Source organism: Cyprinodon tularosa, unplaced genomic scaffold, assembly GCF_016077235.1.
Source record: "Cyprinodon tularosa strain WSP-4 unplaced genomic scaffold, ASM1607723v1 ctg52, whole genome shotgun sequence".
Lineage (NCBI taxonomy): Eukaryota > Metazoa > Chordata > Actinopteri > Cyprinodontiformes > Cyprinodontidae > Cyprinodon > Cyprinodon tularosa.
Genome location: NW_024039252.1, coordinates 1,103,412 through 1,247,590, shown reverse-complemented (window position 1 = coordinate 1,247,590; position 144,179 = coordinate 1,103,412). Strand labels below are relative to the sequence as shown.

The 144,179-nt window shown below is 37.5% G+C and overlaps 1 protein-coding gene across 2 annotated transcripts; it reads left to right on the top strand.

Moving 5' to 3' along the window:
* The first annotated feature begins 31,336 nt into the window (after window positions 1–31,336).
* cdh2 (cadherin 2, type 1, N-cadherin (neuronal)) lies at window positions 31,337–122,079 on the top strand. 2 transcript variants are annotated; one of them, XM_038303730.1, is made up of 21 exons: window positions 31,338–31,679; window positions 33,743–33,851; window positions 83,626–83,834; window positions 90,052–90,219; window positions 90,918–91,073; window positions 92,024–92,168; window positions 92,349–92,521; window positions 93,551–93,688; window positions 94,762–94,929; window positions 99,260–99,415; window positions 99,977–100,121; window positions 100,302–100,474; window positions 101,459–101,596; window positions 102,031–102,216; window positions 103,856–104,109; window positions 105,615–105,757; window positions 106,869–107,105; window positions 108,006–108,239; window positions 108,462–108,601; window positions 116,783–116,947; window positions 120,513–122,079. In XM_038303730.1, exons 1-21 carry the CDS (start codon window positions 31,620–31,622, stop codon window positions 120,717–120,719), a joined length of 3,504 nt encoding a protein of 1,167 aa, XP_038159658.1. In that variant the 5' UTR covers window positions 31,338–31,619; the 3' UTR covers window positions 120,720–122,079. The 2 variants fall into 2 exon arrangements, with proteins under 2 accessions (XP_038159659.1, XP_038159658.1); XM_038303731.1 differs by lacking the exons at window positions 90,052–90,219; window positions 90,918–91,073; window positions 92,024–92,168; window positions 92,349–92,521; window positions 93,551–93,688 and having other exon boundaries at window positions 31,337–31,679; window positions 120,513–120,719.
* Window positions 122,080–144,179: the final 22,100 nt, after the last annotated feature.

Here is a 144,179-nt window from a genome sequence, read left to right as displayed (position 1 = left end):
GCTATCCGCACACCAGACTGGAGTTGTGACAGGCAGCCCGGGCCACAGGCGACTACGTTCTACCCCTTTTATTCATTCGGCGAGCTAATCTGAATCGTTCAATTCCATTTCGAGAGCGAGATCATCTGTGGTAGTAGCACTAGACATCTTCCAGGCATGTGGGTTAAACTAGCAGCAGTTCAGCAGACAGGATGAATGAATGGTAGCCGGTGGGCGTGGATGACGTCATACACACTGCTTTGTTTTTAAAAAAATATAAAAAATATAACCTTCTGTCGCCAAATGCTCATGCAGTATAACTTGATCCAATCAGCTGGTTTTCCTTAAATAGAAAATTTCTTTAACATCCAGACTGTATGATCTGATTTAATTGTCTCTGTGAAGTTCCTTGAGATAACACATGTTGTGAATGTGGAGCTAATTAAATAAACTGAATTTAAACTGACTTAAATTGAAACCCTTTAGCTCCTACTGGCTGCTAGGGATGTCGGGAGGTCGGGCGAAATGACTGGCTCCTTTTTTTACTTCGAACATGAATAAAATATCTCATATTTCTGACCACAGACACACTTTCACCTTGGCTTAATTGTCCTTTCTGGTTTGAGATATTCCTATTATTATTAAGCCTAAGTTGAACTGAGAAACTGATAAAAATGGTAGTTAAGCAGGGAGGGAACCAGATCACAATCTTTGATACATATTCAATTCTAAAATGCAGAACAAAAGGAAAAGGAATCTTAAACTAAGGGATGAGCTAAAAATAAAACAAAAAGAGACATATCAGAGCAAAACAGGATAGCTGTCCTGAAAACAGTGTTGCTTATTGAGATCTTATATATTGATATGGATAAGTATATGCTATTACTATACTTTAATAACAGGAATGCTTTTTTTGTTTATAAACGTTATATTCATACAGCACTGAAATTTGGTTGATCGTCAAAAATGTAAGTATAAAAAACTAAAATTGATTAAATTTACACACCACTGTACAATCACAGTGTACCTTATAATCACACTTTGATGATTGGATGATGTTGGATGTACAATAGTATGGCTGACCTCATGAGAAGATATATCAGAAACTAGGAATGATTACTCTGTATTATTTAATATTCAGAAAAGTACTACGATTTAAGGTCCAACAAGGATAAAACAAGAAGGATACAAACGTATGTATAATCAAATAAATCAAAATCCTTCAAATGGATTGAGTCATCAATAAGGGCCAATATGACATCCCAGCTACATTTCTGCTAACAAGGACACATTGATTTGTTTATAAGAATGTGGGAGCCCAGATATTCTAGCTGCAACTTGCTTCAGAACATTCCAGTTGTAAATTAAGAGGAAATGTTCAGAGAGTTGGGCATGGGTCGATGACTTCAAAGTTGTTGACAAATCGATACCGCTGACAGCTAATTTTTCAACTCCTCATCAAGCATTTCCTATCATCCTGTGGCCAATATGCCATTGCAGAAGTTGTGGGTTTATTGTTTTTAGTGACACCCTTGTTATTATGCAGCCACTCACTATTTTTGTGGCCTGAGTTTATACAATAAAGAGCATTGAGTAAAATTAGAATACCTAATTAATTTTTTAATCCTTGAAAAACAAATGTACAAATAATCATTTCTATATTTGTTTTAGTCTTTATTTAAAATCATTGCTAAATTGCAAATAAAGGACAAACAATATTTGATGTGTTATGCAAAATTGTATGCCTTAACTGTGAATGGCGGAAATAATTTTGATTCATGCATTTCCTTCCCAGCATTTCAACAACCAGATCTGGGCTCTGACTCATTTTTAAGGCCATTGCCATATTGCAGGTTCCAGTCTTGCTTTGGCTTTAATGCTTGGGCTTTAATCTTTTTAGCTCGTCTTAAAATGTATTCCAACACTTTTTGATACATCCGCATTTGATCATAGTATCATACACTGGTTTGGTTATGGTATCCCTAAACCCTGACATGAGAACCTTCATGCTTTACAGTTGTTATGAGTACTCTACGTGTCCTGTTAAATCTAAATAATCCGTATAGAAAAATAAAAAACAGCTGAATATCACTTCTGAACAGGTCGTACTCTGTTGAAACGTTTTGTCTTTTCTCCAACAGATGTCTTTTGTCTGAGAAGTTACAGGTAAACCCAGTCTTATAAGCAGCTCTTTTGCAATAGGGGATCAACAAGTTAAAAGTGACAAACACTGGCTATTAATTGACTGTCACTGTGTTTTAAAGGTATAGCGGAGGATTTTCTTTTTCTAGGTGGAACATCAAAATAAGTGGTCCTCCTAATTGTCAATTATTCTGGTGATATGTTTACGTAAGGTGTTCTTACGTGCTTGTTCCTATTTTCACTGATGGTGAGTATGACATAGCGGAAAAATTGCAAATCTTTTGCAAAGTAAGCATGTGTCATGGTTTTTGGTTCTGTTCAAGTTTTTATTGGTCTTATTTCCATTCTTGTGTTCTAGGTATTTTTGATTGTATTTGAGTTCTTAGATATATTTTGTTTGCCCTCTTGTGTCAGTCTTCTTTTCCCTAGCTCCCTTGCTGCCTCTGTTCACACCTGCTCCCAATCTGCTAATTAGCCTTGTCTTGTTTCTCCTTGCCAAATATTCTCCTGCTTTTCAGTCACTCTTTGCTGGTTTGCTGTCATTACTTTGTCCCCTTCTTGTTGTGAGCAGGGGTGTAAATAATAATCATTTTGTATCTTCATTTTTGTATCGTCATCTTTAAGTAACCTCCTTCAGTTTTAGTCTGCATTTGGGTCCTGTCAAACTCCCACCCGTCACTGTGACAGCATGTATGAGCGATGCAAATAGCAACTTTTAAACAGAACATGCACAAGGAGAAATGGGCTCCTCTCGCACATGTTTAATTGGTGTTCCCTCTCGGGGGTACGGGTTGTGCATGTGCATTTTTTTTTTTTTAAGTGGAGAGGGCGGGTCTTTTCAAAAATTCATGAAAATACTCAATTATACCTTTAATGATCCGATATGCAAAGGTACAGCTTTGTACAGAGGACTTGTTCAACCTTTTTAAATATGTAAAGGAGTAAATAATTTAATCCAAACATGTCTTTTATTATTTTACTCCAATAATTGAACCTTGAACTCATTTGTCCATACCACATTATTGCAGAAATGAATGGGTTGTTTGTTTTGTTTTGTTTTTTCAATTCTACTATGTTATATTTATGGGGTTATTTGTGGGGTTGTCTTAAACTACTCTATTTTAGTTTCATAATCACATTTTACAAAAGGTGATTTAGCATTACTTTTTGATTCTACCTTTTAAGGATTTAGATACATTTCATGTAGAAATATGAGGAATATCTAAAAATGGAGTGCCAGATAAACACAATCAAGACCAGTAAAATACCAGGAATGATGCATTTGTTTTATACTTGGTGATTTTATGAATTCTGGCTTTGAAACAAATACACTATATATCTCAAGTACTTTAAGATGTAAAGTACCCCATTTAAAAAAGTGACCTTTCATCTTAGTATCAATTAAGAATAAAAATGTTATGGCTGTAGAGATTGTATTCATCCATTTTGTGATATTTTTCCACCAGGTTCATGGAGGTCATGCTGGTGCCTAACCACATCCCAACAGTCAATGTGCCAAAGCCAGGGTACACCTGGAACAGGTAGCCATAAATTAGACTTTTCATCAAACAGAAACTAATTTCAATTATCATTTGAAGAGTTTAAATTATTAAATGGTTTTACTTCGTCAAAAATCAATCCATCATCTATACATCATCTATCTATATATATATAAATATATATTTTACCCCTAAAATTCACAGACAGCAAGTTATTTCCACTCTGCTGGCCCGATTACTAGTAATCATAAACATCAGTTTGTCCCATGAAGGACACTGGTATGGAAAGCCTGTTTAAGATGTCAGTGTTTGCATAAGAAATCTAATTAACTCTTATAAGATAACATTTTTTTCCTACTTGGCATTCAGGGAGATGCCTCATTTCCTTTCAAACTGTAAATTGTGAATACAAATTAAATTATCATCATAATATTGCAAGGGCAATTTTCAGCATGCCATTCACAGCCTTTGTTACCACAAGCGGCAGCATGAATAAGCACATCTCGGTCGTGTCTTGTGTTCAATATACAGGAAATAGGTGGTTTTTCACAAAGTATGTTGCACGTTTTTGGCCACCAATTTTGGTTTTCCTTTCCAGCAAAAGCCGAAAGAGAACAACAAAGATATCTGGGTTTTTAACTTAAAGTATTTATGAGTCCAATAAAATAGGGTGACCATATTTTCATTTTGAAAAACCAGGACCAGGGGGGGGGGGGGGGTGATCTCTGTTCCCATGCATACAGTAGGCCTAGGTAATCCTACAATAACATGATATTAACAGTTGATTTATTAAAAATGCTTTTCAGTAAAAGTCAACAGCAATAACTCCAATAACAAATGATAATTTTATTCAAAATGTATTTATTAAAAATGCTTAACAATTCCTGTAATGAATGAATAGCACAATGAAAGAAATAATGTCTCATCTAAACATCCCTCACTTAACAATAAAAGTTAACAATAACTCTCAATCCCAATATGATGATACTCAGCCTCAGCAATGAACGAAATAATGTCTGTTCTGTAGGCTATTGGAAAAAATAAACAAATGCGCTAATTGACAAAAAATACCTCTTTTGTAGCAAAAATAACTCAAAATGTACCAAAAACGAACAAACATATCAATAGACTATCTTTACTTTCGGTGTCCAGGTGGCTTTTCAGATCCCTTGCAACTCCATTGGACACCGAGACATATGTGCCTGCTTTGCACACTGTGCGCAAGGCCTCCCATTTGTCTCGATCCGGTCTGAAAGCGGGGAAACTCTTTTATAAATCGTCGGTAAACATACATTTGTGCCTTTGCTTGTTGTTGGCGTACTGACAGCCACGCTATCTATATTCTGATTAAGAACAGGGCTGCCCGCACTGGCGCGGCTCAGGGGTGATGTCACACGCAGTGTCGTGCACAGTGCCCTAGCGTCTGTAAATTTAATGGTCCAATGAAGGTAATTTAAAAAAACAGGACATTTCCTCACTTTCTAAAAAAAACCCGGGACGCCCAGGACAGGACGTGAAATACGAACATGTCCTGGGAAATACGGACGTTTGGTCACCCTAAATAAAAACATAATGAGAGGCAGTGTGGTTTTTCTGCTGGCCTGACAAATTACCATCATTATCAGCACAGTAACAGGAAAAACAAACAAACAAAATAATAGTTCACAAAATTTGTGAACTGCAAGTGAACTGCAGGAATAATAAGCACTCAAAATCAATAATCTTATCAGTAATTGTACAGAAAACAGCAAAGTGATTTACTGATTATAATAACAATTAATAATAAGATCTAATTAATTGTTGTGAATTCATTTCTGAATAGGAATTGAATGTCATCAAGATCTTTTCAAAGCATCTCTAAAGAGAAATATTTTAAGACTTTTTATACTTAAATATAGCTTATCTTATTACCAACTTTTTTATATTTTACGAATACCATTCTAGGGCAACTTTATGCCTCTAGTAATCACCTAAAGTATTTATCCTAATTACTAAATAATACAAAAAGGAACAAATATTTATATTCTGTGAAGGCCAAGAGGACATGAGTGAAAAAAGCAGTTATAACATTTTAGACACATTTAAAACTGAGTTAGTTTATAAAATGATATTTTAAGACTAAAGTTTAAGACAGAGCAGTTTTTAATCCATCAACCAAAAACAGAAAAGAAATAAATCCACAGCAAACCTGCCAAGAGTGTGCTATCTACTGAACTCTGCAAAGGGAGCAATTAATCGGAGAAGTCAGGATGGACATCATAACTCTAGATGAGATACAGCTAAAATGCCAATGTTAGTCCAGAAATAGCTTTAGAGAGCCACAGCTGAGGTGAGAGAAGTTAACTGGACAACTCTTACTTCATAAATATGGCTTTTATGGAAGATTATTGGATGATTGAATTGTTGAAAGAAAATAATTTGACACAGTTGATCATAATATTATTTAAGAAAGACTTGAATATTTTCTAGGTATTAAAGGAACAGCACTAGACTAGTTTAAATCATATCTATCCGACCGATTTCAGTTTGTTCATGTTAAAGACAAATCTTCCTCACGCTCTAGGGTTACCTGTGGAGTACCACAGGGATCAGTGCCAGGGTCAATTCTTTTTACTATATATATGCTCCCGATTGGTAGAATTGTAATAGAAACTGAAACAGCATGTGATTAATTTCCACTGTTGATGATACTCAGCTGTATCTGTCTTTAATTTGATATGAAGCTAACCCATTACATAGATTACAGGCACGTCTTAAAAACATAAAAACCTGGATGACTCTTAACTTTCTGCTCCTGAATGCAGGCAAAAGAGAAGTTATAGTCTTTGGACCCGAGTCTTGGAAAAAGAACCTGATTAGTCAGTCACTTCATTTGGATGGGATTATATTGATCTCAGATAATAAAGTAAAACATATTTGTATTATTTTTGACCAGGAACTGTCATTTAAATCCCATATCAAAGAGGTTTCTAGAATTTCCTTATTTCATCTCTGGAATATTGCAAAAATTAGAAATCTCCTGTCCAGGGGTAATGCTGAGAAACTAGTCTATGCATTTGTTACTTAAAGGCTGGGCTATTGTAATTGTTTACAATCAGGAAGTCCAAAAACTGTAGTTAAAAGCCTTCAGCTGATCCAAAATTCTGCAGCCAAAGTTCTGATTAAAATAAAAAAGATAGATCATATCTCTCCTATCCTGGCTTTTCTTCATGGGCTTCCTCTTAAATCCAGAATAGAATTTAAAATCCTCCTTCTCACATATAAAGCCTTAAATGGTCACGTTCCAACCTATATCAGATCTGATTGTTCCTTATGTTCCTAACAGAGCACTTCGCTCTCAATCAGCGGGTTTACTAGTGGTTCCTAGAATTTCTAAAAGTAGAATGGGAGGCAGACCTTTTAGTTATCAGGCTCCTCTCCTGTGGAACCAACTAGCAGTCTGTGAGGCACACACCCTGTCTACTTTTAAGACTAGGCTTAAAACTTTCCTTTTTGATAAAGCTTATAGTTAGACAGGCTCAGGTAATCCTGAGATAGCTCTATAATGTAGTTATGCTACTAAAAGGTTATACTGCTGGAGGACATAGGGACCCCTTTTTCATAATTCTACTTGATTCTATCTCTATTCTCCCACTCAGCAGAATTTGTTAGTTCAATCTCTAATGTTGTGCTTTACAGTATCTGCTTTTTCTCATAGTAGCTTCATGTGGTCTGTTCAGAGATGGGAAGTAACGAAGTACAAATACTTCGTTACTGTACTCAAGTAGATTTTTCTGATATTTTTACTTTACTTTACTATTTATTTTTATGGCGACTTTTTACTTCTACTCCTTACATTTTTACACAAATATCTGTACTTTCTACTCCTTACATTTTAAAAAATTGGCTCGTTACTTTAGTTTTGAATCATATTAATGGAGTTACCGTTATTATTTTTCACGTCATCAATACCAAATTCAATCTAATTGGATGGGAATCTACGTTGCATTTGACGCACCACTACAAGATGAATCGACAGATTCGGCGGTATTCATTGGCGGCAAATCATTGCAGCTTGGTGGCGGTGGCGTTAGCATAGTAGCATGGACGACGAGATGATTGAAAATGAACACAACGGAGATCTAGTCCTATTGGCAGACATCCATTTAAAATGTAGGCAACGGCATGAAAAAAGTGGTTTCTACTTTTACTTTTATACTTTAAGTAAATTTACAAGCCTGTACTTTGTTACTTTTACTTGAGTAAAGAAGTTTAATCAGTACTTCCACTTTTACCAGAGTATTTTTTAACACAAGTATCTGTACTTTTACCCAAGTACGGAAAATGAGTACTTTTGCCATCTCTGGGTCTGTTCATGTTTGGCTGTGACACCATCCTGGAGAGAAATATACGCTGTGCTGCTGCCATCAACATCTTTGTTTATGGATGTTCAAGATTGGCCTGTTTTTCAGAGTAGTCCTGTTTCTCTGACTGTGATTGGCTGGATGTGCTCTCTTTCATCCTCTGACGTGGGAGCTGGCTCGGAGCTCGTATGCCTGGCTGTGGTTTTCCTGGATGGGGCTGCCTGTGGAACTGGTTTAAAGTTGCCTTTTGTATCTCTGCTTCTCTTTCTATCTCTGCTTCGGTCTCCTTGAACCCCAGTTGGCCTTGCTGCCGCTTGCCGTTCACACTGAGTCTGGTTCTGCTGGAGGTTTATTCCTGTTAAAAGGGAGTTTTTCCTCTCCACTGCCGCTACAAGCATGCTTAGTATGAGGGATTGCATTCGAGTCAATGGGTTGATGCAATCAACTGGTTTTCCTTAGATAGAAAACTTTGAATCAATTTGACTGTATGATCTGGTTGAACTGTAAAGTGCCTTGAGATGACGTGTTGTGAATTGGTGCTATAGAAATAAACTGAATTGAATTGAATATCAATTCATGTTTGCATGTTACATGCACATTGGTAGTGAAGACTTGAAGTATAAAAAACAAGGGCCTCTGTGAGGAGGATGTGTCTGGAGGCAAACTAACAACTGGGTTAAACATGGTGATGGCAGCATTATGCTGCTTTTTTTTTTTTCGATCAAAAGATGGCAACACAAAGATACATCAAAATAATTGAGATTGGTGTATAGTTTCATATTTCACCACCAACATGGCCCTCACCCTTGCAAAAAGGTCATGGTTTTAATTACAGCATATCCATGTTTTTAAATGACTAAGGCCTACATTTAATTGTGTTAGGAACTAAAGAGCAAATATTTACAGATTCTCTCCATCCAACCCAACTGAGCTAAGAGGAGTGGACAAATATTGTAGTCCCTAAATGTGCCAAGCTAGTGGAGACATGCCTCTTAAGGCTTACAACTGTACTTACTGAAAATAAGGGATGATTTAATCCAAGGGACTTAAAACAAATACACACTAACCTTTTCTTGTTCTTCGTTAGAAGAACAAAAGCAAAAAACAGTTTGAAAATAATCTTTCCCAATAAATATTATGAAAAGCTTTTACAAAAGGCGAAAAACTTTAATAGTGCATGAAATTTCATATAGGTTAAATGATAAAGCTGCAATGTGGTTGTCAACATGCCATTCAAAATTTCCCCACTTTCCTGGATGGGTCCTTGGCTGATCTTTTCTGTCATGATTTGTGGACATTCAGATCTAAAGATAAGCATTATCTCTGTGTCAGACCCTGTAATTCAGTGAAAGGGTGGAGTCAGAGCCAGACAAGGCAAGTGTTTGGAAGTTGGAGGGGATTTTGCTGCCATTCGGCTGGCTTTTCAGTGGGAAGGGGCATTTTGAATTGTTGCTACTGTAAAAGCCAAAGCTAGAACTTCCAACAATTTAGCATATGTTACAAAAGCCTCTGTTGGAAAATATATTTACTCTTGCACTGTAGTTTAATATTCAAACTTGTTACCATGTGCTGATAAAATGTTATACTGGCTCTCATTTTGACTTCAAACAGGAGGTTTGATTGTAAACAAGCGCTTATAACAATCATCCAACTGTCATTTTGTGACATATTTCCTATTTCACTCTTTACTTTACTACATAAACATATGCTTTCCTTTATGTTTTCTTCTCCAAAAATAAAAGCGAACAAGTAGCTAAAAACATTGCTGTTGATTCTTGGAGTTCAAAATGAGAAGTAGAACAGCCAAAAACTTAAGAAGGAAAAGAATATATCCGATCCACAGGCTCTTCCAGTGCGTGAGCAGCGTAAGCTTGTCAGGAGCAGAGCGACTCATCTGCTGACTGCTTTTCTCCACCTCACTGCCACCTTGTTTAGTCTGATCCGCCAATCTTCAGCAAACTAATGCAAGATGACATTTTGTCACCACAATCCTAAACTCTACCCACAATACAATTTGTCACCACATTCAGGGGCCAGTGACATTCATGAGAACATCTCTGTCAGTATCAATTTCAGTCTTACTTTAAGGGGTCTGAGCCCTGGCATTACCACTAACAGATGCTTAAGTGGTATCCCCGAGGTTCATTGCCAATGTAAGATAAAAAACAGTATGTTGCTTTTCTTTTATTCCAAGTTTTATGTTCCCATCACTGCAATTTTGTGTAATCATAAGAAAAAGAAAGTCCTTTTACTGAAAAATCTATAGATTGCAGGTGCGCAATTAATATTAAACTTTGAAACACCAACCCAATACCTAATTGGATCCCTGTCCCTTTAGGCCCAGAAGGCAGAAGTGAAAACGGGCATAATGATGCGTATCTAGAGTAATTTTGACCCCTAGGAAGATGAGGTAAATCGAGTACAATGACATAACCATTTTAGCTTTTGACCTTGCAGTCATTGTGCAAGCATTAACACAACTTTTCACTTTATAATTAGAAAATAGAAACTCAAAATGGTTTCAACTAAAGGTTGATGTAACCTTTTCATGCGCAAGACTGGGCAATCAGTCTTAATGTAGAGGGGCTCAATGCTGAGTTAACCTACTCAGATTGCATCACATTAAATACTGTTATATCTACTGTTTGCAATATGGCGGCAATTGTAGGGAAAGTAATGAAACGTACATGAACCTTAATTTAAAGTTGACTAGAACTCTGCATGTTCAAAGGCCAGCACTCCGTGTGAGTGTACTTTGGGCCTTGCTAAATTAACCTTGTCAACTTGGATCAGGGTAATTATATTTGGAACACCAGCTCAGTGAAATCAATATGAGTTTAAACATTGAACCCCCAAAACTCCCCTGTGTCAGTCCTCACAGTAGGGTAAGCTACAATTCTTGTATTTTAGCAAGATTTATTTTCTGTTTTCTTTATCTAAAAGTCAAAAAGCAGCTCTGCCAAAAGAAACCCTTTGTCAGAAATGTGATTGCAGTTACATGCTAGACTGAGACCAAAGCTGGAGCAAATTAGCGAGCTCAGCCATGAGCTCTGCTGAAATAATAAGCCTTTTTGAAAAAAATAAAAAAAAACATGTTGAAAATCATCGCTTCAGGAATGCCTCTTTCCTCTATACATTAGATGAAATGCTCTGCTTGTTTATTTTACTGTGTGTTTCCGGCAGCTCTACCCCTTTGATTTCTATTTTATTGGTCACACCACTGTCATTATAATAACAGATAGTTTGTCATATACCACCTACTGTACTTACACAAACATATATATATATATATATATATATATATATATATATATATATATATATATATATATATATATATATATATATATATATATATATATATATATATATATATATATATATATATATATATATATATATATATATATATATAAAATCTTTACTAAGCAGAGAGTTTGTTAGTTTTAAATGACCAGCCATCCAACAATAGATTGGTCATCAAAGCAGTTTAGGCATTAAAAGAGCATGTCCTTGCTTTAGATTTAAAAGTGTTCAGAACAAAATGCTAGGGCTATGATGTTTTCAGTGAAAGGCTGCTTCAGCTGTAGATTTCCACCACCGGCAGCTCTAGAAAAAAACTTCAAGGTGACTTCACATAGTTGATAGCATGGTCATTTTGTAACAATAATACATCACCAGGCAACAGACCCAGAAAAAACATTGTACTGTACCTACCAGTCTGAAGCTAGGGATGAGTGACTGAGTAAAAAAACACGTATATATTATTTGATTGGAAATAAGCAATACGCTGGAAATCATGAAAAAAAAGAAAAAATGTCTCTTTTCTAATCCGTTCTGAGGTCAAATATGGTCCAGGAATTTGTTAGAGTTATTTTATGGGTTTGAGTCACCCTAACTGAAAAAAGTGTTTTTCTACTGTTTTCTACAGTCACTAACAGAACAAAATGGCATCAGCAGTATTATATAAGAATCGTTTTATACCAACAGACAGCTTTTGGTGTAAGAAAGAGAAACAGTCAATGTGTTTAAAACCTTTAAAGTGCAGCTACATTCACATCTTTTTTGCCACGTATGGTGGCTGTGAAAAAAAAACAACAATTTTTTTGTGGAAGCCCTGAGATGTTTTTAATGCAGAGTATGCAAGCTTTTGATGTGCTTCCACTGTGTAATATGTATATACACTAAAGATCAATGAGGTAGAATACGCAGTGTTGTGAACGGGTATCCCACCTTTGCTTGAACTCCCTTTTTTTCTGGGATAAGATTTTAAGGCCCCATCTGTGCCCTCAAGACAAGCCATATACAGTACTTATGCACCAAATAATCAGTTTTACTTTAACAACCATTGCAGGTCTAATGGATGTGAACCATCTGCAGGGTGTAGTCTGAGATTGAGTTATGTTATGATTGGATCATTGCTGAAACATTTGAGTTGTAGTGGTTTTGATTATATAGCAGTTGCATATATTTGGGATTTACATGGCATATCACAACTTTGTGACATGTCCAGAGCAATCTGCTTTATATGGCAACCAAATTGTATTTGTAATAAGGTTAAAATGTATAGGAAGGGAATGTAGGATTCTCATTTTTCCTGTATAATTATATTATTACATGCAATATTGGGATGAAGTAATAAAATGTAAATTTGAAAATTTGAAGCAGTAGAATATCATTTATCTGCATTGTGTCCTCATGTGATCAGTTGCATCTACAATGAAATGAATGAGGAGCTATAATATAAAAAATTACATCTGCAAGCGGGCTAACTTTAGCCTGAAAGGAAAGCAATTGATAACACTTGGAAACAGCAGTAGAGAGAAATTGGTTAGTTCTAATTTCTGAGAAGTAAATGATAGAGCTATCTTTACCTTAGGCCACTCATTGACTGTTTCTTTCTCTCAACCTTAAAACTGGACCATCTGTTTGAGGGTCCATGAGAGTTTGCCCAACTAGTCCAAATGCACTCCCTTGGAGATAGAGGAGCTGGATCATACAAGAGAGGCTTGAATTAGAGCCGCTTCTTCTCCACATTGAGGGGAGTCAGCTGAGGGGGCTTGGATATATGTCGCGCATGCTCCCTGGAAACCTACCTCTAAGGTGTTCGAGACACGCCTCACCGAGAGGAGGCACAGGAGTCGGCGTAGGATACGCTAGAAGTACTATGTCTCCCGGCTGGCCCTGGAGCACATCAGGCTTTCTCCAGAGGAACTGGAGGAGGTCTCTGGGGAGAGGGAAGTCTGGGAATCTCTGCTGAAACACCTGCCCTCACAACCCAATCCCAGATAAGTGGAAGATGATGATCACTTTTCCCAACCCGTGTTTTATTCAGCATTACTGCAAGTCCAGGTAAAATCTTAGCTATTTCTAGATGGGTCTTGATCTATTTCTTGATTGTTATCAATAAGTGAATCATAATATTGCTGAAATGGTAATGATTTCTTTTGCAGTACATCAGTAACTATCGAATAACTTGATAATAACAAAGCAAGTTACACTATGTTATTAGGTAACAATAGAAACTATATGGAGAATTTTGATAAGTGCTGTGCTTCTAATTTTAGGCAGACAAGGTATAGGCAATTTTCTTAGTTTTCATACAGTTATTACCAGGTAACTCATTAATTTCACTGACAGCAATAAATTAATGTGTTATTATTGAGTAAAACGCAGTTTATTACTTGGCATATAACAGAAAACCAAACCTAGAAGACAGCAATCTTCTTAACTCTCAACTCCCAACACTTATTTATATATAACTTGAGTCCAGTTTTATAAACCTTTAGTTACTTGATCATAAGTTACAATTTACTTCGTAAGCCATTGGTACTGTAGGTGGTGGCCAATAATAGAAACTGTTATGTGGTAACCTAATGGTAATTATCCACCAAAAGTCTTCATTGTTACATAACATTCAATTGTAATAATTACATGCAGGTAATTACTTTGAAATTATAGACCTTTATTTTGGGGTAATTACCAAATAAAGTTTTTCTAGTCACCAAGTAATGTAGTGTGACTTGCTTTATTATGACCAAGTTATTATATGATTATTGATGTACTGTAAAAGAAAGCATAACCAATTAAATGTCGTACTTTTTTAAAGGTTTGTAAAGTTAGGAAATTTGCAGGCCAATATAGGGACAGAGAGAAAAAAAAAACTTATTGGTATATCCCTTCCCCAACCTCTTGATTTTCCATTAAGTTTGGGCGGAGTCATATAAGAAGCTTGATATTTATTAGGTTATTAATTCCCAAATCCCTCTGGTTTAAGGATAATTTCCTGTTGAAGCACCTCACTATGCTCAAGTTTATCCACTTGACCCAAACTCTTCACCACTACTAGACTGCTCTAGTCTCTTTGCCAGTACAACAAACTGATTCTCAGTATTTCATCTAGCTTTTGTCCCAGCAGTATATACCCTATCTACACCAGCAGTCTCTTGGAACTAGAAGGAAATATTTCATTTTTTCTTAGTTTGTTTCTGTACTCCCAGTGTTTACCCAAACCTATCTGGCCTGCATTCAGAGCAGTTGAATGTGGGGATGCAAGTGCTGATATCACTTACAAACAATATTGTGAGGTTTTTACTATCCAGTTCCCAGTGTTATGTCTGTGTAGTGTGAGAATTAATCCCATATAGAAAAATAGCAGGCAAAAGTCCACTCAATATATTGTGCAGTAGGCAATATCCAATAACACATCCACAAGGAAACAAGCCCAAGCTCAAACCAAGGATGTGAGATTGTTTTGCAGAAAAGTGAACAATACAAGCTCAATTCAAATTGTGAGTTTGGATCATAGCATTGTGGACAAAATGTGTGCGACAGATTCTTGTAATATCCCCCATCTCTGGTTCCAGAATCCCGCTGACACAGCAGCTGTGAGCAATACGTTATCCTTGGGTGTTTGTGTGCCTGTGCAGGTGGTAAGAGAGAGGGGGACAGGGATGCCTGTAAGCTGAATAACAAATCTAGCATGCTGCTCACCTGAGAAACTGTCATGGTCATAATCAAGCGTTTATAATGCATGGCACAAGGAGGACAGAACTTCAAGGGAGAAAATAAGGACATAGTTGGTTTCAGAGCTCTGCCAGTATTATATCCTTTTCTCTCTTCAACTGCTGCATGCAGAATAGTGAATGCCAGTACTTTTTATTTGTTGTTTCTTTTCTGTTCCTATCCTCTTTAATTTTGCCTTCTTTTTTTCAGTCTCAAATGTTGCGTACAGAAATCTGGATGACTAGCGACTTCCTCTCAACCTTCCCCCTGCCATCTTTTTCACATCCCATCTGGCCCAGCAGGTTTGTGTCCGGACACCTCCTCCAGAGTGCCCAAGGTGACACATGGCTGCTCAGGCACAGAGGATCTGCTGCATCCCTGGACCTCTTACGACTAGAACAGGATACCGTATTCTTTTATTCATCATTACAATTACACTAGATTCCCAGAGCAGTGGGTGCAAACACTCCTCTATACCCCCTTCACAGCTTTATGTTGTTTCAGTGTGGCGTTAATCTACGGTTCTGCTGTGAGGGTCCCAGAAGTAGCAGATTGACTGACTCCCAGCTCACTGACATAATCATTCATTGCTTGTATTGGGAGTTCTAGTTTGTATGTGTGTGTGTGTGGGGGGGGGGGGTCTATACGTTGTGTTGTATGTGGGTGTGTGCAGAGCAGAGCCTGTTAGACAGCCTGGCTGATATTTTTCTGCAGGATCAGCAGAGACATGGCCAAGCCAGCATCTCTGGGAAGTAAATCAATGAAACCCAATTAGGCAGCATGGAATGAGGGAGGAGAACTGGGAAGCTCAAAACATACAAGTATAACAAAAGAGCATTATTAAAACATTTTGACAAAAATTCTTAAAGGCCTACATGATCATGTTCACAGCTCTTCATTTTCAGTTGTCTGTCCATTTTTCATTTATGATAGTTTTGATTTATTCCATGCCAAAATAAAAGAGTATGAAGAAAAAGTGGAGGCAGCCAACAACCACTAAGCTGAAAGTATTATAATGTTGTTTTGGAATCCCACGCTATTACTATACAACACAATCTGCACTGCAAATAGAACCATAAGCAACAAAGCCTCCTATTTAAATATGTGATAAAAAAATACACTCAATAATATAATATAGGTTCTGCTCTGGTTCTGACTGCATTTTTGCTCCTAAGTGGACAAACTTTTATAAGCAATTCCCCCCATCACATGCATGAACGGAATTGTCCATGCAATAGCTATAGTAGTAAATCCTCACGTTCCCCCATAAAATCAGTGTGTGTTTTACTTGTCATGGATTAAGTATACCATGATAAGGCAGTTCTTTAGACTGTTATTTTGAGGACACCATCTTTCATGCAACTCAGATTATACAGACTGTCTGTCTGCAGTTGTTTTACCCAAACGAACAAAGTATTTAGTGCCTAAAAATCCACTTCAAGCAAAAGCTTCACATCTGGTGGATGAAAAATGGAGTTAAGATACTTAAGTACCACAAGATTGCAACTTAGCAAAGTGAGACGTTATTCATTCACAACAATCTTCAAAAGACGAAAAATGCTTTAAAATGTATAGCGAATAAAGTAATTTAGGCTGTGTCCAAACGTCTACCTTAATCATATAGGGTACTATATATTTATAAATACACTCAGTGCTTATGTCATTTCTACGGAGCCCCTCTGATGACATGGTCAAAAAAAAATTTTTATTTTGGCCACGAAGTAGTATTTCATGCGCACGAAATACTACTTCGTGGCCACGCAATAAGTATAACGTGCGCACGAAATACTACTTCGTGGCTACGCAATAAGTATAACGTGCGCACGAAATACTACTTCGTGGCCACGCAAGAAGGTTAACGTGCACACGAAATACTACTTCGTGGCCACGCAACACGTTTAACGTGCGCACGAAATACTTATTAATAATATTAATATCATTCCTGGACAACTGGGTAAGCAAATCGAGCGCGCCTTCTCTAAGGTCTAAGTCGTGCTCGATTTGCGCGCCTTAGACCTTGAAAAAATTGTTTAAAAAAAACATACTAACTTATTTTTGCTAGATAATTTCTCTATGTATTTATGGTATTGCTCAGTAAGATAAATTTTTGCTTTAAGATTTCCTTCCTTTAAGATCTTTGCCTCTTAGAGATACAGTCTTATTTCATAAATTGGAAAGTATTGATAAATGCTTTTATTTCAGTAACTCAATTTACAAGCTGAAACCTTTTATAGGCTTTTTTAAGCCTTTATATGATGCATTTTAACTAACAGCTAATGAAAACGTGACATTAAAGAATTAGAATATGATATTCGACCAATGAAAAATGTATTAAAATGAATACAGAAACATGTGCTCAATGGAAACTTTGTTTAACACCTGTTCAAAGTCTTATTTTTCAAAGTGTACTTTAAATCTGACAAACAAACTTTATAGTTCCATATGCTAACGTGTTAATTATGACCGTCTAAAAGGATGTTCTACGTTTTAATGATCCCACATTTAGAAAAAAAAAAAATCATTTTTACGTGTGGGATTTTGTTTCAAAAGTGTTGACAGCATGAGTCACACTAATGAATCATTTCTCTTCTCTGTCTAAGAAAACCGTTTCAGTGGTACTTTTTTCACAAAGGAGCACTGGGAATGCAACAGCACTAAACTCACTACCGTTCAACTTACTATTTTCCATTTCCCATGAGGGAAAGGAGAGCAGTCACGTGTGTGTGTTGAGGGCAGGGATAAAAGCAGTATGTCTCATGATCACCTCCTGAGTGAGCCAAATTAGGCACTGTTCACTCTGAGCAACCTGCCTCTAACATCTGCTGCTTTGGCCACAAATGCCACTTTTTGCATCTCTCATTTTTCTCATTGTTTTGAACCATCGTCCTTATTATACATAAAAACAAAAAAATTGTAATTGATGTTTTTTTTCAAGCTATTATTTTTGTTGAGGCAATTTATTTTTCAAAATGTATGTTCAAAGTTTATAGAGCATAAAAGCAGAAGTTAAAAGGCTGGTGCTGTACAGACAGGAGCCATAATGCACTTTACTGTCTCTGTGTAGTCAGTATTTAGATTTTTCAACTTTTCAACTTTTGTCAGATAAAAGGAAAATAACCTATTTTGAAAACCTCCAAACTGCTTAGAGCTGTGAAGGTAACATAACACACCATATTTATCTCTTTATTCACTTACATGCATTTTCGATTCACTGGCAAGAATGTGGAAAAAGTACTACAGATTACCTTAAATCACAATTTTGTCTTTTTACGTCTCATGCAAAAACAGAATTGCATGTCTAACTTATAAAACTATCAAGTGTGAAATTCATACTGATCATAGATAAGCTTATGTTAGGACTAAAATCTACATTTTCAGCATATAAGAGGAAAGAGTTAAATTAGAAAAGCATCCTAATATTCCATGTTTAATTTGTTTCAAGATCAGTAGTTGTTTTCTTTTAATCATGCTTGTCATCTAAATCTTAATCACTTTTATAAGCACACTCTACCTCTTTAAAGAGCCTGGCATACTTGGAGACCAGACAAGCCTTTAGCCACCCTCTTAAGCCCACAGCAATTACTGACACATTTTTTATCAGGCCTCCTCACCACTGGCATGAAAACAATGTGGCAAATGTGAAATCCAGATTCCCCCATCTAGAAACAATAAGATAATAAGAAAAGGAAAAAAAATGAATATGTTAAGATGACCTCTAATATCTTCAGTCTTGTGATTAAAAACTGCCTGGCCGCCTTCAAGAATAAACCTTTGATAGGAATGCCTGATGTGATTTAGAAGAAATGACCTTAAATTGGACTGGCAGGAAAAAAATCAGCCCACATAAAGACGCATCCAAGCTGTTGTCTACAAGAGGCTGTTGGTCCTTTGGCGCTGATATGTTACAAGCTGTCCTATTTAAAATGATACAAGCCTCTCCTTCTTGTATTTTGCAAATTGCCAAATAAAAAGTAAAAAAATACTGATGACTTCAAATTTGATTCTCAGATTTCAAAGACAGTTGTATTAGCTTAGCTGTAGGGATTCTTAACATTGAAATCTTTGACGTTTGCTGTGATCTTTGCAGTAGAATATCCTCACAGCTGCCAAAACAGTGAGAAAAAAGAACCAAAGAAAAACAGTGTGATGTATCACTTTGAAAATAATGATACCCCAACATGAGGTTGTCACTAAGTTGATGTTTTGTTGTGCACACTTATGATTCTGTGCTTGAATATTGTTATGTTGAATATAGTGCACTCTGAATCACAAAATGTTACTAATGACAATAAGCCACATGGAATATCAAAGGAATGCATTTTCACCCTAATGCTGTCGCTGTCTTTGTGGGGGGTGTTTGTAAGCAGTTAAAAAAATGATGTATAGACTATAACACTATTTGAAAACTAATACTCTGGTTTAACTACACAGTTTATGTTTTTATTTTGTTATAAAAAGTTTAAAGAAAGCAAAGATTCTCCTGTTTAAAAAGCATTACAATCTGATTTTTTTTGTTGCATTACTCAAAAAGGTAAAACTATTCAAAAGCTTGAATTTTAATAAAACATCTGTGCTATTTTTCATCATCAGGAAATTTACACTGACATTGAAGTCACATGCATTTATCACTACTGAACCCCAAATTTTACAATTATTTTCTGTTTTTAGAAAACATCATAAAAGTTTTGCCAAAAAAGACTGAATGCAGCATTTCTTCTATAGGATGGAAGAGTATATATATATACATATATATATATGTGTATATATATATATATATATATATATACATATATATATATATATATATATATATATATATATATATATATATATATATATATATATATATATATATATATATATATATATATATATATATATATATATATATATATATATATATATATATGAAACAAAACACTGTGGCTGCACAAAACCCAGCCCTCAGCAATCCCAGAAAGTACTGGGTCTGTAGTTGGACCAAATACCTGTGAAAATAAAGCCACAGGAAAGTGGATTTACCAGTATGAATTTGTATGGAAATACTACCCTGGCTTTCAAAAGCCCCAGCCTTTTGAGTGACTATGGTAAAGGTACTAGAGTTTCCATTCTAATTTAAGAAAATTCTATGAAATGCTGCGGGTATATCTAGAGTAACTTTAGTGAGAAAATTCAATGACTTTTCTCATGAAAAAATACCAAAACTTCTAAAACCTGCATTAGCCATTATATCTACATTAAAAAACATTATTTATTTATTCATAAATTCTAGCCACAATTTTTGATAGCAGTTGCAGGATGTCCATAGGTCCTGTGGTTGCTCCTCAGTCACAAGTTGCCGACCACTGGGAGAGGCTGTACTGCAGCCTATATTAGGCAATGAAGTGGACACACAACCTAGTGATTTGTACCATGCCAAACACCCAAGTTTGGTCAAGAGTATTTATTGAAAATACACCATGACTTTTAGTAAAAAATAAATAAATAAATAAAACATACTGTATGTCTAAATTTTTAAGTCCCCCTTTTTTTCCCCGATTTGTTTCGTAATAGTGTTCAAGTAGTTTCCGCTAGGTGCGTCCCCATCTCTGCACCTGGCTCACTGGATTTATGAGTTAGTAGATGTAATTGAATTACCATAGAATCTCAAATGCTAAACTATTCTCTGAAAATCATTTGGAGCTAAAATTTACAAAAGCAAGAGCACAAGAGTTTGGGGAACACCCAGCAATGAATGATTTAAAAAGCCTTATAATTAAAATCTATACATGTTAATATTTAATTTAGTCGAGGCGCATGCATCAAAACACAATTTAATCCTAGATTTAAAGATAGATCACTATATTATGTTCAAATGAATTGTAAATACTTCATATAGTTTTCTTAATGATCCTGCTGCCAATGTTGATTTTATTCAGTTTAGATGTTAGAATCTAGCAAGAAAGTGAACTTTTATTTCCTGTAATTGTAAAATATATATATATATATATTAATCTTTGTAAGACTGCAGAGTTTGTTCTGAATGGGGCAACCTAAAATCCAAAATATGGAGTTGAGGATGGAGAAGGCGTAAGGGAGATAATGGAAGGCAAAATAAGGAGAAAGAAATTAAGATGTTTTTCACTTTTTTTTAATAATGTTGTCTTTAGTCTAATTTTAAACATACTATCTGGTAGAATTATCAATTAAAGACAATCAACATATTTAAAAGATTCATTTAGTTAGAAAACCATAGGACTTGTTCAGAAAAACACTAATATTTGTTTTGTGCCTTGTGTGATGTCACCAGAGGCATATTGGAAACTGCTTTTTTGATTTTTTTTTTTTGCAAATCTATCATATATACCTAAAGCTGTAATCTGTTGTATTTCTCACTTCAGCATCTTAGCATGAGCAGTTAGTTTGAGGTTCTTGTCCGCTGACCTGTGAACTCCCCTGGGAGAGAGTTAACCAGACGCTGAAGCTGGACTTTAGCAGCTTTCTGGCAAAGTTAAGACACAGCTGAGTGCGTCTCTCTGCTAGAGTGCACAATCCAAGAGTGCAGAGAGCCTCTGGGCACTCTGAGCATCTCTGGCCAAATATGATTTTATAAGCCTCTATCTGTGGCGCTTTCCAACCTTTTAGCCTAGTCTGCTAATGAAGAACTTGTGCCAGATTGAGAAAGCATTCTCCAGTCATGGGGAGCATGTGGACTGTGAGGATAGAGACCATTTTTGGATATTGGAAGCAGATTTTCTTTTTTTTTTTTTCTTCAAAAAGCTGCATCCAAACTGATCAATGTGTGGTCTAATTTTAATTGAGAGATCAGATTTTATGCTTTTTTTTATGGTATTTACCCACAAAAAGATCCATCCTATTAGGTTTAGTTTTTTCCTTTTTTTTTGGTAATATGAAAATCTTAAGACCTTATTTGGACTGGTGGAGAATGCATGATAGAGGAAACATTTATGTTTGAGCCAGAATTGCAACATCTGGAATAACTTATGTAGGATTTTCCATATATGAGTCACTATCAATCATTGCAAGGAGGATCATGGGACAGAGTACATTTCACTGTGCAAATTCATATGCAACATATTTCCAGTAAGAGAAACATTCTTGGAAGGACACTAAATTTGAAAAACATCCAAAAATATAAAAAGTATTGACTCCTTGCACAATGCTATTACTGTGTTGATTGTTTGGACATGGCCCAAATTCAAAGGCCAGTTTTTACAGGATTGAAGACATTTAAATCAACTTGATTTTTTGCAATTATTTCTTTTCTAACTTTCTGACAACTTATTTCAGGAAGAAACATCTGTCTTTGTAGTTAAATAAAAAGTTCCAAAATAATCTTCCTTGCAAAATGCAAAAATAATGTGAGGAAACCCTTTGAGGTCATTTTCTTTTTCCTTTGACTTGGGCCAAACCTTGTGGTGTATCCTTATACAAGCTTCCGTTTCTCGTGACTCAACTTACGGCTACATAACTCTTTTCATGAGATTGACATGAGGGCTTCCTGATCTGAACCCAACCAAAATATGTACTTGGTTGTCTTTAAGTCACTATATATAACTAATGTGCCCGTATGGTAAGGTAATCTCCATTTTCATTTTGGGGAGCCATTTGAGCCTCATCTTTTATTTTCTGACTAAGGCTGCAACATTTCCACATAATGATTTTTTCCTTATGATAATATTCATTCATTTAGGTTAATCAGCCCTCCTGCAGCACAATTTTACCGACCCCACACTGTTGGGATCCTGTTTTCAAACATCAAGGTTTCCCCCTTTTTCCTACAAATTCAACTCTGATCATTATGGCCAAACACTTTGATTTTACTTTCATCATACCATCGAACCTGCCATTATACAGAGAAAAGGTCTATGTTTTTGCATAATGTTTTCTTCCTCTCTGGGTGGGCTTTTAGTCCATAATAGTACAGGTCTACTTTCACTGTAGATAATAACACTTTTTTACCAGTTTTCATCCATCTAAACAAGGTCTTTCCTTTTATTCTAAGGTGGATTTGTAGGTTGTTCATCTAAACATGTTATCTGGAAAGCAGAGGCTGTCTCCAAACTATATAATATTTGAACATCCCCATGATTTGTGTACTTGTACATAAGTGTGGGAATAGATGAAAATGGCACCTTTAGGCATATGCAATTTTTACTCAAGAATGAACCAGACTTTAAGAGATCAACAATTCTCTTCCTGAAATCTTGGGTGGTCTCTTGATTCTACTGTAACACAAGAAGGCAGCGTGGGTTGTTGTCTTAAAATACATCTACAGGTGTGCACAGAAACAGCTTATTAAAGGAGCCAAGCTCAAATCCTCGAGGGCTGGTGTCCTAAAACACTTAGATGTGTCTCTGCTTCAATACACCAGGATAAAATGGCTGAATGACCTCCTCAGTATGCAGCTACAGGCTGATAAGGAATTGAGCAAATTTTATTCACTGGCTCTTATTCTTTCACATTTTCTGTGGTCGATGGGAAGAATACTACTGTGGGTAAAAAAAAAAAAAAGTAACTCTAGACTGCTATGCTGAATCCAGACAGACCTAGTCCTCATTGCAGCACAGAAACACACATGGATGCATGGACGAAATTTTGATTTCAGAAGTTTGGGGGACACAAGTATTTTTTAATATTACTCTTATATATGAGCTCAGGGTGTTTTCATGTAGATCTTCTGTTTTTGTTTCCTCAACTTTCTCAACGCTGTGACCATTCAATCACAGACCTGATTAAGTGGCGCATCAAATGTTTTTAAAGTGAGCTTCTCATCGGTGACAGCAATGACCGCCAATCACATAAGAAAAGACAGAGGGCCAATCAGGAGCTTATGGGCGGTCTAAACTATATATATGTATATATATATATATATAGAACAAATACAGCATATATTTGTTTAGTATTTTCAGTTTGACTTCCTTCCAATTTTAAAGAAATTAAAACTGAAGAAGGAATATCACATTGTAGAAATAACTTGTACTGAAAACTGCCTCTGTGTGAGTACAAATAATGGAGACAACTGTCGTTTTGCACAAGAGCATCACTACAAATCAATATCCACACTTTTATTGAGGCAATAATTAAATATATTTTCTTCTCTTCTTGAGTTGCTTGGGAGTTCAACACAATTTCCTTTAATCAGGCAATCAATCACTATTAGATCTGTGAGCCACACCAGTGCACAGCAGGCAGATGTGGCCCCCAGCGAAAGCTACAATCCACAAATTGGGGCAGACACACACATGTTAAAGCCCCGTGACTCAGTCGACGTTGCCAGAGCTGCTTGCGAGGCAGCATTTTGCCTTCATTTGTCGACAAAGAGGCGGCACCAAGCTGTTTTACTGACATGTCTTTTCACAAGAAATTACAGAGAAAACACTCAGCAGAAATGTTTTTGCTTTTCCATTTTGTGTCATATGTCTGACGCTGACACATTCAGTGGAATACAATGAGAACTTCCAAGAAATTTCCCGATTTTTTCACCACATTGGACACACAGCATTTTGTAATAACAGGACGGTAAGTAGTAACCTTCTCAAATTCTGAAGAGAAGCACAAAGGCATATACCGTGTACATACCTGCTCACTGGTACACATCACAAATCTGTTTGGCCTCATTGTTTGGTTGGCATAGAAGGCTGAATGAGTCGATTTGGCTTGAGAAGAGAATAATCTGTGCAACACAGTGGTCCTCAGAGATCTTTATTGAATGCATAACAATGAAGCTTGATTGAAATTGATAATGGCTTTGAAGACTGGGTTGCTCCTTTCCACTCACTAATTTGTTCTAAAGCAACCTTTGACTTGCAAGGGATTGCTTGTGACAAGGTAATTAGCCAGCTTTCAAAGAGGGTCAAAATCTGTGTAGTTATATGAAAAAAAGGAATGTATTCTTCCTTTTTTGAGTGACATTTTAAAATGCTGCATCTAGGCCTTAATAGAGTCAAACGATAGAAGGTGCATGCAGCAATGTCAATGCACATTGTCTGGCTTTGAAAAGAAATGACTGAGCACTACATTGGAGATGTGTGTAGGAGCCGAGGGTGTACTGTGTCATATTCCTGTATCAACACGAAGTCAGCAGATGTGAAAGTGCTGCTGACCTCGCCCATTTTTCTTCCAGTGCCATCAAGGCCACCGTGCTGCAGCGCTTCACACCACATCCAATTGTGCAGACTAAAAGGTTTGCAATCGAGGGCTCCCATGCAAGTCACAAGCTTTTGGACACCGGCGCTTATGAGAGTCAAGTGCAGTGTCAGCACACTGACCAGCATGCATCACGCTGCAGCCTCCCAAACGCCTCCAGAACAACATTATCTGTCTGTGCACAGACAGCCCATATATATTATCCTCAGACTCTATAGTGACCTTGATGTTAAATTTCACCCCCCTGATTACACAACTGCAAATTAAGGTACATGCAGTACACAAGGTTGTCCGGGGGTGTTTGATTGGTATTATGAATCATGCAACATGATATTGTTTGATTGAATGCTCCCGGTCCAAATTGGATTCCAACAAACGCCTCCACCCCTCCCTGCCTAGACAAGTACTGATGAAAGATAACCGCCTCTGCATTAATCAAAGAGATAGAGCATTTTGATCCCACTCTCAATTAGATTAGATAACATGATTTTAACAATTTGTAGAAAATGCTATATCAATTATCAACAGGTCAGTCAGTTTGATCTCTTGCCCAAATCTGCTTGAGCAAACAAAAGAGGTACACACTAAATGTGACTGCCTGGGAAAACATAACAGGGCTTTGTCATATATTTTTATGATGCGGTGGAATCAATATAAGCCTGTGAACTGGGAGTTTTGTTTTAAGTTTAATGCAATTCCTTTTTTTTCACAATTGCCCTCCTTTCAAAATCTAATAACCCTTAAATTTTAAAAGAGGAGAAATTCCAACTTAAACAATAAATGATTCACATGGGACATCCCTTATGTGTGAGGTGCTAGTCTGGGCTATAAGCAAACTTTGCAAGTATTGCAGTTTAATCCTAATGTATATAAATATATGTATAATAAAAGCAATTAACACTACATAAAGAACATTAAAGGAGCTGTACCTGATTCTGCACAGTTTTGAACCGCGAGTAAGCCTCCCCCCTAACTTTCTCCCATTGAGAAACGTTCCTCCCACTCATGTGAAGGTAATAATGGCCACATCTTGTAATAAAAGTAATGAAAAAAAGATACCTGCCAAGGAGTGCTACAGCCAATTTCCAGTCCAAATTCAGGGAAACGCTCTCAGTGGTTGATTGGGAACTGGAGGCTCTACAGAAAGAAGCCTGAACTCCTGCATATGTGTAATTTATTTCAATAAAATGACCTCCTCTGTTGCACAATATATAATGTAAAAAGCATTTTTCTTAGAGAGAATAAAATAAAATCACATACTGGGCCTTTAAAAATCTATATACCATGCAAATATGTAAGAATGTCCAAAATGGAAAGTTAATGACAGTGTCATCCTCACCTTGTTTTTATTTTAGTGTGAGGTAGAGCTAAAATGTGTAAGAACATTGGTAAGTAAGAATAGCAGATGACCAATTGTCATCTAAAGGCTATCTCTTCAAAATAAAAATAAATGATTAAAGTACCAGTATGAATTTGGGTTTAATTTATAATTGTAAAATGAGATTAAGTCATTAAAACTGTAAAACATAATTGACTCATTAAAACAATTAAACCTTGGAAAAAACACACACATTGCTCTGCACTTCTACATCATTTACATCATTTACAAAACCTATTATGATAAAAACATGTTCTGGTTGAGCTCTGCCATAGACTCCCGACCTATCCTAATGGATGGATGGATGGATGGATGGATGGATGGATGGATGGATGGATGGATGGATGGATGGATGGATGGATGGATGGATGGATGGATGGATGGATGGATGGATGGATGGATGGATGGATGGATGGAAAATATGTATCTGGTAGCTAAGATGATCTGGATTTTTGGCTTATTTTCCCAGATATCAAAATCTGCACTTTAAATAAACTTGACTGCTATGGACAACTTCTACATTATTCAGAAATATAATAGAAAATTATTTCAGCTGCAGTCATAGTGAAAAAAAATTGCTCTCAGCCTGCAAGTTATCTTAACAGAGTAACAGTCTAAAACGCATTTAAACATAAGCAGCATTTATATAAGTAGTATCCTTTTTTTCCATAGCTGCGGATTTATTAAAGGTTCCACAACTATAACTAGGCTATTAAATCCACAATGCAAAACACAAGGATGCCTAAAGAAAAAAAATATCAGAGCATGTGTAATATAAAAGGGGTCAGTGGCTCTATAGCAGCAGGGAGGATTAACAGGAAGTGGACCCCAAATTAATATCAGCATAGGGGCCACTGTGTATGCATGTTTTTGGTAATTGTAAAATTTACTAGGGAGGCATTTGTTGTATGTTTAGTGCTAAATGAGGCTTCCAGAGGCAGAAAGTGGGATTTGTTGCATGAGGAGTGCAGCATGGTTCTCATCACTCACACATGATTGTATCTCAATATGCCTACATCTGACAACAATAGACTTACCTAGGGGGTGAGGCACAAGTGAGCTTTTTGTTTTACTGTTTGGTTATTTTGTAGAATTTGTCTCATTTGCTGAACAGAACTATTTTCCTGTCACAAACGTGATCTATTCCATAGAGCCATCTGATGAGGGGTAATTAAGTGTCGGAACAAGATGGCAATTTAACCTTCATTGAGCTGCATCACATGAAAAGGAATCATTCATTGACTCTTTTAGGTAAACATGAAAAAAAAAAACAGGTTTACTTATAAATTCCAAGGCTAGGTGAACTGGAATTAATGCAATGCAAATTTAGAAACTCCAAAGTGATTGATTTGTCACTGAAACAGACAGCCTGTCTGGCAGAACACTGTGCCTGTACTTGGAAACAGAGGGGAGGGGGGGAAGAAGGAGTAGCACAAAGAAAGAATTTAGCTCCAAATCATCGATAATTAATAATCCTTGAGATCAAACATGTGGTAAACAGCAATTCCCTAGGGGAGGTTGTGATCAGAATCTCATGCTTAATGATCAATAAAGCCTCAGCTCTTTTCTATGCAGGCTGGCAGACAACTGACTGAATCCCGAATTACTGATGCCTGTGACATTCAAAACACATTTTTTCCTCAGAGGAGCCCAGAGCTGATGGATGGAATTTTAATGAAAAACAATATAGAGTAAAATGCTGCACAATTGTATGCTATGATTTTCAAATGTTTTCAGAAAGGTAAATAAATCACATGTGAGATGTGTTAAGACATTTGCTTTTTTTTTTTCTTCTTGTTTTGATTTTTGTTTTCTCTTTGTATCTTCACATGAGTCTGGCACGTTCATTAAAAAGTAATGCTGTTAGGGAAACTAAATAAAATATGCAAAAAGAAGCGTGCATGGAGCCTCAGAATAGCATTAAAACACAGACAGGGCCGTTCATTCTGTGATGTTGCGTGTACTAGTCAGCCACAGCAGGGGCGGAGCTAGATGGGGACCAGGGGTGGCCATGGCCATCCTTAGTCATTGGCAAACCCCTACCATTTTTTCCCTCTAATATAGACTGTGGCAGCATAATACTCTGAAGGGGAATGTTCAAACTTAATAAACATTTAAATTTTTCATATATTAACAACTACTTGACAACAGAAACACTGTGGGTAATTATGCACATCAATATACCAACATTAAAGATGATAGATACAGAATTCATGCTCTTTTCAGAACTAAATTTTGAATTATTTGGGGTAAAGATAAAATGATGTACCTCTGCAAGTAATCTAGGACATAAAAATCCATTGAATGTGGATATTAATAGATTTAAATATAATTTTTTTTGCAGAATGATTATTGATAAAAGTAGGTAATGACAACTGAAATGTGTTAGCCCCAGAACTCAAACCTGAAATAATTTTCTCCACTATACCTTTTATTTACACAGCATCAGTGGTGTCAAAAGTAAACACATTTGTTACTTAAATAGAAGTAGTTTAAAAACACTCTGGTAAAAGTTAAAGTATCAACTTAAGTAAAAGTGAAAAAGTATGTGCTCCAAAAACTACTTAAATTATAAAAGTATACAGTAACCTTTAAAAAAAACAGCCAGAGGCCACTATATGAATTGAAAGCTCAATTTTTCGACTATTTCGAAAAATTCTTTGAGATAGGGCCAAGGATGAGGGAGTTCTTGTTGGTCTCCGTCTCCATCTCCCGATACGCTCTCGCCTGTGTCCGACCTTTCAGACATTTCAACATCTTTTTTTTATCTGACACTGTAGCATGGCATAGACAATTCATATTTGCAGTTTAAAGAACTCCTGCTTGCTTCTGCTACTTAAGTACAGTAACAAAATATTTGTACTTTGTTACTTGACATTTCTGCACAGCATAGATGTTTAAATATATGCATCTATTTGTTAGCAAAGGCTGCAGGAAAGTATAGTTTATCTTTATTTAGAAAAAATGGATGTTGTGCTCGTTAGGGTTGTCAAAAGTATCGAAACTCAAAAAAGTATCGATACTGAAATGTTGTATCCGGATACAATACTCGTTTTTAAAAGTATCGATACAGTGCCGTCACCAGTGGCACCTAAGCAGTCATTCATCTAAAGTGCAGAATAGAGGACAATGCACTTTCAGAACACTGTGTGATTGAATAATTCTGTGCTCTTTTCAGTTTCAGACTTTTTTTTTGTAACAGGTGCAGCTGCTGAGAATTATTTTTATTTCTTAACTGGTTTGGCTAGTGTCATTGTTATGTGTGCAAAGCATAGCCAAGGAAGGAACACTTAATTTGAATTTTATAAGTTTTTTATCAAGCTTGCATAATATTATGCACAGCATACAACCTTTATTGTATTTATTTATTGTATTTTATTTATTAATGAAAATATTTCTGTTGAATTTTGGATTCTTTGTTTTTATCCTTGTGGTATCGAAAATGGTATTGAGTATCGAATATTTTCCTTAGTATCGGTATCGAGTTGAAAAGTTTAGTATCGTGACAACCCTAGTGCTCGTTCCTGTTGGAACAGTAGATTGACCCTGAGGTTCTGGTGCCTTTCGGCCACCTCTCAATGGTCATTGGTTATTGACTGGCCACCTCTATTAGAATTTTCTGGCTACGCCATGAGCGGTTCTAAACACGGGCCAACGGGGGCCAGTGCCCCTGTAAATCATGTCCTGGCCCCTGTTGTGGCCCCTGTACTGAAGAAATAATACTTAAAAGAAATTCTAATGATGATATGTGCTAGAACAGACATGGTTACTGATAGGTCCTTTTTATCTATTTCATTTTCTTTTCTTTACAAATTATGTTTTACTAATTAATTAAAAACAATAAGGTGTTATCTTCAGTGGTATTGAGATGGGATTGCAATTTTCATCTGCTAAATGTTTTTTTTTTCAAAACAAATTAAAAAAATAATGAAAAATATAATTTTTCACAGCTGGATTTATGAGGGGGAGTTCAGTTGCGCAGTGGCTAGCACTGCTGCCTTGCAGCAAGAAGGTTGTGGGTTTGATTTCCGGCCTGGGATCCTCTGCATTGAGTTTGCATGTTCTCCCTGAGCATGTGTGGGTTCTCTCCAGCTTCCTCTCACAGTCCAAAAACATGACTGTTAGGTTGACTGGCTTCTCTAAATTCTCCTTAGGTTTGAATGTGTGTATGAATGGTTGTTTGTCTCTGTGTTGCCCTGCGATGGGCTGGTGACCTATCCAGGGTGGCCCCTGCATGTAAGAAAATGAATGGATTTATCAGTTTTTCTTGAGTTCTATCTAATTCAGATTTGATAGAAAATGGTTAATGGTTAGCATTTTAACTTAAATTAAGAGAAAAACATGTAAAATTCCTAAATTATGAATGTTCATAAGAAATAGAATTTTTATTTAACCCAATTGAATAGAAAGTTCACTTCTTGCAGCTCTCTTAATATATTTGAATCCCTTGCCCTTTCCCCCCATGAAAACACACTGGCCCCCTCCTGGCCCCCTGGTACATTCAGGTCTAGAACCGCCACTGGACATTTCATTTCTGCTAAGATAGCATCATAATTGGTCTCAATTGATATAATCAGGGTGCTAAATCCTTATCAGCAGTTTTTTTCTCTCTCTTGTGTTTCAAGCTGACTTTACATTTGGTATGTATCAAAAAATGTCCACAAGGCAAAAACAAGCGCAAAACATGAATAAAATAAAAATATATAGTTGAGAAGACCTCCTGGCCTCTCAATCCAACCCAAAAAAAAAGAAAAGAAATTGGCTGTGCCACCAGCAGGGAGAGACAGTGAGATGGAGGATTTAAAGCCTAGTGGCCGCAGCTCGGTTTGTTTTTGTGTCGGTGGGGCTGGATGGGAGGGAGGGAGCAGCTTCAGTACCAGGCACAGCTCTCCCTCAGCACGGACACACAGAGGAGGAGGCTCCTACAAGCTTCCGACACCGTTTCTCCTGCTGCTGCTCCTCTCATTCTCTCACGGAAAGCGTTTTCGAGGCCATTGTTAATCCAGCGGGATATTCTTATTTTTTTTTATTTATTTACCAACATCTATATTTTTTCCTGTATTTCTTTTTTTTAACGGATTCCGAAGCCGAGGGGAATAAAAAAAAGGAGTGTCGGGTGCACAAATGTTCTCGTTACACGAGGGTAGCGGGCTGCTTCTTCTCCTGCTCGCAGCAGGACTGCAGGTAATGTCATTTTCTAGCGGAGTTATAAACCGGACACTTTTAGTCGCTTTTGTTCCCCTCCTCCCTTCCCTTCCCTCTGCCTCCATCATGCTGCTTTTGGGACGGATTTGTAGCCAGTTTCAATGTGGAAAAAAACCTAACATTTCCAATAAATTCGCCATTATCTGGCTTTTAGCGGCAGTTACTCCGGCTTTATTGATTGTTAGCTAGACGCCGAAAGGAGGAGAGCGTTTGAATTAATTATTTCAGCTAACCGACTCCTAATTTACAGCCTCGTTTAGGAGTTTTTCTGCGGTTGGATCCGGTTGCCTTGGAAGTTGATGCCATAGGCCCGGAGTAAAGCCACAGAATATCCGCCGGTTAGCTTTCATCTTTGGATACGTTGGAAAAGCGCCTCGGTGCTGCTGCTGAATGTAAACGACACAGAATCGGATTTATGAGTTCAAAACCGGCCTTAATGTGATGCTTTGTGAAAAGGACAGATTTTTTTCTTTACCTAACGGATGAAGCATCTAGAATGCGTCTTATATAAAAGGAGAATACAAAGATGGTGGTTTAATTTCTGCCTTTATTGCTTCTAAAATCCGCTTCTCTCTAAGGTCCGACGTGTATTAACATTTAAATCCTGAAAAAAATGCAACCTGCTGCCATGACTGATTGGCTGGGAGCCCAGATCTGCTCCCCCCACCCCCACCCTTTTCTTAAAGCCCGTTTTAAACTCCTTAAAAAGAGTGAAAAAAGGGGCAAGATTTGTATATCAGAGCTAAAAAGAATGTTGGCTACAGATGCACTGATCACTGTAGGCAAAAATAATAATAATAAAAAAAAAAGATAATTATTGGAATTTGCTAACACTCCCCTTAATGGCTCCCTCAAATAATGTTTTTTTCCCCTTATCATTATATAATTTTTTATTTTTAAATCATCATTTAAGTGAATTCTGCTCGTTGTCTCTGGATTATTTATTTTGTGAACAAATGTGTGTGCTTGTGTCTGTATTAGTGCAAATTAATCTTATAGCTTTAGGGCCCAGTAGGTGATACTTGGATAATTTGTTTTCATGTACCGTAATACTGATCACTAGCTTTCTTCTTCTACTTCTTCCCCCCTATTTCACTATTTTAAGAACTCTCAGCATTTTTGGATTATAAATATATTAACCAATTTCATGCATTTTGTACCTTTTTTCATTTTTCTAAAAAAAAAAGATAATTGTTTGGGAGTTTGGCTTTTAACACACAAAGCAGTGATTCCAAACTGCTCCCTCCATCAAAAGAATCCAGAGCATTTATTTTAGATATTATGATTTTTGAACTTTATTGTGTTCTAGTTACTGGGGGAAAATATCCGAATCAGCAGTTCCTCCCAAAGTAAAATCGGAAATGTGTATTGGCCAGAAAAAACACTGACCAGTGCTTCTCTAATGCTGAGGTTATGTAAACATCAAAGCATGCTTTTTAGTCATGCCCTGGTAGTCTGTGCTGAATTCTTTCTTTACGAAATACTGAGTTTTACCCATGTTTGGCTTTAATTTTCTGCTACAGCTCAAAATGCTTTGTAAGGACGATATTAAGAAAAAGCCGAGAAGAGAAACGCATAACGGAGTATATTGATTGGTGATTATCCAGCAGTCTCTTTGAAATAAAGGAAAAAATGCAGTGGTTTTCTAGTGTTTGCTCAGACATTCACGCATGTATGTTTATTTCCCACTCCCTATGTTGCTACCGTTTGCTTTTATTCCTTCGTTCCTGTACTTCAAAGCAAAGAATGTTTGTCCAGACGTAATGTTTTGATCGCAGGGGCTGGCAGACCACTACCCTGTTCCTGGGCCCCTGTTCTCTGGGACAAATGGGGCTTGTTCTTTCCTAGCCATGCTCTTTGGGTAATGCTTAACCCCTTTGCCCTCATTATCCTAATTGCGGCCCCCGTTATAAAAACAACAGATGCTTTGTACAAGTGCGAAGAGTTCAGGATATGACCAGGAGGTTTTGGAGAAGGAGTGTTTTTTTAAAGGCTGATTTATGACTCATTTTTGCAACCCTATTTACCCCTTTCTTCAACAGATTGCAGCAGAGGCCAGGGGTGCCCCACCATGCAGGCCGGGCTTCTCTGAAGATCTCTACACGGTGGTGATGCCAGATATCACAGAGGAAGGATGGCCTCTCTTCAACGGTGAGTGGCGAAATAATCTTGGTTCTGTTTCATGTCGGATGATGGTTGCATCTGGGTTTGAGTGTGTATTTGTCTTGGCATTCCCGTCAACGGTGCCTGCCTCCGTGTGTTATATTTCAGGGGGAGGATCTGAAAAAGGCTGACATATTTAAACAATTAGCCTCAGTGCAGTTGTGTGGTGCTGCAACCCATGTTGTTTGCCTTGTAAAACAGCTCAAACGGGGTTCAACTTAACAACGTCTGCACCTTCTTTTGCTTCCCTCCCCATTTTTTTTTTGCCCCAGCAGGGGGAAAGAATGTAGGTTGTTAAGTGTTGGCCTACACTTTGGGGTTGCTTACCCTTTTTTTGCAGCATTGTTAGCATTTTAGATGAACATTAGCTTCTAGCATTGATTAAAAGAATAAAACTTCCCTGATGCTTTGGTTAGATGCAGCATGTTGCAATGACATGAAGTACAATACACATTTGAATACTGTTGTGATTGTAATTAAACAAAAAAATCTAGTTATTAAACATAACATGCCTTTTGCTGGCAGACTGGTTTGCTTTAATTAGGTTGCTCCGTTGTTTTTTTCCATATTTTTTGTCCCAATTAAAGGTTGCATTTCTGCAGATTTAAATATGAAGTATTCTATCATACTCCACCACTTTTTGGCCTGAAGATTCAGCTTTAATCCTTTGGTGCCCAACTGCATTTCACACCGCTAACTTCAACAATAAAATGCTAAAATAAAACAGTTTTGCTGTTGTCAGCAACAAGATATACAAAAACTGCATATTTGTTTGAATAAAGGCAATGGATACATTGGATATGACCTTCTACTCCTGTTTAGTCTAATGTTTGCCATATAGGGATACAACTACTTGAAATAGTGCGAAGGTCTGCAGACGTAATAAAAGCTGGAATATCTCACCAGTGTGTCATTAGAGGGGTTAGGGCCTTGAGGTCATTTGGACCAGAAAACATTCCCGGTTGTGTTGAGTTTCACAGTGTGAGCCTAAAACTTGCATGCCGTCGTCATTGTGAGTCAGAGTGATGGAGGGAGGGGCGAGAGGGATGTGGTAGTGACTAGAGAATAAAGGAGGGAGGAAAGAGAGTGGTTTGAATGGGTGGATTCTGCTTTCACTGAGCTCTACCTAGTGCACAAGTTTGCATTTGATCCTGCAGGTGATGGATTTCCCTGTGTTGGCTTGGATGAGCCGTGACCAGCAGTAATCAGGTTCTCTTTTGTTTGCCACCCCTTCTGTCTTTTCTCTTCTTTCCCCTCCCCCAGCGAGCTGTTGCTGTGAGGAGATTTCCCTGACAGTGAGGGGCACTCCTGTGTCATTGTAATGCAGCAGGGCACAGCAGCGTGGGCTGATGTTAATGAAACTCCATTCTCTAATGAGGATCTCCTGTGGCATGTTTTAAAAGACAAAGCCCCCACAGTGTCCGGAGTAATCTCCAAAGTTCCCCCCTTTTTTTATTTCCACCATGCTGTTTTTGGTTGTCGTTTTTGACCAGTCGCTCCAGGCTGTTTTAATCTTGAATTATCTTTTTTTTTTTTTTTTTATAATGCTTTTTTAAAAACACGCAGCAGCATTCGGTCAGCTTTCAATTAGCTGTGCCATTTCCTGAATACTGAATTACGAGTCAGCTAGAACCTTAAACATGTCTGCAAACCAAAATAGATCAGAGTCTGACGTTGAGTTTCTATCATGTTATAAATAACATTCTCGGCTAAATTCAGCATGCATACATCTCCTTTGGTTATTGATGAGTAGTCCTTGCTGATTCAGTCTGCTTTTCTTTTTTTCCTTGTCAAATGGGGCCCGCCTGAGTGTCTGTAATGCTATCTAAAGGTTGCGTAAGACGTCAGTAACATGATTCCAGCTCATATTAGATTGCATTTCATCCAAGATATACAATCAAAGTGGTGGGGGGGATACCTGTTTAAAAATCTTTCCACCATTTCATTGCAGCCGTCTTTCTCTTTTTTTTCGGCTAATTAAGGGAATACACATCCGGTGGCCTGGAAATGGTTGTAGTTAGCATGTAAACAGCAGACATTGTATGTGCTAAATTGAAGACATCCTGTTGATTAGATAATGGTAATTGTGGGCTGCCAGTTAGCAGAGGTAATCACATTCTGGTGGATGGAATCTAAACTTTTACTATTTTTATCTTTAGAATTAATATAACTAGAAATGAGAACCCTGTTTTTGTTATTGGCAATCGATTGTATGAAATGGAGCAGACAATGTTGCTGTTAAAGATTATTTTAGTAAACAGACAAAAGCAAAATTCGTATTCTTCAGATTGTCCACCACATTAACAAAGTTAATTTTAATACTAATAGGACTAGAGGGAATAAATGTAAAGTTTTTTGTACCTTTTTTAAATGAGAAAACAGAAGTTGGGTATCTGTAGCCAGAAAAAAAATGAAATAAACATCAGTAAAAGCTTTCCCTTTATGGTAAATTGAGGAATGATTAAAAATTCTCCCTACAGCTGCACCCATTTGCCCCCCTCTCTGTTCTCAAATAATGGTTTGATCCTCTATACCCACGTGTTTTATTTTTTTTTTCCAATGCTGACCAATCAAAACAAAGTCCTGCCAACAGCAAAGGTGGGGGGGATGAGCAGAGATGGTTAAGTAGCGCTGAGAGCTAAGCTGCTGCGACCGAAGCTGCATCAGATGATTGCAGCCGACTACCTTTTGTAAAGTTAAGGCATCCTACACCTTTAAAACTTCATCTCTTTCCCTTTGCTCGTTTTTGCCCATTGCTGTCTCTCATCATTGCCAATAACTGCATTTGGCATTCACGTATCAGCAGGATAGGACACAATCGGTGGTAGCCACCCACCCAGAACGCGGTGTGTGAGATATTAAATGAAGGCTCCAGGCAGATAATTTGCCTTGATGAATTTTAGGATGAATTCATCATTTGATGGATAAGCCCTAGATGCAAAACTCCTGTCTGAGAGGGTAAGCGATGTCTGAGATTTTTAAGTGGATCCGCATTTCGTTTGTGATTAGTGAAACTAGCGTAACAGATTGATACTCTCTGTGTATAGTCGTTAAAAATCCCCCAAACTCTGTCAGTTTTTCTAAATCCACCATGTTTTATGACATTGGTTGAGAAATGATGCAGATTAGCAGTATTTCATTCAGCCTTCCTGTTTTCTGCTGAATGTCTCGCTCTCTCATGGCTTCAGTGGACCATTGACCGCTATAAAGAGACTTTAGGAAAAATAATTTTCCTTCTCAATAGTTTTTAAATTCACTCTAAGATTAACTGTTGACTGGAGGCATATCGGAAGAAATATATATATTTTTTTAAATGGAAGGCTGATTTTTTTCTTTCTCTCTGACCACTTCACTAATAATGAATGATGAGATCTAACCAAACATATTTTATAGTTATGGGCTTGAAAGAAGCCAAACATTTCCCACATCAGCACAGTAGTTCCTTTTATGGAGTTAAGCCATTTGATTACAGTGACTTGTTTTACTAGATTTCATTTAATATAAGGTATGCTGTGGCTGCGGGGGGGTTTGCCCCTGGGTGTCTAATGAAATTCTTGGTGGCTTTTGAGAGCTGACACACATTTTGCCCCCCGCCTCTCTCTTTCTCTCTCCAGTCTTGATAAAGCTCACAAAGCAGAGAAGCAAGTCAGATTCGCCGCATTATTCAGCCGTGGCTTTTCCCCCCTCCCTAAATCTAGGTTAATGAAAGCCCGAAAGCTTAATTGAGCCTAATACGCCCTCTTATTCCGCCGTTCTGCCATCTCTATCCCCAATCTTCTATTCTCACTTCATTTTTTCCCCCCTCTACATCTTTTGCTGACAATTATGCAGGCTCTGGCCATGACGGAAGCGTGCTTGTCGTCAGCGTTGGCCTTGGTTCAAATGCTTTAAATGTGACTGTGGAAAGAGGGCCTAGTTATGTAGCTCTGCATATGAGTGTGATTCGGGGTGTCGCTGCGGGAGATTTACAGTTGACCGTTTTAATAATGTAATTGAAACAATTAGTGTTAGTGTCAGCAGTGTTAACATCAACATGGGGATCTATAAAGATTAATAGATTAAAATATCCAGCATTTATAGTTTTTCTTATTTAATTCTACTCTGTTATGAAATCTGTTATTCTGACTGAAGCTGGAGCCCCACGCACATTTGTTTTTTTTTTAAAGAGGCCCCAGCATTTGGTGAGACATGACCCTGCTTGACCTAGTCTTGTAAACTGGGACGAGTACCCTGCAACACACTCACCAACCCCCCCTGTTCCTAGTCTAGCATTAAAGCCGTTGGGATTATTTCCTGGTGAAGTATGGATGAGTGAGAGACCATCGACAGAGGTCCCAATGCATCAACAGGGAGGCCACATAAACATGACCTTATGTTACCTAAAGTTATTGTGACCCGCAGGCTCCATTGCATATAACCTACAGAAAGTAAAGAAAGCAAAAAAATGAAAATGGAAGAATAACAATTTTTTCCGACATGGTTTATGAGGTTTATTAGTATTTCTGCTATGGTAAAGTTTTCTCCTTTTGAGGGGAATATGCAGAAAAGGGATGACCTGCTGTCAATCCTTTCGCTTATTAAATATTTTTGAACCTGTGCACCAGTGCTTCTAAACGAATTGCAAACCAACCTCTTTTAATGTTAAAATTCCTTTTTAGAGGGTATCCTTGACATACTTTGGATCACTGGTGCCACACATGAATAATGTTGGAGAGTGGTGTGAGTCACAGTGAGGATCCAGCAGCTGCTGCATGTCTCGCATATTTCCGTTGTCACGATGGGACATTATGAGCGACCCCCATGGTCATTCTTACTTCCTTCTTTTTATGCTACTTAATACTTGAGCGTTATTTTTATTTCTTAGGCTTAGGCAGCAGTTTGAGTGCAAGTTTGTTTCCAATAGCAGCCAAGCTCCCCATCCCCACCCGTATATTTATTTTTTCCTGAAAGGGGATCAATGAATCCAGGGTCTTTGTTTGCTCAGATCAATATGTTGTAATGAAGGCTGTGCTCCCATTCCCAGCTAAGGTATCACTGTCATGGTGGGGTAGAATTTGTTTTATGTTTTACTGTAATCAGATTACAAAAATTTGATTTCATCGCACTGTCGCTCTGCCTTTTTCCTCTTCGGAACACATTGGCCGGGATAACTAGCACATATTGTGATGACAGATTGCATCTTGGCACTGTGCAGATTTGGAAAGTAACCTTAGGCAGGTCGACTTCAGTTTAGCAAGGAAGCAGAGATGTGTTATTGTTTGAAAGTTTTCGTTTTAGTTCTTTTTTTAATGTTGCTTTGCTGTATAAATGACCCTATGTCATTTTAAAATATTTTTGCACTATGAATGAATAATCATTTGCTAAGCAGTGCATTCTTTAACCTGCATAGAAGCACAAAAAGTATACAGTTATCTCACCTTTTGGCTGACTGTTCCTTGGTCTGGCAATTATCACCCCATATTTGGAGACAGAGGTGTTGGTACAATGCCCAACTGTCCAAGTATTTTGTTAAGGTCGGCTATCTTTATCACACCTTGTCATCATTTTTGCTCATATCACTCTTATCAGCTAAAGGCCGCGGCCTTTGCCAGGGGCACCTGACCATATGCCACTGACAAGGCGCCGTTGTGGAGGTTTTCCTCTCCTGTGCCTAAGAGGTTGTTTGTTGGGCGTTTGTCCTTGGTATATAATTAGCTTACTCTGTTCAAAGAGCTCTTGATGCTGTAGACAAATATTTTGATGACAAAGACTTTCTGCAACCACATGCCTCTGTAACTGCAATATAATAGACAACTGATGTATATAGAGATTACAATTATATATATTTTTCTTTTTGTTTATGCTCAAAAAAATAAAGTGTTAGTTTCAGTTTGAACCCTAAAGATGGCAGGATATGTCTGTTTTTTTTTGTGTTTTTTTTTTAGGCTCTTATTTTAAAGTAGGAAAATAAATGGTTCTTGCATTGCACTGTTGTGATAACTATTTACCAAAGATTAAAATAGTCATCTGAGCTCTTGTGTTGGAGAGCATTATTTCCAGTTTGTTAAAGTTGTAGAGGTCTGAAAGGAAGTTGGTAGATTATATATCCTAATAAAAAGTCATTGATTTCATTCACATTATCCTCCTTGAAATAAAAACTGCACTTTTCTATGACTAATGCTTTAAAATGCTTCCTTTTTATGTTTTAAGTGTTTTTTATTTTTTTTTTATGCATCTCAGAGTATTTTGATTACAGGAATGTTGTCATCGCAGCACAGTTAAAGAAAAAAAAATAAAAATCAGGTTGCAAAAATAAAGCTGAACTACACTGCCTTTGATAATCTGTAGTTCAAATATTTACACTATTAAAACATGACCAGAGTTTTTTTCTTTTTAAAAGTTATTTATTTATTTATTTTTTGCACACTTACCTTAATTACCAAGGCTATCGTGGCCTATTGTGGCATTAGAAACATAAAAATCCTCTAGTATAGAGGCCAGTGAAAGGAATGAATAATTTACATTAGGGATTTCTTGATACAACCTCGTCATTCTGATGCAGTAACCATATCGCAGGTTTTAATATAGGCTTATTGACATTGAGTATAATTTTTTTTTTAACTTATTTTGTTTTGTGAAATATTAGCAGATTCTAGATCAAGTGATATCACTAAGGTAGAGAATGATAACAGTAGTCACGAGAATAATAATAATAAGAAGAAATATTGGCTTCAAGAATTAACCCAGATTGAAGTCAAAATAATTTGGATCGGCCTTAAATAAAACTGTATCAGTGAGATTTCAGTATTCTTTTTTTTTTTCATGTACGTGAGAGTACACAAGCAAAGTTTATAAAACATTTCCCTTGGAGTCAGTTGTTTTCATTTTCAGATAGGTGTGTGGTTGTGATGTAGATGAACTGTAGTAACTCAACAAAACCTTCACCTTGTGCTTGAAGAAGGATCTGAATTTGTACTTGATGACTTTGATTGGTGTATTGCTTTTCCTTCATTTGCACTGCATTGCCCTAACTGTCTGTACATCTGTCCATTTTCGTAAGAGACTTGTTTACCGAAGTCAAATGCTAAAATCAAGGTGAAAAAGGGAACACAGCTTATCCCTATGACTTAATTAAACTTTTTCTGGACTGATTCGTTTTTTTTTTTTTTTTTTTTTTGGGGGGGTGGGGGGGATTTTCTTTAATGGGATTCTGTGAACGCAACAACTCCCAGAATTTTGTCTCTAATACGCCGTGCTTCTGTTTCTTTAACTGTTTTTGGCGAACCTACTTTTCCCTCAATATGCTTGTCGAATGTAAGCATAGTTGTTTCAGCTTCTTAGATCAGACACGACTATCGCGGTGCATTGACGTCCGAACGGTGCATTCAATGGCATCACATAAATTTGCAGGGCCACCAGGGTCTGATGTACTCACCGTAGGCCGATTGGAGCCGAGCCGCTTCAAGGCTATTTTAACCTGGGTTGCTTGCCGACTTGTTTGACCCTGGTCGAAACGGGTCAGTGAGCCATTCCCATTGCCACTTAAAGCTACAGTGTGTAATAATTACAGGGATATAAAGTCAGAAATTGAATATATTATACATAACTATGTTATTTATCATCACCTATGAGCTCAGCCTTTTAACCATAATATTTACGTTGCCTTAGAATTCGTTATTTATAATTACATAGGAGCGGGTCTCGCAGCCATGGAGGCTGACATCTTTGCGCTACGGCAGCGCAGAAGCAACAAACTAGCGATTGCGAGATCGCCCATTACGCTCGAAAGTAACTACGGCAAGTTGAGAGATTAACTGAGACGGTACTGAACAATAGATGGCAGTATTATGCCTGAGAAGCGTTTAGTCTGCCTGAAACCAAAGAAGAAGAAGAAGCAGGTATACTGCGCTTCAGTAACAAGAAAGGTGAACAAGGCGGCAGGCATGAGTGACTTTGCAAACTGTTTGGCACTGTGTTGCCAAACATCAGACGAATGGAGGATCATGCCTACTCTGTATCACAACGAAAAGCGGCGGACACCGAACCCCCGTCATCTAAGAAGCGGAAACACGACGAGAATAAACGCAAGCGTGACAAGAAACGACAAAAAACACGGATCAACATTGGCACGGCATTTACACGATGGAAGGCACTGACGGAGGAAAAAGGTTTTCAAAGTGACGCTCAAGTTGCCAGTTTTCTCTTGGACAGGTAAGGCCACAGCTTCATAAAATTACCACAGCTGATAGTGGCGTGTGTGAGTGTGAGAGAGACAGATATATGAAGCTGCATATTAGCGAGCTACGGATATATACCTCGGTTACTTCTCTCCGGCTCCTTTGGAGATCTTCAATTCTTTCCTCCTCCGCTATAGTCAACCCCCGCTGGCACCTCTCTCTCGCCTGGCCCTGGCTGCACGCCCACCCCGCCCTCTCTGCCCTCTTCTTTTCCCTCTTCCTCGCGTTGTAACCCCCGTGCCACAAACAAGACTTGGACTCTGTAAACGGGGAATATATACCGGTATTCTTCCAGCGAACACAATCTCGCTGTTAAACTAATGACTACAATTACTTCGTCTGTTTATATCACCATGCAAAGCAGCTCACCAAAACGTCACAACGATGTAGAATAAAAATAACGGATATATTTATTATCAAATCTATACCCTACACAGACTAATGAAATACTATCTGTAAAATTATCTATGTAAACAAACCTCATTAATTGAGAAGGTAGGTGATTCCGACGTCGTGGAAGACATTTTGTCCCGTAACGCTCGCCGTATTGTTGGGGGGGAGAAGCGGTGGGGGGGAGATGTTCATGTTGCTGCAGTCTGCAGTCTGGACGTTAGATGTCGCTGAAAATTACACACTGTAGCTTTAAAGCCTTTTTTTTTTTTTTTTTTTTTTTTTTTTTCTCCAAGGTTTGAATAGATTTTCCAGCCAGTGTGAAAAGGATATATGTTAGGCTGCATAAGTGTGAAGTGAGCTATATCCCCAAGTGTTTAATTGGAAGCCATTTTAAAAAGGGAGTCACCCACTCTTTATTTTTTCCTTACATTGCGATGTTTTGTTTATGTAACAGTGCACTTAGTTGCTGCTAAACAGACAAGTGAGCATTCTTTAGCCCAACAGATGTAGCTTCAACAGCGGTACCTGTTCCATGTAGCTGTGAACGACAGCCAGCGCCAGACAACAGTGTCTTTGTGTGTTGTGTCAGACAAGCCAATACTCCAATGAACATATTAATGAGGGTTTTTTTGTGCCAGTGAAGAAAATGGAGACAGCACTAGCCTTGTGTGTTTAACCTTTTTCTGTATGCAAGTGACAAACGCAGTCAATTTTATTTCCTTTTTTTTTTTTTTTTAAGGCTGGGCTGTGTTCAGAAGTCTGCATAAATTTAAACAGCATTATTCCCCTGTCTATAGAAAAGAAATTTGATGCAGGGACATGTTAATTGACCCAGATACTGTAACCATGTTCACAAAGGCCAATATCCTGCCTGGGAAGAGATGTCTACCTTCTGAAGGCCACGTCGACTATTGTGTTTCAGTCCAGGCTTCAATTTCAATGCAACAGCATTTTTTTTTCTTCTTTTGGACTGTAGCCTCTGATGTCGCTAATCTTTACACATTCTTGATCTTTAATTCAGTCCTCTATCAGCTTCTGTACTTTACTGCCTTGTCCTTTCTCTCTTTTTGATGTGAGCTTGCAAACGGTGGTGGTGGTCGAGGGGGGGGTGGCTCCCCCTTGGGTCTGAACAAAGATTGATGTACTGTAATTGGGTAATTCAAGGACAATACTGTAGCATTTTCCCTTTTTCTCCCACAACTGAACTTGTTTCCTACAGTGACCTTGATTGCTTCATGGCTTCACTCATGCGTGCGAAGTTCAGATTTACTTTTGAGGGTTCTACTTTTGTTGCATGGCTGCCTGAGGTTTTGAAGAGCTTGTGCTTTATGATAAAAAATGGGCAAGGCTAGTTAATGTCATTGGTTAAAGTATAAAGGTAAAGAAATGACAGTATCTAATAGGGATGCAAATTATCGATTAATTCATTAATCATTAGTTGATTATCTTATCGATCGACTTTCGATTAATTGATAAGCGGCGTTTTTCACCTGAATTTCAGGGCTTCAATAGGGCCTTAATATAATTGAGGTATTATATTACATTAGCCAACATTATGATACCATAATTATATTGTATTATATTATACATTCCTCAAGTAATTATGCATTAGGAGAAGAAAGCAGACACGTTTTTAAGGTAAAACAAAATCTTTAATTTAAAAAAAAAACCTGACTCAGTTCTTGCATTTGAAACAGACATAAAAAGAGAATAGAAGAAATTAAATAGAGAGCCAAACAGAATATTATTGAGCCTATAGGTTAGAAAGAAACTGCATAGGCTATTAATTGGGTAATCCTCAACAATCCTAAAATGAAACATCCACAACATATTTCTACCTCAATTTGTATAGGGTTACAGCAAAATAGAATGAAACGTTCACAGGGTCACTGAACACAACAACATAGCATAACATTACAGGGCCTCAAACCAGAACAATCAAATAAAGTGGTGATTCAATATTACCCTCTCCTAACTGAAATGTGGCACATCACAACTTGACCTAGGCTCTATATATTTTTGTTCAAGAAAATTAGCATGTTAACGTGCTCTGGGGTAAGGCGTGTACGTAGCCTGTTTACAGTGAGCCCAGCTACTGAAAACACACGCTCAGAGGGGACTGATGTGCCTGGCGTACACAAATACCGTTTTGCTAGTGTTGCCAGCGTCGGAAACCTCCTTTCATTCACTTTCCACCAGCACGTGGGGCTCAACTCAAGTGGTGCAGGAGGGTCCTTTAAGTACATATCCACTTCACTCTCCATGTCATCTTTGCGGGCATCGGAATAGGTTTCACCCAGAAGTAAACTCATAGCAGATGTAGGCTTAGCCCCATGTCGCTGAGGCCCTGTATGGACAGTGTTACCGTGGTCTCCAGCGGTGGCGGCACCTGCAGTGATGCTGTCGCGTTCGGCTGTAGCCATTTGAAGCAGCGTGGAATGAGCTGACTTCCTGGTAGCTGGAGGAAGAAATCCCAGGTGTTTGTGACGAGGGTCAAGCATTGTTGCGATCATAGGGGTGGATGCGTTGAGGTCGTCAGACTGAATCTGTTGAAAATAGAAAGAATAGGCATAGGCCTACAATTACACATATGAAAACGATACAATTGAATGACAATTACGACCTATTTGCATCATTATTTATTTTATTCATCATTATTATTAGTCTATTGGATAGACCCTATAGGTAGTTTTAATAATTAATGGATGCATACCTTCATGCGCTCGCCCAGCGAATCTCGCACTTTTTCCTTGAAGTCTGCGACTTTGGGGCTGTCCTCGTCTGAAGCGCTGAGGTGAGTGTTGATTAGACTGAACGTGATGGGGTACGTGTTTGAGATTGACACCTCCGACTCCGCAGACATCACCGTAGTTGCACACTTCAATGTTCCCAACACGGGTGCCATATCTTCCATTAGCTGCCAGTAGTCGTCTCTCAACTCCAGCGTCCTCGCATCTGCCAGTTTTGTCACAGATAGGTCTGATAGCACGGCTGACACAGCCCATCGCTGTTCAACCAGGCGCTCAAACATGTCGCAGACTGAATTCCACCTGGTTTTACAGGATTGAATGAGGCGATGCGGAGGAAGCGACATTTGGTGTTGCTTTTCTTCCAGGGCTTTGGTTGCGATTGTGCTGTGGTGGAAATGTTTGACCAACCTTCCCGCTGCCGCGATTGCTCTGTCTACCCCAGCAGAAGCAAAACCATAATTGACAGCGAGATTCAGGGTGTGAGTGAAACACGCTACTGATTTCCAGCTGACTCGTGTAGGATTGTTCGCTTGGACAATATTCCTAGCATTGTCGTGGACACATGCTGTAACGCGGCCGGAAAGTCCCCAAGCCTCCACTACATAATTCAGCTTCTCAGCCAAGTTGTCGGCGGTGTGTCTGTCAGAAATGCTCGTCGTAATCAGGATTGCAGATTTTAACAGCCAGTTTTCGTCGGTGTAGTGGCAGGTAACTGTGATGTAACTTTCTGTTGTGAGAGCCGTCCAACAGTCTGTTGTTAATGCTACAGCTGTAACAGCAGCGAGCTTTGTTTTTAGCTCACCTTTCTTTTTTTCGAACCGAGCTTTGAGGCGAGAAGTTATTGATGTTCTCGAAGGGATGTTGTAACCTGGCTCTATGAACCCAATGAGATCCTGAAATCCTGCACCGTCAACTGTGTTGATTGGCATCAAATCCCTCTCGATCATGCAGCAAATCTTCTCTGTAATGCCCTCCGCCCTTCTCTCATCACACGCTTGCCTTCCAATGGTAGCTGTGATTTTAGGTTGACCAGGTGAACTGGTGGTGCCATGCAAGACAGCAGCATGCACGGTGTTCAAATGATAACTGAGTGAGCTAGTGGAACTGTTGTATTTCAACACCGCATTACAAAGAGAACATTTGACTTCTTTGCCTGAATTAACAATATTGAAGGGGTCCCACACAGCACTTCTTTTCGCCCGCTTCATTTGGTTTTCAACCCTGGTCTCTCTCGCGACACGAGGCGTGTTCTCACGCTGTGTTCATGTTACAGTAAAGCGCTAGCACCCTCTAGCGGTTAATCGTGATTAATACATTTTGATCGAGCAACCTCTTGATCGACAATTAATCTAAAGTCGATTAACCGTTTGCGTCCCTAGTATCTAATATATACTGTAAAATGTAAGCATAATTAATTGCTATGACATGCAAGTAATTTTTCAGAAAGTTGGAGTAAACAGTTTTAATTCCTAAATGAGCGAACTGTTGGAAATGAGTTATAGATTTAGAAAATAAACACCACCCCAATTGTTTTTGTAGTCCTTTGGACATGTACGGGAAGTGTAGTTCTGATTGTGAAAGAACATTAAGTTCTCCCAGTTTGTAAAAGATCTGTAGCATTTTAGCACAATACTTGATCATAACATTTCTGCTCTGTCAGAATGTTTATAACTGCCTCGCTGAAATTCAGTTTGATAATACATTTTAAAATCTCTGAGATATAAGTTAAAGATTAGTAGTGGATAAAACAAAGTGTTTAGGTTTAGCCTTGTAGTGGATTGATGACCGGCACCGTTGTATTCTGGTGTTGCTCTCAAATGGATAACTCAAGCTTATAAAGCCCTCCTGATTGCTTGTCCCAAGTGAGCGATGGTTGCCAGGCTGCGATGATACAGTTGTTTGGCATCACCAGGTACGGTTGACCTACAGCAATTCCTATCCTGCGATCTATGGGAGTGAGCTAAATTGCACTCTATGTTCATATTGCCTCTTCCTTTATATTTACTGGGGCATCAAAGGCAGTGCACTACATGTCCAATTTATTTCCAGTAGCCCCCCCAGCAAAGGAGGGTGATGGTTGAAAATGACTCAAAGCTTTTACTCCTGAACATGTTTATTTCATGCAACAAAAAGTTGATGAGTTTAGCGGATAAATACAGTGCAGATGGCATAATGTTTGTATGATTGGAGTTGCTTTTGTTAACGACTTTCTGCCTTATGCTTTCAGCACAATAAACAGCGTTGCAGATTTAATCAAACTGTTCCACTTACTGGTAATGAGTGACTAGATTTTTTTTTTTTTTTTTTTTTTTTTAGTCCAAGAAATAGGAAGTGCTTAACTCCTTAAGACATTTTTATATATAAACTAAATATCTTTACTATGACTTGTTTTGTTTAAAATAAAATAAAAAGTTTTAATTGATTGGAACATATTGGCCTTCATATGGAAGCAATGTCCAACTTAAATTTTAAGCTCAAATTAAGTTTTAAACTTTCACATGGCTGAAATCCTTAGCAATCTTTCACGTTTTTAAGATACAGTAATTAAAGCCTTAAATTTTTATTAAAAAAAAATAAAATGAAAGATAAAAATGACTATCTCAACGTTAATTTGTTTAATGGTGGAACAATTAAAAAAAAAATCCTTTTTATTTTGTTGCAATTTCTCTTTGCTGTATATTATCTGAATAATGTAACTGTATTAAAGAATGAAATATGTGGTTTCTCATTCCTTAATTGCATCCATTGCGCTTCACTAGTCAGTCAACCCAAGATCAGAACTAACAGATTTTTCCTCTACCGGCTCGGATTGAAGGTATGGCTTAAATCTAATCCAGAAAAATCTGAATGTTTTAGTAACTATTTTAATCTACTGAACAAATAATGTTTACCTTAATAATATGAAAATGTATTCTCAGTTTATATTTGTATGTCATCTGCTTACACCAGTGACAACTTTATAACCACAATTGTAGCTATTTAAAAGATTTCTCCACACAATTCATTAAATTTTGTATAGGTCCTGTCTCAGTTCTTCACTTGTTGCACTAAGTGATCTAAACACGGTGACCTTTAGAAACTATAAGCCTCCTTCATCTGACTAGAAGACTTCGGAACAATGGCCTCAACCAGTAATTCATGGCATTGCTAACCATATGAGGGCTATGAGCCAAGGTTATTGACCTTTCACGCCTGTCACTAGTGATAGAGAGAACCAGACCCTGGAGGGAAAATGAATTGTGCTTATTAAGGAACTGGACTTTTTGAATAAAAAACCCAGGCGGCGACTCTATTCTCGACATTTCTTCCTTATTTAAGTAATTACTTTTCAGCAATGTTAGACCAGCTTTCCTAGAGCACAAACTGTGCAGATGGAGTTGCATTTAATCAGAAATGCTTCTGGGAGACATCAGGGTACATTTTACAGACTGCCTGAAGGATGAATCTATATCTTAAGAGGGGGTTTCTTTCCCATCAATGTTTGAAGGAATAATCCAACACCTTGAGATGCATAAAACTCCTCAATTTGTACCGCCACCAGCTGCTTTCTTGTTACAGTGGAAAGGCAGTATTTATGCATTGATGATGGCTAAGCAAAAAGCCTGGGGGGGGTTGAAGTGGACGACCCACTGGATGGATTTAGGAAGTGAGCTCATGCATCTTTGCCAACAAGTACTTTTAAATACTTCCAGTGTTTGTCAAGGAGGTTCGTTTATTTGTCAGGGTTAACTTGTGCACTCAAATGGGCTGATTGAACTTTGATCTACTTTTTTTGTCTTCTGCCATGATGTATCGTGAAGGATAAGTTGCTCAAGAGTAGTTTCCCTATTCTTGAACATCATGGGACCAGATGGCATACAAGCAGGATATACCACTTTAAATGGAACATATTTAAAATGAATAACTGGCTAAATTTATCTGGCTTTGATTATCTTTTGTGTTCTACTAGGCTATTTTTTGTGTTCTATTAGGCTGGTTTTAAATAGAACCTTTATTTGTTTTCACACTATACTATCTCTCATCTTTACCTTAAACTCTCCCCCATTTTTAAAATGCTTTTTTTCTCTGTTCTTACATTGGAGCTGAATATTTCAATTGCTATGATGCTCTGATCTGTTTAGTCTTGTTGACTTGTATTACTATATATTATTTATTTATGTAGCATTTTGCAATTGAAGACAATATATTGACCAAAGTGCTACACAAAAGCTTAAAGTAACTAGATAGAGATTAAAACAAAATCAGACATGGTACAAATATAGCCACTCTGTGGTCATAGGTAGTTGGTTGCAGAGGTTTGGAGCCATGATGGAAAAAGATTGATCAAGTCTTTGATTTAGGCAACAGCAGCTAAGACAATGAAAATGAATAAAGTAAATATTCAGACATTTACTTTCCATAAATTAGATTTCTTTAAGAGGGTGCTATTGTTTTCTAAATCCAGCTTGTTCAAAGATGGAGACTGAAAGCTTAAATATGAAAGGGAAGTCTGAATTAAACATTATGTGTCTGGGTTAATTTGGATGTAATACTTGCGCTTCTTAATGTACATTTCCTCTCCTACTAAACTACAGTTGGCTTAAGCTGAATTTTGTTTTTGGTCAAGATTCTTCTCCTCTTTAAAGTGCATTATGTTAACATCTTTTCACCTTTATATTAGAGATTAGCCGAGGAAAGATCAATACTGGGTATCAGTCAGATATCATATCACATTATATTGGCCTGCATTCTGATAAAAACACCACGCTACTGTCTAAAGTTTCTGCAAACCATTAATGGATGGGTCAGTTGTTCTCCTACCTATTGTTTTTGTCTTTAGTTATTGAGTAATGTATCACTTAGTCAAACCTTTTCTAACATTTTGCACTAGAAAATAAATAACAATATGTATGACCTGATATCTTATTGTGTCAGTATTGGTATCAAAAATTAAAAAGTTGTTTCAGGACATTCCTGCCTTATGTTCTGCTCATAAAACCTGCCTATGATGGCATTTGTGATCAATTTCTGGTTAATTTTGCTGCTTAAGGTAACTTCGCTATAATGACTGTCAACCTGCTTTAGCAGTAGTGTAAAATTCCCATTGGCTGTGAAATGCAAACCTTCCTTTATTTAAAAAGCCCTTAGCAAAATTTACCCCGAGAAGATTTTTTTTCTCGTATTGAGAATGTGGCTATGAAGGTAATATCAGACACTGCCTTTATCTGTTTGGTCTTTAATTGTATTTCTAAAATTAGTATTTCAGTTTGAAATTGCTCAAACCGATTATTTGATTTAGTCACAGATATCTGTATGAATGTTTATTTTTGAGGGAAGCAGGACAACATGGGCAGAACTGCATTTGAATGTAACAAAGCATGTGAAAAATGTGGTGCGGACTGCGGAGAAACAGAGTCATAGACAGAGAAGATTGAGCACCATGTTATTTCAGCTCTGTCCTCCCCCAGAGCTCCCAGCCTGTAAATCCTGGTGGGAGGCATGCATTTATATTGGATCAACATACTATGATGGTATTTTTCCTGCTCTGTCTCTTGTTTTCATAATCATACCCAGTCCCCTATGGGTTGCAACTAAAACCATTTTTATTGACTCTGGAGAAAGTAATCTCTGGCTGATGTACTGAGAAAGAAAGGCTGTTTTAGGTTTGAAGACGGGATCATCGTCCCATCACAACAGAAATAAGGAATGGATGAAAACAAACCACTTCTACCATTAATGTTACGGTTCTAATACCACTTTTTCTTTTGTGGCTGTAATGTAGGCATCAATATGATATATTCCGTCTTTTAATACATGTACCTCAGATATTGCAAGTTTTTTTTACACTTATATTTGGAGAGCAGAGGTGGGAAAAGGAATTACTAACTCCTTCAGCCATAACAGTTTGATTTTTCAAATGTTTTTACATCTAAAAAAACTAGATGATGATAAGAGGAGTAAATTTGAAATATCCTGTGCTTTGCTGTTCTGATTGTTACATAGGTGCATTTTTTGTATGGTAAACTTACTTGTGCACTTGCATAGGCTGCTTATTAAAATGTACAGTCTTTAACAAAATAAGAAAAAAAAAATATATATATATATGAGGCTGTTGGGTAATAAGGTTGGATATGAGTAGGAGTACTTATATTGGTCCTGAAAATCCCCTTTTGACAAAGCTTACACCTCAGGCTGTAAGAACACGAGAAATAAAAGAATTACCACCACATGGGTTTACAAAATTATGCATCTTGGTTATACTGGCAAATTTAAAATTCAACTAAAAATAGATATACACAGGACTGTATCCTAGGAATAATAAAAACCTAGGCTTGGGGATTTAAGCTAAATTGGAGTATTATTTAAGACATAATGAAATTGTATCAATCTTTCCATTCCCTGAATAAGATTGTCGTTTCTCTCATACTCCCACCTCTTGTTGGACACTGCCATTTAGGCGTCTCAAAAAAGGCTAATATACTTTACTTTTCCTACAACAAAGACAAACTTGTGTTTTTTAGAAATACTTCCAGTTAAAAAAAAAACGGTGTGGAAGATAAGGAACAGCAGGGCATTGTTTTAAATAACTCATTTTGTTTTAATGCTGTTTCCCAAAAAGCTTTCTATTTCTACCAAGTAATCATAACGTGATTGCCTTGCACTGAACTGTGCATACCTCTGTTGGTTTATTCACATTTTGGTCAGAAAGGTGGCAGTAAACCTAAGTCATGTATTTTCAGTCCAGGCACTGACTTTTCCTCCTGCGCTCTGTACAGCCAGGGTCATTTTGTGATCTGAAATCAAATGCTGTACTTCACGCGGCAGCACTTCCATTGAAAGGCCTACATTTGTCAGAAATGGGGGGTGAAAGGACAGGAAGTTACTTGGGCAAACTCATTTTGGTTATTTGCTCAAAAATTTCATACAACTGCAAACATTTTCTTTGTCCCCCCCTCCAACATTGCTGTGGTTATAGTGTTGGTAATGGATCAAGGCATTAGTCCCATTAACCTGTTTGCTCTCCAAATGCTCTGCTTGATGTAGTATGTAATTTAAAATGTCTGTCAGTGGCAGATAGAATTGTCAATCAAAAATGAGCATGGCGCACTAGTGGGCCACTTTAGTCCATTAGTTATTAAGAGTTGAAGAGATTTTAGTCTCTTTATGCAAAATTCATCTCTTTCACCCAGAATGTTAATGCACTGCTTGTTGGGTAAGATTTCAATTAATTATAAATCAGCACTCTGACATCATCGCATAAGTAGGGGAAGCATTTGCTTCAGTTGCAACCCCCCAGCCCTCCCCAAACGCTGTATCCTTTTTTTTTTGATAAATATGGAGAACGAAGAAATGAAACTGCGTAGCCTTGTTGACCGTTTCCCCTCTGTCTTACGAGGAATGCGTCGTCAAGTAAAGCCGAGGTCAAAAGACACAAATGCTGCTTTGTTCCACTTACACCAGGCTTAATTTTGTGCACAGCGACTGCAATGGGGCAACACTGGCGCCCATTGTTCATCTACACATCTGTTGAAAGATTACAGATTTGATTGTGGGAGAGCATTTATTCATGAACTGTCATGCTGTGTATTAGCTTTATTTAATTTTGACAGCTAGACAGTCGCGCACATCCTCATAATTAGAATATATTGCAGTGATGCATCTGGAAGTTTTCTTTTTTTTTTCCGTTAACACAATCCAAGCGGCGGAGATCCTTGAAGCAAACAAGGATGCATATTGATTTGTAGAAGAGATTTATGGTCTTTTAGTGATGGACATTTAATGATACAAGTTGAAGAACAATGAAAGCTACTTTTTGTTTCTAAAAAGATCTTTTCTCATTATGTACACAGTCCAAGCAAGCAATCCACATTGTCACAGTTTTTTTTTTTTTTTGCTTTCTTGGACTAATTATTTATAGCTCTGACTTATGCAGCCATGAAGTACAATTATGTAAATTTGTTTCCAGAGTCAACTCTATCCTTGAGTGAGCAGTTGGTGAATTATGAGGATGATTCATCCAATTTTTTGTCCATGGTAGAAATTTAATGAGCTTGTCTTGCAATAATGTCTCTCTACATTTAATAATTTTTTTAAAGAAGGAAAAGGAGAAGCTCTGTATGAACTATGGCTTGGATATGCAGCTATCCAGATTTTGGAGGCAATCACCAAATGCCCAATTTCTAGCTAAAGCTTTAAGGTATTTCTTATCAAGTGAAATTAACTTCCTTTTAAATAATTTCTTTCTAGGTTTGGGAATTGATAAGATTTTCACGATTCCGATTCCCTTATCGATTCTGTGAAACGATTCGATTTCTTATTGGTTCTCTTATCGATTCTCTGAAACAATAAACCTGGTAAGTGCACGGTGATATTTGTCTACCTTCGCCTGGGACGTTCTATTTCTGCCTGCCTCGGCGAAAACAGAAGGCAGTGAACAAGAGCTGCCAGCCTCTGAGCCAGCCAGGCTACCTGTCTCTTCACAGTCATCTAAATCTAATGTAGGAGCCATCCGTTTAATGAAAAATCCATTTCAGGAAATAAACTCATCTCCCCCTGATTTAAATAAAGGAGCGTCAACTTTCTCTAGCTCCCCGAACTGCGGAGCAACTTCGTACCATGTTTAATAACCCCAAAGAGATGTAGGAAATTGGTTTATTTCCAGAAATGACATATGATTCACTAGGAACTACATTAAGCACAGCCAGTGATATAAAACTAGCTACTTACCGCCAGAGTTGCATTCCATACTGGTCGTAACTTTAGCTTTTTTCCGGAAGCATCAAAAACATGGCATTCGTTAAAATGCATGCCTTATTGTGTGCGCAAGTGTTTCTGCATGTTGGATGTATTTCCTCCCGTGGATGATTGCAAAGCGCCTTGTTGCGATCTTTCTCTTCTGTAAAATGAAGCCAAACTTTCGATCGCTTTACCCAATGGGATGCCATTTCTGTTGTTTTGCTTCTCTGGACCTACGCCTGATCACATCGTACTTGCTTACTGAATGCATTGTGCATAACTTGCGTAAAAAACGTGACATAAGTCGTGCTGCCCAGCGCTAGGCTCTGGTGCTGCCTGAAACCATTAAGAGAATCATTAAGCGAACTGCCAAACGGTGCCATGGAATTTGAACACAAGGGACCGGTTCTAAACAGGAACTGGTTTTCGATTCCCATCCCCATTAATTTCTAGCCTTTTTGTCAGGAATAGACGTGTTTTTTTGTTGTTTTTTTTACATAGCTTAGGGGTGTGAGGAAAAAATCCATATGCCGATATATTGTGATTTTGGACTGCCTGATTTAATATTGATCTTTTAGTTCCTAGTATTGATTTTTACAAAAACAAAACACTTTTACCTAAAACAATGAGTGGAAAATAGGCTACCTCTGCACCGCCACTCTGGCAGATGACACTGTGGAACGGGGCAGCACCTTATCTGTAGTGCTGTAATATCTGTAAAAAACTGAATGATCAGTATCTTCTGATGAACATAAACAGCACTTGTTTTTTTCTACACATTTAATTTGTTTGCAGGGGAAAATATCACAATATATAGTGATAATATTGTTTCATGTCATGCATTGTGTGCATCAGGGAGAGGAAGTTTCAGGAAATCAAATCAACCAAAATGATTGGAGATAGGATTTGAACCAGTCATCTAAATGATGCAAAAAAACAGCTAAAATTGAGCATTTATCAAAGTATCAATCTTAATACTGGAAGATGGGTTTTCCCTGAATGGTAGCTCTTTAGTGTGTTTGGTTTCCCGATTTAAAGGGAAAAAAAAAAACAATGATCAGATTTTTGATCCTCTCAGGAAATGAATATTTGCTGCTCTGTGTCACCATCTGGTTTCTCTGTATACCTCTAGACACATGTGTTTATGCACATGCTTGTACAGCAGCAGGTGTTCAGCACAGTTGGAAAAGATTTTCATATAAAAAAAAAATGCCCTCCACAAACATTGCAGTGTGTATCCTCTCCTCAGTTTATCCTGTGATCTCTGGCTTTTATTTATTGTTCTGTCCACAGTGCACTCAGAAAAAGCAGATCCACCGGCATTGATTCATGCCTGTTTGAAATAACGCAGTTCAGACTCGGGGCACATGAATAAACGACTCTTGTTTTTTTTCCTTTTCCTTTTTTTTTCTTTTGACCTCTCATTCTCTTTTCCATCCACTTCTCCCAATCCCATTTTCAAGATGCCTCATAACCACAGTGATGCTTTCTCAGACGCTCATTATGCTTTCCACCAAACCACGAAAGGGGTATAAGTATGCATACCCAGGCAGCTGTGCACCACAGTAAAACTCCACTCACAGCAGGATAAGTGGGGATTGGCATGTCCTGTGCCCATTTCATCTGCTCAAAAATGTTACAGCTGGGTAATACTTTTTCCACTCCACCTATGTGAGGGCGGCGCATTCAAATGAGAAACGAAAGAGTCGGAGGAGTGACAACGACACTGGGGTAGCCACCAACTGTCGTGGCACAGAGCAAATGTTGGCACATGTTATGAGTTAGTGTTGACATAACTGTTTTATGGCTGCCCTAACACATTAAAGCTGTTTGCCTAATTCCTGTTTTTTTTCCTCCCCTTTTTATGCCGTAAACACGGTGCAGTAATGGTAGGAAGGGCATAAGAAGTGTAATTTATGTGTGGGGGAGAAGCCTGAGATGAGGCCTCCCTCTGGGATTAATGGGAGTCTCTGTGTCTGTTCACAGGAAATATGAAAGGCCCTTTGTTGGTAAAGGACTTGCTGCTGCCAGCAAAAAAACTACCCCCTGTTATATCAAAAATCCCCAACCTCTAAATTCATCGCCTCTTCTGCCGATCATCCTTCACCCCACTTTTTCTTTTTTTTTTTTCCTGCTATCAGCCTGTATGTTTTCTGTCAGTGCTGCTCATTTATGATTCCACTCTGTGCCTGCAGATCCACAGGAGACACAAACCCGTATTGTTAGTATTCACTGTCACTTCTAGAGTCCAGACCATCCGGGGCAAAAGCCAAAGAGTGAGGAGAAAGCGCCGTTCAGGTGGTGATTCATACTTTTCACCTCTGATGCTATGCACTGTCCTTTCCACTCCTGTTTTCCTTTCAGCGTTCGATTCGGAGACTTGCTATCAAGTCATTTGGGAAAGGACTGGTTTTCTGTGTTTAATGTGCAACCAATTGATTCACTGTGCTGGTGGTCTGGTTTACTTTTTTGGCTGTCTGACTGTGGGTGTGCTGGTGTGCTCGGTGGTTAAGCATACCTCCTTAGGCTATGCTAAAGATAGCGGGCCTATCAGTGTGGGGAAATGACTGCTAGGTACTGCTCTGGCAGAGTGTCTTGCATCAGGTCACACGTTGGTCTCTTCACACCTGCAGCTTAGAACGGGAGAGTGAGAGGCTGTTGGCAAGTGTTAATTGCTAGAATAATAAAAAAAAAAAAACCCGGCAAGGCGAGATTAGGTAGAGGTGTGTGTACTTGGCAGCATCCTCTCTCCCTACATTTTTTAAATGTTTCCATTTAAAGCATAGTTTAAGGTATCTGCACAAAAGTTTAAGTAATTTCCAGTGATTGTAACAGACCGATATTTGGAATGTTTTAGCTGACAGGAAAAAAAGTAAATCTTAAAATACCAGAGATTTAAATCAGAGAACAAATACTTAAATTGGGTCATTACGTGTTTGTTTTAGATTTGTTTGAAGTCGGCTCTCGGTAAAAGAAGCTGCTGCATATTGAGCTGTTCAAGATCAGTGTTGAAAATTAGAAAACGCAAAAAAAAGCTCTTTGTTTAGAAACTTGGAGCACTGGTAGTTATATCAAACTGTTATATTAATGATGGCAGAAGAAGACATTCTGCAGCTCTTTGCAGGAGCAGCATGTAGCTTCAGCAGGAGTACTAACTGGAATGCTGAACGTTGAGTTTTATTCCATTTGTTTTAACTTCTAACTAGAGCTGCAAAATATATCGACAGCAAGTCATTATTTGTTAATTTTGTACTATATTTCAGTTTCAGAGGACAGATTGGATGCAGTATTTGGTCAGTGAAAAGATTTCAGAGGTTTTAGTTTGTTGGTAAAACTTTTAAATGTCTTTAGTTTCACAATAAAAATGACAAATGAAATGCATTAATATAAAAAATGAGCTTTTATTACAATCTTCCGCTGTGATCTTATTTTACGGGGCAGCAAAACTTAAGGGGAAAGGATGTTTCACAACAATGAAAATTTAACAAACTAAATGTTTGCAGCTTTTGCTGTCAGCTAGTTTATCGGGTATAATCAGACTTTTAAGTCCAAATGTGATGAACCGATGTGACTCTGAGCTGTGGAACTTTAAGGAGTGGATTGGTGGGGCAGGGGAAAAAAATCCACATTTTCCACTTGATGGAACATTTGATATAGTAATTTTTTAGGGATGCACGATATTGGGATTTTGGCCGATATCCGATATGCCGATATTTTAAAACTCATGTAGCCGATAACCGATACCGATGTTAAAGCTGGACAAAAATAAGTAGTCATTGAAAATAGCAGTTTTGTTATCCATTTCTGACACTTTGAAAAATAATATACTCAAATATCTTTTCATATGCTGATATCAAATAGATTTTTAAAAACGCGGTATCGATCTATTTTACTTTCAAAATCTCGTGAAATTTCATCGTTCTGTTACAAACTCGTGATATTTTGCAAATTCTTGTGAGATTTTGTTAGTAAAATAGATCGATACCGCATCAATATGTCAACATATAAAATATGGCAAAATTTTGTGAATTTTCGGGGTATTTCGTAGCACAACGATGACATATAGCAATATTTCATTAGTAAAAGAAATTGATATGGTGTTTTTAAATGGCAATATATCAGCATATGAAGATATTGTGATATTTTAATGTATCAATATTTTTTCCCTCATCTTTAGAAGTTTTTAAGTCTGTAAAAAAGAATTTTTTGAGGAAGAAGAAGAATTAGTATTTTATTTTATTTTTTTTAGAATTTAGAAACTCAGAAGCTGATCAAATATCGGGTTAAATATCGGTGGGGTGGCCGATGTCCGATATTCAGTTTTAAGGCCGATACAGGCCGATACCGATAGGGGGCCGATTATATCGTGCATCCCTAGTAATTTGACTGATTAATCGCTGAGTCCTACACAGATGGCTACAATTTCAAGTCTTTTGAAAAGAGAAAGCAGTGTTATGGTTAACAATACTGGTGCTAACCATGTTTAGTAGGTCATAAATATAGCAGAAGTCTTAAAGTGCCCACTCAGCACATTGTAGTCTCAGCTCTCTTGTACAAATCAACAGCTTTTTTTTTTAGCATTATTTCGATGGGAGATGCTTACTCTGAGGATAACTTTGTGGTGACCAGTTCTGTAGATAAAACCACATCTAAAGGTAGGGGTGTTACTTAGCTGTAGGCCCACTTTGACTAGCACCACAAGGCTGTCTGCAATCGGCACAGTAGTTATTTCCTATCTGCTGTCTAGTTCTTACTATTGTCCAAATAAAAGGTTAAGGAATAGGAGCTAAGAGCAACACTTTGAATTTGGATGCAGCCCTAGGCTGGTAGCAGACATAGCCTGTTTCTTATTGTTCTTATTTCCATTTAACACCTCAAAAGAAACACTGGTGAAAAGGTCAGATCAGAAAAGAGTGGTATCAGACTATATCTATGATCAGATATTAGAATTGCATCCAAAAAACTAGATTAGACCATCCGTACTAAAATTGTTACAGGCTGAAAATGTGATGTTGTTTTTTTATTTTCTATTCACCATATATTTTGCCTTTCCTTCCATTCCCCCCCCCCCTTCTTTGATTATTCAAGCTATTTCCGCCTGTGAACTCTCCAGAAGAAGTGGCTCCATATTGACTCCCTCAGGCTGTTGCCAATGGATTTGACATAGATAACACGGTTGTGTTTGAAACCCAAGGGGGAGGGGAGTGAATGAAGGGGGGAAAAAAGAAAAACAGGATCCCCAACTGCAAACAAGAGGGGAGAGTGAAATGAAAGTAGATGAAATGGGTTCAACTTGGCTAAAGCTTTAGGTTGTCTGGGGCAACCGATGTAGTCCTTGCAAACAATGAAAGCTTCCTCACACAGTCAGTCAGACTGTACTCATGGCTGCTGTCTGAGAGCGTGAAACAAAACACAGATTAGATGTCTGCATTATAATTGATTTATAATTCAGTTTCTCATTGCCGATGGAGTTAAGTTTTAACGAGCTTTAGAGTATTCATGTTATTCTATGCTTTAATTGTAATGTTGAGGATCACAATCATTTGTTTATCATTACACCCCCCTTGTCCTAGACTGGGAGATGATGGCTCAGCTACAATGGAAAGGAGGAAGTGTAATGGCCATTCTCTGCAAAGGATAAGGCTTATTAGGTCTGAGTGGCCTCCTGTCTAATATAACCTAATGTGACTTTGATAGACTGGGGATTCCTGGTTCTGATACATTGGAACTATAAATCCAAGCATAGTCCTTGCCTCTGGACTTTGTAATTGGCCATTAAAGGCCATGTTTGTAGATGGAGGGGCCAGATGTGCCTAATGTGGCCGAGGGTCCAACGTGTGCTTTGAGGCAGTAAAAAAATGAGGAGGAGCAGGTCTGGACATCGACTCTCATTAAACGGACTCGCTCTCTGCCAGCAGAGCCATAAAAAAAAAACTTTAATGTTTTTACCAGAGAAGCGCCACACAATTTGTCCACCATTCTTCTGCCATAAAAAAATGGTATTGAATTCTATATAAAAAGCTGTCACGCCTCATGAGACCGTCCGTCAGTCCTTCTTTTAAAATCCAGAGCATGCTTTCTCAATATATATATATTTTTTTCCATGTGTTACATTGCTCTGAAAAACTCAGCTCACATTTTTACACTTTAACAGGAGAAATAAGCAGAATTGCTTAAGATAACAGGTTCTGGCAATACTTCTTCTATGTTGAATTTCAATGCATATTTTTTTTTTAATCAGAATTGGGAAATATTTCGAGAACATTCTAAGTTATTTGCCCCAATCTCACAGCTGGCCACATCATGTTGGCATTTGACTTTTTTAGAACAATGACCTCCATGTTTCAGCTGTGGCTTCACACTGCTAGATTTGTGCTTTGTGAGCTGGATTGTGGGTCTTCATCAAACAAAGAAATCAAATTACTGATTCATGGGACCATGTCATTGGCTGCATTAGTAAACACCAGACATTCCTTTGATGCAATTTACAGCAGAACAAACACTGAAGCAAGTGGTTATTTCCTTCTTGAAGAGAGGCAATGTGATACCAAAAAAAAAAAGGATGTGAGTCAATTTTATTTCCATTAACGCTGTTCACGTTAGAAGGATCATGGTACAAAATGATTCCATTGATTAAGGAAATGGCATTATCTAGTGGCTAAGTTTATACCTGTAATCTGCACCTCTAACTTAACATGAGGTCAAAACCAGAAATATTGACTCATCAAAATCAACATATGAACAATGCAACCTTTAGTAATAGGCCTACTCTTAAGCCTGTTTTTTATTTTAAGCTTTACAGAGATGCTCTTAATAAAAACACACGACTTATCTGTGACTACTTTCACGCCGGCATGTGTTTGCATGTTATTGGGTCAACGGAACGGCGCCATCACTGCTCTAAGCTGATGAGGTTTGAGCAGCCAGTTATTGTAGATGGATAAATGCTATTGCACATTCCACCTGAACAGTGGTAAACTGTGCAAGCTTATGGTTGTGCTCAGCCTGATTTTATTTTATTTTTTTGCTTATATTTTTCAGCCAAAAAAGCAACAGCACTTGTTCTCCAGTGTTTTTGCATTTTTGAATCTACATGGTCAACAGGTGTTTGCAGTGATCGTTGTATCAACAGCTGATGTCCCTTTCTTGGACATGTGGCAAAGTACAAGTGTTGTCACTAAATGTTCCTGTTGGTTTGCCATCTGTGTAAGCCTTTTAGATGCATCCTATTTAAAGATGATAAAACCTGAATACCAGCACTTCAGAATTGCATGTAAACCTTGAAAATGGTCACCTCTGCATACAGCACCCCTGAGCTAACTGTTAACCTAACAAAGGGTGAAGGGTTTTGCGGGCCAACTCTCATAAGATTAGACAAGACAAAGCAACGTTTCGCTTCTTTGAATATTTGCTAGAATAGCACTTGGCTTTTTTTTCTTTTTTAACGGATTAGGCTTTTCAGTGTGACAACCAAAAGGAGCCCTGCAGTTTCCGTCATGGACCAAAAGACAATGAAAAGGCTACAAGCTGAGCTCAGCTTTTTATCCCCTCCCCTTTGTCTTTGTTTTACATTGTTGTTTTTTTTCTTTTTTTTTCTCTTTCGATTCCTTCACATCTGCGGTGGTGAAAGCCTGATATGTGGCAGACCGCTTCAGGTTACAGTGCACATAGATTTCTTTTTTTTTTTCCAAATGGTAACCAGTGTGAGTAACAGGATGTTGTTGATGTGCGGGGAATTGGGATGGAGTAACCTAGGACCACGGGAGGAGCCCACCTCCCCTTTTGCCGCTAGGCTAAAAGCATCCAGCTCCTGCCCGTTGTGGCACAGCTTGAGCTCAAAGGGATTTGTGATGTGGATGATCTTTGACCTCTTAACGCCCACATCATGTAAATGAGTACACAAAAAGTCAAATATTTGTATATTTTTTTTAACTACACACTAAGTCTAAAGCTGTGTGGTTTTGGATTTCGGTTACAAATAGGCATTTTCTGTTTGCAAACGGTATTTTTATGCATTAATAAACATGTAATGTATTGCGTCTAAGAAAATAAACCAGTTTGCATGTCACTATAGGTTTCTAAAGCAGAGGTTGAGAAGGTAACCAGATGCAACCTGTCAGCCCCCCCAGAAAAAAAAAAAATCTTTGTCTCTGTGCACAAAAGATGGAGGGGGGGGGGGTGTATCGTAACATGAGGCATAACACTGATGTTCATGGACAACGCCCTTTCCCAGACTTTATCTGACTATGTAGATGCCCTTTCATATTCTATATTTGGTTATTATTTGTGTAATAACTTACTAGCTTCTTGTCCTTATTGTCAGTAAAACATTTTTTAAAGTATTTTATTGATAATTACATTTTCATTTGAAAAAACATATTTTCCTTTTGGCATCATTTTAAAAAAAGAAAAATATTCTCAACTGGTTGTTATGGGTGTACATGAAAGCTTAAAGAACGGTTAGCGTTAAATTACAGAGAAAATGTGTAATATTTATGGCAACAAGGAGTTCAAAGCTAATGCTAAAATGGCTTTTATTTCAGATTTACAGCCTACGTAATTGTAAATGTTTTACCGTGATTCTTTTTTTCCCTCCATGACGAACAAGTAGACTTTGAAGTTTTTGATTTATTTCCTTTAATCAGCTGACCCCCTGTCTTTATGTGTCGCGTTAATGAACATAACAGAACCCTCTGTGACACGTTGGTAATGGAGGTTGGACAGCTGAACTTAATGGCTGTCACCTTTTGAGTGGTTTCTTCAGCACCCCTCTTTACTGCTCACATGTTGCTTTTTGCTCTCTGCAAATGGTTTAAACAGTGTAACGCTCTTAGTGGTAAGGATGGCCTTCACACTCAGAAAATAAAGCTTTTTACCTCAGTATGATTGGCAGCTGTTGGGTTTGTGTTTTAGCTTGACTGATTTGTACATTTATACATATTATTTCTCATGGTAATCAAAGCAATCACTTCATGTAATTCAATTCTTGCATGACCATGCTTCTCCACGGTATAAGTACCCTTTAATTTTATAGAGAGTCACAAAAGGTTTTAAGGTGTTCCTTGCATCCATTGATCAATATAGTGTAGATGTGCAATTACAAAGTGAATTTGAGATCAATATAATGCAGTGTCTTGCTACATAAGAACGTGGGGTAAGATTACTTGTGTTCTAATTAGAATTGACTTGACTCTTTTGCTCCCATGTTATTCTTTAATATCATTGCAGTGTGAGAACCTTTAGTAAATTTAGCACCGATTTACAAAGAATGACTAAAAAGTTTGGTATCAGTTGTTTAAGTTCTCTGCAGAATGTCATCCCCTTTTGGCACTCTTCACACCATAGAATAACACTGATAGTATATTTTCCTTATTTTCACAGGTTTGCATTTCACAAAAGGTCATGACAGGTCGTTGAAAGATGTCATATTGGTACGAGTTTGAATAAAACAAGTTAAGTGCATCCTTATGCTGTTATTAAACATTTATATGTATATATTTATTCAGCACTATAATAGTGGTCATTAAGCATAAATTCTTTCACTAGACCATTGTTATATTTGCCTATGGAAAAGCCATACAGCTTTTCCATTACTACATGAAGTCATTGGTTGATGCTGTAGCTGTAAGGGTCGGCCCGATCAGGTTATGAGTGTGCTGGGATTACTTCTAAACTGCTTTAGGACCAGGAGAAGCCCAGGAACATATTATCTTCACTGCTGTTGAACAAAGACAGGCAGACTTGATTTGCAGTTGATGAGGCAGTTTGATTGAGTCAGACGTCAACCTTTGAGATGCTGGCATTTAGCGAAGCCAGATGTGGTTTGTCTAAGAAAGAGCCTACAAACTTAATCGTTTCTTTAGAACCTATAGGTTAGTATGCACTTAGAAAGCACTTTAGTTCCTGTGATATAAAAAATTGTTTTACTTGTTTTAAATTGCTGAGATCAGCCAAAACTGGGACTCTGTTTGGCTATTAGCCCTTTTCTGCTTAGAGAATTTATTTCCCGACCTCTAAACTCACTGCAATACAGAATCTAATATAACTGCTAACTTCAGAATATCTGTACTGTCCTCCGTTAATGTATAGCCCCCTTGTACCTTGGCAGCTCAATAGCTACATTATTACTTATCAGTAAGCGTGACATCTGGCGCTGCTTTAGTTATTAGCTCAGCAGACCTTAAAACCTTTCTAAGAGGCCAATTAAGTCATTTTATCCTAAAAGAGCCAAAATTAGCTCTCTGCTTTCAGCCATCTGGATTTGGAGTGCATAGCAACAAATGTAAGAGGGGCAGGGCTCTGCTAATTTTTGCATCATGGACTTGAAGATGTATAGGTCCCTTCTGCACTTCCTAAGGCATCACGAGTAGATTTCAAGCCCCCAAAAAGTGTGTTATTATAAAATAGAGCAAATTAGGGCTGAAATAATTGTATTAATTAAGACAGATTTTTGAAATCATCAACTTTTTAACCTATTAATCGCTCACTGGAGTATAGACCCTCTAAAACATGCCATTAGCTGAAGAAACAAGACTCAAAAAAGTAAAAGTGTGTTTAAGTATATGTATTGGTGTGTGTGTACTTTATGTTATTAATTGATTAATCAAATAAAAAATATTGGCAAGATTAATACATAAACAAAATAGCCGTTACTTAAAGCCCTAGAATAACCAACATAATTTACATAGGACTGTTCAGCAGTGGGTACAGATTTTAGTATGTGGTTTATATTGTAAAGTCAAAACAGCTGCTCAGTCTAAAGCAAATGACACCCATTTGACTCATTTTGCCGTAAAAGGGAATTAGAAGCTCTTTCCCCCCCACTTTAAATGAGGTTTCTAGATAGATTTTATTTAGCTGCACTAATTAATAAGAAATTTGCAAATACATGAGACTTTTGTTTGTAAAACTCACCAGGTCTCATATGTGCTTGATGTAAACCATATGCTGAATAGGCTGTAGCAGTTTACCCCACCACAGGCACAGCTGGCCAACAGCCCATGATCTCATACCATGACAGGCTTGCCATGTTTTGCTGCTTTCATCAGTCTTGTCAAAGCCATAACTCTCCTGACAATTATTAATGCTGAGGAATAACCTTCAAGATGGGTTACAGTCAAGCTTTGCTTTAAAGAAAACTTATTTGCTGCAGCAAGGATTGGAGATTCTAAATTCCTCAATTCTCTGCTTGCATGGTGGCAGTGAGCATAGCTGTAAAAAATGCCATCTGCATGTTATTTATTGTTGCTGTGTCAGCCGTTTTAGACCCTTGTGCGAAGTTAACATGGGAATTAAAGCGCACAACCGGTGATATGGACAGAATTAGTTATGGCCTTAACTGTCCTCACTGCTCATTCCTAACACACTGGGATATTAAAGTTTGTTTTACTTCCCTTATCTAGAACAAAGCAGCACAGCAGACGCATGTTATTGAATTCGTATAATATGTAATATTAGGTTGTACATCTTGATTGTCTTTTTGTTTTGCCACATAGGTCGTCCTTGGTTTAAGGAAAAGGAAGTTGAAGCGAGGATAATATCGGCTCATAGGCACCTGTGTCCTGAACACAAGGATATGAAATTGATAAATAAATACATTTTGGATTTTATCACCTCTAGTCAGCTTGTCTAATTCCCTGGGTTCATCTGAGCTGGTCACACATCTGTTCCACCCACCAACCCACACACGTTTCCTTTTAAGACCATAAATTACAACCTTCTTGTTGGTACAGAGTTTTCTGAGCCAATGAAAGTAATGAGATTAGGCTGATGGGGAAAGGACTGGAAAGATAACTTAATTCATGCGCTGACTCCAGTGAGCCAAAGGAAGGTGGATTAGTGAAGGGAACAGCCTTGGATGAGAAGCAGTGAAAGTTAAAAAATTAAATAAAATAAAAAAAAGCTGCTGACTTGTAGATGCAGGCACCATCATTCCCCTTGCACTATAAAAATGGGATGAAATTGAAATCTTGCGAACTGCCATTCTTATATCCGTAGGCCAAGCAGAGGAGTTTTACAGAAAACTCTCAACTTAATCCTTAAACTATTTCCAACAAAAACCTTGTACTATGTCCTATTGGTTTATGCTAGGTGCCTCCCAAAGTATTTCTATTGGGTTTTCTATGGCAGCTCTGTACCATCACAATGCATAAATGTCCAGATTTGCCCCATTGCTTGTTTTTCTTTATTTTATTAAAGGATATAAAAATACATATATCTTTGTTTACTCACTCTCTGTTGTAGGAGAGGCTGGCTGCCTATTTGCTGATTGTCAATGGCCTTTGTTCTGCTCCTCTTCCAAAAAAAAAAGAAAAAGTTACTTATTTGCTTCCATTATAATTTTCTATTTTTCATAACCTGCAGTGGTGGAAGAAGTGTAATGTAAAACCAAACCATTTCTTGTTGACAGTTATGTGCATTAACGGCAGGTAACATCAACAACTTGATTTTTCTTCCCGGGTTAAGCTTTCTCCTTAGAACTTAGGAGAAAGTAGAGGCAGAACTATACCCTTTTAATGTTGACCCTTTTTATATTCAGAAATTCTGTCCAAAATATTCTGATTTTGAGCTTTTTTTTTTCTTTTTAATGTAAATTAATTTGTACTTTCTAATTACTCCGTGGTTTATAATTCTTTCAACAAAGTCCTAACAAACTGGAAGTGATCTAACCCTTTGTTGGATTAGTGAGATCTTTTCTATTTTTACAATCGATCTGTCAAAAATCCCGACAAAAGTGGTGAGATTTTTAAAAATCAAGAAAGATTTTAGTCTGAATCTACATTGAGATACGTTGATGCATGTTTGTGGTTAGAGCTGGAAAGGCAACAAGAATATTTTTGTATGATAACTCAGAAATTATTTCCAAACACTCCTATATTCTGAGCTGGTATCTAGTTTCCACAGAAAAAATGCTTTTTTTTTTTCTCTTTTTTTTTTTTAAGCACACAAAGTCACTGGGAATTCGATCATGTTGTTTTACAGCTGGGGGCAGGTTTACATAGGAAGGTAAACCGTTATTTTGATATTCAGAAGCTCTATAGATGACATGAAATGAAGTCCTGTGAAAACAGTAATAACATCCTACCACCGGGAGACTCTGCTGCTGATTCCCTATAAAGATCCAACCTACATTGAGGTGGCAGTCAGTTGTGGTGAAAAAAGATCTGCATCATATTGAGCTGAGTACTAATGTAAAAGGGGTGTTATTTAGTTATTTTGCATAGTGTAGACAATTAGCCAATTTCATATGTACATAAAGGATGAAAACTAGGAAAAAGTTTGGAGGTGTTCAAGAACTACTACCGGTAGTTGTATTTGGGTGACATAGTGTGGGTCATTCTTTAATTACTCACTATTCTGTGGAAACTCCCTTGAGTTTCAGTCTAAGTAGCATCTCTTACTTTTAAATCTCTGCTCTGTTTGCATAACAGGCTGAGAACCTGCAAGTTTGTCTGCCTGAAAGGTTTCACTAAGGCAGAATGATGAGACGGCACTAGGCAAACCTAACACCCCCCTCACCCTCCAGGTTGTCTGTTGAATGATTGTTTGCACCTTACAAGTTTAAAATCCCAAATCAAAGGCCCACACACATACAAAAGGGAAGATTTAAAGGAAACTGTTACATATTTGGACTGCAATTGCTCTGTGAAGGATCCCAATGTTGTTTTTTTACATTCTAAGGTATCAAAAATGGATGGCAGCACATATTTATTTCCATTGTGTCCTAAAAGCACTGAATCTGACTCACGGTAGCATGAAAAACTGCCTTCTTTGATTCACATGTTGCGCCACCTGCTTCTTTGTGCCACCACTCAGTGTTTGTGTGACCCTGGCTAACAGTGCTATCACTGAGAGGCGACAGAGTATTCCCACAAGCCCTCGTGTTAAAAAGCCACAGTCTGGAAACATTTCTGCAGGCGGCCTTTCCAAGCGGAGACAGATTTGTACATGGGCCTACTTGTGGTTTTGCGTTATAGCGGCATACAAACTGAGGACAGATGTGTTTTGCTTCCCCTCCCCCCCTACCACCAACTCCTTCCATCCCTGTGATCGTTTATTCCCTTCTTCCCTCCTTCCAGTTTCCTTAATCTGGGAGTCATTGTGTCTCGAATAAAGCCCAGCTGCACAGATCCCCACTCTAAAGCCATTCAGTTCAGCTGATTACATCGGAGTAAGAGGGCTCTCAACTCATATAGTCCACTTTCACAGCCTCACTCCACACATGGTAATGCTCAGCAACATAACATGCATGCGAGACAGACTATTCTTGTGCTGGACTAATGCCAAGATTAATCTTTCCCATCTGATGTTTTCTTTAGTCTGAGAAGCTTCATGATGCAAACAGTGTTTTCATGCATATAGAATTTTGAAATCTTGCTCATTTATGTTTCAGCAGTTAAACGTTCTACTGCTGCACCACTTTTCTGAGTTACTTGAAATGTGTTGTGTGTGTATATATGTGTGTGTGTGTGTGCCTGCGTGTGTGTGTGTGTGTGTGTGTGTGGGTTTGTATACGTGTGTATATACCCGTATCCATATACTGTACTAAGTTAACAGGTATCAATACTAAAGACAGGTGTTGTTCGCATGTTTTCCTACAGTTAATTTTAGATTTCAGGGTTTTTTATTTTTGCACATCTACTTAACAAGCATCTGTGATCTTTTGAGAACGCACGTTCCATGATGAGTGAGAAAGGTGAGATTTTCAAAGCACAATTTTTCTTTTCATACCTCTTTTTTTTTTTCTTCATCCCAGTGGTACTGAAAATGGTATCTGATGTGTGTGTGAGTGTGTGGGGGGGTGTAAGTGTATATACATGTATATCTATATGTATATTAATGTAGCCTTAATCAAAGTTTTCTACAAATTTCTGTATAAAAATACTTTGAGCGCCTTAGCCGAACCTTAAAGCCAATATAAAACAAGTAGGGCTGGGTACCGAACTTCGGTACTTTTATGGTACCGACCGAAATGCTTCGGTTCTACAGAGTATCGAAACATGCCTCGTCTTTCGGTACCAAGTTTCGGTGATTGGCTGGAACACTTAAGGTGATTGCGTCATCCAGGAAAAATACACAGGTGGTCACGCCTACAGCCAGGGTTCATGTGTATCTTTTGTGAACTGGTTGCAGCGTCGCGGAACCCCTTTAAAATGCCCCCCAGGTCAAAAGTGCGGCTTCACTTTATTAAGACTGATGCTAATAGTGCACAATGCAATACATCGTGCACGGAAATAATTTAAGAGCAGAAAGTCGCTCTGTGTTTGACTGCAAGAAGAGCGGACCGCAGCCAGCGCGACCATCCTCCTCTCAGCAGCCCGTGGGCAGAGCAAAGCCAGAGCGGAGTGAATCATGCTGCTTTCAAACTGGACGCAGCAAGAGCAGCAAAATCTCGTCTGCTGCTTCATTTTTGCTGCTTGTACCAGCTTCTGACGCGCTGCTGAAGAAGCTTTGCTGCTCTGGCTGCGCGGTCGCAAAGTGGGTCAGACGCGCGTTGGGCGGAGCTACTCTATCCTTTATTTGCCTTGCAGCTATATTTGCTGTGATCAGTGGGAATAAAGTAGTTTTATTATGTTTTTAAGTGGGAAAATCCACCTGAAAACGTAATCAGTGCAGTCAGTTCATCCTGCCTTCAATATTTCTGTCGGAGCCGCTCAGACCCCCCCCATACCAGCGGTGCGCTGTCAGTAGGATCCCATTCAACGGGCTTGTTTGTCAGACATGGTAATTTTTCTAAAGGAAAACTGCTAAGTAAAAAGGTCCTCACAATGTAACAGTGAATATTAGACACTGAATTATTTATTTTTTTATGTAAGAGGAAAAATGTAAATGGAAAAACAGAGCTTAAAATAAAACTCAAGATTTGTACTTTTTTATGTTGTGTAATTTTCTTTTTTTTCGAATTGATATTATAAAACTGGTATCGAAAAAAGTATCGTTCAGGAACCGGTATCGAAGTGAAGGTATCGGTATTGGTACCGGAACCGAAATTTTTTTAACAATACCCAGCCCTAAAAACAAGAGTGTAATTACAGGCGGTGGGGGGGATTAATTGAACAAATGATACATTTTTAGAGCTATTAAAAATTTTTTATGTTGAATTCTGTTGGACAATAAAGTAATCAGTTAAAGATGATCTAATTGCATTTAAATGGGTGACAGTTTTTTTTTGTTTCTGTATTTCAAAGATATTTTTATAGAAATGTGAAATTTACTGCACTTCTTTGGGGGGATTAAAACGTTCTTGGAAACCCAAAGAGAGGCCCTGCAAACTTCGGCTTTAATGTGAACATTTCTAAAGGCTAATAATGTTCTGAGTTGTGAAGTAATACCCTAGACGACATAGAACAATACTATCTGTTTAACGGTAACCTTAGTGCTTAAAGTAAATGTGGGGGGGCTGTGGCTTATATAAAAAAAAAAAAAGAAACCTTTTAAACGGGTTGGAAGAAAATAATTTTAAATCCAGGGTTGGGGGTTAAGCTCTGAAAGTTGAACAGCAAAGTATGTGCAAAGCTGTTCTTTTTTTTTTTTTCATTCCTGTTGCGTTTGATGTTTCATGTTCAGCCTTGGGATACAGAGATTATTTGCTTTTGCACAGATTGATTTTACTCTTGCAGTTGAAGAGTAAACCCTGTTTTTAGTCTACTTATCTGCTTGAGCACAAACTTGGTCAAAGGTCAAAGTGAGTTAGTGGTCAAATGTATCTAAGCTATGGCTTTATCTTTTCAAGCATCAGACAAGTACAGAGAAGGGAAAAAAATCAGTTTACTTGACATATTAATATTTTTTGTGTTCTTGTAAAGCTTGCGTGCTTCTGTGTTCGCTTCTTTCATTTAAAAAAAGATTGTAGCGTGTCTGAAAAAGCCATGCATGTGCTGATGTGAACGCTTGTAAGTGGAACATTGGACTTATCTTTAATCTTCATTCTATTATTTATTTCTTTTTTTTCATATTTTGTCCTTGAGTACTGTATAAATGCAGTGAAAGCTGAATCTCTCATAAATTGATTCAAATGTTAAATTGCAGACGTAGATTTTTTTTTCTATTGACAGCTGGTCTAATCCTCCCCTTTTAAAGCTTCTTCTGGTACCCACTGTTTAGATTATTTGTTTTATTGACTTTTTTTCTCATCTTTTTAATTCCAGTAAAGCAGTGACCCATTGTTTGGTTTGTTTTGCTCCTCTAAAGATGTTGTTGAGAGACTGGTGTGCTTTGTAAGATGGTGTAAGGCAAAAAATTAGTTCATGTGGTGTTATTTAAAGTGGTTTACTCTAAAAATACATAAAGATGTATTGTTTTGTCTTTAAATCTGGAAGGAAAACTGGTCAACACTTGTGCATTTTGAACAATTTATAGATTGGTGTAAGAAAAATAAACAGATTTCTTTGTGTCGTCTTTTTTTAAATTATTTTTTTTTTCTTTAGCTTGAGAGACACAAAAGCGGCATAGATCTTGCATTAAACTCTCCTCCAGAGACTGCCAGCCTCATCTTCCTTTGTCTGCCGCTTTTGTTTCCTGGCCAAGCAGGAATTACATTCCTCCTCCTTTTTTCTTTCCAAGCCCGGACTTCTATAAAGCCCAAAGCAGAGAAGAAATTCCATGAGCTCCCTTTTTACATACACATATTAATGTGGCTTGTTTGCTAACTACATGTATGGTGCATCTAGATATGTGTTAAAACACAGATTTATTTTGGGGGAAAAAACAAGTGAAAAATGACCAAAAATAGGATGTTTGTGTGTGTGTGTGTGTGTGCATGGTTAGGTTTTTGATTGGATGCAGTGAACTGTGTCAGTCTTTACCTGAGCTCCTAATTTGCATTTGTGCTTGACTGACAACAGAGCTATGCAAATCGGGCAGTTTCCTTTCCTATTAAAGCACAAGGTAAACATCAGGCCTTTTTCATTAGCAGTCACTTGCAAGTACATTAGTATTGACTCCTCTTTGATTGGGATATGGTTGCTATAAATATAAACATATGTTTGTCACATTCAACCAATGACGATTGCCCAAAGTGTGTACATTTTTGCTTATGGAAGATCTCAGTTGCTGGAGTGTTGAAGCCTAGAGTTTTCTTAAAATGCATTTCCTGAATGCTCTGCATTAAAAATTAACACTGCAACATTTAATAAGCGAATTGGAAAAAGGGCCGAGTTATGTGCTAAAAGGTGCTTCCCTTAGCTTTTAAAATTATCCTAGAATTATTTTTATTACAGTTTCAGTAGAGGAATCTATAGCATTGGGTGTAATAATTGAACTCCTTCAGAATAGTGTACAGTTGGATACAAATATGTAGCTGCATAATTGTTGACAAATGCTACCATGCAAATAAATCAATGCTGGATTGTTTAGGATGAGTACGAAATAGTTTTAACACGTATGAAATGGAAGAGTGTGGAGATAAAATGGAGAGCTATTGTGTGGCTCATAAACCAGAAGATTTAACATGCAATGTACAGGTAGTTTTTCCACACAGTAGATTATTCTGCAGCTTTCATGAGGCAATTTGGTAATTAAAAATAATAATTCAATGGTTTATTTTATAAATTTTAACATTGCATTGTAAAATGATTATGGTAAATGAAATAAAAAAGGGAATCAAACCCCCAAGACCTCTGGGCAGTGGTAAAATAACTTTTGTATTTATTTTTTTCTGATCATTTAACACATCTCTAAGTAAAAGAATGAATATAAGTTGAAGTTCTTAGACGTTTGAATTTGCTTTAGATAAAAAGAATGTTATTTCATATTTAGTTGTTTTCTACATTTATATATTTAAATCATTTAAAGCATTTTTTGACAAAATGTAATTCTTTGTTTTTTTTTTTTTTTTTTGATCAAGGGCCATGAAACTTTTAGAAATCTTAACCTTTTAACATTCACCTCATTTTGGGTAATCCTCACCTATTCTGCATAGCCAAATGGAAAAGCAAATAACTTATGAACTGTAAGCCCAAATTACACGTGTAATACATTATTTCAAAGCTAAAACCCTCTAGTTCCCCAAAATATAAAATTGGGTGACTAGAACACAGACCAACCAACATGACTCGAAGTAGGTTTTTTTTTTTTTTTTTTTTTTTTTTTATTCTCGGAAATGATAGGTCTTTTTAAAACGGCAGTAATAAAGACATTCTTCTGAAAATGCAGGTTTTATTGTATTATGTATTCTACATCATGTCGACTACAAATGCAGAAAATTTCAGACCTCTAGCTATAACATTTCCAGAGCTGTGGGGTTTGGAACTTTTGTTGTCAGCTTGGAGCTGCACGCAATGGCTCCACCTGCTGGTAAAGATTTTACTGGTGGAATTTTATGCATTCTGAATTATTACCCCCACTTAAGGTCCGGTGACCCGATGGATTTTAAGATCTCAAAAGTTGCAGCACACTGACCTCCAACTTGAGTTGCCCAACCCTGGTTATGATCCAGCTCGTCTTTATCTCGCCAGGGGATGATATGCGATCGCCTGAATGATTCTATTTATTTATTTTAATTATTTGCCTTTTATTTATTCAGGCAGCAGCTGGAAGTTGTCTGTGTTATTTTAAAACGTGCACAGACACAAACGTGTTTGATGTAGATGGGGACTTTATATGCCCAGCACATTTTGCTGATCAAATAAAATTTTTTGGCAATGGATATTTTAAGGTATTTGTATTGTAACTGATTGTGTTCTATTTTATTTTATAGTGAATATAACCAGCTCCATCCAGTGATTTATTTATTTATTTTTTGCTCAGAAGCAGAAATTGGTTGACCTAAATTTGGTTTGCATCTGATTGAATGAGTTCTGCTAAAAACAGCATTTGCAAAGAGAGAATGACCAATGTTCTAAGACTATACTCTTTCTGTTTTTTAACTATCCTTTTTATTATTTTCAAACTGTTGATGTCTTTCTTTCAAAAAAGAAAATTGCATCTGGAACAGCCTGGAGTTTTTATTGTAAGCACTTTATCAGTATGTCTGTTTTCCATTTTCAGACCTCTTGCAGGCTGGATTTTAGTGCAACTCCCTCTTTAAACTGTTATGAGTGCAAGTTGTTTATAAGAGTTAGCAATGACTTCTTCCTCTTGTAAAAGACTGGTGTCCTAAGGTAATCAAGCTTGCATCTCACCATCAAATAAATCTTACTTGCCCATTGTTCAAATGATATTTTAAACACTTTGAAACAGAATGCTGTTGATCTATAAATGGAACAGAACTTCCTCTTCTGTCTAGTTTTATTCTTCTTACTAAATAGGGTCTGCTTTACTCATTTCTGTGCCTAGTTATGCAGGCCTTCATAACGTTCACTCATCTGTGAACATCTTATTAAACAGACTTAGAAATGGGGGATATAAATCTAGATATTATCCCATTTTGACTAAATTGACTCTTGCGTATCTTCGCCATCACTTTAATTCTAACTGTTCTTATGTTTTGGTATTAAACCTAATGTTATGAAAGAGTAAAGGTGTCAGAATAATATGACATGTTATGGGAGGGTGTCTTATTTGAAGAAAGGCCACTTGCACCCAACATGTAGGATGGTCATTACTCACATCGGCTGAATGTGCTTCCTTTCAGCATTAAATGAACTCCTTGTCAAGTGCTGACACAAGAGGTTAGGCAATTTGTCAGAATTTAATCACATGCTAATAAACAACTGTGCTAATCTTATCAAAACTGATAATGTACAAATGGGTTCCTCTGTGGTCAGTCTCCTGGGAAATGGCTTTGTCTTCTTGAACGTTCATTTGCAGAACCTTTGTCCAGTGCAAATCAAAGTTTTAATTAAGTATGTGGTTTGTTGTCTCCTCCTAAAGGTCCTGTCTGTCTGTTAACCGTCTTGGAACGTGTTCTGTGTCAAATATTTAATATGTGCATATACAGAGATACAGTGCATGTCGATTGTATTCAAAGTCAGTCTTATTTAGACAAGGTCTCTCAGACAAACAGCTCAGGCTGATTTAGTCGAAAGAAAAAAATGGACTCACAGAAATGTCCTTCAATAGCTTTAGTTGTTAGTTTGAAAAATTTCTTCTTTACATTGAAAGTAGGAAAAAAAAAAACTTGCAGTCTGCTTCTTCACATCTTCGACAGTCATATCAGGTTTTTCACATTGTCCTAACCCACTCCTGTAGAATAATTCATCATCAGCTTTTCATGCTGCCTAATCCCAAAATGAGACCATTTGTTAATTCTTTGCTGCATGAACAGCCAATGTGTTAGTGGTCAGGATTTGATTGATACAATATGTTCCCAGCTTCTGTTAAAACCCTGTAATGCTTTTTGCACACACATCTGTCTTTCAGCCACCACACTGACCCCAATGTGGCTCAAAAATATAAAGGGAAACTTAGAAAACGCATCAGATCTTGACTGGAAGGAAATCATGTTGGGTATTCAAGCTGATATGGAATGGGTAATGTGTTTCAAACGAAAGGGTATCACATCAATTGTTTAAAAAAATAAATCACAGGACTTTAATCCTAAGTAACCTGGAAAAGAGCAAATAAAGAAATCTGATGGGGAAGCTTAGTCCTGTTTGCCAAAGTGTCATTGCATAAACTCACATCCGTGTGCTTTTATACATTCCTGACAACATTAAGGGTTTAAGTCCTCGGCCAACTTCTCCCAGATCCTGACCTGGGTATTGCTGATCTCCTGCTTCTATTTCACAACTTAGTGGTGTTGGAAGGAACTAAATATGAGGTCCCAGAGTTGTTTTATCAGATTTAGGTCAGGGGAGCTTGGAGGCCAATCCATGGTATCAATTTCATCACCCTCCAGGACACCGTTACCACATTAGGTTGGGCGCTTTCCTGCACCAAGAGGAACCCAGAACAAAGTGTGACAAAAGAAGGTGTAAAGATGGATTTAATAATTTCATCCTCATGGCCATACCTTATGGCAGATCAGAGATAATCATAATTTAGCCTATTGAGTTTATTTTTTTTTTGTCCATCCCTCTAGTATTGTTTCCTCTGCTCTGCACTGACCTACCACCAAACCAATCATGGCAACCAAAATCACCACAGCTTCTCACATCTTTCACACGAGCTCAGAGTCATCCTGCTCTTCTGCGAAAAGAACAAAGCGCTAAAGCCGACCTGCCAACTCCGATGTTGTCTGGGCGTCCAAGCTCCGTGGTGCCCAGGCAGTGGAGCACAGGGCTTACATGATGATGCCAGAAAAACAACCTCATTCATTTCATTCTCACCCGATATTATACTCCAAATCAAGAGTGGTCCTTTATTTGAAGATATTTGTCAGTAGACTATAAATACTGCAACAGGCACACACTCCTTTAAATTATACTCCTGGAAAACTTTTTACAGTAGGCATAGACATACAATCTGTGCCTCAAATAACAAGTTTGGAGACTTGAATATCTCTGCAGCTGCAATTTAAAAAGTCTTATAAGACCCAGTGAAAATACTGTTAGAGGTTATCTCATCTCTGGTCACTGGTGTTATTTTCTGCCCCTTTGATTTTCATGATGGTATTTTGACACAAATGATCAAGGGGAGGCACTAAATAGCTTTGAGTCTATGCTTTGGAGATCAAAAGACTCCAATAATGCCACATTACAGGTTGCATGGAGGCACGTTTAGTGCCTGGCCCTCGTGATCAGCCTCTTCAGAAAGCATCAGCTCAGCTTGAAACCACAGGCATGGCAGCTCATGGTGACAAGCTAATAACCAGTTGGCTACTTTTCTCGAAGACTTGTCTTTAGGTCTTTTAGTATTAACCTCCAAATAAAGGATCAAGGAAGGTAACACCTGCTCTGTCATCTAATGTAGGCAAAAGCATTCCTTTTAATGTCTCATTCACTTTACACTATTGAAACAGAACAAATTAGCTCAGGATTCTGGATAATTTGTACCAATATTATAACTCATGTAAGTGTTTTATGCTTTTTGTTAAAACAAAAGTAATGCATCTTAAATTATTTGGGATTATGACTTTTCTGGCTGTCTGTTCTTCTTATAATAATAACAATGATGATGATGATAAACTGACTGCTGCACGAACCTTTGTGCATTCATTGTTACATGTATTTATTAATCTGTGATACGACTTCCTCCACTGGGGAGAGGAATTAGTGTTTTTAAATATTATGGAGACCTCCATTTTCAAGTTGGTTTAGTAACTTTTCATTTCTGTAACTGGGCTTTAAGATTCGATAGTCGATCGATGATTAAATTAACCTCTGAATTTAATTTCAGTGTCTGGGAGAAATTATGATGCAATGTGGTGTCATTTCCCTGCATCATTTACCATCTGCTGTCAAAAGTACTAAATATACCTATTTCTATACTTGAATCATGAAAGAATGCTAAACTGCATCTTAACAATATTTAATGACTTTTCTGAGAGAATTTGATGTTTTTTACATTTTCTCAGTGAAGCCGCTTTTCTGACGTCATCATGGGACATGCTCAGAGGTGCCTGGCAAAATATGATTAGACCATGTATATCTGCATTTTAGTTGCTTATTTATTTAGATAATCCACTATGTACCATAATGTAAAAAAAGACAAAACAAAAAAACAAAATGGACTAGATTTGTCTAAATCCAAAGCCGAAAAAGTTAGCTATCGGAAGTAGATCCCATTTCTGACACACATAAGACACAGACAAGTGGTAAAACAGGATTTAAATGCATTTATTTTCTCAGAAATTAAACTATTGACCTCTGATGTATTTTAATTTAGTATGCATACTGTTTTTAGGGATGGAAAAAAATAGTTTAGAATGCCTATCTGTTCATGCATGTGCAAATGAGGTGATGGTACGGATCATGCTACTCGTACAGATCGAGTAATGACACTGCAGTAGCTTGCCCCTGCTCTTACATTACTTCTCTTGCAAATACCAATGAGACTTTGCTAAAGAATAAATAGTGCTGCCCTCTAATTGACGGAGGTAGCACTGGAACACTAATGCAAACGTCTTAAGTTGATATCAAGTAGTCATAATAAATTAATCGACATCATGTTTGTATCCCTTATTGTTTTTTTTTTTTGTTTTTTTTACGCCATTCAGTACATTCGGGTGATGGATTATTGACTGAGGGGTAAAAAAGGACTGACATTTGCTGAGTGGTAATCACCCTAACAGCATGGCCAATATGATGATTCTCTACAGGCCATGTAAAAAGTTGCTATCTCAATAACCTTCAGAGCACATTCCTAGGAGCAACATACTGATAACTGTGGAAGGATCTAACTTTACTTTCTGTTCTTGGCACCACACAATGCCTGAACATCAGTGTGATAGAAAAAACAGAATAATTTTGTTTCCTAAACAAAGCCTTTGAATAATTGTTTCTCATGCTGTTCAATATATATATACTGTGACCCAGAGAGGCTACTAATTTCTAAAAGACAACTACTGCTAATGTAGAAAAACAAAACTCATTTTCTGTTAAGCGAGCCCTGTTTTGCAGCAGCAATGAAATTAACTTAATTTTATGGGAAGATTATTGTAGCAGAATTGAGAGAAGAGGTTTTTTTTACTTGCAAAAAGTATCTGTCATGCAAATTAGGATTTTTTTTTTCTTTAGTCTGTTTGCCTTTCTCTTAAAGAAAAAGAATTAAAGACCAGAGAAAGGAGAGTAAAACTGTTTATGGTACTTATCCTCATCAATTTGTGTCATAAAAGCAGTGTATGTGAAAAAAAAAAAAATGTAGAGCCTCTCCAGAAGGTTCCATCTGATCTAGCAGCTTTATGGACAAAACAAAGTGCTCAGGAAGTGGTTGCTACAACCAATGAAAATGAAGCAGCTTTTTGTTTTGGGGGTTTGTGAACACTGATGCTATTCCTTTTTATATATTTTTTTAGCTTTCTTAATTGGCAGAACAGATACTACATATTTTTTCATGCAAATCCCCCTACATATTGCATGTCTCTCTATAAAGCATGCACTTGAAATGTATTGCTTTCAAGTATTTCAAGCTGCCAAAATTAACAATCATCCTCAGCAGATTAAAGATTGCACTACAAACTGTTCACCATCTCTGTATAAATTGCTATTTATGGAAAGCACCATACCTTCATAGTATCTTTGTCCAGTACTCATTGTTTAGTGGGGTACATTTAGTTGTCATGAGTTTCTCCAGTATATTTCTGATATATTGTTCTTCATTAAGAAAACACACTTAAGGCACTGTAAGAAAAGTGTCTTTAATTAAGAGGAATAGGAAAAAATTATGTTACACAATGGTCTTATTTACCAGCCCTGAAGCTGTAAAATATGCTTTCATAATGATAGCCTTAGAAAAAAAAAAGGAACATATGCATGAGCAATTACGCATAGCAAGCAGCAATCTTACTTTGTGTTCCATTATCACATTTTGCTTTTAGCAGTTCATGCAATAACTGGCCGATTACAAAATATGCTTTTGGGAAATTTTATTTTATTTTTTTTCTGGTTTGCAGTGAAGGTCTCTGCACAGTTAGAGAATGCTGACCTTAATTTGCTGTGTCCTACCCAGTTTTGAACCGGCTTAGAATTCCATATCACAGCATTTCAAATTGAGATACCACAGAGCAAGCTCCATCGGGGCTCAACAGGATTGTATAAACAGTGACGCTGGCCTGAATGTCATGCAGTTTGAGCCTCTGCTTCATATTGCGTTGTATCATTGCCAGGTTCTGCTAACCCCGGTCAAATTCGTTTGTAAATTATGCATACAGTCCAGGGGTGTAGAGTGATTTGCAAGGCTTAGGTTAGGAGATTGACACCTGAGAATTTGCACCAGTGTGCATTTATCTGCCGGTGCTGATGAAACACCTAGGCTGGGCATTTCTCAACTGTCAGTGACCTCACTTTTCAGAAGAAATGATGGCATATGGGAATGATCTCACATGAGAGGTTTCAGTCGTGTCACATTAACGGCACATTAGAGGAAGTGCACTGTGCTGGCTTCCAGCGAGAGCAGTTGGCAGGCAGGCATTAAAGATGAGATTCTGGAACATTTTCTTTGCCTCCGTGGAGTCAAAGAGTCCACATTCTCTGCCCCAAATTAAATGTCTTCCCCCTCTCCCCTTTTCTCTCCAAACTATTTGTGTCTGTCTGAGTTAGAGTTATCACGTGATGTGCAGACAAAAGGGAGGCACCCTTGGACTATGGAGAGGTTACAGGGTTTTTTTGTGTTGTCCAGCAAGAGGGGGTGGGGCGTCCAAGCTTTGAATAGGATCATTGAGTCGGAGGTAATTTTGGGCTCTGGTTCAGGGCATCAGTTGGACAGTTCTTTCTGCTGACATGCCTGTTCCCCATCTCTTGCTCCCTTTTTTTAACTCCAACCCCCAGCTCTTCTCTGTGCTGCATCGGCATTTCTGCCCAAATCAAGCCTTTATCCTCCTGCCCATGGTGACATGTGTGATAGGGTGTGGCAACCAAGATAACTTTCCAGTCGTTACCTTTGGGAATCTATTTATCTGGAGATGGATAACCTGCAGCCAGCCACACTTAACATTGCTGTGGTTTTATAAGCCACTAGAGCCTATCTGTGAAATGAATAGATGCATGCAAGACATCCCTATATATTATCATTGTAGCTTCTGACAGCTTGTGATTGCGGCTAAAACTGGCTTTAAGACAGCTTCATATATGGGCACATTGCAAAAGCTTATAACTACTAGAACAGAAACCAAGCCATTTTCCAATTGACCTATTTAGGACCAGTAGACATATGATTTGTTAAATATTTAATCGCATAACGGTGGCGAAGTAAACCCTTATTTTTTTGCATTGGAGAAAGTCTGGTGGGTGAATCCAGACAATTTTTTACTAGTAGTGAAAAGAAAGTTTTTCTAATCAAGGAATGTACAATATATTAATGCTAATGTTTGGAGTAATAGCAACAGTCCTTTTTTAAAAATGTTACTGTGGGATAAAGACTACAAGTTGGCTGGTATAATCTTTTCTAAATAATAAATCAGAAGGATCCCAAAAAAGAAACAAAAACAAAAATATGTGTAAATAAATACATAAGAATTTGATACAGACAAGGAAAAGGCATCATTAGCGACGTTTACTTGCGTTAAATTTCCCCGATCCAATCTAAATCTTGGATGATCACAAGTTCAAAATATGTTAACATAGACACTAAGTAAAATGATCCGATCATAATGTGTATATACATGTACCAACCATTTCGATCAGAATAAATCATTTGAGCATGCGCAGAACTGTCTAATTTCCGAAAACCCTTAAGTAGTAGAAGAAGCTGACTGTTTTGTAAACAAAGCTGCTCATCCTCAACTTTAACTCATCTTTATGCCCGCCCCTCGCTATTGTTTTTCTTCAGCCCTTCAGTTTTTTTTTGGTTCACTATGGATCTTTGTCACACCATACTTTTGTTTTGGTGGTCATTTTAGTTAAGTCGGTTAAGCGGTTTCTTATGCTCATCCAGACATTACATTTAGAGCAATCTCCTTCACCAATGAGCCAGTGGATGAAGGCCAGTAGAGAGGAAAATGTGACACTGATGATGCACACGTGCACAGAGGACATGCTTTTACTTCAAAGATACAAAATGGTTTGTACAAACCCCCTCTCTCAATAGGAATGACATTTCTTTACAATCGGACCAAACTGGATTAAAATCTTCAGTTTGACATGTTTTTATGACACATTTTTAATCTGATCATTTGCGTCCATGTAAACATAGCTATTGTGAGAGAAAGGGACTAGAATAGTGGTCAATCTCACATGCTGGACAAGAACACAGCATTGCACGGTCAAGGGCGTGATGATGTCAGAAGCAGCTCCTATAGCAAATAAACCATGGCTAATAAAAAGTTCTTGAGAGGAGGGCTTCACTTTCCAAAATATGAAAAATAAGGAAGATATGAGAAGACAAGACTCCCAGGTGCCAGGCATTGGTACGGTTGGTTGGAATGTTAACGGTGCTTAGGCTAAACATGAAAGAGGTTTTTAGCTTTCAGCCTTTGTTATAAAACATGCTGGGGTGTTTACTCTTTATTTTTTTGTTTTAAAAACTATAAACAACTTCAAACTGAGCTGGCTGATCAATGTTATAATAAATAAATAAGAACAAAATGCTCTTGGCTTTTTTTAAACAGTTTTATATGTTTAAATATTCTTTCTCTTGGATGTTATGATTATATAATTGTGAGCTTCACTTTTTTTGGCAGAAAATCCTTTTCTTAAAGTTGCAGTGAAATTTTCTTAAGACTATCCCAGCTTTGAAAATTGTGAAGCTTCCTAAATTTCCTGACAGCCTTCTGCTGCATTGTGAGTTATTTTGACAGTCCCTTACTCTGTATTCTACATCCGTCGGAGGATCTGCTGCTGACTTGAGATGGCTGGTGATTGCCTGAGGGCTTTGAGCTTACAGGCACCTGGTTTTAAAGGCAAACCCTCAGAAAGAGAGCAGTGTATCCGATGACAGCATTGTCAGGTTAAAAGAAGGGGGAGAAGTTAATTGGTCAAGGGTAATTGAACCAAAATGAAGAAAAAAAAAAGAAAGGAGGTGGCTTGTATAAAAGGTGTAATGGTCTTAAATAAATATGCTGCCATCTTTCACTTTCATTGTTGAAACATGAGCTTTATAACCCTCTATCTTTGTGCTGTAAGGCAATATTTGTGGCTGAAAGGCAGTTCCGTGTAACCTGCAGGTTGTTATGTAGGAAATTCTTCAAAGTTGCCCACATCCCTGAAAAATGTAATACTTCCTGGATGTGGTGTACTTGTGGTTTGCTTCAGACCCCAAACTGGTCGTCTGTAACTTTACCTTGAGCTCAAAGGAACTTTATGCTCTCAAAGTTCAGATGATACTCTCTAGACATCAGCATGTCCCAAAGGTATTGGCTCAAAGCAGACAAACTGCTCTTATTCACAGCTTTTTTTTATATTTTATTTTTTAACTAGTTTCACATTTGCTTTATTAATTCATAACCACTTCATTGTAGCTTCACATTAATTATATATTGTAAGTTGCAATGAAGCCCTTTGCTGCTGAGGTGTTTATGTGCGATTGATGCTGTACGCATATGCAGGAGATACACAGCTTGTGTTGCACTGTCAATCAGCCGTAACATAAAACGATGTTGTACCCCTGCTGCTGTGGCACCTGTGGGACACGAGCCACCTGTCTGCCGCGTCGGGATGTACGCTCCCCGAGTTTTGGATTTCTGTGCGCTCTTATGAAATAAACATCAAACTCCAATCTCGTATCTCAAGGAGACAAGGACTGTTGTCATCTGCAGAAAACATCCCTGCATGTCATGGGGGACAAAACTAGCATGGAATGGCCTTTGCTGAAGCAAAGAAAAAAAAAACTATCTTTTAAGCATTTAACGTGTCGTAACATTCAAACTATGTTCTTTCTTTGCAGCGTTTAAAACTGCAAGGAATTCGGCGTTTTCAACATCACATTTTAAGTGTATTATATTGACTTTCTCATATACATTTAAAAGCCCATAAGGAGTACTTTCTGTTTTAGTTGAAGTTGCTCCTCTTCCTTTTTTCATACACTTTCTCTGTTTGGAGCTGTGCCTTTGGGCAACAGCTTGAAGTGAATAATGTATAAGCAAGAAGAAGAATCAGAAAACCTTTGTGGGCTTTCTGTCTCTCGGAGTCTTTCAGTTCTTTAGTCTACATTCCCAGCTTTTTCCTCAGTTTGTGTAATTTTAAACCAAAATCCTTCTGCCACTTTCTCTTGCAGTGAAATTTGTCAGCTGTGGCCGAGGTGGTCTGGTGCGGTTTGAATGCAGCAATCCATCTGACTATCGGATAGAAAACGATGGTGTAGTTTATGCTGCAAGGACTCTTCAGCGCACTCAAGCCCCTGCATCGCCCTTGCTGATCAAGGCTGTGGACACAACCACTCAGCAGCAATGGGTGACACAAGTCAAGATGATGCCTCCCACACAGGTGAATAATCTTAAGCTTCTCTGTAATGCTTACGTGTTTATATTTGTGTCTAGTATTAATGCTCATGAAATGCAAAACGATCATCTCTGCCCTTTCAGCAGATAAATAATGCATTTTATGCCTGCTGTACATTCACAGATGACTGCTTCTCTGAATTGCAGCAGGTGTTCCATGAGACAGGATGGATGCTTGCTTAATTAGAACTGAATGTGTCAATTTAGCAGCAGCACAAATGTTATACTGGCATGGTCAGTGGAGGGTAAGATCTGATGCAGAAAAGCTTTAGGTGAAGTTTAACTCTGAGGTCACAGCTTCTTCTTCCGGAGGAGGGAACACTTTTTTTTTTTTGAAGCAGTGGAATATTGGATGCATCTGTGTGAGCTGGAGAAATCTTCTAATTTAATGGTTTGTATGACCATGCATTTCATGTGTCCGAATTGGATTTGGCAGAAGATGTGTGGAATTTGACCAAAAAGAAAAAAAGCAGAGCTAATGTCATGTTTCTGTGAGCTGAAGCCTATAAGCTAAAGGGCTGCTCTGCTCCCAGACATTTACCCTCATTAAATGATGGTGCATAGAATAGAATTAGAAAAGAAAAGAATACAGCCAGGCTGTTTTCATTGGAGTATTAAGGTATTCTTACACTTTCTAAAGGGACAAGAGTAGGAATGTATTTGCATAAGTTGGTAATTATTGTTGTTAGGTCTTAAATTACTGGCCTTGTGTTTTCTTAATGAACAATCCCAAATGCACTAATCTGGCTTTTACAAAGTCCAATGTGCTTTTTATTTCAGCCTGTTAAATTACTTTAAAATGTGGATTTTTTTTTTTTCCGCGATTTCCAAGAAATAATCACAGGAAATGTTGGTGCCAAATTTGCATTGATGCAAAAATAAAACGAGAAAAAGGGTTTCCATTACACCAGCCTGTTCAGCAAAAATCTAAACATGTTCAGGCTGCAAAAACTGGACCTAGTTTTTGTAGTTAAACATTTTTTCCTTCATTAGAAGGACTTTCTTAATTCAATGCCAGTGAGAGAGAAGTACCACACATTTAGGTTTGTGTGTAATGTGCAGTTCCATACAAACCTAACTATTAAACAATAACCATCCCCAAAAAAGTTTAGAAGCCTGGTTTTCTCTTACTAGCTTGCAATTAAGAAAGCTCTTTGGATGAAGGATAAAATACAAAACCAAATTTCAATTGGTCTCCTGGATGACTAAGAATCTTAACTAGTATTTGATGGTTAAGATTTTAGTTTTTTTTAGATTTTATCGATTGAATGTTCATTTATTAAGCAGTCCTTTTCTTAAAGAAATATTTTCTCTCGTATCAGCAAGTTATTTCCATAACACAAAAAGCTAAACATTTTTTTCCAAATACACGTAGTAAAAACAAAACAAAAAAACATTACAATTCCTTTTCTACTATGTTGTACATGTTTTGTGTAATGCCCTCCGCTTTTCTATCAACACATCTTTGACCTCGGAGCACAGCAGAGACTTTGACTTTGTGCCTGAACTGATGGAGTTCATTTAGACTTTGCAAACAGAACCACAAAAGGTGCATTCTGCATCTTTGTCCCCATTAAACTGTGTAAATAATCCCCGACCGATCAATCGATTCACGTCTCTGCACTAACATGCCTCTGCTCTGGCATCACTTGCAAATACCAATGAAGCTGCGCCTAAGAATGAACAGCGTGGGCGGCAACACTACAACACACCGGTCAACTTTTGGCTGATAACAAGTGCTGGTTTTCTTTAAAGTCTAAACCTGTTTATTCTGATTTAATTGAATTCTTGTTTACTTTTTTTCTAAGGACTACAAACAAAAAATATGCTCCATGTCAGTTTGATAAAGGCTCTATCCCACACAAAATAATGGAATTCAGATATGAGTATGCACCCAAGCATTTGTCCTTGTATTGTGGGCCTGTTAACTGAAGAATTTACTGGAGTTCTGTTTTGATCTATACTATCATGAGGGAATTTTTATTATCTTGCAGACAAATTAGAATCAAATTGAGAGAAATTTGGCTCATCCTCATAAGCTTTCTGGAACATTTATACATGTACTTACTACTTTAATGCAAGTCAACTATTTTAGAGATTGGTTGTTACATGTAGACATAATTATTAACTCACTTGGATGTCTAAAGCTTTGAATTTTCTCAGCTTCAAAATGAGATTAGGGAACAACTTTTCCATGTGTCTCATCGATAACCCCCCCCCCCCCCCCCCCCCCCCCTCCAAGCTCTGTTATTGTCATAAATCATAACAAAACTTTTAATCACATCAGCAATTTCATTTTTTTTTAACTGCGCACTTAATGTACCAGCCTGAGGGAAACATTTTAATCAGTCGCAACCGAATAATATCCTCATAATATTACTACATTCCTTCTTGCCCTCTTTCTCCATCACTTCAGTTCTACCACACTTTGAGAAAACAGTGTTGGGAAATGGAAGATGGATCTTTTTTTTTTTTTTTTTTCCCTCTTTCCAAAAGGGCAACTACGCACACATAATCCTTCCAACACACTCACAAACACTCAGGCCATCACTCAGCCCAACACTCTCTGGGACTCTGAAGTAGACTTTTAATCTGGAGATGGTAAACAGGGGCTAAGTGTGGATGGGTACAGACCTCCAGTGCACCAGAGATGGATCTGCTCTGTGTTGGGCTGAACACATCCACCATGCCATTCATCATTCCAGATGCAAGTTCCAAATAATTACTGGTCTCACTCGAAGCCAATTTAATAGGGTAATAGATATTTCTGAGGCATGCTCCTTCGCTATCTGTCCTCATGCCTTCTCTGCATTTTCAGTGTGTGAAAGCAGTATAATCGGATTTCAAACATGATTAGTGAAAGCTCTGTGACATCTCCCCAGATGTTGGAGGAGGGGGAGTGTGGGATGTGAGTCATGTTATAAGGTGAAAAAGTGGTAATTAATTTCTGTGTTTGCACGAGGCGCTACATTGTAGTTTGGAATACTTGACTACCTAACAAGCCGTCAGTGTTCAGATATCAACAGAGACTTCTAAGTAAGGCTGCTGAAAGGGAGTGGCAGCTTGAAGAAAAAAATCTTATATTTTATTTAATAACATTGACAGACTTTTCATATGAAGTTCTTTTCTGTTTTCCTTGCGATTTTATTCAATTCGAGGGTGTTTTAACAGTCTCTGGCAGTACTTCAGCCTTAGACTCTGGAATAGTATAGGCAATTTGAGCCATGTGCGTGCATAGTGTCTGGCTCTCAGGTACCACCCTCCTTTGTTTCAAATCTTTTTCATTACTGCTGAGGGAGGATGGCAGATCCATTATGGAAGCCGGTATATCTGTGTGGGTGTGTTTTATCAGCGCATAAAGAAGAGCTCTGCCATTTAAAACAATCCGGTATTGCAGGACTGAGGCTACAGAAGCAATTTCTAGTTTCAAGGCATACCCACACATATGTACTCTTTGAATTTAAAGCTTCAAAGACAACCAGAACAGATGGTCTCGTCTGATTAGACGAGGGTTGAAATAGGCATTGAATAACATTTAAACTGGAAGCCTGTTTGTTTTATAGTTTCTTTCTTATTAACCTTTCCAGAAAGGGCCAGTGTCAGTCTTTGCACTAAGGTCAGGATTTCTTTTCATCCAAGCCGAATTTGTGGTTTTAGTCTTGAAATACAAGCCCTTGGTTTGTGAAGTGGGATTCATTTCTTTTACCTACATAGCATAAAATATGTATGCTAATTAGCTTACACTCTACATCAAACTGCACAACAAATGTTAGTAAACACCAACACTTGCACCAGTGAGTTTTCTAGCCAGTTTCTGATCTTCAGTTTTTGCAAAACTGTCCATTGCCATTACTAACTTTAACTAATTCCAAGTGTTTTTATGTAACTATAATTAATAGCATTAAAAGGTTTTCTACCGTAGCTGAAGTAAGCAGTCATTCATTTAAAGAGCACAGGACACACCATATCTGAGATACAGTTGCTGTAAAGCATTATTAGTATTCATAATGGTACATTCACACGGAATGTGTTTTGAGTGTCAAAAAGGCACCCAACACTTCAACTTGGACAATAGTCCACACTGAAGTAGATGCACATAAAGAGCTTTGATGCTTTGGATGCTTGATGCTCCTGATGGCCGTCACGAGCGTTGAGCTGCTCTGTTCTTTTTTCTTTACCCGTCTCTTATACTAAGGCTGACACAAGCGAGAGACTGGCTTGGCTTCACTTGTTTTGATGATGGGGGATATTTTAACATCACTTTAAAAGGGAAAGTAAACCTCAAAACATCATGTTTGCCGTAACAGTATTTAAAAGAGGGATCATACACCCAAGGGGTGTATGATCAGGGCATGCCCCCCACTTGCCTACCTTTTGAAAGTGTGGGTAGTCTCCAATGAAACCTCAGGCCGGGGGTTTCCCATTGCCGTTCATAGGTGGCATTTATCACTTTGTATGCTGTGACATAAAACAAATGCACAGCTCCCAACACTGGTAGTGCTTCTGCTTTTAATGCTCAAATCATGCCACAGGACCTCTTGATGGCCCTTTACATCGTCAACCACTTTGCATTTAAACCGAACCTTGATGCCCAAAACGCTTTTGGTATGAACGCATTCTAGCTGTACGTAAGATTCTCCCCATGTATTTATTCCCTATTTATATCTACCTAGAACTGAAATAAAACTACAAATAGGGATACATAGGCACCTACAGCCACAGATGTTTCAAAAACGTATTGGCTTTATCTGCAATGTCTCAAACCGTGGCAATGAGAGACTATTTCCTGCAAAAACTTCTAATATACCAATGATTGGATGATAGTGAAACAGTAGCCAAGATGGTGGCTAGCTAATCCATTCACATTTATAGTCAGAAATAGGAAAGGCATGTAAGGTTCCACATGGAAATGAGATGGGTAGACAAAATGAGTGCAGCTTTTATACTTGGTGCAGCTTTGCCTCCTATACCTGATATTCCCGCCAACCCCATGAAGTTGTGTAAAGCACAAACCGCAAACTTACAACACCATATTACATGCAAAAGTAGGGTGAGTAATATCTTTTGAAGATTTATTTAATAATTTGTTGACTACGATGATATTTATGGGCTAAATCACAAGATCTTAATGTTTGTATACAAACACCCGCCAGAGGGAGCTGTTGCTTGTCCACCATGTTTTTCAAACGAAGATGTCTACGTGGTTACAGATTTTCCAAGGTCTGCAGGATGGAAAATCTCTTTGTGCGACGCCATGCGGAAAGGCTCAAATGGGGTATTTTTATCCATGCCAAGCATAAATTAAGCATTAGCAAACATCACTGTATCTGTTCAAAGTTCAAAAACCTTTCAAATTTGCTGACTTGTTTGCCAACATGCGTTAAGACAAGTAAAAGCACTTTTAGGCCAATATCAATTTATTTTTCCGTATTTAGTTCCAAGCATTAAAAATATACATATAATTTAGTTGAAACATTTTAAATGATCAAAACTACTTTTATAATGATTTTATTATGGTCATTACTTTTCTTGCTGTAATTCTCTATTAAAAAATATGTTGATTTTACTGTTATTTTTAGTATTAGTATCTCAAATTTTAAGTAAAAATGTTATCTTAATTTAAATAATCTTTAAATCAACTATTAAGTGCTTGTGAATATTAGCACTCTGTTTTATTTAACAATATGACACACTAACAAAGCAACAAACATTTCCGTTTGTCTGGTGATATCTGCAAATTAAATTTATTGCATCCCTAATTCTAGAAACTCTGCCCCAAATAATGTAGACCCTAGTCTCAACTCTGAGATTTTCAAAGTCTCTAAATATTTCAAAATCCAGCATGTTCCATGGCAGAAGTTGAAAGTTCAAGAAGGTCAGAATTATGAAAATTTGCTTAATAGAGACAGTGCTCCTGATATCTATTGACACACTGCTAATTGTGTATATACTGTAAGGTGTAATGCAGTCAGTGTACAGACCACAAACATTGTGGTGTTAGAAGTGACATTAGTCATTGGATTACCAAAGTCTTTAGGAATTCTTTGGTCAAGTGTGAAATTGTTGTTGAGCTATTTATGTCTACTGCAAAACAACTGGTAGATAGACACTACCAACCTCAGTTATTCCTCTGTGGTGTTTAAAACATCTTTACTCACACTTCACTACATTACTATGATCATTAAATCATTTCCTTTTGGCAGGTCCAGGAACTCGCCGTCCCTTCAGGCATGGCCAAAAGGTTAAAGGAAATAGTGTTTCCATCACAAAATGCAGACGGCACGCTGAAACGCAGCAAACGAGAGTGGGCCATCCCTCCAATCAATGTGCCTGAGAACTCCAGAGGCCCATTCCCACAGGAGCTCGCCCGGGTAATGTATTTGACTCCACCGGATGCATGCACACAATCACCAGTCTATCAGCTTTGAAACAGTCTACTCCCTTTGTTTTTCTTGATACGATGATTTTGTGAGTTGCAAGTTCCAGCTTTTTTCTGACATTTTTTTTAAACTTTAAATTTCACAGAGCAGAACTGTGGTAGTGCAGCATGGTGTTTTTTAGAAGCTTTTGTTGTCTGAAGCGATGAAAATAATTGTTGGGTGACCGCTAAGAATCTGAAGTCCCAGGAAAAGGTGCAACCCAATTACTTAGCAATAATACAGTCCTTTATGTTAGCTATTGCACAAACAACTCTTTGGACAGCAGAAACCTTTTCAACCAGCTGAAATTTACATTTAAAGTGCAAAATTCAGAGATTGCCATGTGTATTTTTCTTTAATTATAATCTGGCTTTATGGAGTGTATGTTTCTCAGCTTCAGTTGCTGGTTGTGAGAGAAGGAAACGGTACGTTGCACGGACAATGATACAGCCACAGGTCTCAGCTTACATGGAAAATGGGAATTAAAGTCCAAATACAACAACTTCCCTGCTATGCAGGAACTTGTTCTTGTTTAACTGCAGCTACATTTTTAAGATTGAGGGAGAAACAGTTTTCCTAGATGTGGAATTCTGACATTTACAATGTGTAAAAACGATATGCTGAAGTCTTTTTCTCCCCCCTCCCCACAGATTCATTCAGATTTTGATAAAAACCGACCCCTGAGGTATACTGTGACGGGTTCAGGTGCTGACCAGCCCCCTACTGGAATCTTCACCATTGACCCCATTTCTGGAGTATTATTCGTCAACAAGGGTCTTGATCGAGAGCACATTTCCAGTTATCATGTAAGTCAGACACTGCGTTTTTATAAAGCTAGAAGAATTTGAATTTAACCCAAAAAAATGTCTGTTAACTGCTTTGGCTAAAGAATTGTGTTCTCTTGCACCCAGTACATTCCAGCTAGTTGGCATGTGCTCAGAGGTCATGTGTAGCCTAAACAATCTCCTCAGACTCGATAAAAAACAGACTTTCAGGGAAATCTTTCTTATCCGTCTGAGAATTTAAAGGATTATGACTTTGTCAGATGCTTAACATGACCTTCAGCTGTATTTACCAGGACCTTTTTCCCATGTTCTGCTTAGTCTCCTTTAACTAAATGTACGTAGTTTCTTGAATACTTATCCAGTTTAGACAGTTTATTTTCTTTTCAAGCCCTTTTTTAAGAACATAAAAAGACTGATGTTACATAATGAAGGGAAATTGTTTTCTTGATTTTCTGTGTATAGATAGTTGCACATATGCCAGAGAGGTGAACACAGGGTTTCTGTATATATATATAATCTTATGCCATGTGAATGCAGAGCAGATGGAATAACAAAAGACCCCTTCTGTTATTCCTTATGTCTGGTTAAAAAATTTATTTTTCAGCAATTTGAAGTTATTTCTTACAAATTTACTCATCGCTATAAAGGTTTATTAAAAAGATGTTCTGAAAAGGTTTTATTTCTTCAAGAAACTAATCCATTTAATTTTAAATTGCATATTTCTGCATGAAGAGTTGATATCCAGTAGTCTGCAGGTTTATGCTGGGTCTCAAAATTTTTTAAATTTCCTTCAATTAAATAATACTTTTAAAATTAAAAAGCTATTTAATCCTTTTTTCATTATTTGATGAATGTTTTATGTTGTTTTCCATCATAATTTTTCTTTAATCATATTTATTTTTAAAAAAATTCTTTTTTTGGAACCATTCAACAACCAACATTTATTTAATCTTTTTTTTTTTTCCCTCCAGTTGAGAGCTCATGCAGTAGACCTGAATGGCAACCAAGTGGAAAACCCCATAGATATTGTGATCAACGTTATTGACATGAATGACAACCGACCTGAGTTCACTCACCAGATCTGGAATGGAAGTGTTCCAGAGGGTTCCAAACCAGGTAAGGCTTTTGCAAAGTTCTATTTATTTATGGATGTTTGTGCTTCCAGATTCAGTCTTACTATAATATTAGCAGAACAATCTGTGCTACTTGTCATTTTATGCTTAGAAAGATGATCACTGGATTTTGATTGACAAAAGAATGTGGCATTAATATATAATTTTTTGATCTGTCTCAAAGGAACATTTGTCATGACTGTAACATCTATTGACAAAGACGACCCCAAAACGTCAAATGGAATGTTTCGATACATGATCATGTCCCAGAACCCAGAGAGCCCATCCTCTAATATGTTTACGATCAACAACAACAACGGAGAAATCATTACAGTGGCTGCAGGCCTGGACAGAGAGGTATTTACATACATATAAATATATATATAAATTTTTTCGAGGGGTGACATTGTATTTTTTTTTCAAGTTGTATGACCTGATTTACCCATAGACAATATTTTTCTCCTCTGGTTTTTTGCTGTTTAATACAGAAACGTGTTTCTATATTTGCCTAAATGGGCTGAGTTTTTAAACGGGGACTTGGAAGTTTAACTGTTAATATTCCAAGTGTCTCAGAAATAATGAGCCGCAGCAAATTTAGCTTATTGCCACCTAAGTGAGAAGTAGAAGTTGGCTTGCTTGTTTTGCACTCATTACTCTTAGGAGGCACCATGCATTACTAATCAGCTAAATGTTTCTCTTCGCACCAATTCTGCTTCTTTTCTTTTTTTTTCAAAAAATAACATTTTATTGTTTTCTCTCTTTTCAGTATTTATGCCGCGAAGGTTAGCACTCTTTATAAATTGGGATTGCTAAATTGAAGGCTGTTTGAGGAAATAAATACTAAGATGTATACAGCTGGAGCTTGGTAGTTGAATCCTTGTGAGGGCAATCTGGCTGAGGTGGCTGCTCAATCACTTCCACCCTGGGGCCACCGTTTTATGTCTGCAAGTCGCCACCATGAAAGTAATTTGCCTGGCTCTCATTACCTAGCAACTGGTCCATCACCTGAGCGGTTTTTAATGTGAAAAGAATCATTTGTCCCCTTCATGGTGATTCAATATGCGTGTCTCATGCACGCACATAATCACTGATTAGCCCCTTAAGATCAAGTTAAATTCATGTGAAAAACTTGTAATTTATGACAAACAGGTTGTTAGACTAGTCATATTTTTTGTAGAAATGATTAACAAAGTGCAAATGTACAATGTAGTATTATCTCATAAGTGCTGGCTGTGAAGCAGAATAACATTTTAGTGAGGTAATGTGAAAATCATGTCTTTATAAAGTTTTAGGTACAGATTCTTTTGGAATTATTATGCATTGACTCTTCAATTATCTCATTATTTCTTCTTTTTTCTTTTCTTTTTCTTTTTTTTTTTTTTTTAGAAAGTGCCTCAGTACACTTTGATCATCAAAGTGACTGACATGGAAGGAAACCCTATGTACGGCCTGTCCAACACAGCCACTGCTGTCATAAGCATCACTGGCATCAATGGCAGTCCATCAGAGTTTGCACCTGAGATGGTAAAAAGCAAGCTCTTCTCACATGTAAAGAACATGTTATTTAAAAGACTTGTTTCTGTTGTGTTCTGTTAAGACCCACTTAAATCTTTAGGAGATATGATAATTAACTACACCCACTCATCTCGACTCATGACCACACCCCAATGCATAGGAAAGTGCATGAGTAGGGGGAAGTGGACTGGCTTCTACTACACAGGATTCCTCCTGTTCCCATTAACAGGCTTCTGATTTGGGACTGTGGCCTTGAGTTGAAATGATAAAGAGATGTGGTCAGTTATCTTATCTACTAAGATTTAGGTCTTCGGTTATGATTTACACTTAAGTTTTTTTTTCAATAAAATTTAATTTAAGATGTATATTAAGATTTAACATCCATAACCCATATCTACATGTGAATATGTCTGTGTGCAAGAAGGCGTTGTTCAGTTAGTGTACAGGCTACAAAAATTGTGGTGCAAGAAGTAACATTAGCTACTGGATCACTAATGTTGCATGCAAGCTGAGTTGTCATGCTATTTATTCGTTCACATAACAGCTATTGTATATCCAATTCTTACTGCTCCCCTTTCGACCTTTCGCGACAGACCAAGCTATCGCTTATGGTTTGTCAGAAAGTGCTATTTCATCTATGAAAGAGAACCCAAAAGAGGTAAAAGCACAAGTTGTGTGCTTTCGCATGCCATCCGCTGCCATTTGATTTAGTACCATGATTGGTTAAACCAATCTTGGGTAGTTGCCGTTTAAGTGTCACCTCATCCAATCAACTCGTAAAGTTCTGCTGATTGTCAATCGTTTTCCTGCACAGTTTTAACTGAAGCATTTCAGATGAATAATGTGTAGAACTAAAGCTGAAAAATACATATGATCCATCTGGGTAACCAAGTTACTGAATTAACAAAGTATTCAGGAATTCTTTTGTCAGGTGTGAAAATATTCTTCAGCTGTATGTCTGTTGCAAACCAACCCAGAGATAGATACTACTAACCCCCTAGCTATTCCTCCTTGGCGTTTAAAACACCTCTACTCGCACTTCACTGCATTACTATGATCATTAAATCATTTGCTTTTTGCAGGTCCAGGAACTCGCTGTCCCTTCAGGCATGTCCAAAAATTTAAAGGAAATACTGTTTCCATCGCAAAATGCAGACAGCACACTGAAACGGAGAAAAAGAGACTGGGTCATCCCTCCAATCAATGTGCCTGAGAACTCCAGAGGCCCATTCCCACAGGAGCTTGTCCGGGTAATGTATTTGACTTTACCGAATGCATGCACACAATCACCGGTATATCTATATATATATATATATATCAGTACATTAGTACACATTTTATTTGCAGATTCCATAGATCAACGCTTGCAACATATTTCTGAAGCTTTATCACCTTTTTGATTGCAGTATTTATTAGAATGCCGATTTATTGGCCAGCCCTTCAATTGGAAAGTTTTCTAAATTTTGGTGACCGGCCGATACTTAAATGTGAAACTGATCTTTTCCACCAATCTGATCCACCTCTGTAAAGATAAAAAAAAAAAACAACCACTGTAAATGCCTCACACTTTAATGTAGATTTGAGAGCAGTTATTTCAGTAGGTTTTAATTTTCGCTGGCAGTGATTATTTTTTTGTTTTTGTTTTTTCTCTAAGATAGAAATAAGATAAGATTGAAATATCTTATGATCTTATAACAGCTGACACTGTTGGTTGTAAAAAGAAATCTGTATCATTCAAAATCAACATGTCAGGCTTTTTAAAGACTGGGAATTGTGACCTGCCAGGAACCTTTAATCAGTGTTCCCCTAGTGTTTACTCACTGGTACACTGACCAGCCTGTAGTGCATTCTGGCCTTCTTAATCTGAAGTGCTGAAAAATATAATTGTCAGGTGAACACGAAATGCACTTTTTACCTCTCAAGGACGGGAGTTGCAAAATTTCTCTTCAACAACTCAGTCCTCAGTGAGTGTTAGCTGTTAAACAACTAATTCTTGTGACAACTTGGATGCAGGAACCTTTTTCAAACAATTTAAATTTGTACAAAGTGAAAAATTCTCAGATTGGCATATGCACTTTTTCTTATTTTGGCTATATGAGGTAAAAGTTTCTGTGATTCAGTTGCTGATTACAGGAGGAAATTGTATATTTGTTTCTGGATGGATCAAGGGTCTTTGCACAAAAGGTCTCAGGTGACATATAAAATGGAAATGAAAGTCCAAATATGACAGAACTTCTTTACACTGTAGTGACGCATTTCATCTCCACTTGTCACCTGCTTTCAAAGACATTTGGGATGACAGGCGCTCAATTTGGGAAAAAGGAAAAGGTGCATCTTATGCGCCACATGGGAACAGACTCCTGTGTTGCTAGTGGGATTTATTAAAGGCAAAGCTTAAACAGCATCTGTATATTCATATAAGCCTTTTAAATCAATGCTCTATATGCAGATTTTTAATAATGTTCAACACTCTACAGCTGAGTATCTCTAACAATCAAACTGGCAACAACAGAACAGAGGGTACCAATGCTACCTTAACATCCTTAGAACAGCAATGTCAATTTAACGAAATTGGAAACAAACTTCAGGGGGGGGGACATTGACTGGTTCAAAGACCAGAGACTTGACCCAGTCTGTCTTTTGCCCAAAGACATTTAGCATCATCATTTTCTTTCTCCTGCTTTAAAAGAGCTTCCTCCTTGGTGCCATGTCTTTGAAGATTCTGACAACCTCACTATGCTTGATGTGATTGACACAAAATATCAGAAGCTTGCACCCCCTGCCAACATCTGCTAATGGCAAAGTACAATGTGATAGTGAGCAGCTGTCCTGAACCATCTAGAGATATGACCACTTAGGGGAAAAATAAACTAAATGCAAGCATGAATTTAAAGTGCATTTGATATTTTTTAAAGAATAAAACGGCACCAAGTAAAATTTTTACCTTATTGTATCCTCTTCTAAAGGCTGATTTATACTTAGAAACCAGGTCGTCTGTGTGTGTTGCAACGAATACACTTGAAAAACGATCTAGAAATAAGCAAAAATTTCATAAATTAAGTGTATTTACCTATGATTTGAGTACGTAAATAAAAATAATTTCTCAATGGAATTAGTATTTTTACTCTTAAAATAAGATAATTAGATAATATGCACTTGAAATAAGATAATGCGATTGTTTTTTCTTATTTTAAATCTAAATTGTCTTGTTCCATTGGCAAAATGTCTCTTTTAGCTCCTCAATTCAAGAACAAGTGCACTTATTTTAAGAAAAAATGGCTTATCTAGATTTAGATTTTTTTTTCCAGTGTGCAAATGTGTCCCCGCCCCTTCCGCAGACACTCTGGCGCACATCTCCAAAATTGTAGGCGACTGCAGACAGTGCCGCAGACAGGAGGGATCTGATTGATAAAATCTACATCCGCTCTACACTATAAAGGTTTCCTGTTTGGTACCTTACCAGCTTGTTTTGTTTGTATGATCACCATCGTAGAAAACGACTCGTGAAGAGGTACCAGCTAGAAAAGCGGGGTGCGTGAGAATGCTAGGACCCTTTTTCCACCTGGATCCACTGCTCTTTTTCGCCTTAATGTCCATCCGTTGTCGCACAAACTTGCCCCCACTTCCTCACCACCTTGGCCATATCTAGACCGACGGCTAATCCGTGATTGTCCCTCTTGCGTTTGCCGTGAAATAACAGTGCAGACCACGCTTCAATATTGGGCATAAATCAAAAATATCTGCGACAAGCTCACTGCCACCCACTGCTGTGAGAGTATAACAAACCCTCAAGTCCCTGTGATGGTGATGTAAGTGTTTTTGAGACCACTCAGGGATCTGTCATCTCCCCCTACTGTCTCTGGCTGAAAAAACCAAACTTGGAATTTTTCATGCCATCTCCCCCCTGGCAGTAACCTATAAAGGCAAATAGCTGTATGGCAGCCCAATGTAATTCCATCAGCATCAAAATCAGGGCCCTTGCTGCACCACTTGTAGCTAACCATAGCACACTTTTAGAGGTTTATAATGTGGGGAAAACCAGCAAAAAATGGCAAATAGTGACAGCATGCTGTGACTGTTAGTGTGTACGAGCAGTGTTTAGGATAGTGGTGTTTTCAAAAGATGCTGTACGGGAAACACCATTAGAGAAAAAACTTTGTTCTGCTTTAATAAAGCAACAAAATAATTTTAGATTGATATGAGAGTGGAAAATTGTCTTACAACCAACCTTTAAACTAAACTGAGTTGAATTTTAAAATTAAGTTACACTTTTTTTTTGTGTTCACATCACTTTGTACTTTTATGACAAAATATCCTCTGCACCAAGTGACTATATCTAATAAAACAGGCTACTGTTGCAAACGTACCAGATACGATTTTCATTAACTTGAGATTAAAAATGAAAATTCTACACCTTAATTCAGTTATACCCCAAAAAAGTTTTGAAGTTGTAGCAGTAAAATTTTCATTTTAGTTCAACTAAAGTTTATGTGCGCTTACAAACATGAATAAAATATTCTTAAATTGCAGTAGTTATTCTACAAGGTAAATTACAATATTTTTATAATAGCAAAGTGTCCTTTTACCCTACATCCACGTGGCTTGAAAATGAAACCCCAGCACAGACTATGGCCATAAGATGAATCATCTCTTCTTTTTAAATTATTAAGAGTTAAGATTAACGAGATTAACTAAAAGTCAGGAGGACTGGAAAAGAAGATATTGACCATATGATTTTCACATTATAATACACACATACAAAAATGGAGAAAACAAACTTATCCACACGTCCCACTTCCAATCAGAATTTTATTTTTGTTAAAAAATATGACTTGTAATGTTACCCAGCTCATTTGGCCTTATGATTCTATTTAAATAAAATGTTTCACAGAGGTAGCCTTTAAACTGTATTTGTTATAGAAAAAGACACGAATCGAATGGAAGTCATCAGGGACCATTATAGCAAATGTAATAACTTTCATCTATCTGATGTATTGGAATTTCTTTTCCCCCTATATGGGACTTGTGTTTGTTCAGACTGTCTGTGCACATCCCTGATGTTTCTTTACTGCAGTTACATTTTAAATTGAACTAGTAAAAAAGCTTTTGGTTTAGATGTTATTCTTTTTTTAGTTTAATCCATCTTAACTAGCTTTGCATGCAGTCAAAAACAGGAGTTTGTTTCTATCAATTTTGAGGTCTGGGAAAGTATGAATATGCTTTGGTTTTACAAAAAGTTTTCCTTTTTTTTGTTTATTTTGTTCCCGCAATTACATTTCTCAAATTTAAGTTTACGTTATTTGTTAAAATTATACCAGTTTAAAAAGGAACTGTGCTTCTTAAACTGGATCTGGTTAAAACAGATATAGTAATAGATGAGCTTTAAGTTTGTTCAAAAAAAAAAAAAGAAAAGAAAAAGAGCTGCAAACAGACAATCCGATCCGTTTAAAATCCTCCAATTTTTTGATATGGAATATTGACATTCAAAATAAGTAGACACTATATTAGTGAACAGTTTGAGTATATAGGAATGATACCCAAGTGCCGAAACTTAAACTTTTTTTTTTCTTCTTCCCACAGATTCGTTCAGATCATGATAAAAACCGATCCCTGAGATACAGTGTGACGGGTCCAGGTGCTGACCAACCCCCGACTGGAATCTTCACCATCGACCCCATTTCTGGAGAATTATCTGTCAACAAGCCTCTTGATCGAGAGCACATTAACAGTTTCCATGTAAGCCAGACACGGCATCTTATTAAGGCTTTGAGAATTTCAACCGTGTGTATATATTAAAAAAAATAAAATAATTCCAGACTGTTTTTACTAGTGAAATGTGTTCTCTTGCACGCTGTATTTTGTGCTTAAGGGTCATGTGTAGCCTAACCCCCTATTTTAACTTCTTCCGGCTCCTCTCCTCCCAGCTGTGAACTCTGCAGCAGATATGCAGCTATTATAATCGAGAGCAATTACACTGCTTTCAGAGCAGCACAGGGCGGCACCAGCAGAAACTGGTTGATCTCAGCATCCAGTTTTAAAACCATTCACTAAAGGGAGACCACATTGGCAGACTCTTCTTTTGAACCATTCGACAACCAACATTTATTTTTTCATTTACATTTTAATGTCCAATAGTCTGCAGGTTTATGCTGGGTCTTACATTCCTAAAATTCCTTCAATTAAATAATCTTACATTTCATTTTTACATTGATTATAATCATATTTACTTTTAAAAATTTCTTTTTTTGGAACCATTCAACGACCAACATTTATTTAATCTTATATTTTCCCCTCCAGTTGAGAGCTCATGCTGTAGACCTGAATGGCAACCAAGTGGAAAACCCCATAGATATTGTGATCAACGTTATTGACATGAATGACAACCGACCTGAGTTCACTCACCAGATCTGGAATGGAAGTGTTCCAGAGGGTTCCAAACCAGGTAAGGCTTTTGCAAAGTTCTATTTCTTTATTGATGTTTGTGCTTCCAGATTCAGTGTTACTATAATATCAGCAGAACAATCTGTGCTACTTGTTATTTTATGCTTAGAAAGATCATCACTGGATTATGATTGACAAACTAATGTGACATTAATTGGTATTTTTTACTCTTGTCTCAAAGGATCATTTGTCATGACTGTAACATCTGTTGACAAAGACGACCCCAAAACAGCGAATGGAATGCTTCGATACATGATCATGTCCCAGAACCCAGAGAGCCCATCCTCTAATATGTTTACGATCAACAACAAAACTGGAGGCATCATTACAGTGGCTGCAGGCCTGGACAGAGAGGTATTTACATGTTTTCCCTTTTTTTTTTTTTTTTTGAGGGATGGGGGTGGTCATTAATATTTCTATTTACACAAATCGTATGACCTGATTTACCCATAGACAGAATTTTTCTCCACTGGCTTTTTGCTCTTTAATACAGAAATATATTTCTATATTGACCTAAACAGACAGAATGTTTAAAGCTTGTAAGGTTAACTTTAAATATTCTGTGTCTCAGAAATAATTAGCTGCAGCAAATTTAGCTTATTGCCACCTAAGTGAGAAGTTGAAGTTGGCTTGCTTGTTTCACACTTACTACACTTACAAGGAGGTGAGATGTGTCACTTAGCAACCAAATGTTTCTCTTCCTACCTATTTTTTCCCCTAAAAAAATCTATTTAAAAATTTTTTTCTTTCCATTATTCATACTGCAAAGGTAGCACTCTTTATAAATTGGGACTGCTAAATTGAAGGCTGTTTGAGGAAATAAATACTAAGATGTATACAGCTGGAGCTTGGTAGTTGAATCCTTGTGAGGGCAATCTGGCTGAGGTGGCTGCTCAATCACTTCCACCCTGGGGCCACCGTTTTATGTCTGCAAGTCGCCACCATGAAAGTAATTTGCCTGGCTCTCATTACCTAGCAACTGGTCCATCACCTGAGCGGATTTTAATGTGAAAAGAATCATTTGTCCTCTTTATGGTGGCTCAATATGTGTCTCATGCACGCACACAAACACTAATTAGCCCCTTAGGATGAAGTTAAATTATGAGAAAAACTTATTTATCATAATTAAAGATGCTGGACGAGTTACATTTGTTTCAACTTTATAAAATAGTTAAACACAGTGCAAATGTACATTTCAATAACATCTTATTAGAGATAGAAATGTATGAAAATTTTAATGAAGTCATTTGAAAAACTTTGACTTTGAAAGGTAATTGGTAAACTGGTAAATGTGGAATCATTGTCCTCCAACTTAATTATTTTACCTTCTCTTTTTAGAAAGTGCCTCAATACACTTTGATAATCAAGGCGACTGACATGGAAGGAAACCCTATGTATGGCTTGTCCAACACAGCCACGGCTGTCATCTCAATCACAGACATAAATGACAACCCACCGGAGTTTGTCCAAGACAAGGTAAGAAACAATCTCCTATCTAAGTGTCTACAGACTTGAGGTTCCCAGTTTAATCCAGCTGTTGAGTCTATCCACTAAATTTTCAGCACTGTTCGCTTGCCAGGTTTTGCTGTCCCTGCACTTCTGTAACTATATGCACACACAAGTCGCCAGCCGTGTGTAAAGTGTTATATCCTCCTTCAAATGTTGACGCATACAACTTCAGGGATGTCTGCCTCAGTAAAAGAGGCACTTACCGGCCTCACAGATCACAGAAATTTGTAATGCTGCTGGGATGCTATCTGGGAAGCACAGGGAATTTAAACACTGTGACCTGATAAGTTACCTAGTTGTCTGTTTACCCTTGATTGCCACTGTTGTGCTTTGTGAGTCGTGGCACAGAGCGGTCTCTCTAACAGCTTTCTGCGCCTTACATTTATTGTTTATTCATGCAGTTTTCTGGGGATGTGGATGAGAATGCCGTGAATGTAATAGTGGCCAACCTCAGCGTGACTGACAAGGACCAGCCCAATACTCCTGCATGGAATGCAGTGTACAAAATCACCGGGGGCGACCCCACCGGCAGGTTCTCTGTGCCCACCGATCCAACTACTAATGAGGGTCTGGTAACAGTTGTCAAGGTATGCAACATTTTCAAAGTCTTTATCTTTCACCCCATTTAGAGATGAACTGATTATTTTATTTGAAGAATATTGCATTTAACAAATGCAAATTTTGAATTTGAGCTGAAGAAAATTAAACAATCACTTTTTCTTTTTTTCCTTTTTCTTTTTTTTGATTATATGTAAAATTATACAAGTAATGTGAAAAGCATTTATAACTGTGAACATTTAATTTTGGCAAAATTTTTAATTGGAATTAATAAATGAAAATGAAATAAAATATATATATATATATATATATATATATATATATATATGTGTGTATGTGTAACTGATCTACATTAAAATGGCTCATTGAATTCTGCCAAAGGCATTCATGAAGTGCATGCTACCTCCAGAATTTAAAATTACAAGTTAACTTCTTTTTTTTTTTTTTTTGGTAAAACCACTCGAAATTTGTCTTCTTACTTAAAATTTAAAAAAAAAGTTATAAATTCTTCTTTTATTTTTACTAATTTGTTACTGTGTTTTGCTGCAAAAAAATGTCCCAATTCCAATTATAAATATCCCACTTTAACAATATAGTGTCTCCATAAATCCAACCTTGGGCTAATAGCATCTGTGGATAATATAAAATCTGTGTTTTGAATTTCCCTTGTGATGCGAAGATCCTGAGGTTTTTAAAAATGTATCACCACTCTAGCTCTAGAAATGAAATGAATGAAATAGGCTGGTATGCCAAGAATTACCTCCCCTCTCGCACAATCAAGAGAAAACAGATTGAAATATAAATGAAAAGGGGACTTTTAAACATATTCTTAATGTTTTCATATTTCTTATGAATGGATGTCCTAATATTGAGAGTTTTGGTGGACAGATAAATGTCAAACACCTGCCTGCCGAGAATTACCTACGTCACAGGAACGTGCATCGCCCAAAGTCTCACACATTGATGACAAAACTGATTGAAATATAAACGGAAAAGAGAACTTTTAAAAATATTAATGTTTTATCAGAAATGATATAGAATGCTGTTGATGGTAAAAACATGAAATGCATCCACTGAGCAGAGAATATACAGTATCTCCATACAAGTCAAAATCGTATGTTAGCTCCCCTGTTAGCTTGCCAGTGTACATTCCAAAAAGTTAACATTAATAACAGTTTCCACTCAATGATTTCACAAACTGACAACGTTCTCTCTTTGAAAAAAAAAAAAAAAAGTCATGACTGTTGGTGTGTGCACTAACCAGTGAAGGAAAGGCTGGAGTGAAGCAGCTATGCTCCATGGAGCCGTACTTAACTCTTAATACCAGTTTCTTTTGCCCATGTTACTCAATAAACATAAAACCCTATAAACATACTAATAAATCTGTGTATTAAGCAATACATATATGATACTTTGCTTTAATCATTAAGATTCTTTCCTGGTCAAGTATCAAAATTTCCATTTGTATCGATGTTACATCAGATTTCAAAGGGTTTTAAATGGTGGCAAATATTTTGTCCGTTCATATTTCTTGGCTGTTAAATTTTTTGGCTATCAAAAAAAATAAATCCTATTTTGTAGGTTGCTTTGTACTTGCTATCACACAAATGAAATTCTAATCTGATAACTTTTATCTTTTTGTTTTCCCTGCTCCTCTCTGTTTTCCAGCCCATTGACTATGAAACCAACAGGTTGTATTTGTTGACAGTGGAAGCAAAAAATGAAGTTCCCCTGGCCAGAGGGATTCACTCTCCCAGACAGTCCACTGCCACTGTCTCCATCAGAGTAAGGGATGTCAACGAGAGTCCTTTCTTTGACCCTAACCCTAAACTTATCAAGCTTGAGGAGGGGTTGATGCCCGAGTCCCCTTTGACTACTTTCACTGCACAGGATCCCGACAGATTCATGCAGCAAACTATCAGGTAGGCACTGCAGTTTCCATGAAATGTTAAAGATTTTTGTTCACATATTTGGCTTTCCAAGCATTTTATGTTTTGACTGTGGCATTGCTTAATATTTCCATATCAAGGACCGGAGGTTTCTGTATAGCTCCAAACTTAAACCAACAGAAATGCTACTCTTCAGTTTTTACCAGCTTGACACCATTTATGATGAATTAATATTTTTCTTAGGAAAAAAAAATGGGAGTTGGAAAGTAAAGCTTAGTTGTAGTACAACTATCTTTTAATTCAATGTTAATAATAAAACTGCTCTTTTGTTCCGTACAAACCATTAATCAGTAATGCAATTAAATTCTAATTCATGTCGGCTTTTTTAGAATCCCTTTTCTTCCCTTTAAAAAACTGCTCCACAGTAAAAGTTCAGCCTTTTTGTAAATTTGCCAAATATTTGACATTATGCATTTGTCTTTAATTAATTCAAGAGTAGAAGTTCATTGGTGGAGAACATTGATCTCCTTTCACAATTAAATATCTTTTTTGATTAGATAAAATTTTCTTTTTTAGTTAAAGCAAGTACATTAGTTCAGTGCTTAAAACACGTTTTTTTTTGTGTGTTATTTTTAAAGGATAAGTATCATTCAGAAAAACATTTTTACATTTTATATGTGGTAAAAAAAAAAAATCAGATTGTTGTTGAAAGGACTAGATGAAATAGTAGGATTGTATTGAACACATCGGCTTACTAATGAAATCAAAACATTGCCTAGTTCCCTTTTTTGTTTTTCAAAGTAGCACAATCACAAGCTAATAAGTTAAAATTAGGCCAGACATGTTTAGCCTTTTTTTTTTTTTTTTTAATAAGACCACATAGGAGGCTTAAAGTGCATAGCATCTTCTTCTATCAGTGACTAATGGTTATTATGCTCAATGCTGAATAATCTTGAGAGAGAGAGAGAGAGAGAGAGAGAGAGAGAGAGAGAGAGAGAGAGAGAGAGAGAGAGAGAGAGAGAGAGAGAGAGAGAAAGAGAGAGAGAGAGAGAGAGAGAGAGAGAGAGAGAGAGAGAGAGAGAGAGAGAGAGAGAGAGAGAGAGAGAGAGAGAGAGAGAGAGAGAGAGAGAGAGAGAGAGAGAGAGAGAGAGAGAGAGAGAGAGAGAGAGAGAGAGAGAGAGAGAGAGAGAGAGAGAGAGAGAGAGAGAGAGAGAGAGAGAGAGAGAGAGAGAGAGAGAGAGAGAGAGAGAGAGAGAGAGAGAGAGAGAGAGAGAGAGAGAGAGAGAGAGAGAGAGAGAGAGAGAGAGAGAGAGAGAGAGAGAGAGAGAGAGAGAGAGAGAGAGAGAGAGAGAGAGAGAGAGAGAGAGAGAGAGAGAGAGAGAGAGAGAGAGAGAGAGAGAGAGAGAGAGAGAGAGAGAGAGAGAGAGATATTCAGCCATCTTATGCACAATTTATGGGAGAAATTCTAAAGATGATCTCTGTTACACTGAGAGCAAACTGAACAAAAAATTTTCCGGGGTAATCTTTTCTTGCTTCAGATATTCCAAGCTCTCAGATCCGGCCAACTGGCTTAGGATTGACCCAAACACAGGCCGGATTACAACAATTGCCATTTTGGACCGCGAGTCACCCGAAGTGAAGAACAGCATATACAATGCAACATTCCTGGCAACTGACAGTGGTATGTAAGCATTCAAGTGCTTCAGTAGTTTCCAAAAATACCTTGTTGATGCACAGGTTTCATGGTCTGGATGTTTTAGTCAGACTGTTACACAAGCACCTTTTTTTTTTTTTTCTCTCTCTCTTTTTTAAGGCCATTACTGCCAGAGTGTTCAGGGGAATTTAATGGCTCCTTTTTTTCAGACAAAGGCCCAAGGGATGTCTAATGTAGCCCAGTTCTCAAGGGTCAATCTTGCACCTAGCATCCTTTTGACTGCTTTTGTCATGGTCTTCACCTGAAGCATCCGCCTTGTTTGCAGTCTACGTTGATGTTCTCTGAACTTGAAGCATTGCTGTGAATGTGGCATTTGGCGTATTGGCAGCAATGACTCTGTTAGCTGAAGGTTAATATGTCAGCAATCCCCACAATCATCCAGCATGTGGATGTTTTCACCTTCTATTTGCACCAGTAGGATTTACCTCTGTTCGGATTTATCACTGTTCAGGTTTACCCTGTTCTATGGGGCATAGCTTAGGCCAATAGGCTTAAAAACTCTACCAATAAAGAGGTTTCTCAGCATTAATGGGTCAGGATTGGATGACTAGCTCCTTTGAGCGTGGCCTGAATGGTTAAAAAAAAGCCTCTTAGCTGGGTGAATACATAGAGGAGCCTGAGAGGAGCGACAGTGGGCTCTGTTTGTCTGCTTTAGTATTCCTGTCCCGTGTCCTTCATCAGGAAGATGTTCTTTGGGAATACAAACACACACACAGCAAAGTTCAGATTTCTACCTCTTTCTTTGCACCTTCTCACTTGAGATTAGACTCTTAGATCAATAAGCATTTTGTACAGGACTGCTCCTACTAAAGTAAATACGGATTAAGATAGCCAGCAAAGAAACTCTTTACTTTAGTTCCTCTGCTGACTCTATAGTGATCACATAGCAAGACAAATCTGTACAGTATATTTCTTTCAAATTCCATCATTCCATCCATTTTCCGTCATGCTTACCCCAAGTGGGGTGGCGAAGGATCCTGGACAGGGTCGCCAGTAGCTTTCAAAATGTATTTTTTACATTTAATTTATTTCTAAAAATCCTCGCTGTATTTCATTAAGAATGTGCTTTTCCATCCAGACAAAACCCATCCAGCAAGTGGCACAGGCACTCTACAGATCTTCCTGTCGGATATCAATGACAATGCACCAAGAGTGTCCCCCCCTGAGGCAGAGATATGCGAAAAGCCGCAGCCAAACTCCATCAACATCACCGCCTACGATGGGGACCTGAGCCACAATGCAGGCCCCTTTGCATTTGAGTTGGCCCACCGGCCTTCAGAGGTCAAGAGGAACTGGACCATAACAAGAATAAGCGGTGAGATACGGAACAGTTTTAAATCACCAGATTCATACAGGGCCAATTAGTGCTGGTATGAAGCCTCATGGGATAATAAGATTGAATTGGCTGTTCCCAGAATGTCACAGATGATGAGTCCGTTTTTTTTTTTTTTTTACTTTTAATCTTTGTGGTTTTTACAATAAAACAGAAAATACTGTAGATTTTCTTTTCTTTCAATTAGTGGCATTTTAAAGCCATAAAAGTTTCAAACCAAAACAAGGTTGATTTCTCAACATGTTAAGTCATTAGGGCTTTTAGAGTTTAATCTTCAATTAATCCAAAAAAAAAAAACTTAGGAAACACATTTAACTGTTTGTTAAAAGCGTACCATGAAGGTGTAAGACCTATATACTAATCTATTAATCTTACCAAATACGCTTTAATTATTTATGCTAATTTCAAACAAAACCACAAGCAGAGGAACTAATTTGTTATGTGTTTAGCTATTAGATAGTGGGAGATGAAACGCAGTGAATAAATCTTAATAGGATAATGGCATGTGGATTATCGCAGCCGGGAATTTAGCCTAAGCAGCATTATCAGAAGGTATCCAGAAGATTTATAAGCTTCAAATCCTGACTATGTTTTGGATTAGATATGTTGATGCAACTTCCAGGTAGGAATTTATGCTGCATATTTTCGATAAAAGGAGTGTAATCACGATGTGAACAGCATCTTTACAAAAGACTTCCGAGTCTAGGAATAAATCCCCTCTGAGAAACCTGATCTCCGAAACAAATATATTAGTTTATAATAAAACACACAGAGCCGCTTCATCTTTAGTCACCTTTCCACATGTATTTCCTCTGACAAAGGATGCATTTAGAATTATATAAAACTCTTTTTTTTTTTCCTGGCTCCTCTCTCGTTTTTTAGGTGACTATGCTCAGGTGAGCCTAAGGATTGGCTTCCTTGAGAGTGGAATCTATGAGGTCCCCATCATAATCACAGACTCGGGCAACTTACCCATGTCCAATACCTCCTACCTACGGGTTAAAGTGTGCCAGTGTGACATGAATGGAGACTGCACGGACCAGCAGCACATCATGGCTGCTGGTCTGGGCACAGGAGCCATTATTTCGATCCTCCTCTGCATCATCATCCTTCTCAGTGAGTATCACTTACTCCTAACCTGCACACCACAGCTGGAAAGCAGGAATTATAAGAGAAACTATCAGAGATATCAATAGATTACTGTCGGATTACTAAAAGATAGCTATAATCAGGCCCACATCCATGCTTTTGAACTTCAGATTTGATTACATTTAACAAAGGAAAATGTGCAAGTTGCTTATTTGTAACACGAGACGTCTTTGTTGCTTCATCACTCAGTTCTAGTGCTGATGTTTGTGGTGTGGATGAAGCGGCGGGACAAAGAGCGTCAGGCTAAACAGCTTCTCATCGACCCCGAAGATGATGTGAGGGACAATATTCTCAAGTATGATGAGGAAGGAGGCGGAGAAGAGGATCAGGTAAGGGTTACTAAACTATTTTAACTAATTTCCCTTCTCTGTTGAAACTTTCTAGATCAGGGTTTTTTTTGTTGTGTATTTGTGCACTGGTGGCATTTATTTCCAATATCCAGTAGGTTTTCAGAGAGGAGAGTGTGTGTGGATGTGTGGAGGACAAATAGCCTCAGTATATACAGCCCACTTTCTTCATGTACAACATGCCTCACCCATATTGAATCAGTTTTATTCCCCTCAATAGTAAGCTGGGGGTAAAGGTTTATTATTACTGCCGAAACATTCATGCCCATTATCTTCGTTTTCCAGAAAGGATGCAAAAGTCCTTTGATCTGGAAATGAAGAGAAGCAGATGAGATGGAGGCAGCTAATTGAGCTGCTTAGTTTGAATCATTCTGATTAAACTCTTCTTGGTAGGACATTTTGTCATTTTAGTTCTATAGAATGCAAAACCTAATGGGGCTTGAAAGAGTGATGTAACAACCACACTGCATTTTGGGAGCCTCCAGCACCTGACAACAGGCTTCTGTTTGTTCACACCACCTGCATCTACAGTGCTATCTTTGTTTATAAGAAAAAAATAAAAAATGGTGCAACAATGTTATGGCGTTAACTACTACACATGATTCCTTCAGGAAAAAAGAAACATTGGGTTGACATATTACCATTTACACTACGTAAGCACAGCCAAAAAACTAGAAGATCCTAACAAGGAGTAGACAAATGGTTTTGTATCAGAAGTAAGATTAATTTGGCCTTTAATCAGAAACCTTTTTTATGGTGGGGGGGTTGAGAGGTTTAATGGAGTTCTTGTATTGATTTCAACCAGCAATTTATCATAATGGACTTTAAAAATGATTTCCAAAGGCTTATTTCTATGTTGAACATACAGCCCTTCTAACAAAGCTGAGGACTGCCATTGAAAAGATAATAAAAGGCTAATGTTCTCTTGTTGTTGAAGAGTCCCATCTCTGATGCACACACAGTTTGGCTGAGTCAACATCGGAACAAAGGATACCTCTTAATAACTTTCTGCAAGCATATGTACATTTTGTTGTTTCTTTCTTGTAGTATTACTACTTGTTGTTTTGCTCTGAGTCATCCACCTTGAAGAGAATAATCATATTCTAAGTTTAGATTGAAAATGGAAGATGATTTCCCCCCCCAACCCCTCTCAAAAAAAGCTGGGAATCAAAGACTGGAATCAATAAGGCAAATACGTTTTGATCCAATTGGTTCTGAAAGTATTGGAAACGGTTTGTCAACTGGAACATCCTCCTCTTTCACAGCTCTAATGCACACAGCAGCAATAGAAACGCAATGCCACAGGCATCAATAATGCCCCCATCTCGGTATCCTGATCAGACACACACAGAATTCAATTGTCCTAATAACCCTTGTTAGCAGGATGGAATCATTTCATAAAAAAGGCAGGATTATAGCAAATGGGCTATTTTCCTGCTGCTGGCTGAAGTGCTTTGGTGGCTTAGGTATAACAGAAATGTGAGGCAGACCCCAGCCTGACCCATTGCAGTGCCAAATTAGCCTCGGAGACGTGTAATTGGTGAGCTGATGTCATTTAGAGACAGACATCTGCTGGGGTGCAATAATGAAGCCCAGTCTAAGGTAACAATATGACTGGAAAGCCATTACACATCTGCTGGTGATTAGGCAGGAGGGAGAACATCCATTTGTCTATTAACATTCTCAGTCTCACTCATAAAATGCACAGACCTGTGGACCAGAACATGTTGAAAAGGGAGACTGTGGCACATAACACCCCTCAAAGGCAAACGTGTGGGTGCAGCGATTTATTGAGGGAAAACAAGCTTCCCGTTTGGCGGAGAAAGGCCACCGCATCAGGAGAAAATGGTCTTGTCTGTGGAATGGGAAGCAGTCCGTGTTGGGTAAAAAATGGGCCTGACTTTCCCAGTGATGTAGTCTTTATAATGCTCACCTCTGTTCTCCCTATCTCCCACTGAGGAGGAAATTGAAGTGTCAGACCATTGGGTGCTCTCACTGAATTTGATTTTAGTTGCTGCTGTCATCTTCCTGGTTTGTACGGATTTGAATAGGCTTCATTTCATCAAAGCTAGACTGGTGATCTGCTTTCGTTCCCTGTAAATTGGGCAAAAGAAAAAAAACTAAACCCACCAGAAATAATAGAAAATTGAGAAGTGGTTGTTTCACGATTCTCCTTAGAGCAAGGGAAAAGGAGGAAGCAGGTTTGTCTCTTTAGAACGACCTTAGACTGATTTGATTTAGATTTACCTTTTAATAGTGCGATGAGAGACGAGCTGTGAGAAAAGGCAATATTTTATTTTTTTTCCCCCAATCTTTCAGCTTAACAATCAGTCTTTTCTGAAAGTTTTTTTTCTTCCTTTAAAGGGAAGACTGAAATGTCATTCCATTCACAGCGATTTAAAAGGAATTTGTTTTAGTTTTGTTTTAGAACAAGATTAGCTATTTTTGCAGTCGTGGTGACTTTAATTCTAATAACACTGAACCAAAGGGAGTAATTGCCTTGTCCACATCCAAATGTTATTACTGAAACTTAAATGAGAAAGGTGGAACTGCATAGTTAAGCTACTTAACCTTAAAATAGGGAGAGGGGGAAGGAGGAGGGGAAAACTTGCTTAAAGACATCCAATCTGGTAATGCCTAGCAACCAGAGTACACACCCTTATCCTTCACTCATGGATATTTGAGAAATGTTAAGATCCTTTAGGTCATACTTTAAAAGAAAGAATATGATGATAAAATAACTAGATTTATTTTCAACAAAACATTGAATACTCCGTTGTATGACGATGATAGTTTAATGTAGATGTTAGCATTGGGCTTATGTGAGATGCGGTTTAGTTCCCCTACTTGATTTTGACCCCATCATTTAAAAATCCTCCATAAAGAAACCTCTAAGTCTCTATCTGACCGTACTTGTTTGTTGTTTGCACTGGTGAATGAATCGAGCATAGCGAGGCTTCGTCATGCTGAAGTTGCGCTTAATGATTGTTGATAAACAAGGAAAGCCTAACAGCAAATCAGGGCAGGGAGTAAATTAAAAGTTGCACAATTGAACATTTACTCACCTTTCTGCAAATTAAATTGATCAAGACATGAATGAACAGTTGTCTGTTCTGCTGAAAGAAGGTTCTTTCACTTTATCACCGTATGGGCGAATAGTCTTTTACTTTCTCAGTCATCCTTCGTTCTCCTCACGCGCTGCTCTCTATTAGTAGAGAAAACATTTAACTCCACGAATTGAAATGAACGTTACTTTCCTTACGTAAAAAAAAAAGTCTGTTAAAATCAGTTTAGAATAGTTTCTAAAACATATATTTCTGAACTAATAATTGGCAAACGATGAAAATTGAACTATAAAATCTCACTAATCGGCAGCAATGTAAAATATTTAGTTCTTTTTCTTTCTCTTTTTCTCTTTTTGTTTTCTTATTTTACTGTGCTATAATATGAAAAGTAGGAATATAAAAAAAAGCAATTAATCCAAAATGATTATGGCGACATCTTCTCCTCTATTAGCATTAAAGTCTTTTGTATGCACTTATTCAAAAATGACCTCAGTCATTGTTCTTATTATTTGTATTCTTGTGCACATTTAAACATGACAAAATTAAAGTGACAAATTGGATTGAATTTTCTTGTCCTGCAGTTTGCTTCAATTTTAATTTACTATTGAAACTAATCTCATCCTGTTATCACCACAGCCTTTAACACTTAACTTGGTAAGACATTTTTGATTTCGACTCACCACAAATGATGTGTATAGAATGTGAATGTTTAGATGCTTATGTTTGAACGTGGTTATGAATGCCATGGGCAACCATTTCAGAATACGAGGGAGACGCCACTTCACCACTTAGAGCTGCTATGTCATTATGTCATTTATGGTTTGGTGGATTGGGCTCCTTTGACATCCAGCTCCTTACAGAAATTCACACAAATGGATTTCCTTACTTGGCTTCGATTATTCTCTTTCCAGTGAAAATTTAATTTAATTTAATTGAGCCTGCATGGTTTTGATTTGGTTCAAATTTTGATTGATATCTCCAAAAGAATTTAGGTATTAAAAATGGCACCTTAAGTTATTTGGTTTTAGATATATGTATTTGCTTATATTTGATTTAGGATAACGTCAGAAAGATGCCAACTGAAGCCTCTGGTTTATGAAAATTATGGGTTAAACCTTTATAACCTTTCTTATGAGCCTTGAAATTTCTATCATGTTAAAATAATGCTTCTGTAACATTAAATATTTAATTATGGCTATTAATACAATTAAAGCTTTGCTTAAGCTTTGTGGTGAAAATATTCCTCCCAAAATTCCATAAATTATTACTATTACAATTAGTTTACACCTTGTCAAATGTTCCCCAACACACAAAATATCTTTCATTTAGCATTAACCTTTTTAACTGCTTCTCCTAGCCTTGGTTCAAAAGATTGGATTTATTTTCATAATATGTACCTTACAGCTAAATGCACATGGGGGCTCTAAGCGTGCCATACAGGCTGATTGGGGGTCGGTGGGGTGTAGTCAGTAATAATTGATTGGACTGATTTTTTACAGAGGAACTAACATGCTGACAGCAACTAAACAGAGCTTTGTAATAAAACTCGTGTAATAATGTGGGATCGTGTGCCAAGAGATCTCGTCAAAGCCATAATAACTGCCTAATTTCTGTCTGCTGAGCATTACCCATGGTGTACCTATAGCATTAGGGTTGCTTTACAAGCAAGGGATTATTCAGTTAAAATATGAAAAGATTTTAATGAAGAATGAAATTAATGAACTAAAATAAATCTACCACCAGCATGAGAGACTTTTGTGAAAAACATGACTTTTTTTGTGAAATATCTACAAGGAATTCAACTACTACTGAAAAATAAACAAATATGGAAACACTATGGTTATGATGCCATTTCCAGCCCATGAGGTGATAGAAGATTGGAGGAATAAGATCAGATAAGATGGGATCTGGAATTAACCAATTTATGTTGTATCAAATAATTTCAGATTATACCAAGACTATAACAATTGCTGTTCCATGCATTTAAAATACGGCCCTTCAGTGCACCGTGTAAGGTGAACACGCCATATTTATTGCAGTGAGTGGCTAATGGTAGGTTTAGTCAATGTTTTCTTGCAGTCATCTCAGAGTTTAGGATCAGATGGTGTCTACACAGCAGGGCAAAGCAGAAGCTGCTTCCTTCCCTTATTTTAAAATAAGCTGAGCTTTAAAAAGGTTTCTTCATAGCCAGGGCCCTTAATAATCACTTAGACTTAATTTACCAGAGAAACTCACATGCTGACAGCTACTAAATGAAGCTTTGCAATAAAACTCATGTAATAATGTGGAATCTTTTACCAAGAGATGTCATCAAAGCCATAGTAACTGCCTAATGTCCATCTGCTGAGCATTACTCATGATCCACCCATAGCATTAGGGATGTTTTTACAAGCAACAAATAATATGACAACTGACAACTAACCTGTATTGAATTATATCACCCACGAATTACATGAATTATTCTGTTTTATGAGCAGAGAAGATGTTTTACTTTAGTTTTGACATATTTGCAGTTGAAACCACATTGCTGCAGAAATTATATTTTTCAGAGCAGCGTTGATGTTGTATTGGCTATTAAAAAATTCATTATTTTATTTAATAAAAACTAAATAATACTTCCACAATATTCCACCTAGGAACTAGAAGTATATAACTAAAGCCTGTACAACTATTTTAATCTTCAAACCAATTTTAATTTTTTTTTCATGTCACACTGACTGCTTATAGAGAGGCTCCAACTACTCAGGGCGAGCAGATCATTGCAGAATTTTTTCACTTCTTTGTCTGTGTCACCCAAATTGAAACAATTTCCCACATTTGACTGGGAAAGATTATGAAAAGTTATATAAAAAAAAAAACAAGGAAAGTTTGTCAAATATTTTATTAAATTTTTTCATCAATAGGGCAGAGTGTGTAGCTGCGCTTACCTGCACTGTGTGCCCCGTGTTGTTTTGTTTTTGTGAGGTTCTAAGAGGGTTACTATTTACTATATCTGTTTTTTGTCCTCCTAAAGTTTGTCAAAGTTTTTTTTTTTTTCCTCAAGGACAGTGATAAGCTGTATTTTCTTGTGTCCCTGATTGCTTTTTCGCGGCCCTAAGATGATCACTACTTTATCTTAGATAGGAGTTCAGGAGGACAGAAATTGATAAAGTATTCTTTTTACCAGAAAGGTTTCATTAATCATTTATGCACCAGTCGGTCCTGCCTGCTCTATATAGTCCGTGAAATTCCGAACATGTTTTCTCTTGCCTTTGACATATTTTATTTTGTGTTTTTCCCCCAAAGCGGATGTGTTTTACTTTGTAACAGCCCCTAAATTTGCCGCTGAATTGCTGTGTGGTCCGAAAAACATATACCTCAATCAGAGCTTTGCAAGCCCCCGTGCAGAAAATCGTGTTGGGTGTGATCATCCCCACTAGCTTCTAATGAGAGCTAAACGCCACAACCTCCGCTGACATGATTCTATCGGATCAGATGCAAAATTGGATTCGGTGTGTTCAGGGCATATCACCAATATCATTGTCTATTGGCCTGTGTGGGTCAGTATGAACAGATCTGGTACCTAGAAGACGGATTAATGAATTTGAGACTTAACCAGTTGCTCTAATGGAGTGATACATGTGAAAAAAAATACCTACTGAAACCGGATGTAGGGCAGCACATATGTAATGGCTACAGTTTGTGAAAAAATACTTAAACTTAGTTCACCAGGTAGAGGATTTTTATCTGGGAATGATGTGTCAAACTAAAACACACGGTTAGGTCACATTCAAAACTGTTTCTTAACACAATTATTAAACACAGCATGCCCATAATAATAACTCACCAAGCATTTAAATAGACTAAATTATAATATGCTAAATACAGGGATGCTGGTACATTTCATGCTTAGCCACATGCTTGGTTCTAACACTATGATAGCCGCAGGATGGGCCTCTCCTGGTGCAGTCTCACTTTGTTCATTAAAGGGAAAATTATCAACTCATGTTTGTTTAAGGTTTTTAATGTTAAGGTTTAAAGAATTTTGTCTTTGCTTATCAGCCAAACTTGCTGTTTAGACTAATAAGGCCCCTATTTATATGCTTCAGGCATTCATCCTGCTGTAATTTTGGCTGTCCTGCTGAGTAAAAGCAAACTCTTGCCTGTTTGTTAGGTACTCACAAATCAGAGCAGCTGGTGACAAGTTAAAAAGACAAACTGTATAAACAATCACAAATTTTATAACTGTAATGGTTACATTCTTTGATACAATAATTGTTCAGTAAATCTCCTGTAACAGCATAACAGCATGCATACTTTCCTCCCTGTGTTTGGGTTTCCTTCTGCATTTACATGCCCTCATGTTTATTTTAACATCCCTGTTCCTGTTGAGAGTGCCTGTGTTAGAATATACATCTGCAACTGAGCAAAGATAATTTTGAAGAGGGATATTAGAGATGGATGGATTACTGAAAATCTCTTAAAGAGGGACAATCCATCATGCACGCCTATTAGGCACACACTGCCTCTCAAATGGTATTATCTTTATCATATCTGCCGTCACCCTGATGCCATCCAGCCGTCATTCAGCTCACTCGCTCCACTCTCCATCACAGCTTCTTTCTTCAGTTCTTTCCCCTCCTCCCTCTCTTCTCGTCCTCTCTCCCTCGCACATGACTTTGCACAAACCACCAGCCATTCAGGTTGCCTTGGTAATGTTAATAGGATTAGCGGTGGCTTATGCATATCCACCATCCCGTGTCTGGGCATTGATTAGAGCGAAATAGTTGCTGCACATCCTTCCTGCTTTACCGTGCACAAGTACAGAAAGTATGCAGCATATGATGTGCTCCTCAGCTTGAACCCCTTCAGTTCTGGCTCTTTTTATGTGTCAAGTTGTTCCTTGGTGTGTTCCTTTACAGGAAAGAAGATTAAAGTCCCCCCTCATGTTCACTCGACTCTCCTTGCTGCAATTTAACTTTAAAATCTTCCCTCCCTCAGTTGAATTTCTTCACGCTCTTTACAGCACAGGATGTGTTTATCTGTTTTAATAATCTCACTCAGTTCTGGGTCTTGTCACACAGCTCAGCTAAGCTCCATCTGTTTGCATGTTCCCCAGGATTATGACCTGAGTCAGCTTCAGCAGCCAGACACATTAGAGCCCGATGCCATCAAGCCACTTGCAATCCGCCGTCTAGACGAGAGACCCCTCCACCCCGAGCCACAGTATCCAATAAGGTCAGCAGCACCCCATCCTGGAGACATCGGAGACTTCATCAATGAGGTAAAAACATAGTTACTGAAACTGTTACTGCATGCTGGAATAAAATCCTAGGAAGAGACTAAACATGAGAGACTCGATGCAAATAAAAAATCCAACATTTTATTTTGAAGTTGAATCAGTTTCTCAATTCTGTCAAGCTAAACAATGTGATTTTTATGAGTACGCATCAAGGACTGCCTTGTAGCTGAAAAACATTTTCATTTATTATTTTTTTGGGGGGGTTTCAATGTTTTACCAGCAGGGATGAAGAACCCTTTCTAATTTCACACATATCTGCTGTAACTCGTATAAACCCAGAAATGTATATGATACTAACTTGCTCAGAGATAATTGTTTTCCTCTGTCTGTAAAGTAGAGATAGAGATGTGTCAGCATAATAATAGAAGATGAGAGCAGCAGTGCATCGGCTTTCTCTCCACATGCACTTCTCAGAGTGCCCTCGTTTGCCTGGGGCCATCATTGACTCCGGCATGAAGGGAGAATGTAAAATAAAAAGAGGAGTCATATATTTTTCACAAGCCCCCACTGACAGGAGTTTCACTGCATTACAAATGAAGTTCGCTCCTAGTTTTTGGACGGCGCCCATGTTTTTAGATTAGAGCCAGCTCTTTTTGACTCTGCTACCCCGCCATTTATCTCTCGCTTCCTTTTAACCGGGTACAATTCACGACCCTCTCACATCATGAATCACAAAAGAAACGTTATGAACTTGTCTCAAACGCCAGTATAAAGAGGAATATTTTGTGGTTAAAAAAACGGCGTGGACTTTTTTCATACTTCATATTGTGTACCAGCTTTTAAGGTCATTGGGGTTTTATGTGTTATCTAAGTAGAAAGAAGTAGATCATGCATAATTTCTTCTCCTTTTACATTGATTTTAATTTTTTACAAATATAAATCGCAAAAGTGTGATGGACGTTTTTAAACTTCCTTCTGTGTTCTTACTCTCCTTAGAAAATTTCAAAACAGCCTAAACTGTAAAGTCTGGCTACTACCTATAGTAGTAGTTCTCCAAACCTAGAGAGGGAAGCTGGTTAGAACCAGTACAAGAAATTACATGTGACTTCATTATAGGTCAACACTTAAGACTTACCAAATGGAGTCTGGAAAAAAAAAAAGGAAGGGGGAAACTGGCAGATGTATCTAGGAGGACAGCAACCCTAACCATACAGCCAGAGATGCAACAAAATCATTTAAATCAGAGCTTATTGATGTGATCGAAGTTTCCTCTCGAACTAGCTAGTGTAGGTCTGATCATAGTCTTAAAATTGACTGCACCTAAAGCGAAGTCATGGTAGCTGCAGCACACCCACTGAGCTGGAATGACCTAACTGATGGGGCTGGCTGCCAACAGAGAGGGGAGACAAGGAGGAGTAGGGAAGGGGAGGGAGGAAGGGGGAGAGTGTCTCATCACCATCCTGAATCGTGCACATTCCCTCGGAGCTCTTAATTAAATTAGAAGGACAAAAAAAAAGTCCAGCATACGCCTACCATAAGCATTTCAACTCCTTATTTGGACAAACGGCGCTCCATTAATCAACTTTGGCCTGTTCTCACGGAAAGCAGCAGAGTTAAAAACATTGGCACGAACCTGACCAAATCACTGTGGCTCACAGGTGGACGCAGAAGACAAAAGTTGAAGTGATTGCACTCAGTGTTTTGCACAGTGGCTCTTTTCAGCCCTCATGCTTTCTGTGATAGCAGCCACTTTGATTACACTTCTTTTTATCTGCGGGACAGAGAGGCTCCAAAAAGTGGAGGCAGTTAATAATTTCATACTTACGGGCTGTGATTGTTTCTACAACAGTGAATAACTCTGTTATAATGAAATCTTTTATTACAACGCCCAGTTCAGTTATTGACTAACTTTATGAAACTGCCACTCTTAGATGGAGAGGGCCATCTCCAGCAGAGCCATTATGGTTGTAATTGAAATGAACTATCCATCTGTCATATTTTACACAAAATGATCAGCGTCACAACCCTGAGGAAATACTTTGCAAAATCTAACAAGTGGAAAATAATGGCTAAGTGCCCAGCCACTTTAATACGCTATCTTTGTTTGAGAGCGTTTCAACACTATAGTGGCTATATAGAGAAACCATAAATCTTTGACGAGTTTCAGCAAACTGAAGTCTCATTTCTCTGCTATGTTCATGTACTTCTTTTAATTCACATATTATTTGTTGAGTGTCCTCAGTTCCAGCGGTAAGAGGGAGAAACCAGGCTCGGTTCCAAAAGTGATTCATGGCCAAAGCACATCTCAACTCCTAGATTAGCAATCCATCAAGTCTCCAGAGTCCTGTTAGTGAATGAGGCTGGAAATCAATAACAATCCATAAGGACCTCTGGTGCTGCTATGAGGATTCTGGGAATGTCAAGTACAATCTTCAGAGTAGAACCACTCCCAAGCAGCGTGCTGGTGATGACGACGATACGCATGCGCGTGCAAACAAGCCACTACCCCTCATCCTGCGTGGGGTGTATGGTTTACTGAGCTGGATATCTATAAAATATTAAAGATGTTTTGAGCTCTCTGGCAGACGACATCCTATCAGAGCTGCACTAGCATGGCAGGGGAGAGCAAGGGGCTCGGTCACAAGGGTTGAGAGGAGAGGAGTTTCTACTGGGCATCTAAGGCTGCCAGTCATGCTTAAAATCCACTTCTGATCAAGAAGTGGATAATTCTGTATCCTAGAAACATCAGGAAGATCTGACTAAAAGCAGAGAAACCTCAAAGGAGCAGGAGAGCCTGATGAATATGGACAAGAACCGCATTTCTTAAATAAGTGGAGAGATATTCTCTGAAAGGTTTTACGGTAAATTGGCTTGTTTGTTAGAAGCAGCACGTTGAGAGAAGCAATGTTTATGTGGCTCAATCCTCAGTCCATGCCTTTTTTTTTGTGTAAAGCAGAAGCAGAAATCTTCACAAGTCAAACCTCTTGAAAGTCTCAAATATTGCAAAAATATTTTTCTTATTGAATACAAACTGTCTAATCTGCCTTTAACACCACAGTGCTGTAGGCTAGGAGTTAAAACCCCCCTACAGTTGAGTGCATCAGGGTTTCATGAAAGCTCAATTTCCAGATGCCTGAAGGTATCACATTCATCTGTTGAGTTATATACAAGTATATGATAAAAACAAAATAAACATGGTGAGTCTCCAGACATTACACTATCGAGTAGTTGTATCCCAGAGACCAACCTGCTCTCTGCACATTATGTGCAGTAACTGCACAAAAAACAGTAAAGTGTCATTATCTGTGGTGAAATTAGCCCTGTACCAATATGGCCTGAGAGGAATATCATTACCTGAAATAAAACTCACAATGTTCAAGAGCTTAATTGTATGAAAGGTATGAAAACATGTTTATATAAAGATAGTCATTTGAAAGTACAAAACAAATCCTTACTGGCATAAAAGAGGAAGTGTTTAGTTATATATGATATTAGAAAGCTTTTGGGGTTCAAGTTTTGTGGATATTAAATAGTCCAAGTAACCTTTATTTGACAACTCCGCCTAAAAGTGATGGGTTTTTTTTCTTTTTCTGTTTGTCCTGCACAGGGCCTGAAGGCAGCCGACAACGACCCCACTGCTCCTCCCTACGACTCCCTGCTTGTGTTCGATTACGAGGGCAGCGGTTCCACGGCCGGCTCCCTAAGCTCGCTCAATTCCTCCAGCAGCGGGGGCGACCAGGACTACGATTATCTCAACGACTGGGGCCCTCGTTTCAGAAAACTGGCGGACATGTACGGCGGAAGCGATGACTAGGATGCACAGGCACACCGCGACGGATGAAAAGTTAAGATTTTTAAGAAGAAAAAAAAAATGAAGAGAAGGAAAGATTTCCCAATGAAGGACACAGACAGCTTCTGATATTCCCTGAGAGTAATAGAACCGTGACTGAAAAAATACAAATGATAAACAATGATTCAGAATTATTATTTTTTTTCTTTTCTCAAAAGGAAACACACAAAAACAACCAACCTAGGCTTATTGTTGTAGTCTACGCATACATATGCTTGTTGAAAGCTTAGGCATAGCCTGTGCTCCAAGTGTGAAGGACGTGGGGAGATAACACTCGGCGGACTGTCACCACTCAGATTGTCGGTATTGAATGCGCTCAGTTAAACTTGAATTTCACAGTACAGAAGCACTGGGATATAATGTGCCTTTTTGTACATTTTTTTGGATCTAAATGATTAGTTTTATGTTCAAGGCTTTAATGGTACTGACTTTTGGAGTGATTTCAAACAAAGTATGTTACACTATGCTTCTACGTGCTTTTTTTTCTTTTTTTTTGGTTACACAATGCTCCTGTTTAAATAATATTTAAATAAATCTCGGATGGAAGGAAAAGCGATTTAAACAGCACTGTACAGTATGCTAGACTTTTAGTTACTCACTAAAAAATTAAAATTATGCAGCTGGTTGCAAATAAAGGGAGTTATAAATCACACTTTTTGTAGCAATATTTTCTTTAGTTTTTTTTTTTCTTTTTTTTTTGAGGTGATGTAGTATTTTACAAAAAAATGAAAAATAAACTGTTTTGGTCTAATCTATGTACACTTAATTTGCCTTAGTTATTATCTGATGTTTTCAACTTTTATTTCGCTGTAAAAAAGATGTGTACATACTGTTATCTTTTCCTTTCTCCTTTTTTTTGATGTGGTATTATGAAACAGTGCAAAAGTCCCAAACTTGTACATGTATAATTTGGATGACAAACTAAAAGTTTTTTGCATGTTTTTATCTTTTCATAATGACAAAAATTTGAGAAAAAAAAAAAAATTGTTCCCCAAATTTATTTAGTGACAGCAACAAGAAAATACAATTCTTGGTAAGATTACATGTGTAGAAGTTAAAGTTTTTTTGTATAAAAAAAGAAATAAAAAAAAAATAAAATGAAGAAAAACATTGAGAAGTAGTGATCTTGTCCGCACAACATTTGAATTTGTACCAAAAAGAGGGAGAGTGGGCTTGGTAAAATGCTAACGGGAACTGACTGATTCAGCTTTAAGACTAGAAAGGGTTTTGAACTTGAGCCTTGTGGATAACGGTGTGTACTGGAACACAAATTATACATCTCTGACCCCCAATCATCCAAATAAAAGGCTGATTTTGGAGCTAACAGCCCCCGTTTCTTTATTTCTTCCTGCTCAGCATAACTTCAGAGGCTTAATTACAATGTGAATTCTGTACTCTCTGAGAACAATAGCTTTTGCATAAAATAGCACTCCTTGGACCATTTTGTCAAAGGTGTCATCATTTATGCTTTTATTTTTTGTTTATAGAGATTGTACAGAACAATATTTAAACCCTTATCCATTAAGATTTTGCTGCTTTTTGGGCTTAAAACTAAACAGTAAAATCAGGATGTAACACTATCTGTGCCGCAAGTGAAGGGAGGAAACTTCCAGAAAACAGATTCATCCCCCACCGGTCTGCTTTTAGGGATTTGTTCAGTTGAGTGCTGCACTGTCAGATTAGACTTGACCTCGAGATGAAGATTTCCTGCTAATCCCAACACTGCTTCTTATTCTTAAGAGACTCCCTTTTGTTTTTGCTCCAGGTTGAAGACATAAGTTACTTTTTATTTTTTGGTTGTTAAAATCAGTCGTAAACATTCCAGACATCACCTGCTTCTTCTCAGTTTTAAAGCCGGGTATTTAACATTTAGCCAAGTCGACACGATAAAGACAGAGTAAAACTGGACTGAAAGTCTGGTTCGCTGGTGTTTTTGTTGAAATTTCTCAACCTGCTCCTTGGAGAGCCAATGAGCCCTTGTTTTCAAGTGACCTTGTGGAGTGCAGAGCTTATCTCTGAGTGTGCACAGCTCTGCACTCCATTTACCAGAGTTGACACAAAATATTACACTACAGAGCCAAATTTAAAGTAAAAAAAAAAAAAGTCTGACCTCCAGGTTTTGTTCCAACTGCAACTAATTAATGTTTGCTGGAATGAGCTACTTCCATTTTACCTTGAGGTTTCCAAACAGAAGCAATTCATTTTCTCTTTCCTTTTGTCTCTGCCCCCTAATGGAAGGGGTTAACTTTTGACTAACCCGTCTTGCTGACTTTGATCTTGAGCCAGCAGACATGTGTTTAGTGATTCAACGTTTAAAAAAGGGCTTCATTTTAAAGCTTAGAAGTTTCCAGTGTTTGCACTGAAGCAGAGAATGCTTTGAGGAGATTCTGCACCATTAAAGAAGTACTTTGACATTTTAGACATCTTCTTGTTTGTTTTTTAAGGCTAAGATGAGTGAATTTAGGCTATTAAAATACACACATCTGTCTGCTTTAGAACAATAGGCACCAGCTGGAGAACACACACAGAGTGCAGAAATGGAAAGGAAAAAATTACAGAATCACATTTCCAATACCTTCAAATCAGAGCTAGAAATCTCTGAACCAGAGTTATTAGTTTAGCAGTATCTTTTTTATGAGATATTCTTGTTTACAGCATCTGCTCTGGTCAAATAATAAAAAAACATTGCTCCACAATTTCCTTTTTTTTTCTTTTTGAAATGGAGAGCAGGAGAACCTTCCCTGATGTCTGAAAGGTTATACAGGATGTTATCAGTAAGAAGCATCTGAGATGAAGCAAAGCTGACTGTGAAGATGCACAGAATGTATCCCTGACACTTTTTGATGCTAATGTTGTTCCATGTTTAATAAAACTGTCTACGTTCACAAAGAAAACATAAACCTTGAAGGTTTGACTGTTTAGTAACATCTGTTTCTCTTTTAACCTGCTTCAAATGAATCTATGCCACAAGTCCGAGCTCAAATCTAAAGAGGTAATGGGCCAGTATTGTGGTTTTGCAGGCCAACAATAACTGTCCATTACTAATGGCTGGCCTTTTTTTTTTGGTTCAACTTGCATGTTTCCTAGGCCATAGCAAAGCCTTTGGGCCACTCTGAAAGCTGGAAACTCAATGCTACCCTAGACATTTTCAATTGAGAAAGCTTCCTGGATGGGAAGCTAAACGTCTTCAAACTTAGAAACAAAGTCCAGTGCATTGTTACCTGGATGACTGAGAATCTTCAATCTAAAGAGGTAATGGATGTGGTAGGACCTTTTTCCATCAACTGTGTGGTCAAGTGTTACTTAGATTCTAACTGCTAACCAAGCAGTCAAAATAGGTATGCAGTTAGATATTACTTTCTCAAAGTCCTCTGCAGAATAGAAATCTATCAGCCTGCTGCACCAACAGGTTTTATAGATGAACTGTATAAACTAGACTTATGGGGTGCTACTATAATGTTACACTGCATTTATTTCTTTTTTACATTATGTGGGCTTTTATTGTTTAGCAGAATTTGTCTTAAAACTTTTTTAGTGCAGGCCTTTTTTGGTTACAGGGAGGCTATTGCAGTTGAATGTTCTTTCTTCAGTAGAGCCCCAAAGTCTGGTATAAATACACACGCCCCCGTAACAAGTCATCCTGTCCTCCTCTGCGGTGCCGGCTTTAGGTATTGCTGAATCACCGTCTGCAGCTGATAAGGCTCCAGCCACTGGCTTCACAAAGCCTCCTTCAACCTCTGATGAAGAGGGGGGTGAAAGTCCTCCACCTCAAAATGAGAAGCCAGACCCCTGCCCCTCAGGCTCTCTTGGTTCTGACTCCTTTTGTAGCAATTTTTCAAAATTTGTCTGGTTGAGGGGTAAGTGAAACTAACCCTGGGGTTAGTTTCACTTTTAATGACATTTAACCTGACATGGTTGTTGGTTCAAATGTTTCAGAAGCTGCTGTTCTACTATTAGTTTCACACAATACCATCCTCAAGTTTCTCTTCACGTTTCAAGTGGATGGTCACAAATATACTGTATATCACATATCTGAAGTGGCAGTGTTGTGGAGGAAAATAAAAGCTCACTATGTAACCATCACTAAACCCACAAAACACTGAATAACAGATCTGATAAGTAAAGCGGAAATCCACACTGGAGGATAAAGGGAACTAGAGCCTTAAAACACCAGTGGTGTCAAAATTACACACATTTGTTGCTTAAGTAGAAGTATAGATAGATGCAGTTTAAAAACACACTTGAAATATCAACTTGACCTCTTTACTCAAATGAAAGTTAAAAAGTATGTGCTCCAAAAATTACTTAAAGTATAAAAGTATAAAGTAACCTTTAAAAAAAACAGCCAGAAGCCACTATATGAATTGAAAACTCAATTTTCGGACTATTTTTGAAAAATTCTTTGAGATAGGGCCAAGGATGAGGGAGGTCTTGTTGGTCTCCATCTTCCGATACGCTCTCGCCTGTTTCCGACCTTTCAGACATTTCGACGTCTTTTTTGGAATCCTACATTGTAGGCAGAAGGGGATTTACCATTAGGCAATACTAGGCAGCTGCCTAGGGCCCCAAGTTCCTGGGGGCCCCATAAAACTCTGTTTACATGTATGGCTATTACAGCTATTACTTTTTTGCGCACATTAATTATGTTTTAGATAAAATCCTTTGGCAAAAATGCCATCAGAACGCTTATAATATCAGCCCCCCCCTTCAGTGTCCACCATATTGGATCAGTCCATTTGCTGCACATGTTCAGAAAGGTTCAAACAGACAGCAGCAAACCATTTGAAAACAAACGATGCAAAGAGCTGTGATGTCAACTTAGCGCTTTTGTCGCTACATTTAGCGACTTTTCAGACCCCTCTAGAACTTTGATTTCAAAAAAGCGCCTAGCGCCAAATCTAGTGACTTTTTTCTGCTACTGGAGACTTTGGAGACAACACCTAAAAGCAGCGAACTCTGCTCTCCAGAGCGAGTAGATTGGTAACCCCGCCTCCTGTTCTCCTCTATCTTGTCTGCTTTCATGATTCATGCAGCTATTATTTCATCCAAATGAAAAATGGAGAACAGAGAAGAAGATCATGGCTTGTCTACAGTGAAAAGGAGGACTGGGTTATTTACTTTCGCCTTTTTGGAAACACAGGAAGGAGCAATCAGCTAAGTGAGCTTAGTGTCTTAGGTCTGTTTTATGTGTTGTCTTCTCAATTCAGAGGGCCCCCTGCCTGTCTTTGCCTAGGGCCCCAAATTTCCTAAATCCGCCCCTGATTGTAGCATGGCATAGACAATTCACGTTTGCAGTTTGAAGAATACCTGCTTGCTTCTGATGATCTGTAGTAGTAGTAGTGTTTGTGTTATATGACTCATCATTACACTAGTTTTCACTAGATGTGGATGGTGCCAATGACCTGCACTGGATGGCGCACATGATGTGAAATAAATATTTATAAACATAAAACCAAAGCCAAGAGTAACGAGTAACGTTTGTTTTCAAGATGTAAGGAATAGAAAGTACAGTTACTTGTGTGAAAATGTAATGAATAGAAGTCAGAAGTAGGAAGAAAAATAAGTAATTGAGTAAGGTATAGATACCTATAAAGTGTACTTTGTTACTTGACATCTCTGTAAAACACACAAGTTCACCAAAACTGCAAGTAAACAGAATGAAAAATAAACAAATAAAGAACCCCTAATCTGATTGTTCACCATTTCAGTGCTGGCATTTAGATGGTAGGGTTTATAATTAATGTAAATTAGATCAAAGCGCACATACAGTGTATGGGGTATGCAGGACCTAGAGAGTCACAAAAACAGTCATTCCAAATGCAACATTTCAATCATGCATTCTAAAATCTATTTGAAAAAACGAAGATTGAAAGACCAGAATTCATCACTTTGATTATAAATACCTTTCCAAATAAACATTTAAAAAGATAATTTCTTATTCCATTTCTATTTTCTTTTTCCAACTTCTATTTTCAAATCATTTTTGAAATTCCATTTTATTTTTACACTCCTCTCTCAATTCACCTTTTCCATGATCCTTCTAGTCCCTGAGCACACTGAAAACTAGTTAAACCAATCATAGTTGCTCCTCAGATAAAACCAGGTCTTTTATTGGTTATTTTCTGAACAAAGTGTGGCAGTCTAACCAATGAGAGAGTTTAACTTGTTTTGGGGTTTGCCCTGGGACCAAAAGGGTCAAGGAAAAGGTAAATGGTGAGGGCAAAGCAAAAAGAAAATTCTAATTTAAAAAGGATTAGGGAAGATATTTACAATCAGATTTATGTTAGTTTTGGTTTGTTGGTTTTTAAATCTTTATTTAGAAAATACTTTTTTACATTTCAGTATTTAATAATGGAATAGCAAGGGGGTCAATTGTCCCAGGGCAAGGACAGAGAGGGGCCTAAAATTGATACTCTCACCAATAAAAATACAGGCAGAATTATTTTTTCATAAAATATCTTATATTAGAGTAACTAAATATATAAATTTATCTGCATTACATATATCTAATATGTTTTCTTTAAATAAGGGGCCATTAGAACTTCCCCAACCCAATGTAAAATGGTTTAACCAGGACAACGAAGGGCTTCAACTTTTAAAGTTCATTTCGCTGCAAACTAAGAATGTCAGATTTTCAGAAGTCCAGCACAGAAAAAAAAAACAAAACAAAAAAAACAGAAAAAGGGAAGATGACACTAAAAGGCTTGAGGGATTTTAGGAGTAAATATTAAAAATAAACTCAGGATGAGTCTGGAACAGGTCCAGGAATGGAAATGTAGAAGAATGATGCACATTCAGAGCCAGTTAAGAAGCAAAGTGTTTATCAATGTGATTTTAAAGTTTAGCATCCGCTAGCTAGTGTAAGGGGGGAAACACATTTTCTTTTACAGAAATACTTGAGCTTAGCACCAAAAGAGCAGAAAGATTGCAGAGGTCTAGGTGCAGTGTGAAAGACGGAGAGAGCCAACTGAAGCGTCGCAGCTTTGGGGGCCGGAGGGAGCATGTGTTTGAGGAGGAGACAGCGAGCCATCCCTACCGAGAGACAGTGCAGGTGGAGGGGCCTGCTGCACGACCGGAGAGTCTGAGCATAGTGGCTCAGAGACGGCACCTTTATTTTCAATGATCCTGTGCTATGTCCAACAAAAATGACTGTGATCGACTAAATGTTGTGGGTTCAATGGCAAAAAGGAAGTGTTTCTTCGAGATGACAAAAGAACTACCAACACAATGTAGCACAAGTTGACTGGGACAATTGGTCTCATTAGTCTGCATTTACATGGCCATGTTGGAAGGGCTTTGATCCTGGTACAGTTCATTTCATACATTTCTGGTGCTTTAGTGGTGCAGTGGTCGGTGAACAGGACCCATGTATGGAGGCCTTAGTCCTCGATGCAGGCGACCCAGGTTTGAATCTGACATATGGGCCTTTGCCGCTTGTCTCTCCCCCTCTCATACCCAATGGTGTAAATATCGGTAAGCAGAGACTGCAGTTGCTTTCAACATGATAGTAAGCTGTTTAAGCGTGACACCAATAGCAAAGCAGACAGTAGTACTTTAAACTACTATGTTAATAACTGTGTATAGTTCATTAGACGGTTGGTAAAAAAATACACTCATATAATATGTATCAAACCGGGCAGCAGGGTTCAATAAGCATCTCCCTGAAATGAGTTTTTGGAACTTGGGATGTCTGTAACATGTGGTGGTGCGCTGTCACCAGTGTTTCCATTCAAGGTGCGCAGTCACTATTTTTCTGTGATCATATACTACTGAGAATTGCATAATTGTATCTTCTTGGCCCATTGATGGAACTGTTGCCGTATCTTGAACCTTTATCACGTGTTGTACTTCATATGGGGCCCACCCTGATAATGTTCCTTACAGACCTATTGTTGTGTTGTTACACCATTGCTCATACCCGCTTTCCTGTCAGCCTGTGTCCAAAAATTTAACCATGTGCTGAAAAAAAAAGAAAAAATAATTTACACATTTCTGTAATTATTCAGATATGATAAGTAAGTACGACTTACAGGATAATTACTAGAATAATTAAGTTAAAAATATTACAATTTAAAATCAGATATTTGCACAACTTATGGGAGAGTTTGTAGAATAAAGAATTTAAAGTTATTACAATGTAAAGTTAGAAGTACAACTCACAGTTCAGTTGATAAAAATTTGATGCAGAGTTGAGCAAACTCAAAAGCAAAACTTAAGATATTTATTTTAATTGCCCAACTTAAAATTTTATCTAAGTTGCCTTTTTAGGTCATCCAGAATTTTTTTAAGTGTACCTGTGACTGGCTGGAGGTTTGCAGACCTTTAGTAAAATGAAGATAATAAAATATTACCTGTACTATAGGATGTCCCAGGAAAGGTTCAATGGTCTGGCAATGCTGTAGAGCATCAGCTTGCCATGAAATTAGACTTTAAAGACATCATAAATGACTTTTCCACCAAAAAGTTCACTGTTTGGAGACCATGTCTAACCACGTGTATGACATAAAGACATCTAAGACTTGTTTGGAGGACAAAAAGATATTTCTGTAAACAGCAGATTATTGAATAAAATAATAGGCAAAGGAAAGGCAAATGGAGTTTGCATGTTCTCCCTGAGCATGTGTAGGTTCTCTCTGGGTACTCTGGTTTCCTCCCACAGTCCAAAAATTAATTGGCTTCTCTAAAGTCCCCTTAGGTGTGTCTGTGAATGGTTGTTTGTCCTGTCTGTTTTGCCCTGCGATGGACTGGCGACCTGTCCAAGGTGTACCCTGCCTCTTGCCCAATGACTGCAGGAGACAGGCGACCCACTTGGGATAAGTGTGTAAGACTTGGATGGATGAATGAAGTATGCAGTTAAGTTGGCTTGTGTTTGTATATGTTTGTGGGTGTATAGAGGGGGTCTAGAAAAGCTGTCAGCTGGCCTGCCTGTAAGTCTTCAGCTGCTCTCCCCGTTGCTCATAATTTGTTCCATTCCTCCATGTAGATCTCGTCTAGAGCAGTGTTTTGTATCCACAAATTTTCTGTGAGGTTGAGGTCTTGAGATTGGCTATGAAACTCCAAGACGTTGAAAGGCTTTTGACAGAGCCACTCATTCATGGTCTGTGTGGTATTTTAGAAATCCTAGTCATGCTGGTAGACCAAGCCGCATTCCATCTTCATTGCTCTCTCTAATTGAAGCTGGTTCTGGCTAAAATCTCATGGTTTCTCTCTCTAGCAAACTTCAGACTTCAGACATGCCTAGCACCTCAGGATGTGAGTCTCAAGGTACTGTGTTACTGATGGTAGACTTTATTACTTTGGTCCCAGCTCCCTGAAGGTCATTCATCAGGTTCCTTTGTGCAGTTCTCTGATTTTTGCTCTCCGTCTTTATGATTGCTTTGATCTCGTGGGATCAGATCTTGCAAGGGGCCCCAGATTGAGGGGGATTATTATTGTGGTCTTGTATATCTTCCATTTTCTTACGATTGTTCCCACAGTTGACTTATTCACACTAAAGAGCTTACTTGTTGTAGATTCATTCCTCCCAGCCTGCTGCAAGTCAGCAATTTTCTTCCTGGTGTCCTTTGACTGCTCTTTGGTCTTGGCCATTGATTAGTTTGGAGTCTGACTGAGGAAGTGGACAGGGGTATTTTATACAGATGAGTTCAAACAGGTGCCATTATTACAAGTGACGAGTTGACCTTCTTATAGAAGTTAAAGTTCTATGAGGGCCAGACATCATGCTTATGTGTAGGTGAGCAAATACTTATTTTCCACTATAATTAACAAACTCCTACAATGGAATTTCCTGGACTTATTTTTGCTAACTTTGTGCCTCATAGTTGAAGTACAACTCTAATAATCCTTAACCCCAGACTGCAGAGGTTAAATTCTCCAATGTGAGATCAATAAAGCAAAATTATTATTAATAATAAAAATCAAAGACCTCACTCATCTCTCCAAGTAGGAGAACTTGAAAAATCAATGGCTAACTAAATATTTTATGCCCAACTGTCGATCCACCCTGCCTTTTATCAGTGGTCCAGGCTGATGTTACTGGGTCTAGCAATTCTGTAGAGACATTTTCTTTGAGAACAATAGTACTAATTGGAAAAACAACTTTAACTATATACATACTCTATTGGCGTTCACCTTGTCTATTCCTTTATAAGCACGGGATGTTTATCCAATTCTTGCTACTTGCAGCTGGAAAATGCACCATGTCACAAAGCTCATCCCAAACCGTTTTTTTTTTTTTTTTTATGGCATAGTAGATGTTCTCTGTCCTCTAAGAGCCTCCAAAGTCACCAGATTTCACTGAATAGATTATTTTGTGGAACATTGCTGTTATCTTAGTACAGAAAAAGACTCTGAGAATTGACTCAGACACATTGTTGAACTGAAGCCACAACTACTTAAGGCAGATTCTAAAAACAGAATTGGGCCCAACTCATTAATAGCAAGGTGTACCCAGTAAAGGTGCCAGTGGGTATAATTTCTAACATAAAACATATCACTTATTACTGGTTACTCATCATGCAGTAGACAACATTTGGAGTCTGCAGAGTGGTGGCAAAGATATGCTTCTATTTCAGTAGCCAAGAACTGAGATCACCCACATCCCCCGAAAATACATGTTTACACAAATGCTGCTGTTGATGGATATAATGTGGCACCAAACACTTCGGCCATAAATCTCCCCTGTTGGCTTACAGTGGGGGGTTAACTTCAACTCCCTATGCTGCCTTTGTCCTTGTTAAAATCACAGTATTAAGTTCCAGCCTTTCTTGAAATGGATTCGCTTTAAAAACAGCAGTTGTTCGATATTTGATGACTTACTATTTAAAAACAGGTAGAAAATCTCATAATTTGCACAAAGGCTGTTGTGCAAATTTTTATCTATTTGAAAGGAAGCTTTTAGTTAATATGCTGCAGTCCAATACCAAAAAGGTTTGGTATAACACTTGTTACAAATGCCTGCTAACCAATAGAAAAGGCTGATATGGTAGATGTTCTTAAAATGCTACAAAAATGTCAGGTTAATTTGCCTATCCTACCCCAGCAAATGGCCGACCAATGTGGTGGCTTTTACGGGAAAGCTCTAAAAACTCATATCTGTGTTTAACTTAGGTTTGAATGCTAAACATTGTCTTGAAAACATACCCGTAAAAGAGCCACAGCCTTATTGTTGCATCAAAATACTACATAGTTAAAACTTCATCTTCCTGGGTTTAAACTCGCCCCTAGCATCTCCTACACTGCTGCATTGTCACCACGATGTAGAAATCACTCCAGCTTGTTCAAATCCACCTAACAGGAAAGTCTTTTTTTCTTTCTACTTCTTTTACTCCAACCTCAGCAGGTGGAGGAAGAGTTGATATTCCAGCACCCCACTTCAATTTCACAACATGGATTATCCCCAAAGGTACTCTGGCAATCTAAGAGAGCCCAGCATATAAAGGCAACTGCTGCACACCTTCCCCCATATCCACACTAAAACATACAGCTTTCTACCCTTTATAGGTATGTACTGGCAAAGGCTGTAATAATGCACGGATGGATGCTGCTTCAGTCAAGAGAGCTGCTTGAAAAGATTACATGGAGAATTAAAGTACAATGTGAAATGTTTTGAGGATAATAATCACTGAAATTGACAGCCTGAGCAGTAATTAATGACCATTGTGTGAGAAGCATGTTTTCGTCATGTATTTGCAAGATGGTGCAGTGAGGTCGGGTGATATAATTGCACAAAACGGTGTCTCATTTACACATTTCAGTTCACTGAAGAATGGATAAAAATAGTGAACGGCATGCGTGTTTAAATAAGCAGAAAATTATTTGCCAGGCTAATTAAGTGGGGTAGGAATGACACCATTTTGTTCTGCCAATATCTGTGAATAACTTCGACATACAAACTGCACAATAAAAAAGGAAAAAAAGAAGAAAGTGAACACCTCGGTGATACAAAACGATGAATAAATAATAAATGTGTTATCAGCTGCCAGCTCTCTCCATGGGCTTTGTTGTCTCTCCTAGAGTGGAATCTGGCTCTGATGCTCACTACTCTATCTTTTCATTAGTTGCTGCAATATGTGCTGGCAGATATTTTTTACCATCATTATTTTTCAGGTTTCATTCAAGATATTAACTTTAAATGTGAGGAGAAAGTCGACTTGTAATGCTCTGAGCACTCCAGAGATGCTCTCCAGGGAAAAATGGCTGCAGATTGCCTGTTCTTACAAGCACCCCAGGGCTGCTTTTATTGACTGTGAAACAATGCTTCCACCAGTGACTCCTCACCACAGCAGATTTACAAGACAGCCATCCTCAGCTTCCCAGTCTGTGTGTATGTGAGAATGTGTGATCGTGTGGATGGTTGAGCAAGTGCTACAGACAGAGCCACCTAGCTCTCTCTAGGGGGTGTGAGGAGGGGGAGGCATGTATTCTGCATGTCGGTAAACATGCAGAATACAAACCAGATCTTATGCAAACCACCTCCTGAGTTATGCTGCGTGTGACCTTTGGTGGACTTTGAAAAGATGGATGTCGCCCAGGCCATCGATAGAAATTTCTGGCCCTGAGCAGCGAGAGCATATTTCATATGAATTCCCAGCCCCTGCATGCTACTTTTGAATGAATAAGTAAGTAGTCTAGATGACAGCGAGTGCTTACCGTGGCACATGCACTCCTTAATGCATTTGTGTGCAGACCCAGTCACTTGTGTAAAATCAATCAACTTGATTTCCACACGGCTGTCCTCAAGAGTAATTTTAGATCAGTGTGTTTGTATTTCCCCTACACAAGGAGTGAAAGGAGACTTGCTCTAAAATCAGTTTTTTTTTATTCCATCCAGTTTTGATCCGTCTACTTTACTGCAAATAAGCTTTTTGCCCCTGACAAAAGTCTTTATTTCCTTTTCGCACAGTGTTAATATCACACAAATAATATTTGAGCACAAAAGTAGTTTTTAAATTTCATGCTCATCTGTTTGGGTTAAAAAAAAATTTTCTTTGTATAAAAATATGTTTATTTAAAGCTTTCTATTTGAAATACAATTGCAGCCCTTGTGATTAATGTTCTTAATAACTGAACCTAATTTACAAAAAACACCCAACTAGCCAGCAATCTGATTACTACAAAATTAAAGAATCACCTAAATAGTTGTTATTTGATAATATGTTGTGAGTTTAAACACAGATAAACTGAGTTCTATGAGTCTTGAAAGTGCAAAGCCTGTTTTAAGGCTTTGGGAACTCAGTGTTCTACACTAAAAGGTATTATCTCTCAAATAAAATCTAGAATGGAGGGAAAAGGTTTAATGTATGCTTCTTTTTATCCAAAACAATAGGATCCCACAAAAAAAAAATGTAAAAAGTGTCAGACATGGTGGAGATGGTGTGATGATCTGGGCCTGCTTTTCTAAATCACAACTGTTAAATCAATAAATTCTTGTCTCTACCTCAATATGTGGGCGGAGAGAATTCACCTCAAAAACTATCCAAAGATAAGTAAAAAATGTCTTAAAATTAATATATTTACCCTTAAGTTGAGTGTGTTTTACTCATAAAATGAGATAATTAGATATTATGCACTTTCAATAAGACAATACATTTTTTCTTGTTTTAAATATAAATTGATTTCTTTAGTTGGCAAAGTGACTCACTGACCAACTTAATGTAAAAAAAAGGCATTTATTTTGAGAAACTGACTTATTTAGATTTTATTTTTTTGCAGTGTAGATTAATATACTGTATGACATAAAAAATGATATCAATATGAAATTAAAAATGAGCGGCATTTACTTTTTCATGTGGGTGATTAAGGTCGGCATGGCTTTATTCTCCGTATACTTGAAATCATTTATTGAAAACTAGTTTTTGCATTTAATCTTAGTATTGTTCAATTGCCTAAAACACTAACAAACAAACTAAACCATCAATCTTTAGGAGATCAATGCTTTTTCAAGGCCCTGTATAATCCCACCTCCCAGCTTGCTTTGCAGTGGATTTCAGCCGTATATCTCTCCAGGAGCTCACCTTCTGTTCCAGTAGATATTGTTCTCTCTCTGATTCATCAGCTCCCGTTTATCAGGGCCCTCCCATCTTTGCTATTAGTCTTCATCCGCACACAACCCCTGACGCTGTGGTCACAGAGCTTGCAGTGAGGCTAGAGTGGTGGTGTGAGGAGTGTAGAGACAAAAAATGATGATCGCCCTTTCTCTTGGAAGATACATATCAGCCAAGCAGGAGATTTTCAGCTTGTACACCAACGTTCAATGTCACTTTCTGCCGCCCATGAGTGCTCACGAGGCATTTCTCATTTCGCTGTGGTTTCTCTTGCATGAATGGCTGATCTGCACCACAAAAGGACATGTAATCATAAACCATGCAGACACATTTAAAGACACCGAGTGTATCTCTATTCCTCATTTCTTTTTTACTCACACACAAACTGGCTAACCTTTCTTTATCAAAGCTGGAAATGGCTAAGACAAGCATTCACATTAAGCAGCTGTTCACTCCTGAGAAATACTTTTATATTTCTATTCTCCTGTGAAATTGAATATGCTAAAAGAAAGTCAAAGCAGGGTGGGAAAAGCATGAAAGTCTTAAGATGTATTCATGCTTTTAAACACTTGACATCTCTTCACCCTGCCCTTGTTACAATTTTTGGTCCACTCTGGCCAAATATGCACTATTACCAGATAATTTCCTCCAACCAGTAACAAATGGGCTACTGTGGTATTGTGCACACTGCAGCAAAGTACTTCTATGATCAGTGATTTATAAATGTGCTGAAGGGTATATAGCTTTCAGATCAATGTGCAGCTGATTATACATGGTGGTTGCTAGATAACTGTCAGTATGGAGCAAAAAAGGAGGCCACAGGGCTGGCCTTTCTCTTTCCCTTCTGCTGACTCCATTGTAGTCAGCCATATGCGTGGATGCCTTGGAGCTGGAGTGACAAGTCATCAGCCAAGTGGAGAACAAAACTCCAAAGCTCAGTTGGTTCAAAGAATTAGTTTTTAGTCACATATTGTCAAAGATATGCAGGGACATGCATCAGTTTAGCTGAGTATTAATCACCCTATTATTTGTTTGACATCTGTAAAATGTCTTTCATTGGATGAATAACAGCTCATTACTGTAAAGCAGCAACTAATAATCATCAGTTGGCTCTGACAAATGTCAACTGGTAAAACATTAAGCAGCCATAAATGGGTAATTATACATCCCTTTTGTCTGATTTACTTCTTTAAAATGTAATTCAACAAATTCCTATAATTTATTGAATAGCTCTAACTGTTATTTTTCTCTGCCAAAGTTGCATCCATAGCCCTTAGAAGGTGTAAAGCAAATTTTTTTTCTGACTGCATGAAATCAAATTGGTTTTCACTCTGTATAGGCTAATTCCCTCCATGATCAACCTTTTCATCAATGCCTGCTTCCTTTTGATTTCACTCTTTGCCCTCAGTGCTAAATAGGGACAAGCTTCAAAAGCGATGTGGCTCACAGTGGTGGCAGCTTCACCCCGCATTGGTGTCCTTTTGAACTCCTAAACAGAACCATGCAAATGTAGATTTATTAATTACAGGACCTTGCAAACATTTTAGGTTCCCTTCCCGAACTCTTCAGATTTTGTCACATTAAAACTATAAATTTTAGTGCATTTCATTTAAATTTCCATGCCATAGACCTAAACAATGCAATGTATTATAGTAAAGTGGAAGAAAAACAATACATGGGTTTCTTTTTTATTTTGGTTCCCAAGTAAAGCTCTATAAATTGTGATGTGCAATTGCATGTATGTAATATATGCATGTAATGCCTCCAAATTAAGGCTTAAATGTTATATTAATTTAAAATACTGCTTTTCTATGAAGCATTGTAAGAGCAAAATAGTGATGAAATAGTTTACTGAAGACAGAAGAACACACAAGACAGGTCAGCCATTGGTTTGTGGGGAAGATTTAAGCACGGATTTGCTTTAAAGCAAAAATTAAGCCTTTGAACATTTGCAGAGCACTACTAAATCCTTCTAAAAACTGAATGAGTGTGGAGCAATTTTAAACTTTTTGAGATATGGCTACTCCCTGAAACTAGCTACAGGCTGGATGGAGGTAAAATTCAGATGACATATAAGATGATATCTGGAGAAGCTGCAGTAAATGTTAAGGTTTTAAGATTTTTATTTGTGAAGAATTTTAAAATTAATGTTTCTTTTACCTTCCACTTCAAACTGTAAACCAATTCTAAAAAACAAAAACAAAAGTCATTGCATCACTTACTCCTGAGAGAAATCTCCTGAGATTTTTTCTGTATACAAGCTACTTATTAACTTGAAAATCGTAAAACATTTAAGCGCAAACCTACTTTCTGTCTTTTTTATGACTGTAAGAAACCTTAAATTTAGCAGTATGGCTCAACCCTTTTGGAATTTTCATCGCAAAAATGTCTCACTTTTTAGCAGAATAAACTTGTTTTTTTGTATTTCCTTCTTTCCAATTTTTTGACCAAGCGTGTATTTTTAGCACAACGAACAGAACAAGAGTGATGTGCAGAACAAATGAAAAAGCTCAGCTGAAATAGTGAAAGGACTCCCCCCACTCAAGTTATTTATTTCACGGAAAGATTACATTATGGGCAAACAAACACACACACAGGCAGAAAGACCAGCTGCTGCCTTGTACAGCTGTGCTGAGGAAGGTTTGCTGCATGTGCCTGCAGCTGAATTTATGCAAACCTGAAAAATGTTTGCCTATCAACTTACCGTGTAAAGTAAAACCTAAAATAAAATAAAACTATGTAAAAGAAATGCACACTGACAAGGGCAATTGCAGGACACGTTTTATGGTTGGCTGATTTCTATTGATTTCCACAATTTGCTTTCATAAACTGACTAGGCTTGCTGTTAATAAAAAAAAAAATTATATAATCTATAATCTTATTATTTCACTGGACTTGCTGCAAAGCAGTGGACATTTGCTTAAAAAATTAGACCAATCTACATCCATATGAATAAAAGAAAAAAGTAAGATTAACAGATCCAAACTGCTCTTTACAGGCAGCAAAATAACTTTGAACTTCTATCAAAAAATAACTAAATACATAGAAAATAAAACCTGATGATTATTTTCCAATTCATCTTTATTATCCTGTGAAGGTTATTTGAACCAGGAAGTCTCTCTAACTTTAAACAGAAAAAAACTTTATTTTTGATTTTCATCTGAAACATCATTAATATTTAAACAAAGCAGAAGAGCTAAACAAACACAAGCTCAGGGAGCAATTTATTTGGATACAGAGGTGTCAAGTAATTATGATTAAGTACTTTGTTACTGTGCTAAAGTTGTTTTTTTCAGTATCTGTAATCTCAAAGATAAGTTCTGATATAGCAAAGATATACTGTCTATTTGGAGCACAGTTTGTGTATACTAAAACACAGATTAGGATGTAGAATAGGAGGGGGTCTGGAAAACATTGCAATGATGAATTAGAGTCTGATATGCATGGCTTTCCCCATCCGTTCATCTTTTATGTAATTTTTATATTTGCTTGTTGTGATAATGCTTTACTTTTCATTTTACTTTTGACGCTATTTGGAACCTAAACAATGTGAATATCAGAACTGTAAAAGTGTTCAGCTGCTAATGTGGGACTTATGCTGTTAAGTCTATATTATCCTGTCTAAAGATTTAACTTAAAACAAAATAAAATCTGTATTTTTAATGCATTCTCTTCCAACACAGGAAACTAAAGAGGAAAATAATCAAAATATGTATTTTATCTTCCACTTAAAGAGTTCTTCTACTCTGACATACAGGCCTTAGCAGATTGCAAATTCCACTTTACTGAGGTATACCTGTGTACACACTATTCATTCATGCATAAAACTGTTTTTTTTTTTTTTTTTTTTAACAAGAAAATAGTTTTTAAAGTTGTTTTGTATCATAAGAAGTTCAGCTGGTACCTTTACTTTTACAAGTCTCTTAACATAGATATCTGTACTTAAACTCAAGTAAAGAATGCAATTATTTTTGACTCCTCTGTTGGGAAATGCAGGTTAATCACTCCAGGGTCAACCTCACTTACTTGTGGATCACCTTGGTATCATTAAACTCATTAAAGAGTAACATAAAAGCAGATGTCATTATCTATGTAAATGTAACTGTTTAATAAAAGGTCATGTTTGAAAATTTTAACAGTATTTCAACAATTTCATTATACAAACATAGAGCTCTATAGTTAAGGGTTAAACATTTTGTCTTTGGGTAGGATAGTTATATAATTTATAAATATTTCATTTAATTATTATTAGTAAAGTTAATTTACTGTTTTTCAGTTAAATGTAAATAAAGGTCACATGACTTGTGCAGTTAGTGGATTTGAACTGAATTGTGGGTAATCCAATATGGCTGCAGAGACACATGCCAACATTGCATCAACGTTACTGATCCACACAAGAGAAAAAAAGACTATTCTGTTCTGGTCTAAAAGGCACACTCGGTAAATTGTGTTTATTTTTGAGTGCTTTATATTGATAATTTAGCATGCAGGATCCATCTCTTGTTTAATCTAGTTTGAGCAATTTCCATTAAAATCTGTGTAATTAGAGACATTTAATTTAGTGAATGCGTGATTAAAATGTTTTATATTCTTTATTTTTGTACTTTTCAAGGTGTCTTCGACAAGAGAGAGAGAGAGAATAAAATGTTAAAAGACATCTGTATGATGCATGGCCTTCCTAAAAATCCGACCTGGGTAGTTAAACTCTGTAATGAGTATTTGTCATTTATCAAGAAAAAGGCTATCTAAACTAGGACTGATACATTAATCAGATTACTGGTATTCAATCAATTATTGAAATACTCGTTGACTATTTTACTAATCGATTAATCATTTTCTGAAGTATGCATGCCATCAGCTGAAAAAACAGCCCACTCAGGGCAGTAATTATGCCAAAATAGTTAAAAACATATATATGTGAACAGCATTTAAGATTAAAAACCTTTTCACTATGAATAAGCTCTGTTAAGTAGAAAAGCTTAAGCTTCACCTGTTTTAAATTTTGCTCAGTATCTTGTTTAAGACACCTTTTGCTATCTGATTATGAACTAATAACTCAAAAAATAATCAACTGATTTATCGGTTTGCAAAATTCATTGTTAGTTGCATCCTAATCAAAACTGATTTGGCCTAAAGCGAAAACATGAATTCCTCGTCGAACCTAATAATTAGCTGTGCCTTTGGCAGAAGCAACTGTAATCAAAATGTTGTATGGAGCACCAAATATAAAAATTTAACAAAAACATTTCACTGCCACAAATTGAATTATTTTGTACCTTCCTCTCAATTAGTGCTTGTTGTCCTAACAGCTATAGACAAAAGGCTACATATAAATGTTAATTCTCTTTTGAAATATTATACCTAAATGTATATAGGAGTATCTATATTTGAATGGTATATGGTCATAAAAGGTTGATTTGCATATATATTTTGTTAAAGAATTAAGTCTGTTATATAAGATATATATGTAAACACTAATTTTAATTCAAGATATAAGATGTCTATTCAGATGATTGGATGATGATAGGATGATTTTGAAAATAGATTAACCATGACCTATTATCTTCCTATATGAAGTTTGCATGTTCTTCCCATGTGTGCATGGATTCTCTTTCGGTACTCCAGGTTCCTCCCATTCAAAATCATGACCATTAGCTTAATTGATGTCCTTATATTTCCCTAAGATGTCTGCGTAGACTGCTGGAGACAGGTGCGGTAAGTATGAAACATGATTCATGAACATTTGAAACCTGTACATTTAGTCTAAACAAGTAATATGGCACCTACAATGTACGAATGAAAAAAATCTTGAATATATGTAATAATATATAAAAGGTTCTGGATGTTAAGTGAATCATAAATGCTACTTGGTGCAATTGCCCTTTAAACGTTTAATACTCCATCAGCGTTTAATTTTTTTTTTAATTAGCATTTCAAAAGCATCTCTCTTTGGTGTATTCCTGCAGCTAGAATGGATGAAACGTAAGCAGCTGTTTGTTTTTTTTTCCGAGATGTCACCAGAGATTTTTATTTGGGCTTGGGTCAGGGCTTTTAAAGGTTTGCTCCAGTACCTTGACCATAGTATCTTCAGCTTATCTTGCAACACATCTAATGCGGTATAAGGGATAACCATCCAATTTAAAAAAGACCTCTTCAACCTTCTTTCAGCTTATTCCTTATTGGTGTCTAGAATAAATACTTGTAAATTATTTTTATTTAATTAATGTTTAATCTTGCCAGTTGTAAGCTTACCCCACAACATTATACGTAATGTACTTCATAGCTTAGATGCCACGCTCTGCATGCCTCATCATGGTCATTATTATCAGAACAGTTCAATTAGCTCTGCACTCATCATTGACAAAGATTTACAGTATTTAATAATTCTATCTGCAAGCTCCTATCTGAATCAAAATATGCTTTTTGTTCCAGCTTTGGAGCAAAATCACATTTTCTTGCTGACATTGTGTTTAAGCTGTATAAATCTAATCATTGTAAATCCTCTTGTTTTCTTTTTCCCCTACGAATGCTACTTTATCTTAATATTTTAAATGTATTCAAACATTTTTTATCAAGATGTGCTTTAAGGTGACAGTTGTGTGGTATATAGAGTGCAGTTTGCAAAGATAAACATAGTTCCTCAAGACATTCGTAAACTGTTTTTCAAAGTTGAACCAGACTTATGTAGGTCAGGGTGGGTTGACTCAAATGATGCTGATGAGCCTGTCAGAAGCTTCCAAAGCTGCAGCGTTTGTTTCACATATTTTTCCAGACATTTAAAGGCCAACTTGTTTTCATTCCCAAGGGCATAAATACGGCTGTTCCCTCACAGCTGGTAGCTAGCGTCTCTGAGGTATGTACAAGGTGTCCTGTGCAAAAACTGATTCACTGACTACAGCAGTATCTGATGCCAGAGCAAATGCTGTTTTGTGAGCAACTAACAGCATCCATAAGAGGCAGGATGCATGACAGCATAATATGTCACAAGGATTTGGTTTTGCAGACCTGTCTCCAACTCCCTGTGACACCTATGTACATGGCTTTGCAGAAAAGTTTGTTTTTTATTGCTTATAAGTTATGTGTGCATTCTCATTTTCTCTATAATGCTGTCTTGTTAGAGCGAAACACCAACACTGAATTTATCTGCTCTCTTATGGTATATCAAATGTTTCCCTAAACACCCAGGCATTCTGCTGTGAGGTTTCCCTTCATATAGACATCAGTTCATCTGTGAAAAAGAAAAGAAGAACAAAAAAAAAAACACAGATAAGGATAGAGGTGCCAAAACTAAGAAGCCTATAAACTCTTCAGTTTTTAAACAAGCAGAAATGCACGTCCGGCCAAAATGGATAATTTATCTTCATGCTTTCAAAGCCCCAAACACAGAGCTCAGACATCCGAAGCGGCTTTATTATTGGCGTTTGCTACATACTCGGAGCGTTCGTGGATACAAACAATAACGATACAAGTCAAAGAAAAGATGAAGCCTGCAGTGGGCCCAGTCACTTTCAATGCTATTTTCCCTGTAGCGTGAACATACAGTGATGAAGTACAGTGAGTGCAGACATGCCAACTGGTTCAGCTCCTCAGTGGGAAGCCAAAGCGCTAAATGAAAAGAGGTGGCCATTTATTTATGTGAAGATCAGTTAACTTTAAATTACAGATGTCAGGAAAAGCTGCTTCGCCTTGTGAATTTATTCAGATACACAATTCTTTGTTCACTGGGAGACTGCACAATAACTATAACAGAGATGGATTGTGATTTAGCAGCTCATCTACATCATTGATGCAACCTTTTGATTTGATTAATTTATGTATCAATTACAAACCTGCATTTTAAGCTACACAGACTGATTTTCTGAACACTGCCTTGGATTAAAAATACAACAAAAGCAAAAAACCTAATGAAATAAATACTAGCTGCACATGTGGTTGAGATGATCTTTCTTAGATATAACAAGCCACTTCTTGAGCTCTGCTGCTATCCACTGATATTTTAGTGAAGAGGGAGACATCATTAGATAACATTAATCAATAACTGGATGAGTGAAGGTTTTTAGGAACCATGTCTGCTGTTAACCATGTAGATAAATTAGATTAGTTGGGAATTCGAAAATAAAAGCAGATTTAAACACACTGCAAAAAATGAAATTAGCTTAGAAGTGCCCTGTTTAAAGCCTGGACTTAGATCGATCTGTAAGGCAGAAAATACTTTTTCACAACACTGTATGTTTCCAACTGTCATGGAGCTGAGTTGTGCAGGAGATCACATTGTTTGCTACATTTCTTGATCTAGGCTCCAATTCTGCTATTGGCATAAACAGGAAACCAAACACAGCACAGAATACAAAAGACTTCATGTTTGGCTCTCCCACTTTGAGATGTGTTGGGTGGGGTTATCTGTCTGATGTCCTGCATGTGCTAAAAGTCCTTACAGTTGCTTCATTTTGGACTAGATTTTTTGCAAATAGAGGTTCTCTGTGTTGCTAATGTCATTTTAGCAACCAAGACCTGTCACTGTAAAGCTTTTGAAGCCCAGTGTAGTTTCACAGCAGGTCCATTTTATGTCAGAGCCTGAGGGAAGATGTCAGTCAGCATTTTCATTTAAAAAAGCAAGAAGATACACCAAGAAAGGAAGATAACAAGAGCATAGAATCCGCTTTCTTATGAAGATTTTATACACATAGGAAAGTGCATGTAAGCATGTAGTATGTTCTCATTTAAGATGCTTAGCCTAAAAAAAAAAAAAAAGATATTTGCTCTTTTATTTCAGCACACGGTGTATATTCTGTGTGTGAAGAGAGTCGGAAAAGGGATTACATATATAATCTCATTTGACAATATCTCTACTAGCTGTAAAATGAGCCATTGTACCCACCAAGGATAATCTTATCTCCAACCTGATGCAGGCTGGGAAACCCCTTAACCCATTTAGGCCTAAAACGCCTGGAAAAAACACCTTAAAAACCTATGGCCGATTTTAAAAAATACCCCTAAAACCTGAAGTTTTTCTGTAAATTCAGCAACTGTGTCAACGCCTTAATTATTGATATCTCAGCTTCTGTAGCAGATAGAACTCAAAATATATTTTATCTTTGAAATTCTTCCAAAAAAAAAATGTGAAAAGCAGTAATCAAAAAAAAAAAAATTCAACCTTTTATTTTTTCCATATGTGATCATGTCTTCATTGAGAATGTGCAATATAAAACGTTTTCAAAATAAAGAACAAACATTACATAAATAACTATCTGATGATTACTTATTAACAGTATTATTATGCATAATAATGCATATGTCTGTGTTATAAATTGCATACAACCTACCTCCAGATGGCCACAAATCTGTCCCGGGACATATTTTGGGGGAACTGCGTCCTGAA

What these genes read in the sequence shown, in the direction of transcription:
- cdh2 (XM_038303730.1), top strand. Translation starts at nt 31,620, where the DNA reads ATGTTCTCGTTACACGAGGGTAGCGGGCTGCTTCTTCTCCTGCTCGCA. An exon ending in TCCCACAGGAGCTCGCCCGG is followed by an intron (nt 90,220 to 90,917) that starts GTAATGTATTTG and finishes CCCTCCCCACAG; the next exon opens with ATTCATTCAGATTTTGATAA. An exon ending in CTGCAGGCCTGGACAGAGAG is followed by an intron (nt 100,475 to 101,458) that starts GTATTTACATGT and finishes TTCTCTTTTTAG; the next exon opens with AAAGTGCCTCAATACACTTT.